Source organism: Patagioenas fasciata, chromosome 7, assembly GCF_037038585.1.
Source record: "Patagioenas fasciata isolate bPatFas1 chromosome 7, bPatFas1.hap1, whole genome shotgun sequence".
Lineage (NCBI taxonomy): Eukaryota > Metazoa > Chordata > Aves > Columbiformes > Columbidae > Patagioenas > Patagioenas fasciata.
In genome coordinates this window covers 26014002-26142116 of record NC_092526.1, presented here as the reverse complement: position 1 = coordinate 26142116, position 128115 = coordinate 26014002, and the positions used below count along the sequence as shown (strand labels likewise).

The 128115-nt window shown below is 37.3% G+C and overlaps 2 protein-coding genes across 3 annotated transcripts; one reads left to right on the top strand and one right to left on the bottom strand.

The window, feature by feature from the left end:
* Positions 1-6518: 6518 nt before the first annotated feature.
* On the top strand, positions 6519-59948 carry CERKL (CERK like autophagy regulator). Of its 2 annotated transcripts, none has more exons than XM_065841261.2 (13): positions 6519-6828; positions 29343-29585; positions 36378-36509; positions 43330-43393; positions 45656-45798; positions 51530-51604; positions 53002-53179; positions 53457-53525; positions 53879-53907; positions 53992-54100; positions 57008-57104; positions 58359-58534; positions 59273-59948. In XM_065841261.2, exons 1-13 carry the CDS (start codon positions 6519-6521, stop codon positions 59352-59354), a joined length of 1707 nt encoding a protein of 568 aa, XP_065697333.1. In that variant the 3' UTR covers positions 59355-59948. The 2 variants fall into 2 exon arrangements, with proteins under 2 accessions (XP_065697333.1, XP_071667267.1); XM_071811166.1 differs by lacking the exon at positions 6519-6828 and adding an exon at positions 7007-7209.
* Positions 59949-61526: 1578 nt separating this feature from the next.
* Positions 61527-99483, bottom strand: ITGA4 (integrin subunit alpha 4). The gene is made up of 28 exons (XM_065840661.2): positions 98954-99483; positions 98737-98858; positions 91750-91856; positions 91522-91651; positions 90020-90087; positions 89242-89371; positions 85661-85746; positions 85273-85332; positions 85043-85180; positions 83898-84009; positions 80807-80901; positions 80346-80436; positions 79051-79096; positions 78521-78675; positions 77214-77368; positions 74750-74899; positions 73073-73149; positions 70450-70600; positions 69618-69716; positions 69126-69205; positions 68812-68898; positions 68177-68267; positions 67359-67466; positions 66967-67086; positions 65127-65246; positions 64518-64616; positions 64196-64315; positions 61527-63345 (listed from the first exon to the last, which is right to left on the bottom strand). Exons 1-28 carry the CDS (start codon positions 99136-99138, stop codon positions 63253-63255), a joined length of 3075 nt encoding a protein of 1024 aa, XP_065696733.1. The 5' UTR covers positions 99139-99483; the 3' UTR covers positions 61527-63252.
* Positions 99484-128115: the final 28632 nt, after the last annotated feature.

Below are 128115 nucleotides of genomic sequence, written 5' to 3'. Positions count from 1 at the left end.
CTCTACTAAGAACCATCTTGTGACATAGTTTTAGAAATTACAGAGTTAAATTCCTGTTCTCTTATATATATATATGTATATATATTTATATACATGTAGTATCTAAAGAGAGAAATAAAGAAAAAAAAACCAAAAACAACAAAACCCACCCAGTTCTCGCTCATTCCTGTTGAGGAAGAACTCACAGAAATGAAAACCTGGAGTTCTGCCTGGTGCCATATCAAGGAAAATATGCCAAAATTGGTCTTTGTTTTTATTGACCAAGATGGCTTGTATAGTAATTATTTCAGAAATTATAAATGGTCTAAACTATTTTCTTAGCTGAAAATCCCATATTACAAAAAGCCTTAAAGAACATAGTACAGGAATGTGTTGAAACAGTGAGCTGAAGATCTACAAACAGACTGTTCTTTAAATATGTACATATGTGTTTTTTAAATAATTCATATATGTATTTAACAAACTGTCAGAAGCTATGCAATACAAAATTAAAACTGACAATTCTCTCAAAGCATTCTCTTAAGTATTTAGGTTGCCTACAGGATATGTAAAACATAGAATATCAGCCCTGGCTTTCACTTTCCTAGCTTGTAGTGGTCTGCAGCATAGAGTTAAAAGCATTTTGCTGAAATAAAATAGAAGCAACTAAGATTTACACTATTTGACAACATTTTGGTGAAAGAAGAGTAAAAAATAAATTCAGAGTAAAACTTTATTATCTTAAAAAGACAGCATATCAACCTTAATGCAAATAAAAAATAAAATCTCTTTTGGTCAACATATTCTCATTGCATATTCCTTCCCATTATCACATTTTCCTTGATTTTGAATAAGATCATTTTCAGCTCCTGGTGCTCATAGGAATGACTTCTGCTTGAAACTGTTTTTGCTGCTTTTTATTCCTGCATAATAATCTCACTCATTCTTGTTTTCTTCTTAGCAGAATTTATCCATCTCCACGAGTTCAAACTTTCTTTTCCTTAACTGCTCTTCTTTCTTTCTTTCTCTCTCTCTCTTTTTTTTTTTTTAATGGTTTCCTTCTTTTCAGATGTATAGAAAGATGTACTGTAATAACAATGCTCATTTTTATAGACTATTGGTGCCATTTTTCTTCAAAATAATTTATTACTTCACTTATGGTGTAAAAAGTTTGGTGTTCTGCTTGGTGTCTCTTCTTTGAAGTCAAGGAAAAAACAGCACAACAGAGATGAATTAATATTGAGGACTATAAAATATTCTTTTCCAGAGTAGCAAGGTAAGAAGGGAACATGCTTAGGAGAGCTAATATTTGGGAATGAACAGCTGAAGTAAAATTGACTACACACTAAACCTTCACTGTATAAACAGACATTGTAGCCAGAAAAATATACAAGCCAAGGATACGCTGCCAATTTCAAAATTCAGATTTCTGCAGAAGCAAATCTCTATTAGCCACTGAAGCAAGCCAGCTAGAAGAAATGGCCTGTTGAATCCTCCAGATTGGACATCAGGCATTTCCCCCACAGCATCCCGTTATCTCTTCTCTTCTTAATTCCCATTCCTTAACTTCAGCATCAGATTATCCATGAATCTCAATCTGGACTTCCCATTTCTTGCCTATTCACCCCATTGCAATTTTTCTTGAGGAGAGAGGATTCATTTTTCAATAGCATGTTTTACCTGCTTGCTTTCCTTCACTAAACACTAGCTATACTTCCCTCACTTGCTATTTCTGCTAGAGGTTGTCATCTCTCTTCCCTTTCTTGCCTTCACAGAATTCTTTGGGAAAAGATTTCTGAGACTTCCACTACTTTTTAACATGTAGACAACAATAGATTATTTCCTTCATCCAGAGAGAAACACTGATAGTTAAGGAAAGGCTAGCACATCTCCTAATTTCCCACTACCTCTTATCCAGGCTCATAGAATGCTCCCCTCTCCTAGCTCAGTTCTCTGTGGTCAGGGGCAGTGCCTTGGCATGGTGCAACTTCTTCTCCAGGTCCAGACTAGCAAGAACAAGCTCTAAAAAAAAACCAAACAAAAAACAAAAAACAAACAAACAAAAAACCAAACAAACAAAAAAAACCAACCCAAACCCAAAAAACACACAAGAGGGGAATCTCCCCTCCTTCACTCAAGAGCTGTGGTTAACAAGAGATTCTCACCCTAGTATCTGCTTTCATGATACTGCAGTTATGCATGTACCCAGCCATATCATGACCCTCATCACAGACTTGATATCCTTGTTTGGCCTTACACCTGCCTTGATAGTATAGACTTTTCTAGTGGCTGCTGGACTGGCACTGATACTGGTTCCTGTCACCAAGCCTAACCTACTGACTCTGCTTTTCAGCTGGATGTTTGATCTACTTCATTGCAATAGGTTTGTCTAGCTAGGCGGATTCTTAGCTGCACACAGGTGTGCTTGCCTTGGGCAGGTACATAGTGATCTGCCTAACTTGTGGTCACTCTCTGCTCTAGTCCTGTTATAGAACATCCTGCACTTACTGCTCCTTGACAATTCTTTTGTGCTTCTGGCTGCTTAGGCCCTGAGGCCACTACCAAGCCTTAAAAAACCTGACCAGCTCCACCTGCAGCCCCCCTGCACCTGTCCCACCCAAGGGCCTGGAGCTCTATTTAAGCTTAGCCAGGGCCATCACTTCTTCTTTTAGAGATGCTATGGGATACTGGTTTCCAGTTTGGCTGCAGCTATGATCTGGCTATGAGTGTTGATAATCTAGGTCTGCAAACTGGTGTTCTGTTCTGGCTTAAGCCCTGCTCATCACTGTGAGTTTACCTGATGACCTGGATTCTTGGGGGATCCTAGTGCTCTCCCCTGGACTACTGTGCTCAGGTACCACCAGGTGAATCCTGGCAAGAAAGGTCCCTGCTTTGCTAGCCCTGGGGTTTCCCTTTGCTCCCTGGCCCTTTAGGGAGTAGCTGGCCCTTGTTGTGCCAATGGCTTTGCTTCCCTTTCTGGTGTGCCCCTCACTCCCTCTTTGCCCCTTCTGCTTTTGCTGATCTATTTGTGTAAAACAAACAGAAGATGTCAAGATAATTCCTAGGGCAGCTCCACTGGCTTTTTAAGTAAGAAAGATAGAGTAATATGGGATTAAGACTATAAAACAGTGCTGAATTGTTTTGTGAACTCAGTTCTATGACTTCTTTTTTATTCCTGGTACACTGTAAGAATGCACACTTTCCACACTTCTCACTAGAAAAAGAGAGTAACTATGTCTTGTAGAAAACTACTAATGAACTAAATGTCCCTGTGCACTGCATTTTTAGTCACTCTTAAATTGAAGGAGGTATGTTAAATTCAGAGAGTTACTTTATGCGTTAAAAAAACCCTATAAATATCTGCAGAATACTTCTAGAGGTTATCTAAACAGTTGCAAAATCTAATGTGAAGTATTTTTATAAAATATGTTCTTCAATTTAGTCTGTATGAAGAGGTGGATAGGGCTTCTCTATGTTCATGTATCTATTGCCATTGAATCAATATACATGACAGAATGGGAAAGAAAAACACATTTTTAGGTGCTTTGGGTGACTTGCAGTGCCCTCTACATCATCCCTATTCCTGTGCAGTTTACTGTATTTCTAGATGTCCATTGATCATTCTGGAATCACAAGTACCTATATACTCCACTTTGAAATTCTAGCTATGATCAAAGATGTAGAAGAAAGCGAGGCCATTATAGGTAGGTTTGGTGATCTGTACTGTTTGCCTACTATACAGTTCCTGCTACACATTTGCTCATTGTCTTGTGTCTCTCTTTTTCTTTCTCTAGTATGGGAACATCACACCATATGCTCCATGGGATGATCAATACACACAATCCTTCCTACAAGAAAGGGCCAGGAAGTTCTACGTGTGAGTCTTCCAGAAATAGTCTGGAAGATGGATAACATTATATTGCTAGACTATTCATTTTTTTTTTTTCTGAACTTCATGTACAAATCTGAAAGTTGTGATTTTTAAAAAAATCTGTTAAAGTAGACCTGCTTAGATTTTTCTTTTCCCCACTGCCCCCAGGAAAAACTGTCTAGCTTAGACTTTCAAAGGATTGTGGGGACTGAGGATTTGTGAACAGACTCGTATGTTTGTTCCTCCTGTGGTTTTTGTTACTATACATAGTTCTCTTACTATTTTCATCTACTACATTTTAGTATCTTAACAGTCATTGATTTAATACACCTTTCAAGTAACATCAATAAAAGGGTCTTAAAAGTTTTAATGACATCAGCTGAAAGGTATTACAAGTCTCTTAGGAACTGTAATAGTCTTCCACTCATGGTACTGAATTATTTTATGGTCCTAAGACAGTTCTCAGCTTGTCGTTTCCTGTACCTTATGAGAAACTATCCGGTGACAATATATAATATACATACATAGGTTAGGCTAATAAATGGTCTCAAAAACAAACAGAAATGACTCTAGGGGATTAGAAAGGGCATACTGCCTCAAAATTGATTCAACTCTATCCAGTTTCTTGTTGTGCTTTATCTTTTAGTTAATGATTTAGCTTGCCTTTTGAATGACGTCAGTGCAAACACATTAAAGATCACTGATGCCAAATAACAGACACAAGTTTAATTGGTTCATCTAGTGTTGTACCAGAATGATAAATTGGTATGGCAAGTTTGTTTGGCTTGCAGTTATTCCTGCCTTGTCACTCAGTTATCTTTAGGCAAAAAATGTATTTTGTATCAAACTTTCACATTTTGTACAATTTCAATTATATACACTTTTTTTTTTTTAAATCTGATTATTCTGTAGTCAAGACATTTATATGACAATAAAGAAGATCTAAGGGCCAAAAAATATTGACACAACTCAAGTCAGAACAAACCTATTGACACTAAGCAAGTGAAAATGTTATGTGGTAATGTTAGGTTTCAGAAAGGCAAATTGGTGAGGGCTGCATTTCAGTGAAAGCTGTATCAGTGGCTTGATGCAAATTGAAAAGCACTTACTAGGTTGTGTATTCAACAAATATTCAGAGCATACTTTAAATGTGACAAAGAAATAAATGGAAATAAGTATCAAAAAGCTGTACCCTAGTTGCTTTAAGAATGTGTGTTAAACCTGTCTCCTCAGCTACACAACTAGGAGCTTGGTACAGGTTCTTATGCAACTATTAGTATTACAGAAGGCAGCTTAATAGTTGTGAAATCATATCTCATCTCATGGACTCTTGGCTGGTTTAATTGCTGACAATCAGATTTCCTTACCTGTAAAGGCATTTCTCTTCTAAATAGACAAACATCACAATAAGAGCTGTGGATATTTTGACATGCACTCTGAAATGTAGTTTGTATCAGTCTGCAAAAGGCAGTTTTTATAATTTATTGTTTTATCTCTCAGAGAGATACTGGATATTTGTCTTAGTACAAATTATAAAGATAAAATTACTAAACTGCTCATTTACAAATTTCCTTTTCATGCACTAATAAGCCATCAGGACATTATGCAACTCAACTGAAAAAACTCTTCCTGTGTTCTTTCAAGTGAAGCCCTAACAGGCTCAGGAACACCTTATAACTTGGAGCTGATGCTGTAGCTCTAATGTGATTGTCATCAGTGAATCTTACAGCACATGTGAGTACAGCTGTCATGCCTCCAAACAGTTTACAGACTGGGAGCAAAGAAGTGTCTCCCTGCTCTGCATTCAAGCTTTGAGGGTGAGGGATGATTATGCCATGTCCTGGGTAAACTGGCTGCATCGGCCCACTTGACACAGAATCGGTTGTTGTATGAGTTTGTATCAGATTCTGAGTTCCTGTGTTCCTCAGCTGTTATGAAGGATATGTATAATTGTGATACCTCCACCTAGGTTTATGATAATACTGTTCTGCAGGATGAATGTCAACATGCGATTTATCTTAAGGCTAAGCCACGGACACAACCTGCAAAAGACTTGACCTTTTTAGTGTGAAAGGGCTATTGTAACTTCATGTCATACTTTTCCAAAGCAACATAATTGTAATATTTTAGTGACAACAGGAAAATGGAAGACATATGGGAGTCTGACAAAGAAAATTAACTTCTGTAGCTAGAGAATTCCTTTATTGCACTCCTCGGGGAAGTACTCAGAATAACTCCGGAGAACAAACCCTTCTCACGCCAGACAGCCTTTTGGCTATTGTCACCGCACTCCGGTCACCCCAGAGCTCGGTCCCTCGAGCAGCGGTGCCGGGCTGGCGCCGGTACCCGCGGCAGGCTGGGCGGCACCCGGCGGAGCCCTGCCGCGCCGATGGCAGCGAAGGGCTCGCCCGCAGCGGCACAAGGAGAGCTTTCCCCCAGGCGAGGCTCAGCGCGGCCCGGACGGGCTGACCCGCTCCTCTCCCTCCGCTCCCGCGAGGGAACGCGCGGTCCAGCGGACGGTGCCGGCCGCAGCTGCGGGCCCGGGACGGCCTCCGTCCCGCCTGCCCCTGGGCGGCCGCAGCTCCGCCCGCGGGGCGGGGCGGGCGCTGCCTTGGCAGCAGCCGGGACGCCGCCAGCGGCCGGTGCGCGGGGCGGCGGTGCTGCCGCCATGCTGGGCGCCGCGGGCTCCGCTGTCCGCCCGCAGCGACGGGCCCGGCCCGAGTGCGCGGCCGGCGGCCCGGCCCCGCGGGAGCAGCGCGCATCGGCGGCGGCCGTTGGCGCCGCTCGCGCTCGCTCCTCAGCGGCGGCAGCGGAGGAGCGGCGGCGGAGGGTGGCCCCGCTGTCGGCGGCCCCGCCAGCCGAGGCGGGGGAGGAGCCGCTCCTCAGGGGCATCTTCGAGATCAGCAAGAGGAGCTGCGACGTGGTGCTGAGCGCCCGGCGGCTCCGCTGGAGCCCCATCCTGCCCGAGAGCCCCGCAGGTGGGACGGGCCGGGCCGGGGCGGGGCGGGGCGGGGCGGGGCGGGGGGTGTCCGGCACGGGGACCGGGACCGGGGCCGGGCCGCCTCCGGCAGCGGTCGGCGGGGCTGCCCGCGGCGAGTCGTTTTGCCTGCTGCGCTGCGGGGGAACGGCGAGCTGCGGCCGGGGCCTCTTGGGGTGGGGCCATGGCGAGTCGCCTTTAAACGGGATTATAGTGAAGTAGTTCAAGTCAGTGGTGTCAGACATGTCTCTTCCCTTCAAGGTTACGCTGGACATTAAAAAAAAAAAAAAAATTCATAACGCAATAAGCGTCTTCTATTTGAACCAACTCTTCCGGGCAAGAGCCCTTAACTTCTTGGCGGGTGATACGAAAAGGACAAAATGTAAGAGATGGTATTTTATGGCTTCTTAGTGCCGGGTCGAACAGTAAGAGGATTTGATTTTGTTTCTGCTGCATCAGCTTTTCTCTGTTTATTCTCTTTGATAGGTACATAAACTAGAGTGCATATAGGTGGGTATGATTTTGTGAGACATGCCAGAGTTTTGTGATGAGGCTTCTGTAACAGGTTGTCATTACTCTATGTTTTCCAAAGAAGCAACAGATTATGAGAAAGTGTTGTTGCAAAGGATTTGATCATGATAAACAAATTATGCACAAAAGTTTTAGAAGAATAGGGATGCTCCTTAAACTTATCCAAAGATTTTTTTCCCTCTCTCTTTTTTTTTTTTCCCTAGAAACTGTGAAAACATAAACTTGCAAAACTGCTTAGAAACTCTTATAAGTGCATGTTTACTGCCTTGACCTCTCAGTGCTTATGTAAAGGAGAAATCAAAGTTGTGTTCAGGAATGCAGAATTTCCAGACAGCACAGTTGCCTTCTGGTATGGTGCAGTTTACTTGTTCAGGTCTAAAATGCCAGGTTAATTTTAGTATTATTTTGGACAGAACTTAGTACTTCATGTAGCTGACATCCAACAGCCATAAACTTGGTGTACAGAGAAACAAGTTTTCATCCGTAGACCAGTTTTTCTATGTTATAATAATCTGTTCCTCTTCAAGGAGCCTGTATGCTGCAGAGGCTTGAGAATGGTGGAGATGCCTGGGACTCCAGTGCTGCTGCTGCAGAGAAATAATCAGATGGTTACAGCTGAAGTCGTTATGCTTCATTTCATGAAACCATGTTGACATATCAGAGCTACTGAAATCAAATTGATATGGTGCCATGCACAGCTATTGACTCTTCTCTTCCAAATAGTCTAACAGTGTTAGTGCAGTGTTGTGCTCAAACGTAGCTACTGGCTTTTCAGCAGGACCATTGAGTTCTGATGATAGCCACACTGATGTGCATATGATAATTCCTCTTGTGGAGCCAGTCTGGGTGCCTTAGTAATGCTGTTACACAACACTGTAGCCTCTCTTCCTTCCCTTTTGGGATGAACTACAGGTCTCTCTGTATGTGATCTGAAGTGAGATTTATTAGTTATTAAGTTCTGTGTGCAGCGCTCTTATTTGATTACTGCTTTATCTTCTAGTTACTTTAATGTAGCTTGAATTGTCATATATCAGGAAGTAAGGCCCATGAATGCCTTTTGTTACCAGAGAAAGCTTTTTAAGGTACAGAGGGGAAGAATGAATTTCTATATATATATATTGCTTCATGCTTCCAGGGATGGGAATACATTCTGTGGGGTTTTTTGTTTGTTTTCCTAGGAAAAAATTCACCCTCTAAAATGCTACTTTGTGTAAGATCTTTTTATACTGAATTTACTCATGAAGACATTGTGAGCTTTTCTGTCTTAGTTCTTGGAAGGTAATAAAGTATGCAGAGCTTAAAGTCAGGCATATTACAGATTGCAAAATTTCACAGATCTTATGAAAAGCAACACTGACAATTTGGTGTCAATTATATCAGGATTTTGGCTTTTACTGCACATGTGTTAAATATATGCTAATACTTCATTGTCTCTGGCAATTCAGTTTTGTACTATGGTGTATTGAGCTGCTGAATATTTTGGTTTCTGAGAAGTTCTTTATGTCCTACTTCTTTATTAGCTTCAGTGCAAAAGGCAGTAGTGTATTCCAAATGCTAGGTTTTTCCTGAGGGCTGTGGTAGGCTATGAGCTTTTACCATAGGGTTTCCAAATTCTTTAATGTAAAGTACTTACATTGAAGATAAAAGGATTTTCAGTTCGTCAGTGGTACAGATGCCACCACTATGTCATCTGTGGCCGTTCCTGCTGATGTAGTTGCAGATGCCAAATGTGGGGCTTGGAACCTGATTTCCCACGCCCTGCTATTTTGTATCTCAGCAGTAATTACCCTGGGGTGCTGCAAGGGTGGGACCTGTACTGGTGCTGGGTGCTGCAAGGGGCCATCTGCTACTGTCTTATTTCATGTAACAGAAGTACAGCAGTGCAGAGCTTGAGCCGAGCTGTCAGTAGATACAGGCAATGGTTGGTGGCAGTCTGAATAGGTCTGTTCCACTGGGATTTAGCTTAAGCATACTTTCTCCAGAACAAAAGATTCATAATGTAGTTTACTTTAGGCTCTAAAAGGTCAAGTCTTCAGACTTTGCCAGTGATGCTAAATGAAATGCCTCTTGCTTGGACTTGCATGTAGTAATTTTTCATATTTTCAGAAAAGACCTTTCTTCTATGGCAATCACTCTAATCAGTCAAGTGCAGGGACTGCTAGGTAGTTGCTTTCTCCCCTTTTCTCTAACCTCCCACCCCGTCCCAAATAATTCATTAAAAATACTCCTGTCTTGCTGAAACTTTCATTTGTTGTCCACAGTTCTGTCATTCCCATCATATATTCTTGTGTGTGGTAGCTCATGCAGCCTTGACTCCTTCAGCTTCTCCTAAATAGCACTCAAAGCTCCAGTTTAAATTTCCCAAGCAGGTGATGTCTGCTCTGCCTGGGCTTCATGTGTGTGTAGTTGTGCTCCGTTGCACTGTTTCTGTGGAGCTTTTGGTGGTGTGATTATAAGGCAGACATCCTTCTTTGCTCTCCCTTTGATTTCTGTAGCTTCTGTTTCCTAGAAGTTTTTGGCTGCTAGTGCTCGCTGAGGATTTTTGATGGCATGCTTTGTTGTTCACTCTCCGCTCCTCATAGTAAGCTCCTCAGCAGCCTCTTCTCCCCTCCCAAATAAGCATGACCCATTATGATTTTTGTGTGTTCTGTATTGTAACACAGCTTTGGGCATAAGTAAGGCCTGGGCAGGCAACTAGATGTGGAGCCTGAGGGAGCAAATGAGTCAAGTGGGAACATGGGCTGTGTGAGGCAGGGCTCGGCTGCCCCCCTCCCAGGCTAAAATTACTGTTTGGCTGTACAGCTCAGCTGAGCCTTTTCTTCTCACTGGAGCCGGATACCCTCTGAGCTGCTTTCTTGCTTCTAACAATGCACTGGGTAGTGCAATGAGAAGAGAGCTCACAGTCAGTAGTTATTAGTTTTTTCTTCAGCTTCTTTCCTAAGCTATAAATATAATCACTGAAATTAAGAAAAAACAAGACTTCTCTTTCTGTATTAATAATCCAGCCCCAAACTGTAGAGCTTCTCATTTTGGATGCTGCTTCAAAACCATAGCAGAGAAAACTCTCTTAAGTACATATTTGAGTATTATATGTGATTTTTAGATATCTTCAGAAGATAGTAAGAATGACTGAATGATGGAAAACAATTATTTACATTTAAGAACAGATGCTCAGAGTGGAAGTTTTTTTTGGTGTGACTAACGTTTGCAAACTAATGAAATGTAGGGTATTAGTAGCAGTGGATGTGGGAATTGTTTTTTAGGACAGTTTCAGTACAGATTCAGTCTTCTTTATGCTATTCTTCCAATATGGTTTGTTTTTTGCTGTTGAATGAGAACTCTCATCCTGATATTTCTTTAAAGTCTTTAGCCTATTTTTAAAGATTGCTGCAGAACTTCCCAATTTACAATAACTGCAGTTTTTCAGCAGATTTCTGTCAGACAGAAATGGAACAAAACTGGCACTCACTCAGTGTTTTACTGGTGTGTGAAGTCCAGAGGCTTTTGATCATTCTGAAAAACTTCGTAAGTGCAGTTTCTTGTGTGTGTAGTATACTTGACTGAGGGGTATATGAAGTTGTTCTCTTAGACTGACAGCATGTAAACTGGACTAAGTATTTGCATAATAAAAATAATTCAGATAAAACTTGCTTTTTTAACATAAGTAATTTAGCATAATATTATAAATTAATTGACCAATAAGAAAGGAAAATCTCTGGAACAATCCAGAGGTTCATGTATTATTGACTATATATTTCCATAATGAAGTAAAAACCCCAATGTGTTATAGTATACTATTCTTACATATAGCATACTATAGTTCTTGCTGATATTCTTCTAAAATCTAGATTTATAAATATTCTATATAAGTGCAGCAATAAGGAAAAAAATCACTGATGTATTGCAACAGTGAAAGAGTTAGCAATGAAGGCTCTAATATTAATTCTGAGTGCATAGTGGCCTGCTGCCAAGGCTATTTAGGAACAGATGTGGCTGAAATAGATACCAATAGTCTGTTTGGGATCTCTGAAGTAAGACATCTGTCAGTCTATCGGTCAGTCAGGAATAATGGAAATGGGAACTGGCTGTTACAAAATGTGAAGTTCCACTTTGGTGAAATTCAAAGCTTTTGATTGCACTTCTGACCTGTAGAGAGCATATTTTTTTTTTAAAGTGTCTTACCTATTGTCCAAATAGGAAACTATTTTTAAGGAAGAGACATAAAAATAAGTAATATGAAGCATATCTGACAGTGAGATGTACATGTATCACATTAATATAAGGCTTTAAAATGTAAATTGGAGGAAGAAGGCATGCTGTTTTAAGCAATCCCCTGGTGTCTGAACTTGTAAGACACTCAAATATTTTTCAAGGAAGTCCATAAAATTAAGGTCTTTAATACTGCATGAAACTGCAAAAGAATTTATTAATTTATAACTTTTTGTGAAAAATTAAAAATAATAAGGAAATTTGGTATACCAATTAGAGGTCTCTTAAAATAAGTTCTTAATTCAGGCAATTTTGAAACATAATGTCTTGATTTTCTGTGTGTCTTTTATCCTTTATAAGCACATCAGTTCATGACTATGTGCTTTTGGAACAATTTACGCTGTTTCATGGTTTCTGGTATTTTTCTTGTATTTCACATGTTTATGTACCTCTCTGCTTGTGTTGAAAGGGATTAACGCACTCTGGGCATCTAATAGTGGCTTTTGTATGTACTTTAATTCTCTACCTTCAAAGAGAGAGATCAGATATTTAAATTTTCGCTCTAGAAAATAAGTTTCTATGCTAGGTCTTGCAAATTGTATTTGTGTGTGTTGGAGTTCACCTACATGTTAAGTTGCACTTGTGTTAGTGAGTTGGATTCTGGTACTCTATAAGTTTGAAATAAAATTATTTATTTACCTTCCTCACAAAGTAATAACTCTTTTTCATGAGCTTTTCTTTTTTAATGCAAAGTCTGAGACTGCTGCCTGCTTTCTTTGTCGACGGCTGTTTCTCTCGTTGAACTGTGTGTAGGATGTGGTTCTGTAGCACCTTCTCCGGGATAGTTGTGGGGATCATGGTTCATAATGGATTCTTCTCCTATGGTAAAGCCATACAAGCATGCTTCCATAGTTGTAACTGTCCATGGTAATAAATGGGTTAGAATTCAGACAATTATGTTCTTTTGCATTTTCTTATTTTGTATCTTGACAAAAGATGTGCTCAGATTGAGACATTTCTATCTTTGTTTAACAGTTACAAAATAGAAATACAAATAAAGCAGGATAGTCTGTCATCTGGTCTTGTCGGAGTCAAAATAAACAAAACTCAGAAAAATAATTTTCCTTTCATTGCAAATATCTTATTTGTGAACTAGGTATATTCCAAGAGCAGCAGGTAAATAATACATGTTGCTGCAATTATGCAAAAAGCCAAACAAATAGGTACTGGATAGAAGGAATCACTTTCTGTTTGCTGTTTCTTTTAGGTATATCTAACTATATTATGCACTGCTTTTAGAATAAATTTTTTACTTAAATACCCATAGTATTCTAAAAAGATGTTTATCCTTCTTACACAATTTATAAAAAAGCCTAAATGGCTGAAAATCTGAGAACATAAACCCGAATAACTGAATAGTCTTTGTGTACATTAACATTAGTGGGTTGTGGAACTACTGTTTTCCATTCAAGGAAATCAGTGGTCCTGGTTTTTATGACTTACAACAGTATGTGCGGACAAAAACCCCATAATGTGTTGAGTATCTGATACATGTATTACCATATTGCCATAAGGAACTGCTATTATGTTAGACACCAACTGATTTTGTGATAGTGTTGGATTTCTCTCACATATGCTTATGTTTTTGTACAGATGATCCTTTAGGAACATCTGCTAGCTTTGTGGTGGTATCTGCTGTTTCCTCTCAAAATGTGACCTTTTTGTCATTTACTGCTGGGACTGCTATAGAATTGCATTATACTAATATCTTTTTCTAAATTGATTCCCCTCTCATAGACACTAACTGTCAATTTTTTGAGTTAATTTGGTTTCACCATTTTCTGACATACTACAGATTTGAGTGCAACTGTATAGTTGATAAATTAACCTCTTAAAATACCACTTAATTATATATATATATAAACAACAACAACAAAAACCAACCCAAAAGCAACAACAAAAACCAAACCAAAATAAAAAAACCTACAAACCACACCTGCGAACTTGAAATAAGTGGCTAGAATGCCTTCCTTCCTGCTGTTTAGGTGGTCTCAAAAATACTTGCATCTGCAGACTATAAGGATGGTATTTCTCAAACTATTTCATTAGGGAAGAAGTTTTGGAACTCTACTCTTGCAGCTTAGGAACCCTTCACCCTTTAGGTGTAGTGCAGATAATATCCTTTGGACAGCAATACCAGTTTAGGATCACATCTTCAAGTGTAGCTGAATAAGCAAAATTGCAAGCACAGCTAAACTTCAGCTGTGCACGTGGCACTGCAATTGGCAGGGAAATAATGACCCTGTAAATGCAACCAAAAATGGATTCGTAGTGTGCTGAAAACTCCTCCTCTTGGATGAATCACCCAAATGTATGATAATGTCTCTTCCACATATGAATGTTACCTGGGTAACTGGATTTTATGTAGTTACAATTAAGAGTCGAAGACATTGTTATTTCTTATTTCTGCACTCCGGCTGAGCATAGAAATCCTTTTTGTAGGACTTCAGACTTACTATCAAACTGATTGGCTGTGGCCTTTTGCAGGAAAAAAAATTGTGTTAATTTTTTGTAATTTGGAAAAGCGGCTAATTATTTTGTTTCCAACATAGGATGTATGCTTGTATAGAGATAGTACTTTCACATATTATTCCTGGCGTTAAAAGTTAAATGGTATTTAAGTGTGCATGAGACTTAATAGAGTTTAAAAAATAATTAGGCTTCTGGTACTTCTTTAGCTTCATTCATTGATATGCCTTAACATCTATTACTAGTTGTACTTTTTACTTCAAACTGGATTAATTTCAAAAGTGATTTTGAAGTTAAAGTAATTAACTTTTTACTTTTCAGTGACAATGCTGCTAAAAGCAAAAAATAGTTAACTCATTTAAAATGAATTTGTGTCTTTCTTGATTGAACCTAAATTTCCTTATGAACATGGATTTTGTTATTATCAAAGTACTCAGGTTAAAAATGCTTTATTGAATGAGAACATTTTGCTTCATGTAAGGTCTCATGGTAGCTGTTTTTCTGTTGTGTTTCCTCCTGGAAAAAAATCCCACCCTCCCCCATGACTTAAGTCGAGCAAAGCAACAGGAATTGTCACACAAACCTAGACGTTTTGTGATACTAGAATTACCAATATCACCAGCTCTCCTTTGGAGAAGAATCAATAAGCTGTGTTTCACACAACATCCCAGTCCCCATTACTTAGGTACAGTTATCGGGAGTGGCTTGTTCATGGTGTAGGACAGTATTAGTTGAGTTCATCTTTTGGTAATGAGTTTGGTGTTCCGAGATGAGTGCATTTGTTTGAAACCTCGAGCTGTATTGTATCTTTATCCTACTTGTAAGTGGGTGGGCTTAAAAATGCCTATGTAAAGACTGAGAGGATGCTTCTGATTTTATTCCTTCCCCGAATTTTCCTATTTTTTGTTCTGTTTAATCTTAAACAATGTCCTCACTTTATTCTTTGGATGGGTTTTTGATTAAAATATTTTTTTGTGTGTGTGACCTACATTTGTCATCCTAGCTGCATACTGTGAAATATTTCAAGTGTCTACTGTAAATGCCAAATATTGAGTGTTATTTTATGAATGTTAGAGATTAAAGAAAACAAAAACAAAACACAGAACTCATGTTGAGCTCTTTATGTATATCTATCAATGACAACATAGCTCTTAGCAACTTCGACGCAATAAATATGTAAGGTCTTAAGTTGCAAAACCAAGAAAATGTTTCAAGCCACACTTAATTTGAAGATTTTGTAATATGATTGTAAGCCAAAGCATGTAGAATGATTGTAAGCCACAATGCTTAATTTTTGTAAAATTAGAGCTCAGAAACCAGAGTGGATCCCAAGTTATTCACATGGTCCCAGGATAACTTGTATAATAATTAAAAATTATTTTCCAGGCCCACCATGGACTTTATGTTACAAGCAAAAATTAGTTTTCCTTACTAGTAGTATGAAGGCTGCACTTTTCTCTCATGGTTTTTTAGTGGTAACAGACACAGAAAAAATGTTTGATTTTTTTTTTTAATTTATTTTTTTAAAGGATGATAAAAAGTGTTTTAAAAAAATCTAGGTCTGAATTTTCATGTGAGCATTGATGTATGGTACCCTTTCTGTAAGGCATTTGAATAAAGAAAATTCTACTACTTCTGTTTAAGATCTGGTGCAGCTTCCTCCTTCCCCTGTCTTCTTGTTTGGTTGTAGATGTAGGAATATATTAAATCTCTGACAAAAAAACCCCCAAACCTGTAACTTGGTTTACCTCACAATTCTTTAATCTAGCATGTGGCTGTTTCTTCCCTGTGTTGCGATTTTAAACAAATGGTCAGTTCATGAGCAGAATTCGATGCCTAACTCTGAATTGCCCAGCTTTTGTCTATTTGGGTTATGTAAGATGATAGTTACATGGTTTTAAGTATGGAGTAGTTGCCATAGTTGTCAGTTTATTTGAACTGTGACAATATATCTCTTCTGTGAGTCCATACACTAAAGTGAATATTGGAAAGTATGCTTTGTGAAGCTCAGAAAATGCAAAGCAACAGATGTTATGTACTGCCCAATTATGTGTATCCTGGAAACAGATCTTTGCACAGTGCAGACAGTCTTGAAAAAACAAAATTTGACATACAAATGGTCAAGTTAAGGGTCACAGCAGTAGATACTTATGACTAAATGTAATGCTGTTCTGCAGATACTGTTCTGAGTTTGACTAATTAAGTGCTCATCATTCTATTAAAACCCCATCTGACAGATGTTTAAAAATCATCTTTAGATTTATATTTTGCTGTGTTGTTTTAGTACAGTAAAGTAGAAATAGAATAACTATTATCACTTAATGTTGTAGGAAAATGGCTTTTTAAAAAGAGCCTATGTTATTTTAACTTAAGTGAAAATTCTTGTGAATAAATTGTTAAAAGTAAGTAGAAAAAAGTTCAAGATAACTGGCTTTCTGGGTGAGAACAGCACATCTTTGCCTGGCTGATCTGTTGACTGTTCAAGATGGTTCAAAATGAGATGGCTCCTGTCTAAGTCCTCTCCCTGGTATGGTGTTTGTCACAGAGCCTATTGGTGACTTGTCAAATAGCTCTGTCAAGAAAGGTACTGAAAAACTTCATACTTGGATGGTTTTGGACTTCCCAAAGGCCTGTTCTGTCACATCTACATATAGTAACTGGGGGTGAGGTAATTAGCTAGGGATCAAAATAATCATAGCACCACTGAATAATACACTAACAGTTAGATGGCTATAGATGGCGTAACTCGTGTCAACATCAAACTTTGAACAGATTTATGGCTTCATTTAGTAAATTCTGCCGTTGACACATTCCAGGGTAAACCTAAATATATTGATATGTTACAATAATTGGGAAAAGGCTGTATATAGATGACTATTTTTAATTTGGTATTATTTTAATTAAAGGAAAAAGAATGCTTCTGCATATTTAATGTGAAAGATACTGATTCTTCATCACTTAACTGCAACACACTCATTAAACAAGGCTGTGATTAAACTAAGCATATCCTCCAGATCCTTTTCTGTTCCATAGATCTTCTGTGATGAAAGAACAGTAATAAATAACGTTGCTTTAAAAAACAGTGAAAAGAGTACCTGATAAATATTTGTAGGGTGTTGGTTTTTTGTTTGTTTGTTTACTGTAGTACAAATATAAGTGAAATGAAAAGGTGTTACTAAAGGTGTTGTGGTTTGGTGGTTTGTGGGTTTTTTGGTGGTGTTTCTGTGTGTGTGTTTTTTTGGTGTGTGTTTTTTTTTTTTCCTTGTTCCCCCCCCCCCCCTCCCCCACTTACATTTGTTGGGGAGTAAATTATTTAAAATATGATGGAAACAAGCAGGTGGTGTTTTTGAAATTTTGTCCCTAGGTCTCACTTGTTTTGTGGAAATTATTTGTGGAATGTATACACAGCAATTCAGTACTGAACTTAACAACATAATTAATACACATTTGTTTGTTTTTCTTGCTTAAAGCAGTTATTACTTTTTTGCCTCTGCAGGTTTAGCAGTTTAGCAGTCTTAGTTTGTATGCAGGAGCAGACTAGTAAAATGAACTTACAGTAGAAAGAAAGCTGTTCTTAAATTTGTTTCTCTTTGTTTTATGTTTCTAATATTTGCTTTCTTTGTCTGATTCATAGAGTGACGCCTGCCAGAAAATGTCCTAGTGCCTTTAGTATGTTAACAGTGTGGTCTGCAAGGAGTGTGGATGAGAAAAAATGATGTGGGATAAACATGGAAAAGCAAAAATGCTATATTTGGGGTTTGTGTGACTGTTAAAATCAAAGTGGAAAAGCATTTAGAGGTTGTCAGTTATGTCCTACAGCACAGCTTCAGACCCACGTCCTTTCTACAGATTTGACTAGACAATGCGACAGTGAGTCCAGGAGTTGATATAATTAAGCATAGTGTAATATACTGATCTCTTATTTGAATGCCATCAGCTTGGGATCAAGATCAGGAGCTGTGGCTACATGGTTCCACGTTAGGAATGGGTTTATTATGTGGAAAATGTCATCTGTCACTTAAACAGTTGTTAGGTTTATTATATTAAGGATCGTTAGGACATAAATAGAGACTAAACTAGGTGTTTGTATGCTCTATAAGTGAACATTTATTTCACCATGTCTTGAATATTGTGTGCAGTTCTGGTGTTCTCAACAAGGATGATGTGGGACTGGAGAAGGTTCAGGGTGTGACAGTAAGTAACGGTAGGGAATAGCTCCTTGATGAGGGTGACGTGACAGACTAGGCCAGCACTTTTTGGTCTGAAAGGGAGTCTGTTGAGATGAGGCTCGGAGAAAGTAGATGGCAAGGGCTTTCTATCTTCCAACATAAGACATACTGTGCATTTAATAGGCTAAGAAGAACCAGACTCAAAATAATCATGCAGCAAGGGAACTGCAAAAGTAACTGCCGAAGGATATTGTAAATAATAAAAGATTTTGTGGATTCGACTGGAGATGGAAGGCCTAATTTAAATGCTGTTCAATGTGAAGAAATGGCAGTCAGTTCAGAGTGTACCAAATGAAAACAGGTGAGGAGTGGAAAAGTATTGGTGAAAATCAGAGTAAATGCTTGCTTTATTCCTTCTCTTCTCTTAGCATCTGCTTATGGCTGTGGTTTGACACAGGATACTGGGACAGATGGACTTTCACTCTGACCTGGTATTCCTGGTCTTAGGTACCAGAAACCAGTTAAATTGTATTTAAATGATACTTTATGTAAAAGTGCATTCTCAACTAGTCTGTAGCTCCATCTCTATTTGCACTACTGAATTAGCTTTCCTGATGGAATCTGAACTTCAGTTTTGCAAAGTACTTGTTTTTATCAGTGGATCAATTAGCTTAAAGAATATGTGTTCTTTGACAAAATATCAAGAAGTTATTTTTATTAAATATTGTTGAGAATTACAATGCAGTAGCAGACTGTATAGGAAATCCATATTTCTTAGCTATAAGTGCCTTGAAAATACTGCTGGTGTGTACATTCATAATTACTATAGTCTTGTGTGTGGGGTGTTTGTTTTGTTTGTTTGGTTTTTGTGGAGAAGGGAAGCGAAATTCCAAATACAGTAGCTACACTTGTACAGGATATGAGTCTGAAACCATTGCAAACCATTTCAGAGGAGTAATTAGTTTCATCAACCTTAAGATTAGGAAAAGGTGCAATTTTAATATGCTTTAGATCGTGTTTTTCCATACATCTCTTTCAGAAGACTTCAGATGTTTACAGGGTGAAAGATGACCCTCAAGGTAAAACATTCCATTCATTATGTCAACAGTTTGAAGATGTGTGCCAGGGTATCTATAGTAATTAATTATTGAACACAGGTGGTGATAATTTTCTTGCACTGGTTCATGTTAAGACTAAGTCAAAGGTTATTGTCTGATTTGTAATGTGTGGCTGGATATGTGTGGAAACTCAGATTTGTTCAATTTACTTTTAAATGAGAAAGGTAAGTTTAATATTGAGATAGAGGAAAATTTAGATAGAATAGTAACAATAAGGTACATACTGTGCAAGTGCCTGTTGGAGACAGTCTGAAGATGCATCTCTTAGTTGCTGTATGGGTGCTTTAAATATGAATCTCTGATCCTGTGACCATATGCAGGATCTTTGTGCTATGAGTAAAATTCTTAGCATCTGCGAGTAAGATATTTACTTCAACCTCATAGCGCTAATCCTAGTACATGTGTGTCTGTGTGGTGTAATTCTAGCATTTATAAGTTTGGAGGAACAAAAATTCATGTGTATTATGAGAGGTTTGAATTGTATCTTTGTCATCTGACGTGTGTTTCACCAACAGTGAAAACTCATCTGAATTACTAGGATTACTAGGATTAGGAATAGGCTGCAATTAGGAGTAGTTATGTAAATGTGGTATGTAGCTACAGTTGCCACACTGAAGTTAAGAGGAGTAGACAGGGTATGACAAGAAATTGGCTTAAAATGGATAGGAGACTGCTTGTTTGAGACTGTTAATGCACACAGGGAAGCAAAACATACATCATGGACAATTTTGGGACGTTGTTTTGACTAGTGGGTCTGTTTTGAAGAATTTGGTATGCCTGTCAGAAAATAAGTAGGTTTCTATATGTAACATAGTATAATACAGGGCGTTTCAAAAAGATGGACCTAATTTCAAATCACTACATGTCTGTTTGGGACAAATTCAGCTACCATCTCGAAGTTGTCCATACAGCAGGTGGAGGGAACACAGAGCATTTATAAAAAGGTTACTTGATAACTCTGTTAAACCATTTGTAAATTTTTGTGGTGTTGTAACATGTTGCCATTGTGAAATACACTGCTTTGAAATTGGGTCCGTCTTTTTGAAACACCCTATAATGTATAATGCTTGATGTAAAAGTGGAAGTTATTTCTATGCTGATAGTTAATTTTGAATTTAATGATACTTAATGCTAAAATTTTATGCACGAAATACTTCATGGATTCTGCATGTTCCGTATAAAATACTTTAGCTTATTCTACTTTATGCACTTGTTATTACACAAATAAAAAACAAGATAGAGATCTTTTGATTTTTGAGAATCTCATGAAAATTTTGAATAATGTATTTCAAATGACTCATTATCATTTGTTCTTATAATTCCTGAACTGTATAACAATATAAAATATCAAAACAACTCATAGCACTGGCTTTACCTGATAATTTCTGAGTGTATTTTGATTTCCAAAATAGCATTATATATAATTTTATTAAAGTCTAATCAGGTACTCCACAGAATTATTTTTTCTGGAAAATATTTTGTAGAGCTGATGATACACTTTGTCAGTGCCTTATGTACATGGTTCAAAATTTAAATTAACTTAAAGAGATTAATTTTTTACAATTTGGGTTTTATTTCAACATAAGTTTATTGCAGTGTGTATTCAACAGTTTTGCTGCTAGATGAAGTAAGCATATATTTAGCTTGCTGTGCAGATACATGGGCACAGGTGGACATCTTGGTAGTGTGCACCATGCAGTGAAACACATGGCGCTACACAACATGGGGCAAAGAGCACACAGTTTGAATTAGAAGTCATTTTATGGATACCATATAAATTTGTACTTGCTCATGTATGGACTGTAATTTCTAAAAAGGGTGTTTATGTTTTTATGTTGAACATTTGTGATACATCACTCTAATGTAGTTGTCCTTTGTGGAGCGAGGCAGTATTGTTTGAGCCTTTTTATGTCAATATTTTAATAATTTATCTTTATAACTGCTTTTGTCTATATTTATAGTAACATTGGCACCCTGTGTACAGAAGATACGATCAATGCTGAAAGGAAACTTGCATCCATCTGGAAGCAATAAACTTTTCTAAAAGACTGCACAGTGTTACTTAATCCTGTGATTTCTTACTGTGAGTGAAATTAGGGTTTGGTTCAGTTGTGTCACATCATATTGGTATCAAATTTTTTTTGTGAAAGCTTTGTCATAGTATTAAGCTACAAACAAAATTTTAAAATTTATGAAAGCCTGAAAATGTAATTTCCTCAGTCACAGGATTATGCATCGCTGCAAATGTAGTCAATTCCGTATAATAACAATCTTTGTAATACCAGAAAGCCGCTGGAGTGTTGCATTTTGTAAGCATTCTCTTTAGATAAAGGGCTAATTTGTGTATTGCACAACTGCCTAAGTATACCTTAAATTTTGTGTTGTGTTCAAAGTAATTTTTGTTCTATACCTATGTGTTGAAATATTTTACAAAGTCAGAGAAATATGAACAGTTCCTCTACGAGGAACAAGAACACAGGAACATGTATGTTATGAAGATCATGTAAGAATTTTTTTTTTCCTTTCTTTCAAGTCTGTTACAAGTGTGTTGTATATGAACAAAACCGGATTCATTCACCCCTGCAGGCAAAGCAGTGTAGTTTACATTCTTCCTATTCCTATATGGCAACTGAACTGAAGAGCGCTGGAGTGAGGGAAAGGTTTTATGCTTGTCAGAGGATTCTGGTGGGTCTGCTCCCATCTCTTACCCTTGGGCTAGTGCAAAAGGTCCCAATAGGATGATACAAAGGATGACTGAGTATATGAAGAAAGCTCCTAGAAAAATAGACCAAAGATCAGTGAGGATCAAGCCAAACATGTAGCTGTTAATCAGTGAGAAGCTCATGGATGAGTTTATGTAGCAGCTAATAGCTGTGCTTTAATAGCTAAAAACTAATATACATGAATTGCTGACAGTTTATAGAAGGAAATTGTCCTGTGTTTAGAATTGTATGTGTCCGTTCTTTTTTCCTGAAGGAAATGTTGGATTGAAAATAGTTTCCAGAAAAGATCAGAATTCAGGTATTGGAGGCATGTGGAGTTCCCTGAAAGTGGGACACTAATATTAAGCTTTATGGATGGTTTGTAAGTCTGTATTTGAGGCTAAAGCAAATCTCATGCCAGTAAGAATCCAAGTAGAACCAATCATTAACTTGTTGTTGATAAAACTCAGTGACATCATGTGGCCATAAAAGGCTGTTTTGATTCCCCATGTCCCCCTTATTTTCTGAAATGACAGAGGTAATTGCTGTGATTATGACATAAATTAGTAGGTACAAAACTGTGTATGTGTGAAGTTTTTTTTAAGGAATATGAAATTGAGCTCATGTTTCCTCTTTGGGATTTTTTAGTACCTTTCAGTTCTGCTACCCCATTGCATTAAAACATGTAAGCCATTAGATCCCAGTCTTAGGTTTTATGTCAGAAATCTCTCTCTTTTAATGAATTCAATTATATGATGGTTGTACTGTTGGACTAATCATTTAATCTGGTGCTTGTGTTTGCAGAGGTTTTACAAAATGATGTAAATCGTTGATGTTTGTTACCCTGTTATTCTGAACTTTGTTACGTCGCTCCTTTCACTTATTACATGAAAAGCCTCAATGTTTCAGGTGCTTAATAAAAGGTTTGCTGCTACTTTTCCAATCATATTATGAAATTAGGCACTAGGTAGGCCAGAATCTTAATGTTAGTTGTAGAGCTTTCTATAGTAAATTTATTTTCAGTAACCTCTTTCTTGGTGTGGTATTAATGAGAAAATGTTAACTATAATATTAAAATCAAAGTCTCTGCTGCATGCATCCTCTCAAATGCTTCAGGTTCAGAATCACTCACTGTCTCCCTTGCTTCTTTTCAGCTAGGATTGTTGTTCTGCACAGCTTTATTCCCAGTTAAACCTCTTATTTGGAGGGTTATCTTTCATTTTGTCATTTTTTGTTGGAGAATAAGGGGAAAAACTCTTCCTTAAGGTGAAGCTTCTCATCTGGGACAGCATTAGGCCTTGTGCTAAGCTTTAATCACACTTTTCCGTGGAGGTATTTATTCAAGAAGCTATTTGGTTTCTTTTCAAACTACCAGTTTTGTTAAGTTTTTATGAAGTTCTGCCATTAGCCTGTAATTAATAAGCGAGGTACTTCACTGCTGTAAAACAGACATGGAACAAGATGTTAATGAAAACTTGATGGATAGATGTCTAATGAGCCTTATTACAAGAAGCCTTGTCCATGGCCTGCTGGACATCATAGAGACTGCTGTGCATTTTCTTATCACTTTGAAGCATCTCTAGTTTCGCACAACTTGTGTTGAACTGATTATATTAAACAACTTGTCAGAAGACTAAGCCAGCAAAAAACAAAAGGAAAATGAACTGGACAATCTGTGTTGCTTTAGGGAGCTGAACTGACTCAACCTGGTTTTGCCAGGTGCCAGACGTAAGGAGAAGGGCTGGACTACATAGTCGTGGCAGGTGAGTGAAGGGTAGGTGCTGGTATTGGAAGAAGCATTAGCAGCAAGGTATTGCATTGGCTTGGCAAAATACATCACTTCACCCTCACATTCTCTGGAGGAGGAGAATGAAAGTTGGTTGTATTCCTGTCAGATGTTTTTAAGCTCAATTTTCTGCCCTGAAGGAATGCAGCTGTTGCTGCAAGTGAATAGCTGCCATTAAAAGATTAAGTTAGTAGCTATACACCGCTTTTAATCTCCAGCTCTGGAGGAACTGAGGTGCATCTCTTTAATACTTTGTAGTACTTTATGAACTCCTTGCTGTTTCCAAAGAGGTCATTACACACAGTTTGAGAAATGTTTTTCTATACTAGGGCCTCAGTTGAGTTGTGCTTCTCTAGGAGGACTGGAGTAGTGTAAATGTAATCTTTGAAGGAAAACCAGCCGCTCCCCAGTCTGGCACTTGGCTGTACCTTGTTCTCCTCAGTTTACTCTTTTAAACTCTTGGCAAGCAGAAAGTGCAATTTTGCTTTCTCTCCTTGCAGAAGAGAGTAAGAGGCATAACATCAAATTTTGCCAAAGGTGTTGCATGACCTGTCTTTTTGAAATATAAAACCCTTAAAAATTCAGAAGTTCTGAGAATAGCTTTTATGTCTCATGTTTATGGTCTTTAAATTAATGTTAAATAGCCTGAAAAGCTATATAGTGATTCTCAGCTCTTCTGGCAAGGATGATCATACGTGCTCCTTTATATTTCTCATTGCCAGTTCTTCTTAATCAAAGTTGTAGCTGAAAACTCTGTAGAGCTTTTATGAACAAGTTGTATGCTACATATTGTGCTCTGCAGGCTACAATAGGGGGAAAAAGGGCTTAATAGTTAATAATTACTCGTTTACATGCATTAGCTAGACATTATCATGTTAATTTTAAATATTACTAAGCCTAAATTTGTAGTCATATTGTCAAAACCAAATTAATTTTTATTCTGTTTATTTCCTTTTTGGTATTATTTTAATGCAGTTATATTTTATTGCATATCCTGAATGGTTATTTTGAAAATAGCATTCATACAGTGCAAGATGATCTGTAATGAGTTCTACAATAGCTACTGTTGACTGCTGTATTTTCTTTGGTATAGTCTTGATGATTTTTCTTCTAATTATTTCTGTAATGTTACACTGCACTCAGCTAAAGCAATCAACTATTAATGAAGTAAACTTTGAGAGCATAATGGGATAGAGAACCTTAAATGTGTAAGAGATTTATCTATTAAATGTAGTTAAGTGGGACTAGGTGTCTTGCCAAAGGTCATAGGAAGAATTTATGGCCAAGGGAGTATAATAGGTTTTCCTTAATGTCCAGTTCTTGTACTTGAATTATACAGCCATGTTTCATGTACATTTTCTACTGTATCCCATGTGCTCCAGAACTTTGCAGTAGAAATTGATTCTTCAAATACCACTTCTAGATGTTGGGCCTCTATTGAAGGAAAACAGTCCCAATAAATGTTTTGTTGTTGAAGTGTCTGAGTCAATATTTTAATGCTATATTTCTCTTTACAAACTTCTATTTTTCAGTAGTACTACCTTTTGTGTACGTTTTCATCAATTTTGATTTAAAATTGAGATGATCTATTTGTTTAAAACGTAGTTTAACACTCTTAACTAATTAAAATTTGGTTTGGTATTTACAATTAAACTGTATTTGAGTGAATTAGCCCCTTACCCTTTGATTTAGCTCAGTGTGGTGTACTTAGACATAATTTTTCATTAAATAGATTAGACGAGCATAAATAGGAAAAATGTAGGATAGTCCCATTACTTGAAATCAGTGAGGAGATAAATAGGGGCATAAAACTTCCTAGAAATTCACATATCTGGGCAGGCTTTTTTTCATGCTGTATTTGGAAAAAAAAAAAGTGGACATGTGCAGAAACTGTGACTACAATTAGCGTCAAGCAGATAAATCCAACTCTAATCCTGTTTACGCTCTACATCAGACAGATGTGCTGAGATTGATTTAGACAAGCCCTTGGCTTATAGTAATTTTTTTTAAGTGCCGTATATTCTGTTTTTGTTAGATCATTGTTAAATGTTAAGTGCTGTTAGTTTTATTCTTCCTAATGCCTGTAACCTACTTTATACAGGTTCCCTCTCTGCTCTCATGATGACATGTCAGCCTGGCAGAAGAGATTATCTTTATTCCTTGTAATTAAGTTTACTTTTTTTTCAGACGATACAACAATGGGAAGTGGGTACTGAATTAAATAAATAGCATGATATCTAATAGATGTATGCTTAAATCTCTTGTAAGAACAGATGGTACCCAATATCTTTCCAAGTAATGTGAGAGGACAGTTAATGTCCTGAAACAGCTAGCAATAACCAATATGATACTAATGAACCAATAGGTGTTTTTAAGTTTAAAAAAGTATCTAATCCAATATACACTTTATTTTTAGAGTAAACTTAAGTTGTTATCACATACTATAAATATTTTATAAATGTAGCTCATGACTTTTTTTTTTTTTAATCTGAATTGTTTTATAACATTTTACTGCATTTGTGATGATCTTATTTTCAGTAAAAACCAGATGATGAAAATTATAGAATATGCCTAGGGACTTTTATTCAGATTTCTTTTCAACATTAGTAAAAATTGGCTGTCCTAATCCTACTAGCTAGTTCAATAATTCCTCTACAGTTTAAAACTTGAAGATAATGCTTTTGTATGATTCAGTATTCCTACAGTTTATATGGTTCTCCAAGCTGTATCTGAAAATATATTCCAGTAAAACAACTAGAGTCAAATACTGGTTTTGAAAGTGTAGTACAGCCTAGTAAGAATATATTATTTTAATTCTCAAAAGTTTTGATGTGCATCTGAACAACACAAGAGTTTGACAGGTACAGAATAAGAGGAAGATGTAAGGGAAATAAATGTCAGGCTGAAAAAGCAGTATGAAAACAAGACTAGAAAAGCCTTACCTGCTTCACAACTAAATGTCATTTTATGAAAGCTAGCAGGGGGAATAAAAAGTATTTTAACAGGCTGATATTTGACCTGATTTGTGCAGGACAAATAGGCTAATGTTTGTAATTTCTTTGTGATGTATACACATAACCTTAGCATAACAGAATTTGTGATATTCTCAGCAAAACTAACAGTTTAATCAAAATGTTATTTGTTTAAAAATATTTTAAAAGCAAACTCATTTAACATACTTGTATTGGTCTGGGGGAATAAATGCTGCAGCTCTCTGCTGCAGAACAGCTCTTATACAGGGTGTTTCAAAAAGACATACCCAATGTGAAATTACTATGCTTTGAAATTGGGTCCGTCTTTTTGAAACACCCTGTATTTCATGTCTTTGTTGTCCCAAAACTTTGAGTTTGTGTGCTGGAATTTCCAGTGTTTCATATGTCTGACAGTGAGACTTTCCAGAAAAAGCTAACCAGACCTTTTTGGAAACGCTGTTTTTAAAATTAAAACGAGTCTTAAATAAAGGTACTAAACTATGTAAGTCTAGGTAGGTGATTAAGGACATCACAAATACATGTTTCATTTAAGGCCTACAAAGACTATTTACACCCAAATGTTTTAGAAGAGCAATACAAATTTTGAAAAAAAAAAAAAAATCAAGTTCCCAGATTTGGTAATGTTGGTCTTAAGGTTGCTTGTACAATGTCCACTCACCCTTTGAGTGTATGTAAAATCAGAGTTCAAATGGAATCATACAATCTTTTTTTTTTTTTTCCCTCAGTCCCCTGGTTTCATTCAATGTATCTTATAGAAAGCACTTTTACAGTAGTTACTATAGTGTTTTAAGCTTTGTTTTGTTTCATATTTTGTTGAGTTACCTTCTGTTTATTTGCTGCGCACTTCTGAAACTCTGCACTACAGACAATTTGCCATATACTATCTCAGTGCACACAAACATTTACTTGTCACAGTATTCTGGCTAAGTACGGAGTGGTTTTAGTCCAATTTTACACCCTAGTAGCTGACACATGCAGAAATTAAGGTGGTAAAATGTATGTGAACTACTATAAGGTCATGCTTCTCTCTGCAGTAGGTTATGGGTATGGAACAGGAACAATACTAAAATGGGTTGGTTGATAATTGTTGAGAGCGGCAATACTGACCTGAGCTTCAAGCCGTGTTAGCATTGCTGAGGTACAGTCCTTCAGGATTTCTGGATAGAAAGATGGTCACTGCATAGTTTGATTCAAAAAATGATGTTGAGAAACCCCAGTTTCAAACTGTTACAAGAATTCCCACAGGCTTTATTTTCCTGCTCAGAAAATGTATGACTTTCTGAAGCCCTCAGCTTCATGTGATATAATGAAATAGGTGATACCTGATTTTGCAGTCTCACACCTGCAGGGCTGTCTATGTTCTCCAGGAAGACAGTCAAAATACTCTTTTGGAGCTTCTCCCCGGCTCTTCAGTACAACACGGGGCAAATATTCATCAAACAGAATCTGTTATGGCTTTTCCTATTGAGAAACCACTTGGCTGAGCTGTTGCTAGATTTGAAAAAGCTTTCTGGTTTCTGGTTTTTCTTGCCTTGGACTGCAAAGGGATCTTTATTTGTCTAGCATATCAGATCTGCTGTAATTACAAAGAAAGCAGGGAAACCTTTTGTGTCCAGAGTATCAGGTGCTTACAGGAACAGCAACTATTTTCCTGCACTCTGTGTATTTGAATTTATTTTTGAGGAATCAGGTATTTTACAGGTCAAGAGAACAGAAAAAGGAGAAGCCTGTAGCACAGTAGTTTGGTTGCTACATCTCCAATAGGCATTTGGAACCACTGTCACTGAAGCGATAGTGTCTGCAGCCACAGGGGCCGTGTGTAAAACAACCCTGAGATAAGAAAACCTTCACCCAGTGTTCCAGCCTCCCACAAACCGCCCCTGGGGTGAGGGTTTTGAACTGTCATAAGAATTTTTGAAACAATTTTTCTTTTACTTGTCTTCTAAAGTAAGTTCATAACTCAAAAATGAAAGGTAAGATTGGTGACATACTTTTGGTTTATTTTTCTATTTTTGCTTAACTATTTTCTGATATGTGTTTAGTGTAAACCCAAAAGGCAGCAATTGTATCACATGAAAAAATACATTGAGCACTGAGTCAGCTTGGGCCACAGCACACTTTCTGATCTATGATTGAGGAGAATTCAATCAAGAATTTGCTTTTTGAATGCAAATACATAAAAGTGGTCCACTGTTCTTAAAGTATGCAATTTTATTCATTTTTTTAATATCAGAAAAAGGATTAAATAACCTCTTTGAAATAATGTTATTTGTATAGCTGGACACCTAACCAAAATAAAAGAAAGTTCGTAAAAGTATAAGACCAGTGATTGAGGCAAATGATATGCAGTAAGTTTCAATATAGGCATGAGCAGATGGAATAATTTAAGCTAGATATGAAGCCATAATTGTATGGGTTTTTTTAGACCTTACTCCTAATAATATTGGTAACACTTTTTTTTTTTTCCCCCTCATATAGGTGATTCCAGTATGGTTTTACAAGCTCAAGAGGATATTATTGAAATGAAAGATGTATTTTCAGTAAAACTGAAACGTCGTCGATTTGTAGGGCAGAAAAAAGGTGGTACTGTGTTGGGCATCACAATTTTTAAATGCTTGAATAAAGAAGAGAATAAACTAACGGACTGCGCTATCCATTTAAATAACCTAAGTGAAGACCATTGTCATACATGGTTTAGACACCTAAAGGAAATTTTGAATGGTAAGCACTTAATTGGGGTTGATGTTGTTATTATTTCAGACTCGTTTCTGTTGACTGTACAAAAGGTTGAGTGAAGCCTAGAAAAATATTTTGCCTGTGGAAGAAACTCAGATATGAATGTTATTGCTGGAAAATGTTTACTACTGAAGGTTTACATGGTGAAGTGTAAAATTTACGAAAGTGACAATAATTAATAATTAAACAAATTGGTGCTATGTTTTGGAATTGTTTTGGAAACTACTGAAAGTAAGTAGCTTTTACTGTATTCTACTGAAGAGTCTTCTTGGAAATCTACTTCTTGAAGAAATAAATATATGTTGTTGATGTTGCCACTTGGAATTGCAGCACATCTGATGGTACTACAGTTGCTGCAGTCCTGGGAACCCTTCAGGGACTTCCTAGTGACGGTTTAGGAGCTCCCACATGAGACCTACAAATTCTTTAAGAGGCTAATGGGAGAGGCTTTCCTCTTCATAAATTCACAGGACTCTTATTGTATAATCTGATACAAAATGTATTGATGTTAGCTGGTGATGAGAGACAATTCTTTATTTTAAAAAGCTCTTTCTGTGTTTGCCTGGCCTAATGCCAGTTTCAGGCTGCTTTGTTTAACCCTTGATAGTTGCATTTATGTCATGGAAGCTGTATCAAATTCAAGAAAAAAATATTCACCATTTAGGGAAAACAAACAAACAAACAACAACAACAAACCAAAGCTTTTCACTGTAATTTAATACAGTGAATGCTGGAAAGACATAGAATATAGCACACTTGTGATTTTAAAAAACAAACAAACAAAACCAAGACACAAAACAAAAACTCACAAACCAAACTCTGATTTAGCTCCAAAATATGTCTCTGTTTACAGACTATAGCAAATGAGTTTGTATATTACAGAAGAAAAGCAATCCATTTTGTAATAAACAATTCAGTGTGAGTTTTAATAGTCTATACTGAGCCAGATTACAGAATTCAAATCTTGTGCATTTCTAGTGTAACAACACTTCCAATAGTGGTTTATAGTGTACTTTTAGTAAAGTGACTTTGTGAAAAACAGAAAGTAGAATAACATGAGTTGTTAACAACGCATTCTTACATAGTTTGCTTACAATACGCTTTAGATCTTCCAAATAAAATGTGTATTAAAAAGTGCCCTCCCTTGCCCCTTTTTGAAAGACTTTGTCATGAAATACCTCAATCTGTGGAAGTGCCAAGATTCTTACAGATCTCCAGCTACCCATAAAGGCAAGGACATTTGCATAAGGAGCAAATGTCTGTTTTGTTCCCAGATTACCCTCCATCCATCAGGAGCAGTGATACCATATGTTCACAGAAAAAAAGCTGCAGTATCTCTTGCTCAGGTTGCTTTGACTTCGAGGTGCAGTCTCTCTTTTATAGCTTTGTAATTGGAAACCACCTGAACCTGAAAAAAAACATTCTGTGCAGTGTTGCTGTTTCTGGTTCTTCTTTCAGCTTCGGTCTTTCTCCAGAAGCTCAAACCTTGTGCAGATTTTTCTTGATCTCTAATCAGTACATTTTTCTCCTTTCCTTATACTTCAGGAAAAATCAGGAAAAATAACCAATCACAACCCCCCAAAAAAGATTTACTAATGTGTATATTAAGTTCTGTAATTACAATAAAAGTAGTTTTCATACTGTTACATTTTGAAGTCTGACGTAGATATTCAAACTGCCTTTCTATCTAGAAAATCAGCAAAAAAGCAGCATCGCAGCATCATTTTTGCATACACTGTGGCAGAGGCACCTTACCAGTAGTTCAAACAGTGATGATATAGTAATGGTATAATTCAGAAAAAAGTCTTCTCATTTAAAATGTACCAAACATTGTTGCCAGTGGGATTCAAGTCTGAACTAAAAGTATAAAATGCAGATAACTTCTGTTGATTCCTCAGTAACTGAAATCTCAAAAGGCACATTGATATAGCTCTGCTTGAAACAGTGATGAACTTTCATAGTTTTTGCAACAGATTACTTTCATAATAGTGCTGATGACATCTTTGTTAATGAGCTCAAATTGGCTCCTTTTTGGTTTCCTTCTGAACTGCAGGATAAAATTAAAATTTCATTATTCTAAAATGATCAAAATTAAGTGTACAGGTCTCTTTTCTAATCTATGTGATCACAAAATAAATTTTCATTTACTTCTGCATTATTTCTTTGAAGGTTTTTTTATTGCTTCTAGGCTGGGACAAATGAAAAGCAGGTGATTTATTAATACCAAAGTGGAATGTATATATGTTTGGGTATGGCTGTCAGTAAACATGCAATTTCATTTGTCGGAATGGCTAAATATTATGAAAAGGTGTGTCTCCTTTGAAAATAAATGCAATTTCTATTTATTTACCTTGCTCTTTGACAAGTTTTAGATTTTTACGCATATACATTCATAAAGGAACAACAACAGCAAGTTTATCAGAGATGATACAAGCTAGAGATTTATTTGGAGATTGTTCTAGTCAAGATTTCATTTTTTTTTTTTTTTCTTTTTTCTGAAATACCATGTATACAGTTTTACTGTGCATTTTGTGTCTGACATGAATGTTTCTTGCATGGTTTTTCCTGCTCATATTTATTCTCTTCACAGTGGGTATCCTCTGTTGCTTTGAACTTGATTTCAGAGTACTTCAATTCAAAGCCTAACTAGGCTATAATTTTTTATGATGCCTATCATAATAGAAGTGACACACAGTTGTAGGATTTACAGTGGCTGCTATTATGGCTTTTTGTGCATTTGTGGCAGAGTAACAAACACCTGAACTACCATCTTCCTGCTTTTAAATAAGTTCTTTTTTATTTGCGTAACATTGCTGCTGTTCAGATGTATGCCAGCTAGATATGACGAGCTTGTTCAATGACATGGTGTTCAGGAAAACTGATCTTCTGTATATGGCTTATTTGTTAAACTGACATAAAATTACCACTGCCATTTTAAGGCGTGCACCTATGGAGCCTTGGTTCTGGACTGGCTCCTGGAAAGCCCCAGATGGCAGCTTTGACAGATTCTAATATGTTGCTTTCTTGTGTCAGACCTGTTGTACACCTGACTCTCAGTGATTTCCATTTGTCCTTTGCATCTTCTGGTACCTGGACTTACGGCCATATATAGTGCACATACTCTGTCTCTGGAATTCACTGTTTAATGTAATATCCTCTATGCACACAAATGCCCAGTGTTACTTAAAGGGTTAAGATAGCCCCAGAAATGGAAATGCATAATTATCAAAGCTTTTTTTTTTTTTTTTTTTTGGCAAGATAAGTCTTATTTTTATTAACAGGTGATTTGAAAAGGTTTTGCTTAAAAACTCTGTAAACTATCAGAAGACAGTAAATGACAATAAATGGCAAAGTAGCAAAAAAATGCCTGAAATACATTTTATTTTTATCTACCATTCTGTAGTATCGCTCACAGTGGGATTTGATATGAGTGTCTGAAACTTCATGCATGAAGTTTTAATTAAACCATTAATGTTAAACATTAACTTTGGTTAGTTAATATTAACAGTGGTGTCTCCATAGTTACATTAACAAATCTGTCTCATATTATTTATTTTCCTCGTGTCTAATATTCTTACTGTTGTATAAAGTATTTATAAGCGTGTGCGGTAATGACATGATTCCAAGCTCTTAACTTTTGTAACATAAACCCATTTTCATAAAGCGAAGAACTGAAAGCAGCACAGATGTATGTCTGAGCATAGCGTCTCTGCTGCCCTATGAGCCTTTGTTTTCAGAACACCCTGATTGACCCACCACCCTTCATGGTTCACTGATTCACTTGATAGATCAAGTTTAAACTAGTGCATATTAGCACATTTGTTAGTACTAGAGGAACAGTTGGCCTTCCTGCTTTAGGCTGCTGGTTCGTTTCGAATGGAGCAGCCACAGAAAACAATAACCGAACACCAGTTAGGAGAACACCAAAAGGCTGACAGACTGAAATCAGTTGCAGACTGCAGCAAATGAGATTTGATTCATTCATATAGATATTGTTTAAAGAAAATTAAAAGGCTATTACTATTCTAAAATACTTTTAAAGAAGTTTTGCCATATAGTTGCATCAAAGTTTTGGTGTTCTTTTTTTTTTTTTTACTATTATTGGATGTTTTCTCATTAAACACTGTTTTCTGGTGTGTTATAAGATATCCAGAGCATGGTGGGAATGATAAATAATAATTTTTGGCGTGATCATCCTTTCATGTCAGTTGGCAAACATTTGGCACAAAAAACCCCAAATCACTAGGGCACCATATCTCTGCTCAAATGTTTTATTTTGGTACCTATTTCTATAAATAAAATAGCTTACCTCTCTGAAAATGTAAGTTGATATTCAAGTAGGCATAAAGAGAATATACTAACACTTTTATCCTGTGAATTTATTTGGTTTTTGAGAATCTCACTAGAATTTATGTATTAACTCTGATCTACTTTTCATAATCATAAATTCAGTTCCTGGTTTACAATAATTTCAGGAATGAATTTTTGGTTAAAAAACAAACCAAATTCAACTGTCTCCTTTAAAATCTAACATTTTTTCCCTGCCAATTGAAAAGTCTTTATTCTTTTGACTGCTTATACTTTCTTTTAAAACTTTATGTTGCTGCCTGGGACATAAATTTTTACACCCAAAACTCAGAAACAGTTAAGTGAGATAGTGATGTTTGGGTTTTTTTTTTCCTTCAGTTTTCTCCTAATGGTGCTTTAGCAATATCATAGCTTGCACTCTCCGAGTAACAGCATTTATGACACTTCATCGCCTTTCTTTACTCCTACAAACTCTATGCTTCACTATTCTTTCCCTCTACTTTGTGTATTATATTTTGTGTGTATATATATGTGTGTGTATATATATATTTAAGTTTAAAGGTATGTTTTACTTAGAAATCAAAGATTCAAGTCAATTTTTACAGTTTTGTGTCTCTGGGTCTTGAGCATTTAGGAACAGCTGATCACAGGTAACAGTTCCCATAGAGAAGATAAGAAATGTGACAGCACATTTATGAATGTGGGTAAATATTGTATCTTTTAAATAAGGAGTCTTAAATCTTGTAGTTTTCAGTTTAATTTCTATTGACATTTTAGGCAAAATATCAAGTTACTAAAATTTTTTTTGTCTTAATATTTTTATGACTTCTGAAAGACTGCAACAAGACCAGATTTCTGTTAAATGTCTTGAATAAAGGTTATTATAATGCCTGTATGATGATGATTTATGTGTTTTAATAGTCTTTGGGAACTTTCGTGTAGTATTCCTTACTAGTGTTGTAATTTCTGTTATTAGAAATTATACTACAGTACACACCTGCAGGGTTTGTTTCTGGAGAATCAAGAATAATTTAGGTTGGAATGGACCGCTGGACATTATCTGTTCCAGCTTCCTGCTCAAAGCAGGTGAACTTCTAAACAAGAACAAGTTGCTAAGAGCCACGTCCAGATAAGTTTTGAAAGTCTGTAAGGATGGACATTCCACAGCCATTCCATGGTTTAACTGCCCTCATTGTAGAGTTTGGTTTTATTTCTTTATTTCAGATTGAAAGGTTCCTTGCTGTAACTTGTGTCAGTTCCATTTTTGTTCTTGCACCTGCAAGAAGTCTGGCTTGGTGGTCTTTGTTGCTCCCACATAGATAGTTAAGGACAACATTAGGTAGATTCTCTTCCGAAGGCCATACAAAGCCAGCAACCTCTGCCTCTCGCATGTGACCTCTTCAGCCTCTTCTTGTAGTCACAGTTCTCTGTTGGACTCACTCCACCTTACCAGTCTTGTTCTGGGGGACCCAAAAACGGATGCAGTTTTTGAGATTCAGGCTCAAAAGATGTTGATTCAAGGGCATAGTGTTATCTTTTGAATTGCTGGTTGTCCTCTTTTTACTACAACCCAGTAAGCGCTCAGCCTTCATGGCATCAATGGCAAACTGTTGCCTCATTTTCAAGTCCTTGTCCATCAGGAACTCCAGATACTGTCTACAGAGGTCAGTCCCCAGCCTCCACTGTGAGGGTTTTGCTGGGCCAGGTGCTGGACTTCATGTTTGTCTGAATTGAACATCTTGAGGCTTTTGTAAAATCTTTCTTGTAGCTAATTGAGGTCCTTGTGAGTGACAGCCCTGCCCTCCAGCACATCCGCTGTCCTCACCAAGTTCCTTATTTTCTTTTTATCTCCTTTATAAATGAGATAGTTTTAAATATAAGTACTAAGGCATGCTACCTAAGACATTTAAGATTCATCAGGCATCAAGGATATATCAGGATTAATTTGCTGTGCGATGACATGGCACTGTGTGTAACATTTTGCCATAAATAGAATTTGAAATCCCATTTTTTATGTATGCTTTCAGGTTATAGCAGCAAACTGATACAGTATTTTCCTTCAGGATCTTTAAGAAATCTTGTAAGATTTACTAACACTAACTGAATAAAGTGCTACCTTGTGTTTAAATAAGTGAAAAAATAGTCTATAGGACTTGTATATTGTTATTCGATATTTTGATCTTAAGGAATACTTTCCCATTTGCTGCTGAAATAGTACTTAGCTATAATTCCTCTAAGGAATTTTTCCTGGTCAGTCATTGAGGTAGAGTGAGGAGGAAGAGCTTCAGGAAGTACCAGCTGACACTCTGAAGGTACCTGTGGCTGTAAAAATTGAATAATTGACAGAGGACAGGAAAACATGCTTTCATTCTTGGTTTTTTCTGGGGTTGTGGCCTACTACTAATTTTGTTCCTGAATATTGAAAGCTGAGCTGTGTGTAGTTTTACATACTTTGTGTTTTCTTTCTAGGCTTTCAAAATAGACCCAAATCCTTAAAAGTGTTTGTCAATCCAAGCAGCCACAAAAGAGAAGCCACTCATGTTTATTATGAACAAGTTGCACCTCTTTTTAAGCTTGCTGACATCAAAACTGATGTCACAGGTAAGTTGCTTCAAGAGTATAGTTTAATCCTTTGTGAAACTAGTACTTAAGTGTACAAGACAATTTGAATTTACTGCTAATCCTTATTGGCTTTGCCTGCAAGTAGTGCATTTGGAACTGCAGATATATACAATAGATAGATATATACAATATAATGGTATTTCTGTTGTATCAAAAATGGTTTAGTAATTCTGTTATTCATTGATTATTTTTCTCCTATGGTTATCAATACTGGTAATATATTTTTTGTATTTTTTAAAGCAAGCATTCTATAAAAAGAAAGAAGCATAATGTCTGAGAGTTGTACATACTTGCTAAGAGTTGTTCTGCATTCTGACAAACACATGTCCTAAAGTATTACTTCTCTTCTGAGAACATCTATTGGCCTGACATCATAAGAGGGGCTTAGCCAAAGGAGACATTATTTCTGGGTTCTGACTCAGTTTCAGGGATGATATGGAGCCTGAGTGATTAAGTTCTGTGATGACAAGGGCAGTTCTCATGAGGCACATGGGCATGACTTGCAAACTGGAGAATGAAAGGTAGAACTTTCATGTTGTAGCGATGCTGCCTTCTGCTCAGCAATGGGCTCCTGATAGCAGGGTTGGATTTAAGGTCTCAGTTTCTGCCAGAGTTCCCTTTGGCTGTTTCCCTTGATTGACATTTTATAAGAAATTGAACAGGGAAACAATTAATTTTTTTTAAAGCAGTAACACCTTAATGATCTGATCATTACTTTTGCCTCCTTCTGTGAAGAGAATGAAACTTAAGCTGCATCAGATTTGGTCCCTGAAAACACCCAGGTTTACAGAGAAATGATGTTAGTATTTCCCATTCCATATAAATTTTTATCCATAGTATTACAATTCCCTTTAATACACTGCTAATTTTAGATTGTGCATTTCAAATTCATGTGACATGTAAACTCTGATGCAAGACATTTAACACCAAAAAGTATTTTTCCTATGTCTGTTGTAGTTGGTTTGCAAAATAATCAGTTCCATCTTAAACAAATGATAAGACAGAGGGCTCATCCTACAGTTGTCCATTAAACTTCTGTGAAATCATGACTACTTCAGGTTGCAGGGCAAGAATAATTCTGAGCAAATTTGATATAGGCATGAGGATATAATAATGCAATAAATGTTTGTACATGAAATTTATTTTACTAATTTTGTTACCTGTATCTATGTATTTTTAAATTACTTAGCCCACAATTTAAAGTAAAATCAACTGACAATTAAAGACACATGAAAAACATTGTTTGTGTTAGAATTCTGTAATGATAATTTCTTGATTTCCCTTACTTGACAATGGAATGCCAGTAGCTTTATATCAGTTTTGATTCTCAGAGATGTGTTTTTCATCTGCAAGGCACAGATGATAGTGTGAAGAGATTAATAATAATCTTGTTTTCTTAGAAATTGAACTTAGCCTTGTTTGGTCACGGTTTTTTGAAATTTTTTTTTTTTGGTCAGGCAAAACTTATTTAGAGATGAATGTCATATTGTTAAAGTATTTATTGCTTTACTTTAAACAACTGTGTAAAGCAAATTGCCTTTTTAAAATTGTTTGCCTTACTACTGGTCAGTGTTTCTTTGCTGTGAACATAACCTTGTTTGTTGGACCCTCTTAAAGGCAGCATTATCATTAACCTGTGTAAGATTAGATTTTTAGCTGTGTAATGTCACCTGGAATCCTAAGCTGAAATAATAAACCAAATCTGTATCAATAATTTTTTAGATTAATTCATACAATGTCATATGAGCTCTCGATATAATTTGTAGGGGTTTTAAAAACGTTTTTCCTAATTGAATAAAAACAGTTAGGTTTTTTAAAATTATTATTATTATTGTTTTAAATTTTGAAAATAATCTTCTGTTTTTAGCCAGATATATGTTTAATGGCTTATCCTTAAAATAAGGTTATTGTGGCAATGTCCAAATCCTGTTGTGCTTATTAGCTGACTAACACTCCTCCTACAGGCAAAATGAGAAAACTACAGTTTTAAATGTTGGTAGAGAACTAAATAATTAAGAATTATGCATTAAAATAAAATTTTTAAAAAAGGAAGTGTGGTGGTGGGTGCCGAGTGAAAGTCCTCTCTACTGATACGATCTTCCAATAAGACAAGTACCTCATTTCAAGTAAATTGAACATTTTTTTCCCTCCCATAATTGCTTCAGATTTTGTGGAGTTTGCATCTCCTTGTTACTGCTTTCTTGAAACATGGCCAGTATTTATATACGTAGTGGTGTACCAACGTGTATTAGGAAGTAAAAGTTGAAGGCTTTTGTACAATTTTTACACTGAAGGTGATTTACTTTTAGTCTTTTCACATGCACGTATTTAAAGCTTGAAACTCATTGTACACAAAAATCTTAAAGCAAATTTGAACCTCTGAAGTGACTTCCAGCAAACACACAGCACAAGACTTGCAGGTTGCTGAAACAAAAACAAAAACCAAACCAAAACAGCTCTCCCCCAAAACAAACACCTGCCCCTAAAACCAAACAAAAAAACAACCAACCAACATCCCCCCACAACTCAGCCCCTCAAAAAAAAAAAAACAACCAAAAAACACACACAAAAAAACCAAAAAACCCCCAAACAAACAAACAACGGCACCGAAACACAAAACAAAACCAGCAAAACAAACCAAAACCCAACCAACTTTGATAGTCGAGTGCTGAAAGAGAGATGTCCTCATCCAATCTTGTATTTTGGTAACTGGCTGTTGTTTCCTGTGTGATCAAACTTGCCAGATCTTACCCTTCATTGTAACTTCTCACTAAACAAAAAAGTTTGTTCCAACAGAAGTTTGGAGTGGAGGCATTATCTCCTACTCAAGAATATACAGCAGTCAAAAGGAATGTATGTAAATAAGTGAATTCTGAAATGACCTTTACTTTCTCCAGTTATCACAGAATCACAGAATGTTAGGGATTGGAAGGGACCTCAAAAGATCATCTAGTCCGATCCCCCTGATGGAGCAGGAACACCCAGATGAGGTTACACAGGAAGGTGTCCAGGTGGGTTTTGAATGTCTCCAGAGTAAGAGACTCCACAACCTCCCTGGGCAGCCTGTTCCAGTGCTCTGTTACCCTTACTGAAAAGAAGTTCCTTCTCAAATTTAAGTGGAACCCCCTGTGTTCCAGTTTGGACCCATTACCCCTTGTCCTATCATTAGTTGCCACCGAGAAGAGCCTGGCTCCATCCTCGTGACACTTACCCTTTATATATCTGTAAACATTAATAAGGTCACCCCTCAGTCTCCCTCAGCCTTTCCTTATAAGGGAGATGCTACACTCCCTTAATCATCTTTGGTGCCCTATGCTGGACTCTCTCCAGCAGTTCTCTGTCCTTTTGGAACTGAGGGGCCCAGAACTGGACACAATATTCCAGATGTTGTCTCACCAGGGCAGAGTAGAGGGGCAGGAGAACCTCTCTTGACCTACTAACCACCTCCCTTCTAATACACCCCAGGATGCCATTGGCCTTCCTGGCCACAAGGGCACAGCCCTGGCTCATGGTCATCCTGCTGTCCACCAGGACCCCCAGGTCCCTTTCCCCTACACTGCTCTCCCACAAGTCATTCCCCAACTTATACTGGAACCTGGGGTTGTTCCTTATCTTTAATTTTGGTAGGTCATTTTTTTCTTTTATGCCAGATGAGATGTATTAATTTTAGTGAAAAAAAGGTCTTAAAAAGCGCTTTTTTGTTGTTATTTTTGTTACATGGAATAAGCAAATCTCTGAAGTGCTCAGTGCAGTAGAAAGTGTGAATTAACAAATTTAAACTGAAGAAGTACTTTGACTCTAGGTAAGGCTAAGGAATACTTAAAAACTGGTCTTTATAAAGTCTTTTAAAAGTTTGGCAATCTTGAGTGCAGCAGGTGGGATATGGCTGTTAGGAGAAGACTGCTGACTCTTCTAAAAAATCCTGTTCAACAAAAGCTCGATCTGCATTTGGAATACCTACAATTATGGGCAAACAGTGAAAATCTGTGGTAGTATCTTAGAAATATATTAGTATCTTGCAAAATCTTACACATACTAAAGAAATAGAAATGAAGCTAACCCCTACAGACCCCCCTTTTGTCTCACTTCTAGTCCTAGATTTAACTCTTCTGCTTTCATTGATGCACAGTTACAAGTCGGATGTTTAGGAAAAAAAAATTAGCCTTCTCCACACCCTCATTTTTAGGGCAGAATCACGAAGGAGAAAAGGGTAATTGACAAGTGGACAAATAACATTGGTTTAAACTTTGTATACAGTAAATAATGTTACTTTTTTTTTTCCAACCAATGTCAACACCAGTTAACCTGTTATCATTAGCAGTTTTAATCCTATTGGCGTTAGTCTGTGACATGAGTGCCAGTATTCATGTGTCATATGGCAGCATCCCACATTTTGAAGTGTTGAACCAATTATATGTTGCTTTTTCTATATGTAGGGGATGAACCCCAGTTTTCTTGTTGGATACATGAGATGGGGTGTTACAATGTTGTGGAGTATGTGACTGTTCCAATGAGGTACACTGTCAGTGCCCCTCTTTCAGAATGCTGTTACTTGAAACTTAATTTGTACTGGAATTTACATGTTGTGAACAAAATGTCCTAGAAAAAGGAAAACTTTTTCAGTTATGTATTAGAAATCATTGAAAAAAGCATTAAATAATATTTTCGTGAATTTTCCCAAACACCCCCATTATGTAATCTGAATCTTTCTTAAAAGGTTAAAGAAGCTCTTTCTTCTACTTACCTTCTTTTTTTTTCTCTCCCCTGAATTAGAACGGGACCATGTATCCATGTATTCAGACATCTAGCTTTTTCACGCTATCAGAATTACATTGATGTGTCTCTCTGGAGGTTGTCAACCCTGCAGAAAACTTTTTAGACATGTTTTTTTGTGTTGGTGTTGGATTTCTTAATTTTTTTTTCTACTTGGTTGCTCTTCTATGTGTTCTCATGAATCTTTTTCCTGGAAACTTATTTTTTTCATTAACTCTTTGTCACAATGTTTCAAAATAGATGCCTCTGTCATTCTCTCATCAAATTTTAAATTTCTTGGGATTATCCCCAGTGTTAAGCATTGCAGCAGTTCTTCTGTATAATTCCAAATTTAAAACCTTAGATGCAAAGAGGATGGAGTCCCCATCAATCTGGCTAACACTAGTAATTTTTACTGCCTTTATTGGTTTCTCTGTACACATGAGTTCTCTTTGTTTTCCTGTTCTTGTTCTTTGAGTGAATTAATTTTGTAACAGCATTAGGAAACCACTGAGCATGTTTTCTTTTACAAAATAAAATCTTATTTATGGTACCATTTTAATTATGTGTTCATAACTTTAGAAATCTCATCGTGTTCCTTTAAAAAGCATGTAGCCTGGTAACCAACTCTGTTTTCATGGGAACAATTTCTTTCATAGCGTTTTTGCATGAGGCACAGTTTTATTGGTCACTTTTTTTTCCCGGTCTACAGGTAATGACAAAAGGATAGTTCCCGTCAGTAAATGCAAAACTGAGTATGATATCTTAAATATTGTGTTTTGAGCTTCCAGAAGAGGTCCTGCATGAAAGTAAATTCTGTAAATAATTCCTGAAAGGTACTATAGTGATAGGTATTTCTGTAGCAAAATGTTAAATTTTCTGCCTTTGGTATAATAAAAATCTAGTTCTTAATTAAGAATTTCAAAACACCAAGCACTGGAACTTTACTGATACTGTTGGAAGATGTTGAAGTTATATGGTGATACACAATTGTTCAGTGTGAATTGTAAAAATGTTATCACTTTTTTTTTTTAATTTATATATACACTCACTATGTATACTTGCATTCTTGTGTGTGCATATATTTAGGGAGAGAGGTGTTTTCACTTATTGTAAGCAGCATTTGAATAGTCTGTAGAAACACTGTTATAACAAGTATAGATATGGAATGATTGTTTTAGACACCAAGACTAATAATTTTAAGTGTTTAGAAACACTGGAGAAAAGCCTTGAACTATGCTAGCACCAGGGACAGACAAGCATGAAAGATTAATGTGATTTTGCATATAATGATGCACATTCTTACACAAAAAATCCATCTGCAAGTGTCATGTCAGTCAGCAAAAATCTTTGATGGGTGGCTGCAGCTGGGCTGCCTCTTCTGGCAAAGCTGGCCTGGAAAATGCTAAATGTAGTTATGATGCTTTGTGCCATCTGTAGTATGCCAGTTTATCCTGTCTTCACTGGCATTTACAGTGCTATGTAGGGTATCAGCAAACACAGAGACATCAATGTAGAGTGACAGATTCATTTCCTCCAGAGGCTATGAACTCTGGTGTATACTTGTGCCACCTTCCTCTGTGTGTTATATTCTGTTGTCACTGGTATTTGGCTTGATTTCCTACTTCCCTGTTTAATTCCTCATATTTTTGATTTAGCAATTTGCATATCCTAGCACAAAGGCAATTAAACTTGATTGATACTGAAATAATTTAGTCTTAACTGAGGATATGCTTACATTTTTCTGAAGTTTACCAACTGTGTCAATGCTAAAACTTGCACTGTGATGCAAAAACATATCTGATTCTCTGAATTTAAATACACTAAATACTCATGTGTCTGATGGCAGCTGAGTGTTAATGTCTGACTCACTTTTTAGTGAGTGTAACTGTAAAACGTAAGTTCTCATACTGCTAAGGCATTCAATTATTTTAAAAAATATCTAAGTGAATTGCTGTATGTTCCTTAGGTTAGAAGGTAAAAAAAAATTTAAAAACCTCTTAAATTATCTGATCTTCTGATGATTAAATAATGTTGTTTTCCACAGTAACTGAATATGAAGGTCATGCGCTCTCAGTACTTAAAGAATGTGAACTACAGGCCTTTGATGGGTAAGTTGATTAGTGGCAATGGATGTTAGTAAACCTCATCACATCACTTTCTGTTTGTGTTCCATCCAAAATTATGCTCGTAGGTATTTAATGAGTTACTCTGTTTCACAAACGTGTTAAGACTGAGAAAATCAGTTCTTATTCAATGCTTTGGTTTTTTATTACTTACTGACAATAGATATGTATTTTCATTTCATACATAGTGGTAAATAAACATAAAACTTTCTTAAATATGCTTCATGGAAGCTTCAATCTCTGTATTTGCAAGAATTTCACAAGTGCCTTGTATATTGCTCTGTCCGTTCAAATAGTACTTAACGAGAACACTTTATCTAAAAGTAATTGGAATTTTTTTCCATTAAAAAAGAAGAAATCTTTGACACTTGAAGTCGAGAGTGAAAATGCTTGTTCAAGCATTTCTAAAGACCTGGCTATGTAGATTAGTAGTGCAATCTTTGGCTTTTTTACATTAATCATATAATAAGATTCAATAATATATCTATATATATAAGAAGAGTTTTGCATATTGAGAAAATCTTACAGCATTTCTTAAAGCTCTTTTGGGGATATGTAGTGAGCCATACAAAAAGGCTGAAATAGTGGTTTCTAGTATAATAAATCTCTATTAGTTCTAGAATCTCATGGAGTTAGGTGAGAAAAGGTATTGTGGATATTGTTTAGAGTAGCACAGTTTAATCAGACCTTAGTCTTGTGTCTGTTTAAACTGATAGACAGAAGTGTCTTTATCTAAGGAGCCTTCTTCAAGGTCTTAGTCAAAGTCTTGAGCCAACAGATTTCTACTCTTTTATGTGTAGCAGGTTCTCACCCATCAGCTTTGGAATCTCTAGTCCCTGATGATATCTCTATGTCCATCAAAAAAGGCAACTCTTGATGATTAATGCTAAATTAATAAAAACTAAAGTTGGCGGTATTTTTATGTTATTCCTTGGATTCTTCACCTATTTCCAATAACAAACACAGCTCCCCCCCAATCAGAAGAAAATATGTCTGTTTTCAAAAGTGTTAATAGCTAGAAGACAGGACACGTAAGTCCTGCCAGGTGTACAATTTATTGTACCACAAAGATTAACTGGTTTTGCTGCTGTGGCAGAAACTTCTAAGCCTAGGAATAAACCAGACTAAACTCAAAGTGAGGCAAAAGACAGGAGATGACTCCGAATTACAAGCAGGAATAAAATGTGCTCCAAGTGTTTGCTATGTACTTTTCTTTTTAAAATGTGGACAGTGAGTTTAGCTAGATAGAGGAAACATTCCTAAAAATTTAGGAATTAAAAAAAATACCTAGGAAATGATAGGAACTGAAGAAAAATATTAAAGGACCTGAGATAATTTAATTTAAACATTTAATAACGTAGTGAGTATTTTCTTATAAAGAGCTTACCAGTTTTATCTGCTTGAATTATTGGACATAGTTTCATAACTGCATTCATATAGAAATATGAAAGAAGATGTTTTAAGTAAGTGCCTCCTAAAGTAAATCCAACATTTATATTGTAAATACTTGGATTGTACTGTTATTATTTTTATCATTTAAATGTATTTACTTTAAAAATTAACTTTCAAACATTACTGATTTGGAAATCACTTTAATAGTTACTTAAATAAACAAAAACAGGAAAAAAAGTTGTTTGCTGTAACAGAGCTTTTACAGGCAAATGCAGTTGTCTCTGTAGCCACAGCAGGTGGGAGTTTAATTACATTCTCCAGAAGGAGTGATTAAGTACCTTCATGCAAAGGATTGCTGGCATGAGGGTTTTATACCTTGCTAAGTTCCCTCAACTGCCTGCATACTGTGTGGAATTAGCTATTTTCAAGTATTTTAATTTTATTGTAATATTTGGTGAGTTGTTATTATAAGGGCAATTAAAAAGCATTGGCATGCTTCTGTGGGTCAGGATTGAAAGATTTAAGGAACTTTTATACCAAGGCACTTGAGCATGTGCTTAACTCTTCCATTTCATTGGTTCACATGCACGACATGTGATTAGGTAAGAAATACTTTGTTGTTAAATATATTTACTTCCACTCAGATAGAATAAAGCAGAAACAAGGATGCTTGTATCTCGTTGGTTAGCATTCACTGATCTAACAGCAAAGCCCTAGCCTGTTCTTAAAGAAAGAATGGTTTTTATCTTTTTGAAGTATCATTGTGTAGATGATGCATGATATCTGTCTTCCACTTGTTTGGTCACCTGGGAAAGAGTTTATTTTGAGCTATTTATCATTTTTGCTTTGTAATAGGGTAGTTTGTGTTGGTGGAGACGGATCTGTCAGTGAAGTTGCTCATGGTCTACTACTGAAAGCCCAGATAGATGCTGGAAAAGACACAGACTATATACCAACACCTGTCAGAGCACCAGTTCCTCTTGGAGTAATACCAGCAGGTGAGACTAAAATGTACTGTTACATTTTTTAAGTAATCTGTTTTAAGTCCCTCTGGCATGTTTTACAGTTTTGGCTACTCAAGGCAGTTCTTGGTGCCTTGAGTTACTTAAGGGAGCTATTGAATAAATGCCCTAAATTAGTGATTTAGATTGATTACAAATGACTAGATTTTAAATCATTATGATAATTTATAGTAATGCACAGATGAGGTCTTTGCCTAGAGGAAGAAAAATGAATAATTTTCAACTGATCCGTGCAAAGATCAAGTTTTGCCCTTATTTGCTGCCAGAAATTATACCAAATGAAAACTTTGTTTTCTAGAATTTCCTTAATATAAGCCACACTGTTTCACTTCTCTCTTCAGATTTCTTGGCAAGGTTCTCTGTTGGATTCATGCTTAGGGTCTATTTTTAAATGATGTCCGAGGAATACATTTTGTGAGTTATGTTGAAGAAAAGTTACACTGTGCACACAAACGTGCTTTCTCTCTCCTTTGCTTCTACAGACCTGAAAAAGTTTGCATCTCTCTGGAAAAATCCTCTTGCTCCTTTATTAACTTGTGCTTGCACCTTGTGGTATGGGGGGTATTTTGTTTGTTTTGGGGAGTCCATGTGTCCTTTCTCCTTCCAATTTCTGCATTTGCCCTTCTTGGAGTGTAACTTGGGCCAGGCAGGGAGGCTTCATTAGAATTAGTGCAGGCAGATTCTGGACTTCTTTTTAAAAGAGAAACAGTATTTTTGCACAGACACGACCTTCTGGTGTGGATGTTGATGTGACTTTCAAGTTAAAAAACATTTCAAAATGCGTTGGTAAAAGATATAGTGATCTCCAAGACATGAAGCAAATGAATTTTAGTACAGGAATTGGACCATCTCCTCGCCGTTCAGTTATTGAGAATATCTTGCTGGTGTTGAGTTGGAATCTCTCCAGCACTTGACTCTGTGCTCTCTGGGTGTGCTTAGGTCACTGTGTCTCATCATTAGTGCTTTCTCTCCTCTGTTTAAGACAAATGCATCATGACGAAAGAGGATTTGTAAACCCAGAAGAATGCTGTAAGGCTTGTTACACATAATGCCATAGACTTTGTTAAAAGAGGTTGAGAACAATTTATAGAATGATAGTCTGAGAAAATCCTTAATAGGTTATTAAAAATTATCTATAGCTTATTTTATTTCCGTGTTATTGATATTCCAAAAAGTAGTCAGTTAGGAAACAGATATATATGATATTTGTGTACCTGAAGAAGATGGAATTCAATGGTAGATTAATTTTTTTTTTCTCAGAAATGCATTGTACCAAATTATTAGATTCTCCAGCTGAGTAAGAATAGAAACAATATTATAGGAGACCATTATTTAAGTGGTTTAAAATCTGATTTTAGCCTTGACAGCATTTAGAAGTTTCAACCAACTTGATGGGAAGGAGCTGCTTTTGAAACCATTTACTTCCTGAAGAGGAAGGTCCAAAGTGGAGTGTGTTTTTACTAAAACATTTCATTGAGCTGCCTTATTCTGGTCCAAATGCAATGGGTGAGATGTGGGGAAGCTATGGTTATACTGCTGGCCCTGAGCAAGAGCGTGTGTTGCTATGGGAACTACTGCTAAGAAACTACACAGAGGGGGAATGGGAGGAAGGGGAGGGAGAACTGGAAGGACATTAAAAAAGCTATCCAGTTGTTACAGAACATGAGACAATCTGTATCTGATGGCTGTGAACCTTTTGGTCCTAAATGGTTCATTTAAATAATTTCATGATTTCCAATTAATTCAGAAAATAAAATATTACTGAGGGGCTGTTAATTTCTGTGATATTTCAGGCAAAGAACCAAAATGTTGGTGCAGTTTTCATCAGAATTTTAGCTATGCTTGACTAGGAAGTCATTACATCACATTTATCTGTTTGGATGGGGGAGACATTAACAGCCTTATGAATATTCATGTTGTCTGGTTAATTAAGTTAATTGTACTGCAGAAGTGCTTGCACTTCCAAGGACAATTTTTTTCTCTACAATTTCTGTTTGGTACCTTCATCAGTCATGTTTTACATGACCTGCAGATACTTTGTCCTTTCTGTGATGCTTTTGCACATTTCATAGGAAGGAGGTTGTAGGAAGTTGTTTGTAATGTCAAGAAAATTGGTTAATATTTTGAACAGAGTTATATTTTTATTAATAGTAGAATCTTCTTTGTTTCTGTTTAAAAAAAATGCTGGAGTTGTATGAATTAAACCTTTTAAAGCAAATTGAGTAGTTGGAGTGAGATCTAAAAATGTGACTTGGTAATCTGTGAGGGGTGCAGGCCCATACACAAGCATCAAAGAAGGTTATTAGTCTCTGAAGTAATACAGCAGCATTCAGGGAACCATCTTGTTATTGGTAAATAATATATCAAGCTTACACAAGAGAGATAGAGGTTTAGATGACTTGGGAAGATTAATAATGACATTAAAACCACTATTACTGAATCACCACTTAAATCAGCAAAGCTTATGTTCTAATATTTTTTGTATGATAGCTTTCTTTGTTTTGGTTCTGGTTATAAGCTTTTTTTTGTGTGTGTGGCATCCTGCTTGTATAGGACCTAGGTAATAAGATACATTATTCAGTCATTACTGGGCTCAAAATGCTGTTAGGCATGTATTAAAAGTTTTTTTAGAGAAGGTGATTGTACTTGCTACTGAAAAACTGCACTTGTTCTGGATCTTCACCTTGTGAAAGGGTGGATAGTTATTTATGTTTTTAAACACAGGCAGAACTTGTTTTATTTTCCCAGGAGTCGTGAAAGGGTGGGGTTTTGCCTTGTTTACTTCTGCAGATATTAATGATCTCCACAGATTTAAAAGCAGGATGCAATTACTTGTGCCCATCCTGTTTAGTAAGAATGAGATTTAATTCTCATTAAAGTCAGTAGGAAGACTGCTATTGACTTCAGCTGTGATCATCTGTTATGTTGCTGCCATCTGCATTGATAAATTACTCTTACTTAAATGAGGAATCCCAGTCTTAAGACTTACTGAGTTTGATCTTAGAAGTGTATTCTGCCTTGTGCTCTTTTATTAGCTTGATGCTTAGTGACAAAGAAAAACTTTTTTTTCAGAATAACAACTTCCCTGTTACCAGTTCACAGGAAATAAACACGATTTTCATGACTTAGGATGATCTGCTCTTTGTGTGTGTTATTTCCTTTGTTTTGGAGAGGTTCCCGTAAAAGTTGATAAGAGTTGGAAAAATTTCATTGAAGGAAATAACTTAGTATTTTTGAGTTACTTCTTTAGGTAACTTCACTAGGTAAAAAAAATCAGTTGAATCTAGAGTTTAAATGTTGTAAATCATTCAAACATGAGGTAGTGTTGGACATATGCTTGTATTATTCTGTGTTTTTGTCACTGAAATTTCCTTTAAGAACTGTTTTTCAAGTTCACTGAATTGAAAATCTCACTGTTTTGCATAGTAAATGGTATCTAGAGCTACATTTTTTTGCCTTTTTATGTGTATTGTACAGAAAGGAAAGTTCAAATTACTTTTAGTTGGATGTAAGTTACTGGATTGACATGACTGAAATTGTACTATTGTTAATAAACTGGACTTCTTGTTAGTGTATCTAGAGAGACTTTCTTTTGGGAGAAAAAAGTGAAGACTTGCATTTAGCTTTTGAAGTTATCAGTTTATTCTTCTTTCCAAGTACTTCATAATCCCAATTTTCTGAGTTTCTTTAAACATTACTTTTTTTTTTTTTCTTTTATAATTGTTCAAAGAATAAAAATTCTACATAACCTGACTTCTTCTATGTACCACTGGAAATGTAAACTTCAAAGAATGTGTTACATTGGTTATCTTCATAGAGGTTCCTCACTTATCTCCTTTACGTAGTAGGAACCCTGAGAGCCTTACTCAGAGCTCCTCTCTCTGATGTTACAAAGGCTTTCCTTGAGGTTCTGAGTATTCTGAATCACTTTCAGAGACTAAGGTGTTCTAAGGATGTAACAGGTGCTCTACTAGACACTGAGATAAAATTCCCAGTTATTTTACAAATCTATATTCAGAGAAATTGTTGAAAAAATTAGAAGCATATTCTCCTGAATAAGAATGACAAGTTGCCTTTAAAACTTTGTAGTTACGTACATCAGTCTTTCCAATTTTTTTTTTCCTACTGCCAACATGACATCAAACATTGCAGAGTTTTGGAATGAACATATTTTTTCAGTCTGGTGCATGATGCTTTTAAAGTGCTTATTTAAATATTGAGTACTTCTTGTTTGAAATGTAATAGTTTTTCCCTTTCCTCTTGTGTCTCCCTTTTAAAAGACAAATTTAAATGCTTCAATAAAACTTAAGACAAATGTAGCATCCAGAATTGTCTGTTGCTGCTGTAACACATTAAATAATTCAAGCAACAAGAAAATGATTTGAAAATCTAACTGAATTAATTCCTTTATGGCATGCTAGGCTCTAAATTGTTCTTTTGTAATTTTTGTTATTTTAATGAATCTGTTATTGAATTATTCAGCCCTTAATCAGTGATGTGAAGAAGCTCAATACTCTGCCTGCTTGACGGCAGGCCCTGGTTCTTTATTTTTGCAGAAGTGAATCCCATGGTCCTGCTGCTGGGCTAAGGAATGCCAGAGTCGTGATCAATGAGAAAAAGCAACTTGAAATTCTGTTAAACCTGTACCCAATTTGGAAAGACACAAGTATTCCCTGTTCAAGATTTTAAAAATAAGTTGCTGTTTAAAAGTTATCTGATACACAGTGTCCTATACATTAAAGCAGAAGGGCAAAATTTACATGTATGTTGCTGTTTCTCACACAGTTAAAGTGACTTAACATATGAATCACCACCAAACATGAGTCTTGAGAATGATGCTTCTTTTTCTTACAACTGAGAGCTAGTTTTCCACTCTCTCTTCTAACTCCCTGCTGACATTGGTAGTTCTTGACTTTTGTCTATTTACTGGCTGATTGACTACTTTTCCCCTTGTTTCAAAAGAAATTAATCTCTTCTGTCCAGTGGCTGATAGTACAACTGCTCTGCCAGTGTCCAGGTGATGGCAAAGACAAGTTAGGTCAATTTTAATGCACCGAATACAAGTCAACAATTTGTCAGACACATCTAATTCTACATTCTCTCTGTTTTTCAGTCATCAGGGTGTTCTCATGTAAAGCTGATGAGCAACAATTAGTTTTATTCACTTCTAAGAATCTAAAATGTAGCCTGCAAGAGGCACAGCAGCTGTCTTAGACTAGATCTTGTAGAATTTTGTCTGGGAAACATACAGTTTTACACTGACTGGGTGTTGTATAATTTTTCTAACTGGAAAATATTCCCCAAATATCTCATATGATGGGGATTCTAGTACAGCTCCTCAGTACAGCCCTTCAGGTACAGAAGAGATGATTTTTAGGGAGATGTTTGTTGTTGTGTTGTGTTTTGTTTTGTTATGTTTTTTTAAAAAAGGAAGTAAGCTTTTCTCCTTTCTCCTCTTGGTTTTTATGACACTTATGAATGAATTTGCAGGGATGATTTTATAGAATGTCTAGAAGCTTTAATGGTTTTTAGTTTGTATTATTCAGCATTTCTGTTACCAAGATTAACTAATTGGGCAGAAGGACTTTTTTTTTTTTTTTTAATGCAGTAAATGTCCTAGTTTCTTCATTTAAAAATGTTGTGTATAAATTTCCTTTTTATTCTGTGTTTGTCTTATCTTTACAATAGTTTGTGTTCACTTTTACAGGTACTACTAATATTTTGGCCCACACTCTCTATGGTACTAAGCACGCAGTGACTGCAGCACTGCACATTATCATGGGTAAATGTTTTTAAAGACATTTTCAGATTTTAAATAATGAAGCAACGTTTAGAAGTTTGCCATAACAAGTTTGATAAACACATACCATTATGCTATATCACTGTAAACTATATTGTAAAACTTTAAAACCTAAATGATTCTTTTGTGATTCTTAGTGTACTAAAAAGGTTATGATTCTTTGAGCATAGTTTAGTAGCAAAGGTTGTGGATCTCATCTGGTAACTGAAATCTGCCATGGAATAATGTCTGATTTTGCCATCCATGCCCTATTACTGATATTCTCATAATTCAAAAAGTAACCTTTTCCAGACTTGATTTTGTAAACGATGTTACTGTGTGTGTTACTATGCAGTGGTTGGTTACATTAATCACCTGGTTATTTTAACTTAATGTACCTGCTGAAGACAATAGGAAAATATACAATACTACCAGCTTGAGAAATTAGTTAGAATTAGACTTTTAGAGAAGTATTTTCCTATTTCTGGGAAAGTATCATTCATTTCTTTAGCTCTGCATATCTTTCTTTCAAATACTAGCAGTTTTCTTAAGAAAACTGTATTAGTAGAAAAAACATCATCACTTGCCATTCAGTCTGCACAATATAAATAGGTTATTGAATGTGAAAATGTAATTATGCTAAAGAAAAGAAAACTAAGTTGCCAGTGCAAACCTTATTATCACCTCTTAGGCACTGTTAATATTTCTGTCAAAGTAATTTTTCTTTAGGTCCTTTTTTTTTTTTAATAAAAAAGAGAATAATGGGGAAGATAGTTCCATCTTAAGTATCTGTCTTCTAGACTGTACACTCAGCAGTGGAAGAGCCTTTTTTTCTGCTTCTTAGCATGAGCCTTTACATGCAAAATCTAAAACTGTATCAGAGGTACTGAATCTATTGGAAACCACCCAGGTTCTATTACAGAAAAAATGTACACACCCCATCTTGAACAGATTTAGATGTACAAATTCCATAACTATAAACATAAATATGTTTGAAACCTATATTTAGGAGTTCTTGTAACTCCTCCAGTACAATGTTCAATTATCACAAATATTTTTGTAGCAATATTGCATTTTATTTGATGCTGAGTTTTAAAAATCGGAACAGAATTAGAAGTCACACCCTGTGCAGCCTGATGGAATGGCTGAATTTTTTGCTGTAATGTTTTTAATATTTTTGAAGCATCTGAATGTTTTTCCCTGAAATTACTGCTTTCACAGAATCTTATTTGTATCTAGATTGATTTCAGTTTCAGTCAATAAAACTTGACTTCCTAAAGAGAGTTTGGAGCTTTTTTATTTCTCTCAGCTGAATTAGGTGGGAAGAAAATGCTAAGTTGCATTCGGTTTAAAATACAGATGTTATTTGCAATTTCTGATCTTTATCTTTGAAATTTTAGGACATACTCAAGCAGTAGATGTCTGTACTTTCAGTACTCCAAGCAAGCTTTTGCGGTTTGGGTTCTCAGCTATGTTTGGTTTTGGTGCAAGGACTCTGGCTTTGGCTGAAAAACACCGTTGGATGCCCTCCAGTCAGCGGAAGGATTTTGCTTTTATCAAAACACTGGCAGATCTCAAGTATGCTATAAGCTGTTTTATTTTTGTAGTATTTCTCATTTTCTTGAGGAAAACACAGTAGCTAATGTGATAAAAATACAGACAACAGTAGTTCAACTATCTTGACTTCTCAATTGCAGACGTTCAACTCAGATGTAATCTATATCCCCCTTACAAGTTAAAGAGTAGATAAATTCTGTATATTCAGCACCTCCTTAAAGTGATCTTGACTTGGATAAAATCTGCCTCACAGTTAGAATGTTGGTTTACATTATAGTAAATATCAATACTTTTCTAGGCCAGAGGAATGTGAATTATTATTTCTACCTCTACAATTTCCACAGGAGGACTCTCCTGAGAGTGACAGGTAAGTAAAACTGAGTCAAACATTTCCAAAGTTACAAAAATGTGTGTGTTTGAAGATAGAATTGTACAAATTATTAATTTTGTTCCAAGTTTATCATCAGGAAAAACAAAGTTAAAAAAAAATTAATATATATATATATTTTGACAACTGCAAACTTGTACACTTTGTCAAGTGTCCCCTATAGACTGTAGAGGATTTGTTACAAAGCAGTCTTCCACTCAGTATTACTGATTTATTCAGTTACATTAATAATTTCTTCCATTGAGATCTTACATTTTTCCCTAAAGTAGATGTTGTTTAAATGTGCTAAAATGACTTTGAGTTATTTTACCTACATGTTTCCACCCTTTTAGAAAGAAGAAAGAGAAAACTAAAAATAAGGGTGAGTTTTTGCTTTTATAATTATTTAAAAGCAAACTGTGGCTGGTTAAACTGGAGTAATATAAAATTACTGTGTTATATTTAGGTAGCAAGGATCAATGGCAAAAAATTCAGGGTCACTTCCTGAATGTGAGCATTATGGCAATCCCTTGTCTGTGTTCAACAGCACCAAGAGGCTTGGCACCTAATACGAGGTCAGTAGGGGTTTAGAGAATTAGTCATGTCTATAAATTCTGACATCTTACCTTAAGACCTTGGCTTTTCCAAGAATACAAGCCTTTGTTTAGGTAGTCTAGACCCTCTGGAATGGGGGAGGGAGCATGGACTGCAGCAGACTCGATAATCCCAGAAATTGTAATCAGTTTTTGGATCAGGCAAATAAGGTCAAGCAGTCTAACTAGAATAATGAGTAGATAATTGCTGTGATTAAATTAGTTGGCAAGTCTGACTTAAGTAGTAGTCATCAAGCAATCATCTGTCATAGGATTTGGCTATATATAAAAACTGTTTTTTTCCTGAACTTGGGAAATATTGTTTCTGCAAGTAGAGTTTTGGAAAACAAATGAGTATGTGATCTGGTTGTTGACATTGAATCATTTTGCCTTTAGCTCATTATGGAGAGCGTGCTTTGAGGTGATCAAAATAGTTACTAGGTTATAAGTATTTGTACTTGATGTATCCAGTTCATGATTAAGCAGAATAGCAATTACAAACTTCGTAGTTGTATGCAAAATACAACACACTCCCTCAAAAAAGAATGCAGGAACTCGTATATGTGTGTGTATCTATTAAAAAAACCCAACCAAACAAAAAAACCGAACACTCATAGAAGTTTATGGAATGAGTCTGTTATTTGTTTGTTTTTGTTATGGTTGTTTTTGGTTGGTTGATTGGTTTCTTTTTTCGTTTGATTATCATTAAGTGAAAATGGATGGGCCTTAGAATTGATCAGGTATTTTTCTTCAAAATTACGGGCTGATGTGGTAGAATTCGACTTCTAAGAAATAATGTAGAAACAAATGGTTTTAATGAAACTCTTATTGAGAAGTTTTCTTTGCTGCAGGGGTCCTCCTAAGCCTCATACACCTCAAGATACTGCCCTGATGCCATCCTCTCTTAGGAACTTCCTCTGTTCAGCATTTAGTGTTTTATATATGTGTCAGTAGAAAAGTTCTCACAAAAATTGAAGAAATTAGTATTTTTGGCTTTGCTTTCTCTTCCCATCTGTTCTGATACCTGTTTCTCAGTGACAGGGAATTTTACAACAGCTCCATGCAATTATTGCAGGTTTGAATGAGGCTGTTTCTCCCATAGTGTAGTTGCTCAGCAGATCTCCCTATCCTTTCATAAGGGACATGCTTTTTTTCCTCTTTTTTAAAAAATAGTCTTAGGCATACAGTCAGATAGTAGGGTAGGAAGAGCAGACTCTTCAGACAAGTGCTTTCTTATAGTGAATAACATCTTGACTGTAAGGCTTTTCAACACTAGAAACGTAAATGTTGCACTAATTTTTAGAGACTCAAGACCCATTCTGGAAGTGTCGACTAAACTTAGCTAGGTTTCTTCACTCTGTCCTATTTTCCCCAAGAGGTTTTTGCCTGATGAAGACATTTGAAGTGGAATGAAAGCTTTGACTGCTGCTTGTAACACTAGTTATATTCGTATAAATTTGCAGAAGCAGGTCAAGATATGTTCAACTGTCTGTGCTATGTGAGCCACATGGGACGTGTTTCTCACAGCATAGGTGGTGTGCTTTGCTGCAGATTGGACTTTCAAGAAAATTAATGAGAATTCTTAGTCAGCTCTGAAGATGAAAGGCCGTAGTGCTGAATGCATTGCCCAGTTGTCTGCTGTTCTCTTTCCTTGCAGCAAATGCGACAAGGAGGCAACTTTTTCAATTTCACCATCACCGTTTTCTAAATCAGCAGAGTAATGCTGTGCCAGGTGACTTGTTTAATGGCTTTGTAAAAATTTCTAGATTGTACTGTGTCATAGTCTGAGAACATTTCTGATGCAGTTGTTCAGTGGCCAGAGAACTAGGAGTGGGGAAAGATCTGTGGCGATAGGCTGGAGGTATTTTTTAAAATATTCTTAACGTATTTTCCAAGCATACATGCTGAATAAGTAAATAGATACATGTATCCATATATATTCAGAAGATATGAAATACATCATCTTCATATAAAATACTATCTTAGCAGCAACTGTCATGTTCATCAGATACTCCTGTTGAGCATTGATTTGTCTCTGTAACTTAGATGATTCTGAGGAATGATTGCATTGAGATGTAGGTTATTAGCTTCTGTGACAAGGCACAGTTGCATTAAGGACTCTGTGAATTGATACTAGCTCATTGTCTGACCAAATTATCAAAGATGCTAAAATATAAATACTGACTGGATACCACTGAGTATCTGCACTGTAGGGTGCCTTCTTGATTAATCTCTAGTGTATGACTCTCTTATCTTGTACAAAATTCCCTTAATTTTTTAACTTTCATGTGTTTTGTGAAATGTGTAAGTAGAAGTGTACTGAGAATTGCAACAGGAGTTTGAACAGTGACATAGTTGATACTCAGGGTCTATTTTAGGGCAGCATTAGTGTTAATGGAGGAGGTGAATAAACCCGTCTGCACTGGACTGTACGATGGGGACGTCCTTGCATGTATCACAGGAATGGCTTATTAGCAAAGCTCTGCCTCACAACAGTTAGAGTAATCACTATACCTTTCTGGAGAGAAAAGCATAAAGATAAACCTGTGATCCCTGATGTTTGAAAAATCATCTGTTAAGTAGAAAAGCAGTTTTTTTAGATTATATGTATTATGTTCAATAAATTATGAATGTTGATAAGGGAGAATGATTTTATTATTACAGTGTATATCATAAATACAAAGATGCTGAGTAACATCAGTTGCATAGTTTATATTGATCTACAGAGGGTGGTAGTGGGGTTTTGGCAGGAAGATTTGAAAAAGCATTGAGACTATTCTGTTAATTTACTCTAATAGCTTTTTTATTTTAACCTAGACTTTTGAAGGGCCTGTTTAACTACCAAGTTAACGAATTTTCTTTTGGGAACTGAATTGATCTTCTTTTCAGGTTGAATAATGGAAGCATGGCTCTTATTGTCGTAAAAAATACTTCTCGAACAGAGTTTGTGAAACACCTGAAAAGATACGCCAGTGTAAAAAATCAGGTACTATTAATCTATTTCTGGTGATTATAAAAAGAGCAGTTAATCATGAAGGTAGACATGCTGCAAGAGTTAATGTTAGCATCCTTGTAAAGAGACTTAGCTTCCTGTCAGAATACATTAGCCCCCTTTTTATCTGATTTTTTTTTTTTTTTTTTTTTTTAAATCACTAGACTAATACCGATTAGCCTATTTCAGCCCATCTGTTCTGGTTTAAATTGTATTTGTGTTGTACCATAGTTTTGTGGGTGTAAAGCTCTTTCACCACAACAAAGGAAATGCCTCCCATGTTTCAATTTTGTGTAGTGCAGACATGAAGAATGCAGACTGGGGATGCATCATCTTTATAAGAAATAGGTAAAGTCCATCATTTCAGCAGATTACTGCATGCTCTACTGGCAGCAGTGGATAATGACCATTGATTTTTAGCAGGTATGCATTCAATCTAGTTAGGAATGTTTGCAGAACTTGTGTTCATTATTGTGTCTTTGAAGACAAAACTGAAGGATCCAAACACAGTGCTTTATTGCTGTCCTAAATACCCAGTGCATAGCCAGAGTACGCTGGTACACATTCAAATGTGTCAGGCCTGTAAAATCACTTGTACAAGAAGGTTTAGGTTTGAATATGACAATGGTCAGAGAGATTTGGGAGAGAGGTGGATGAGAATTCCATGTGGCAGCACTAACAGCTGCATTTAGGAAAGTTTATGCTTTCCAGTTATGCTTTTGGAGGAAGGCTTTGCTTTTCTCTCCACCTTTGTAGTAAGAAATTAGACAAGGAGATGTAGACTCTCCTTTAAACTTAAGATGACCGTTTACTGGGATTCTAACTAGCCTCGTTTAGGAGAGGACTACTGGTTGTGATGAACAGAGCACAGGAAAATATCTGCTTGTATTTTCACATACTCTGAACACATGTGCCACTTTGGTGTGTGCAAGCTGTACCACCTCACCTGTAAACTGGGCAAGTCCAACATGGGAATACAAATGGAACACTACTATTTTTTTCTGATGTAGTATATAGGACAAAAATAGCGTGTTGATCTATAAATGCTAGCTGAAATATATAATGCCTCATGTGGTCAAAGCTAGAGTTAAGTGTTTGCATTTACTTCAGACCAAAAAAAACCCCAAAACCAAAACCCCCAAAACCCCACAAACACCCAAGCTTTTTAATTTCAAATAATCCCGTTTGTTGCTGAACTACTATATCTATCTTTTGTCTTCATTTAATATATATCTGTGTTTGGTTTAGTTCAACTTTCCCTTTGTTGAGACCTACACAGTTCAAGAAGTAAAAGTACAACCAAGGCTTAAAAGTGGGCTTGATGCCAAAGAAAATACGTATTTGAATGCTGCTTCTGCAGAAGGAAATTACCCTTGGAATATAGATGGAGACTTAATGGAAGAAGCATCAGAAGTTCATGTTCGGTAAGGCTAAGTATTATGATTATGGACTGTGTGTCTGTAACAGACTAGTACTGCAATCTTAAATGTACATTGTACAGATGACATCAAAACTGGGTGTAATAAATACTGTGAGAATGGTATTTTTGTGTGCCCTTAGGCACTGCACCCTCTGGTCCCTTTGCCATTGTTTGGGACTCTGTCCTGTTGCCTCGTGCCCATCTTTGGGAAGGTTTGTTGTCACCCACTTGGCCTTTCCTTTCTGATGCTTTGTCAGCTTCCAGCTCCACTTCTTTCTGCCTGGGATTTTACCCTTCAAATTCTTAGGGAACAGATGTATATAAAGGTCTGTGGCTTCTGGGAAGAGGAGCTCCTTTTGCGATAAGGGTTCCTGCTTGGAGCTTAGTGCTGCTCAAGAATAGTCTCCGTATCTTGGACCGAAGAGCAAGCCCAGGAAATAAGAGGAGTATCAGTGGAATTAAATGGGTAGCAGCTTATTCTTCTGCAGTGCACACAGGACTAGTTGAAGGCACAGAGCTCAGAGTAACAGTCTGGTATGCGAAGCGAAAGGCAGATCATGTTATAGGACATATAATATGTACTTCTAAAGGTGACCTTATAGGAATGATCAAAACGTAATTCACCTGATTTTATTCCATATAGCAGTTCGTACGTATTTGTTCTCCCCCTCGATCTCCAGAAGTGACAGCCTCATTGCAAGGGTTCATGAACTTGATAAAGTTTGACTTCCTCACTTCACAGGTTGCATCCTCAACTTGTTAATCTCTATGGAGTGAACACTGATGACCTGGAGAGCTCCCAAGCAACATGCAAGTGCATATAGGAGGGACACACCACAAGTTGTGTTTTACAGAGTCCCAACTCACTGAATTCAGTTGTTGTAGCAGCTTAACTGGGATATTTGTAATATTTCTGGTTTGAAATTCTAATCAAGTTATATATTTTTATCAGTTTGTACTTAACTGTATAGAAACTATAAGGCTTAGTAAGAAAAAATGAAAAATGATTTATATTGGTCTCATAAATGTGAGGTTTGAGAAGTGTCTGTCAGGATAGAAGAAAATATTTTTTTTCTTGAAAATTATTCAACTTTTGCAGAAAATACAGTATTAGATACATTGAAGTCTGCTGTTGCTCTCCATGTTGTCAGATAACTCAGCTCAATTAGAGTTGGTGAGTGGAGGTGCGATATCATCTCATGCTGAAGAATGGTGGCAAAATACAGGTTGTTTATATTTTTTTAACCAAGTACTTCCATTTTAGGTATTATTTTTAATGTTGCTTTCATGTATTAGCTTTCAAATAATTTCTCAACAAACAGTAATACAAAAGAATATGCTGATGTCTTATATAGCTTTTCTTTGTTGAAATGTATTTTAAAGACTACTCTTTACACAAAATAAATATTTTAAACTATTTTATCTATCCTAGAACTGAAATGATATTCAGCATAGTTTTTGTTGTTACTGAGAAAGAAGTTATGATAAATACCTTAAGAGGTGACTTATATTTTTATAACTGCCTTTTAGGGCATAATTTTTATGAGCGTTTGTTTGCAACTTATTAAATATTTAATACAATTACTTGAGACGACAGCAAATTAAGACTACATTCTTTCTGGAAACTGGCTTTCTTTGAGATGATGAAAAGTAGCAGCTCGACAAGTTTGTCTGCCTGCAGGACCATGGGGATAATGAATGTTTTCATGTTCACTTGTCTATGAACCATTCATAGAGCGGCTGACAATGCTATGAAAGCTGCATTATCTTCTGGCTCGAATGAGCTGCTTCAAGTTCCTTCTTCAGTAAGTAGCCAAGTATAATGGGAAATCTGCTAATTTAAAATTTCATTAAATCAAGGTCCTAGGCCTTCACATGGGATCTAGAGCCATATTTTATTTTAAATACTACTTGTGGAAAATTCTTACCTGCGATAAATAGACAAGAGAAAAAAGTACTGCACCTAAAGTACAAGAGATTATTGTCTCCTAGGAACAAGCTGTTACTTGTTGGAAATCTCACGCAGTTTCTGCGGGCAAACCTGGCCAGCAGTAAAGGCCCAGTTCCCAGACAAACAACTGTTGTAGGGCTCTTCCAGCTGGTTCTGCTCTTTGCCCTGGGGCTGGGGGCTCAGAGCAGGAGCAGTCACAGCACCCTTTGGGCTGGCCTGGCCCAACCTCCTGCTCAGAGAACAGCCATGAGACCAGGTCTGGTCACCCAGGGCTTCACCCAGTCTGGCCTTGAACCCTCCAAGGACGGAGACGACACCACCTCTCTGCAGCCCTGTTCCCATGCCTGGCTGTCTTCGTGATGTTCAGAACCTACCCCTGGTCTGAGTCACAGTGAGTAGTCTCCAGTTAAACCGCTATTAATTGATACTGTATCACATCCAATATTTTTAACATGTTAAGTCAAACTAAACTTCCTAAAGTTGTCTAAGAAGGAGATTCCAGCTACATGCAGCAGATTTAACTGTTTTTATTACATGACTGAGAATTAACAAAATGAACTTGCAGAGGAAACAGCATTCATGTGCTTAACTTTTTGGGGATATTTTTAATACAATGAAATTGAGTGATACTTGATAACCTTGCCATCATCCAGACATTGTACATATTTTTTTTTTTTGCTCAACCTGGTTTATAAAAGCTAACTGAATTTTGCTTCATATCCTAAAAACAGGTAGCCAACATTAACATGTTAATAATAAAATCTGAATAGGAAATATACAATTTCCAAGGCAACATTAACACATATACTGACTTACGTAAACTATTTCAAAGATAAATAAAATGTTTTCATTTCACTTCTTTGCATTGCTTGTACTAAAAAGAATGTTAATGCTTCTTCCAGTATTTGAGGTATATTTTTCACAATATGCTGTTATATCAAACTAATTTCTGTTCAAAGATACTTTTCTTAAAGTGCAAAAATTCACTAAAGACATTTGGAAGATAAGCATTTTGTATATATTTTCATAGACTTGCAAGAAAATATTTCATTCTTCACATACTTTATTTTGAATTTTTAAAAAATATACACACATTCATTTGTCCTTACACTGCAGAAGATTTTAGAGAAAAAATTTACTTCAGAGGGATCCACACCTTTGGCATCAAATGAAGTGAAAGGAAATTACAAAATGGTCCCCAATACCTTTAGAATCTGTGGCCAATGTGGCTTTTATGGCAGTAAACACTCTTGTTAACAAAAGTGCTTGTTGAAGGCACTTCCATATTGCTTCTGAGTCTCAGGCTAATTCCCATATGATGGTGCAGGTTCAAGGCATATGTACGTATTACATTCATCTCTCCTTGCAGCTCAGAAAGACATCGAAGCCTGACAAGAAAGGCTGTATTGCGCACTGCTGCTGCAGTAAACGCAGTTATTGAACAAGTTGTACATTCTTCAGTTGTACCAGGGAGCAAAGCAATATATTTTTTTCCCCTGGATTGTACTATTTCACCAAAGCTAGGTGGCAGTGCAAACTTATCTAGCTGAAGAAACTTCCTGTAGTAGCAGAGCAGTGGTTTGAACCATGTTTCTATTCAGTCACTTGCCTTTCTGCTAAGTGGCTTCTGAGGATACCTGTTTGGATGGTGTTTACCTGAAAACTTCACAAGAACCCAAGCTAGTTCTCCAAATGACTTCCTTACTAAGTACTTTCAGGTAAAGGGTGGCACATTGAAAGATAAAATTTGGCCCAGTAAGGCTGGCATTTGGAGACTTTTGGCTATGTGTTCCTCTGTTTTGTCATCATGTGAAGGTTTGGTTTTTTTTTCAGGTCCCAAAAGAGTGACAGTACCAAATACTATTATGCTAAGTACTATAGAAAAATCTTCAAATAAATAGAAATAAATACTTGCTGTAAAAAAACCCACATACAAATATTTCATTGGAGAAGCCCAAAATATTGTGGCACCAATGTCTGAGGAAGGGATGAAACAACTAATTCTATTATGCTTGAAAGTATCATGTTAAAGATGGCTACAAATGATCATCTCCAAATGCATTCCTCTTCCTACAGCTGAGAAAGGATTCTGTGTTTCATCTCGGGGCTATCCCACAGAATTCCCTGCTCTAAATCCACCTCCATTCCTCCTGGTTCTGGTTCGCCTGGGTGTCTCAGTCTCTGCAGTGCTGGGGCTGTGCCCGTGAAGCCAAGGCTTATAAGGTTACCTCCAGAAACTCAAGAGAGCTTCTGATAGTGGTTCTCTGCATCCGTGTGCTCCACTTATGGTTCTTCTAATGGCTTAGGCTAATTTACCCTTGTAAAACTGCCAAAGCAAGATGAGGCAGGATTTATCCTTGAATAGCTAATCAAAAGATAATTGAAACTTGAAAATGAATAGAATAACTCATGCTAATGTGTTTGAGATCTTATTTTCCAGGACTGGCCAAATGTTGTTACTTTCTAGAAATTCTTCTCTCTGGTAAGTAATTATTTTTATCTTTAGTGTTCTTCTGTCTGAAACCAGAGCTATATATATATATGACATTTCAGATAATACTGTGAGACTTCAAAACAAACTGTCTTACCATTTTCATGTTAGGAAAACAACAGTACTCTAAGGTATAGTCCTCCATACAGTTCAAGGAAATAAAGTGTATTTTGTAAGAGCAAGTGAGCTCAAGACCAGTTTTCTTGTCACTGATGTTTCTCCTGTGAATTAACCTGAATCTTAAATTCTTCATTTTAAAATCAAACATTTATTTGCCATCTTAGTCATCTTTGTTCCCACTTGTAAAACTCCAGCTGCCTCTTGTGTTGTTGTCTTGAGGGACTGGCTTGTATTGCCTCTTGAAAAAGCCAATCTGAAAAGCATAATTTTAGAATCTGTTGTCAGCAAATCTTTGTTATCAAATCTAAACCATAAAAGATGAAGTAAAATAAAATGCATATTTATGGTGTTTATGATCGATGGTATTTGCCACTGCTTTGTCATTCCAAGTAATCAAGTGTTACTCATCAATCAAAAAAAGTGCGTTTGCTTTTTCTTTGACTTATTGGGAGGCTAATATTCTCCTGCAAGGAGTAAGGACATGTGGGCTTGTGAACTATAACAGTCCACAGAATCCAGTATTTTTATTACCATTTTACATTTAAAATAATTTTCCTGTTAAATTTGTTTCATTTCTACACTTCCCTGGGAAAAACAATGGACAGAGAAAGTCTGCATTTAGGTAAAGGAGTTACCAAGCTCTTCATCGCCTGCCAGAGAAGCTGCTTCCTTCATAGTTTTCTTTTTTTACTTATGCATAGGATTTTTTTTTTTTAGCATTTATGTTGCAGTTTAAAAATCTTAAACATTTTATTCTGTCATGAAACTATGTTATAGACTATTAGTCACCCTCTGTCAAATGACATTAAATATGGAGCACTATCCCACAAAAAATGATCCATTTGATATCAGTAAGTTATATAAATCATTTGCAAGCGTGAGATGCCATATAAAACATGGGAAGGGGTTTGTGGTGTTAGATAACAGAAGATAAAATAAAGGGAAATGGAAAGATAATTTGCAAAAACACAAGCTACAGGAGGAGTTATATTTCTTTAGGAAGGACAGATTATTTAACCTTCAACCTGCACTAACCAATCTAAAGATCCACCAACAGTGTGAATTCATGACTTGAGAACAACTGAGAAATACTGAAAACCCACCTTCCATAGCAGAAGTGAAAGAAGCAAAAACAAGGTAACACCAACTATTAGGCCTAGTCCAATAATTAGCACAGTAACACGGTATTTTGGCTTTTGGTGGTGCAGTCCTTCCAAATAGACCTGGAAAGCAGAAAACAAGTTTAGTGATGATTTCCCCCCCAACCCCCCGCCCCAAAAGATACTAAATCAAACTAGGAAAAGTAATTGCATTCTTAAGTAACTATTGCCTGTGTATATATATGTATAGAATTCCACAATTTTAATTGCTGTTGTTTTTTCTACTTTAACAAGTTTAGCACAAATTCATTAAGAGAATTCTTACATATGCAACTTGCTTATCCTTGTGTAGTTCAATAACTTTTGCATTTTTTTCTGGTGAGGCTGTTGCTCTTACTTCAAACTTCAATGCTGATGCATCATCCTGATTTAAAAAAATAAATCCATCTTTTATAAAATAGCTTCAACACATTAATTCCTACCCAGTAAAAAGGGTAACACAGCTGCTCACAGAAACAGAATCTCACACAAACACACAATGGCGCCTTTTTCTGATCACAAAACAAATTAGTACCAGAAACTGGAATGAAGCCCAGTTGGATTTTGCTTAAGTCCATATCCGTGCTGCTTTTCTTAGAAAAGTACAATTATGAGTTGAAATTAAATCCAAATCCTATGTAACCCAGCCAGAACAGGCAAAGCAAAACATACTATAAAGTGATTATCTAAAATACATTTTTTTTAAGTGGTTTTCTTTTTTCATATATCACCTTAAGACTTAACATTGAAAACATAATATAGGTAACACCTGAAAGATCTGGATTTAATAATACTATTTCCAAAAATATATTAATATATCGAGAATTTATGTGCAGCGAATACAGAAAACATGCCTTGAAATATTCCCCTCAATTGTGAAAAATTCATGCTTTACCATTTCTAAAAGTGAAGGAGTAGCCTCCAGATGCAACTGAACAGTTGCTTCTTTTCCACTCTCCATGTTGCCAAGCGTGCAATATATTTGTAAGCAAAGGTTGTCATTTTTCATGCAGTACTGTAGAAGGGAGGGAAAGGTTAAAACTTAAGTTTATCAACTTTATCATCTTAGTATTAAAGACACTCAGGCACTGAGTGAAACAAAAAGATCTAGGTTCATTCTTGCAAAATCAGGATGTAATTCTAGGTTGTCATACATCACTGTCCTACATAAGTGCTAAAAGAACAGTACACAGGACCACTCTAATTGTTACAGAAAACAACAGGTTCTTTCCCTTAAAAATCCCAATTTTTTTAGATTGAAAAATAACTTGTCATAGCTTGGTTATAGATTTGTTTTACACTGTTATTTCAAATTAGCTTTTATCAAGAATGATAAATGACACTGGCTATAAGATATCCAGTATAAACACTACAATTGATAGAACCTTATACTTGTACACTGACAGCTAGCACCATTTGCCTCAGCTTTGGAGAAGACAAAAAGAGCAAGCCTGTACATGACTATGTTCTTTGTCCAAGACTGTGATGACTAAGTTCTGATTTGATATTCTAGAGCGGGCTGTCTCTCCAGCATTGGTTGATGTTCCTTGTAACATGCTTACTTAAAGTTCCAAATATTTTAAAATGTCCAGTTTCATATAACATGAAGGTATTAAATAAAATTGTACTTTAATGAAAACAAGTGGCAGGACACAGAGACTTGTATGAGAACCAACCCTCAAAAATGTAACACATTTTGTAACCAGCAATTCTGGTTTGGACTACTGGTGGTTGAGCAGTGCCCCCCTGCCAACCCTCCCCCCCTAGTTTTATTGCTGAGCACAGTGTCTTATGGTCGGGACCTTTGGTCAGTTGGGGTCAGCTGTCCCTGCTGTGTCCCCTTCCAACCTTTTGTGCACCCCCAGCCCACCCTGCTGGAGGGGTGGGAAATGGGGAAGGCTGTGATGCTGTCTAAGCATTGTTCAGCAATAAACAAAACATCCCTGTGTTATCAACACTGGTACAGTCACAAATCAAAAACACGGCCCCTTGCAAGCTACTGTGAAGAAAATTAACTCTCTCCCAGACAAAACCAGCACAACCACCCAGTCAAGCGTCTGATCTCCAGCCAGGTCCATAAGCAGTTACAGAGGGACGAACCTGAACAGGCCGGGCATGTACAATATTCTCCCAAATATTTTTAATAAGAACTTCCTGAACCAAAAATGATTTCCATATATTTTGTAGTTCTTAATGATTTTCAGTCTCATTAGCTTGTATAGTCTCCCTTGGAATTCACTTATGCTTCACATTCATAACACCCTTCAGTAAGAAGTTCCATCATTAGTACTACTCTTTTTTTTGTTTGTTTTTTTCTGACCTGGCTTCTATTAGTTACATTTGATGGCACTTTTTTGATGTGGAAAAGGCAGTGAATATTTGATCTCCATACTTCATATAGTTAAAATTAAGACTGTTTTTCCCACATGCATAATTTTCCATTTGTTACTGAATTTCATCTGCCATTCTGTTTGCCCACTCTTCCAGTTACATAACCCTTTGGCAGTTCTTTGAAGTGACTGTCATCACCACTGATATCAACAGTGACAACTTCCCCATCTCAGTTCTCACCTTGTTCACTAAAGTTACTTAGGACTATGCTGAGCTTATCACAGGTCCCACCGCCAACCCTTACAAGACTGCTCTGGTGACCTCATCATATAAGATATACCATTGTCTTAAGGCTCATTCATCCAGTCATTTATTTCCCACTGATGTCAAAAGACAGACCTTACCATTTGTCTCTTAGCAGGCTTTGAAAAGAAAGTGACAACATCCTTTAATATGTTCTCATTTTTTTCTGCTGCATTACAGTCTCTGGGATATTTATTATAGGAACACTGCCCAACTGTTGTCTGGAAATAAAAATAACATCATCACTGTTAGAATGTAAACATCAGACAATAATCAGAATACAGATTTCTGAAAGGCAAGAAGCTCGAAAGGAATATAACTTGTACTTTCAGAATTCTACACCACATGGGGCTGAAGATCATTCTGTTCTTGTTCACTCTGATTCACCATGGCTAACAAACCAAACACAGACTTAGTACCTAGTTCTGCTCTGCTTCTCTTTGCCATAGAATTCATATAGCTAATAATAGTATATTAAGTAACCTGTGCTTACCTTGATATCCAATGTGTTAAATAATTTGAAGTCATTGGGTGGAAAAGCATTAGGTATCATTATCTCTAAGTTTGTATTTGGAGCCATGCTTGGTCCTGCATTCATAACCTTGTGAGGAAAAATGTTATACATTTAAAGACTTAATTCATGGTAGCTATGCAAGCAACAAAAAATATATATGAAGTACATATACATAGAACTTCATAGAATGGAGTAGCACCTGCCTTGTTACACTGTCACAAAAGGGGATTCTGCTAGCAGTTGTAACATTTTGCTTAATTCATTCTGCAGGCTGACTGAACCCTTAACTCTCCAAACCCAATGAGTAAGTAAGTAGTGCTAATGCATGATGCCTACCCTGAGGTCATACAGCCTGCCTTCCGGGAGAACACGCAAAAGGAACTAAGAGAGATTAATGTCTAACTCCTGCTCTTAATCCATTGGAGACAAATCTGATACCTATAGATCCTCTTATAAGGAGCTCCTAGTTCCTTTTGTTTACTGGAAGATAATTCCTTTTAAAGTGTTTCTTAATGTAAGAAGTGGCAAGTCAGAACTGCTCTGCCACTTTCAATCCTGCTTGTGCTAAGTATTTTTTCTCTGACCATTAAGTGGAAGATTGCCCAGACCAAAAAAAGTGTTCAAAGAGGGATTAACAGCCACTTCCCATCACTAATGCACAAAAGTTGCTCACTATGCCCTTGTACTCTTAAAAAGCTCTTATTGACTGTGCAGACAGTCATTAGATACACTGAAAATCTTAGAAACTAACCTTCAAAACAAGGAGGATAATGGGGTTTACAAAGAAAAACTCTTACATGGAAAGTGAAGTTGATATTCTCCTTCATACATGTAACTGGTGAATCTTTCTCACTTGTTCCATAAATAAATGAAGCTGGTGATACAAATCTACAATGGTTTAGAAATTGTTAGTTAATAGAATTGCTATGTATCATTAGCATAACTTTCTGCTCCATGCTAAGAAAATACCATGGTTTGTATTTAAGTAAATAGAGGAACACTGAGTAGAAGTCCTCTACCTTTGTGCTCTTTCCTCTTAAAAAGGCAGACAAATCAGAAAAGGTCATAAATCATCACCTATGCTCCGTGAATGGCTCATGACAAACCCAGAATATGGTCCATGTTAAGCAAAGACTCTAAGGATCTGCTGTGCTCTTATTTAATACCTCTATCTACAAAAAAATATTCCAGTTCTTAAAAAATATTAGTCTGTTAAGAGACAAGTTAGAAGCAGCACTGATATCATTGCTCTCACCTCCCAGTAGTGGAAACAAAATTGTAGCAGTGTGTGGGTCAGACCCCAGGACAGCTGTGCCATCTCATTCACAAGGTTTTTCAGCTACATCAAGCTTTTCCTTAAAAGCTTTGGGAATTTAGTCTAGTAACAAGACAATAGTTCTACGGATGTGCAATAGAGCAACAGCTGACTTACCCATGAGCATTTAACTCAATCTCGTATTTTAGAGGTACAGTTAAAGTTAGCGTGTTATCCAGCAACATGTTCCCGTCTTCATTTTTACTATAAAAACATAATGAGAGAAATGAGTATGAAATGCATTATTTCTATAAACAAATATTAAACACATCTTTTGACTTATTAAAACAAAAATATTTTCTTGCTAACAACATGTCAGGCAGTTTAAAAAAAAATTATACAGGCAGGAACCTGCTCATTATTTTAATATCTATTCTCTGTTTTCCAAAGTTAGTAATATTTTTCATTGAGCAATTTTTATTAGACTTTACCAGGTAGCATTAATGATGATGTTGAGGTCATCTTCTGCTCTAGTAAATGAGCTTGCATCCAAGAGGAAACTAAAATCCAGCTGTAGAAGAAATAAAATTTTCTTTATATCACATGATAGTGTGTCTTAAACACAGTTTAAATAAAAATATTCTTCTAAGTTCATGTAGAACTTCCTGCTTTAAAAAAATTCAGAATTAAGGAAATACTTGCTTTTTTACCCAATACATTTGTTCACAGCCTTAGCTTGCTTGTCGAGGAAGCCAAGCACAATCAGTTGATGCATAATACAAACAATGTTGTCACTTAATGAATTATTCCAGAGAATTTTAACTAATTTTAAAAATAGCAGAGAGATTCAGATAGCAACATGATAGAAGATGTTAGTTGTGAATGAAGGAGAGATTCTGAAAAACAGGGTTTCCCTCCCCCCTGAAAATCCTCATAATGTGTTTTGGTTGATTTTAAAGCTAGGTAGTTCATAGATAGATTACCTTTGATTTGTGATCTACATATAAATAACCAACGCTGCACTCAAGTTTCACAGCATGAATTTCTTTATCTAATACTTCACAATGGATCTGTTTTTCTTCCTAAAAGAAAGGACAAGTTATTAATGGTTAAAATAAAACTGCTTTTTTCAGACTTTTCAAATTACATGCGCACATGGAAAATGTGTAGTTTTTATTTCTCTGAGCTAGGTGTTTGCCATTTGACTGATGCAAATACACAGAACATTCATATTATTCACAACTACTTTAACATGTCCTTGTATTGATTACTGTGTCCTGTTACTTCACCTTCTTTTTGCCAATAGTGAAGCCAAGGCAAATGCGCCAGACTCACTCAAGTTTAAAACCAACCTCTGAAAGGTGGCAGGGGGATTCTACACAGGGAGCAGTTATTTTAGAAAGCAAAAAAACCACAACAATTACATGGGTGACTTCTTCATCGGGCTGAGCATCAGAAAAAGTACAGATTCAATGAGATCTTTGTGATTACTGAAAACACGATCATTAGACAAAAAGTAACAATAACATCCTGGAATACATTTAGAAACCATTAAAAAAAAATTTTAGTTGTTACCATCAAATAATTTCACAACCAGGATGTAATTCACCTGTATTGATTAAATTGCACATGGTTTAGGAAGCTAGAAGTCTGAGAACTTAAAAACTGCAGTTTTGTCAGCTTTTTTGGAAGGGAGAGGTGTAGGTTGTCAGTATTTAAAGTAATGCAATGAACAATTAGCATAATTTGAAAAATGTCTGGCTGAAAAAGAAAAATGTCAAAGGATTACTGTTTGACAGGCTTTTTTGTTCTTACCAGTTCTAAGACTCGGATGAAATAAAGGCCTTTAGGGATCTGAATGTGGAGGACAGTTTCATATGCATCATCTCCAGCATTAAGCAGAGAAATGTTCAACAATAAAGTCTTCATGCTTCCAACAGCGAGATACATTTTCTTATCATGAGGCCTATAAAAATAATGATCATAATATAAGTGAAAAGTAATTGTAAATAGAGCTTGGATGCAAAAATTTTCCACCACTGCTCTTTTAGCTCATTTCATTTGGTTCTGTCCAAGCTCAGCTGGAGATCATTAGGAAAGTTTTCACTCTGTCCTCTAACTGAAGGTTACACCCATAATATGATGGTCAGCTCCAGTATGGTACTTTTTAAGTCCAAAGGTTATTAATGCGAGAGTAGAAACATTGTTAGCAGAGCAGTTGTGCTCCTGGCTTTTACAAGACAGGACCTTTCCTTCAAAGACAAGAATAGCAGTGTGCTACTGCTACAGTATTTTCAGGAATTATTTCAAAATTCACTCTTTGTACTCAAAGTACAGGACTGAGTTCATATGTAACAGGTCACAAAGAGGGGAGTGAACATGCCTGTCTCATGGTCTATGTAATGTTCTATAATCATGTTACAAGTACAGCCACCCTTTTGGGGGCTAAAAGTAAACTTCAGCTTGACATTAAAGTTTAATTAAGACTTGTAGAAAGGCTGCCTAGAAATAGACATTTATCAGAAATTCTGGCTTGAAACCAAAGCATTAGTCACCAAAGACCTTTGGGAATGAGGCTGGCACTTAGAAAAGCAACAGAAGGTAAAAGCACTGCATAAGCAGATAGGTTCTAAGACAAAAGCAAATTAAAGAAAACCACAACGTTAACATTTGAGTAGCTTCATTAAGTTTAGGCCACATTTTAAAGTTGTTTTACTAGTTATATGCTTACTGCTCAGTCCTCTTCCATGCCTTAAAGCCAAGCTCATTAACAAGATGCTGTCACAAAGACGCCTCCCAGCTTAACACGCAAGTACACAAAAGCACCAGGTGCATATCTGGGACTACAACAAAGCTGCGCTAGAGCTTTGCCCTGGTAATCAGATTTCATTCTTCATTAAAAAATGCATGTTGTGGACTAGAACTTACAGAGCAGGCCAAAATCTACGCAGTTTAAACAAAACATGATAGTGGATACATGAAGGCTCGTAACTCAGTAAGTAAGGCATTGCAGTGACACCCCTATTTGATTTCTTTATTTTAAGACTAAAAGCCTCTGCTTTGCTGTTCAAGGATAATGAATGCATTCTGTCTAGACAAAATAAATTAATGCTGCACAGCTAACTAGTTTTTAATCAGGATTCTAGGGGCACAACAATTTAAGGTGATACTTCACACTTTATCAAGATATTTAGCCTATTTATTTACACTGAAAAATCTACTACTTGTACCTAATGCCAAGCAGGTATGTTGTAATCTGTGCTCAGGATCACACAGGTGTGATTAATCAGAATTATGTGACTGTCATCATCTTTTGTTGTCACCTTACATTGTTCAACCTAGTATCTTGATTAAAGTAGAATCAGCTTTAAAAGTGATAAATTACACAAGAAATTCCAAGTCACACACGAAATAACCTAACTAGCTGAGATGCACAACAGGTAGAGTTTCTCTTTTTGCATGCCAACAACCAACATTTCTTGCTTTGAAGTATAATATTCAATAAAAATAAAGGTTGTGATGATAAAATATAACAAAATCAAATCATTAAAATCCATTCTGAGTAGAAACCATGGTACATGGCTTCAAACTTTTCAGAGATGCTGCTAAACAGAAGTATATCTCACAGAGTATTGCTTGGTGCAATACAGATTCTGCAAGACAAGAATAATTGTATTTAAATACTTTTAAAGTGCATTGATTATCTTTCCTAACAACAGGACTTAAACGTGATACCTAATTGGAAAAACTGAAACATACAAAGGGATATATAAAAACCAAAAATGTAAATGAAAAAAAAATCACAAAGCAAGATTAATTTTGGAAAATGCAGGCTAACTCATGTGGGGAAAAGAAGTCTAAACCTCACATAATACTGAACCATCTGGCGTCTCGATCAGCAGTAGAAAACTGAGGATGTAATATTCTCAAGTAAATAAGGAAAAAGAGCCACTTAATTATTTTATAATTGAAATAATAAGTATAACAATGTCTTAGTACAAAACTGCAGTATCTTCTTTGTACAGTGCAAGTACAGTATCTTTGTAAGAGCAGCAGAAATAATTGACAGCTTGTCAATTTAACAGTAGTTCTGATGTCTACACATTGAGTATGCATTGTGCCCTGAATCAGAGCCCAGTTATATATGAAGTGCAGAATTCAAGTTTACCTTTTCATGAAGAAGACATTTTATGAGCTGTAAAGTCTTCTAATTATGCAACATCAGTGCTCCAATTATATAACTTTTGTTACATTTCATGAAAGATTTATGATTTTAAAATATTCTTCAACTAAACACAGCTTTACTCCTCATATTTCCTCAAGAAGTCTATAGTCTACTTTTGCAAATTAATGTTCTTGACATACAAAAGATTAAAAAATAATTTAGATAAAATCTTACTGAACACTCAAAAAAAATTGAAAGTTACATTATACTTACTTTGGAAAAGCAACTTTTCCAGAAACTCTCAAGTCAGCAGAACAATTTTCTTGGGAGCAAAATCTAGCAAAAACAAACTACAAAAGACAAATTTACAAAAAGCACTTTAGTGTATTATGCATATTCTAGTGAGTAAAAGTATTTCCAAAGAAATAAACAAATCACCTTGTTACCAAGTATCTGGAATTGGCTAATAGAATCACAGAATGTTAGGAATTGAGAGGGACCTCAAAAGACCATCTAGTCCAATCCCCCTGCCGGAGCAGGAACACCCGGATGAGGTTACACAGGAAGGTGTCCAGGTGGGTTTGAATGTCTCCAGAGTAGGAGACTCCACAACCTCCCTGGGCAGCCTCTTCCAGTGCTCTGTCACCCTTACTGAGAAGTTTCTTCTCAATTTAAATAGAACCTCCTCTGTTCCAGTTTATACCCATTGTCCCTTGTCTTATCATTGCTTGTCACAGAGAAGAGCCTGGCTCCATCCTCGTGACATTCACACTCTTGCTACTGAAAACAATTCAATCCCACCATGATTTGCCATTTTCCAAACACATTCTATGCACCCAGAATGACAGCAGAGAGACTCTCCAGACTCAGTCTCACTGTTAAACCAGGGGGTGTAGGTTCAGCTGTTTTTTAAAAAGTAGTACATAAAGAGGGCCGAGTCCTTCAGAGGATCCAGACCTGGGCTCTCTGCAGTGTCTCCTGTGATACAGCACATTAACTTTTGCAAAAGCATTTCATTACATGAACTTTACTTATCATAATATACTTGGTAAAGTTTGATGAGACTAGAGACGCCATGAGTTGCATGTGTCTGTGCCTTGGTTATCAGTGTCGTATAGAGCACATTTATGTTGCTATATTCAACAACACCTTCTTTCACTCCAACTCCATGGTTTCTAAAACAAAATCGTGAATGAAGATGAAAAAGAGAAGCACGCCATTCGAAAGGAGCATTCTGATAGTCAGCGTTCTGATAGTCAATTTTATCTGAATTACATGAAGCTCACTTGCTGTGAAACGTCATTGTATGTTTATGACCATTTGGTAGTTAAAAATACAGAGCATCCTGACTTTAGGTTAAGTCAGAGTCTGTTGACTCTTAATAAGGTGGGGTTTTTTTCTGAAAAAAAAGTTAATTTGATACTAATTTAAGGATACAGAATACTTTTTTTTTTCCTACCTCACAGACTGTTTGAAAACCTGCAATACTTTTACAGAACTAATATTTCAGCAACATTGTTGAAACACTTCAGAATTACCAACATGATATTGTGTATTTAACACAGAATTAACTCTAAAGAACAGTTTTATACCGGAAAGTGGCCCATTCCGTGTAGCTGTAAAAGAACGAATACTTCAAAGAGTGAATTTCATATCTTTGCGTTCTGACATACATAATATTTTGTATTCTTGCAAGTTCTCTGCACACACCTCTTTTTTATTTTTTTTTTCTTAAATCATAATACAAATTATATACCAGTTCTGCAAATATTTTTTTAGCGAACACTTAGGCATTTCTTAGCATGCTGGTTTATTAATGAAGATCAAGGCACTAGCTGCTGGTCAGGAAAATGTATTCCTTCACATCTATGGATGTGCAAAGCTTTTTTTAACTGAAGATTAAAATGTGAATATTTACTGCATTTGAAAAAAGAGAACTTGAACACTAACCTTGCTTTTTATAACATCTTTTTCTTTCCTTTGTTGAAGAACAGGTTGAAGTGGTGAAAATTCTTGAGCATTTCTTTTCTGTATAATATGATGACCCAGATGATAACTTGCTTCAACATGTACAGGAGTCAAGATATCCCTTACATCTTTCTATGAAAATTGGAAACCTAATGAGTTAATCATATAAGACAAGACATGTGTGCTTATGTTTTAAAGATTATAAGGTTCCCTAGCACTAACTTAAACAGGAACACTTATTTTTTACATGTGAAATAATTCCATATGCCATATGGCTCATACACTTTTCCAGACATCTTTGCCACTGTAAGAGGTAGTCAGAAGTGCAGAAAGGCATCATACATCCAATGTCACCATCAGGCATTTCAGAACAGGAGATTCTTGTATGAAAAGAAGTCTTACTGAATAGTGAACCTACTTCTGTCCATAATGCTGCCTTAGACACCTATGAAATGCTGTCCCACTCAAACAGAAAAACAAGGCAAAAGTTGGCTAAAATAGAGAAAATGAACCAGTGGCATCATGCCAGCCCAAAGCCCTGGCTATTTCTGTGTGAAGTCAAAAGGAGCTCTCCTGCAGTACCACTAAATCAAATTATGACTTAATTTTATTTTTCTGCCTTTTTATGTAGAATCATATAATTGTTTCGATTGGAAGAGACCCTCAGGATCATCGAGTCCAACCATAACCTAACTCTGGCACTAAACCACGTCCCTGAGAACCTTGTCTAAACGCCTTTTAAACCCCTCCAGGGATGGTGACTTCACCACTGCCCTGGGCAGCCTGTGACAATGCCTGACAACCCTTTCTGTGAAGAATTTTTTCCTAATATCCAAATATTGCCTATTCTGTATTAAAAATTATTAAACTCCTCAATAAATGACCGTTTTGTACATGAAAGCTTGAGAGTGTAGGAATGTTGCAGATGAGAGCCCAAACTACCTGCTTGTGAAAACTGAACAGCTTGAAGCAGCAAGTGCTGACAACAGCAAACCCAACTCAGTTATTCCCCAAGTGTAGGAGCCAGGCGGACACTGACTGTCCCTCCACATGGCCACTACTTTAATTCTCATCTGCAAGCTTGCTTTGGCCAAATCACATATTATCTAATTCATAATAGTTTTCCACAAGGTCTTCTCTGCATCTGCTTTATATTACTTCCATTATACTAATTAGCTATTAATTAGTCTTTACTCAAAGTACATAAAACGTACATTGTCTCTTTGCAAAGACTGTACTTGACAGACATTCACACTTACTTAACTTTAGAAGCTTCACATAAGTACAGAAACCTCAGTGGGTGGAAGGAGATTATTATTAATTAAGAATTAGAAAGAAAACTGAATGACCCGGAGGAAAAAATACTACTGATAAACTGCAGGAAGTGATGAACCAAATCATATCCTTCCTCCTACACAAATACCTGCTGATGCTGGTACAGCAACCTGTACAAGGGTGGCTGTCAGTCAGATCTCTCTTAGCTAATCAAACTCTTATAAGTGGCAAATTGCCATTGCTCCTGTAAGTAACATCCGCGTGGGTACAACTTCCAGTTGAGGTACATCAGGGCAATTTGCCAGTCGATAACATGAGCTTTCCTGTCTATCCTGAAGCTTTATTGTGAAGATTTGGCTTGTAATGGTGTCATAAACAAAACATAAATAAAAGGAAGAATAAAAATACATGGAAGACTTTTTCCCTGCAGGTTTTTTGTTATATTTTGTTGTTGTTTGTTTTTTAGCTGTAGAAAATTAAGTCTATTTCCCAGCCTCTGTGTAGGATCAGCTGCACTGGTCATCCCGATAGGTGTTTGTTTCAAAAGGTCATAGAATTGCTACCTTCAGGATTTTAAAGAAAAGGCCAAGCAAACTTGCCCTTTATTTTACTACCCTCATTTCTCCTTACATCTAAATATTCCCTGTCTGAAGAATGCAGAATTCTTTAAAGAATTATTTTCCCTGTTAGGTAAGGTCTTACAGGAGACAAGTCCATATTTTCTGTGTTAAATAAAACAGTTCCTCTGTGTCTGCTAGTTTTTATTGTTTGCGTTTTAGGACTTTTCAGTTATTCTTCAAAAATCCTGTTGGTATAGGCAAGCTTCTAAGATGTTTGGTAGACTGAATCACTTTCATTTTTTCTTGTCCAGTGAATGGCCACAAAAATATTATATCCTCATCCTGACTGGAGTTGCTTTTACTTTCAAGACAGGCTCCTCATTCATCCTTCAGAGGGATACAAGCAGGAATTCACATTTCATTTCCTCCAGCACAACAGTGATTTTGCAGCTGCTACTGGAGTCAGGATCTTACTGACTAGATTCTTACTATTTATTGCCAAATCAGTACCATCCTTAATTCCAAAGGATCGTTGCTGTTGGATCAAACTCTGCTTCTGGAGAAGCCAACTGGGCAATTTACAGGGCAATGCATATTGAAAAGTTCATTACCCTCATAAATGCTGGATGATCTTTGCAGGCAACACTCTTGTTGTAAATCTTTACATTTCCTGAGATTGCATCAGATGTTCCATTGAAGGAAAAATAAAATCTTGCTTGTGTATCCACTTTTCTGTTCACATCAACGCTCAGATTGTAAAGCAGTACTGCAAAATAAACCCCAGGGAAAATAAAAGTTATGAAAGCTTTAAGTGTTATAATTTTCATGAAATTATGATAGAAATTGCATCTTCTGACTCACTTCCTTAAGTATATTCTGTAATATCAGTTTTGAAATGCTCTGTTTAAAAATTCTCTGACATAAATCCATACCTAACAAAAGCTTCTATCCCTCTGAAAACCGATTGCATCATGACGGATCCCTGATACATGCTCTTATATCAGGGATAATTTTGTCAAGTTATATTTATAGTTTTCTATCTGAATCTATTTAAAGAAAACCTGCTTCAGTTACTTACAGGGCTGACATTAAATTTCAACAAACAGATAAAGTCGGAAGACTGACAGTTCACAGTTTTTTCTATTTAGGTTAGCATGAATTGCTGTGATAAATTGCAAATAAGTTTCAGAGCATTACTGATCTATTACTTTTTAATCTCTGCCAAAAGTTTAGTTAGAACATCCAGAATTTCCTCTAGTCTTCTCTATTTAAGTTGAAAAGTCTTATGTCTAAATCCAGCAAGGATAATCTAGTCTGACTGCTCGTCTTTCACAACAAATATGAATTTCAAGAGATCTCAACTTGAAACTTTACAGTTCATCATTGGATGTGTTCTCTGTAATGTGTCGCTAAAGTTAATTGCATATTGTCCTACAGAAGATTTAAGCACTTTAATTTTATATACCATGTATTTGCAGGGCTGTTTGCAATTTACAAATAGCACAAGTAGGTTAAAAACACCCAGGCAATATGGTCAGATTTAGAAAGTAAATGATTTTAAATATAAGCTCACCACTAATATTCCCTCCAATAGATACTGCTTCAAGAGATATCAGTTTTTGCCAAAAGCAAACAGACAACTTGGAGCTCTACCTTCACCCCCACAGTATCTCGCCTTTTTAACGTCACTGTCTCTCCTAGGCCACGAAACCCCGGTAGTCCTAGCAGGGATGTGCTGTTATACTAAATTGAATAAAAATTTAATGGCTCAATGTTATAGGGTAATTGTGACCTAAAAAAGGTATTGTCATTTTATACTGAACTCAGATTAATGGTCCACTAAATACCAACAGCATTATTCTGTAAATAGGTGCATTTGAAATGAATACATTTACTGGAGTTTTTCCAAGTAGCTTACCAATATAACCAGGTACCTCTCGTCCTGTATAGGTAAAGCATATCTTCAAATTCATACAGACAGCAGGCTGGTCATTTTCCATGCAGTTTAAATTAGTTCGATTTATTGAATTAGGATGTTTTAAAGAAGCTTCAACAATTATCACCGGTTTTGTTCTAAGAATAGAAAAGAGAATGTTCAAAAACACTTCAGAAATAGCTCACAGAATCTGCAGAATCTAACAATCTCTGACAGAATCTAATTTTATATTTTATAATTAATTTTAAGTTATCTGCATTTTTCAGAATTCAAATAGTTGTATGCAGAACGTTTGTACCTTGAGAAGTTTCAGAATTATATTTTCATTTTCTTCAAAGCGTTTACTTAAACATTGCAGTTGTAGAGCATTCTAGAGCCTAATGACTGAAGTTCAAGACACCAAGAAAAATATCAGGAGGTTAAAATATACTACTCTGTTTTATTAAATTGCATTTTAAAAAATACTGTTAAATTGTATGGTATTTAAAAGCACTGAAATGTAGCAATCCCACCTCAGCACCACAGCAGAATCGGAGAGGAATGCACCAACTGCTACATCTGTAGTCAAAAAAATAGATCAATAAGCACAATTTTTCGACAAGAATTACTTCTCAAGTACAAGCACTTTGTAGCATATTCACCTTTTGGTCAGCATTAAAACACCATTTGCCCTTTATTTATTAGAAGGCATGTGCTAATATTCAAAGGTAGTGTTCTCCATCTAGAAGATGATTCCTCAAATACTTGCCCACTGCTGATTAACACTGCGTGCTAATTTGCTGGATTTGCAGATATGGGTAATGCCATAATATTTCTATTCCTTGTTTAAGTGGCTGATACTGAAGGACAATTCAGCTAAACAGGAGATATTTGACTTCTTTTTAATCCAAATATTCAATATCGCTACACACACATATGCATGAACAATTCAGTTATATACATATATTGCTCTATCTGTTATATGTATTAAACTGTACATAGAGATAGAAAATATATTTAATTTATTCCAAACTAACTGAAAACTACTCATGCAATAAGAAATACACATAGCACATATACCTCTCAAATGAGGTAGTAAAAGGGAATAATCACATGAATGTAAATGATACAAGGGTCTGTACAGAACCTCTGAACTCAGCATTATAAATTAACCCCGATAACTTTTCTGTTGACACAGCCAGAGCACACAACACGCAGCTCATGGTAACTTTGTGCATTTACACACATGGGGGCAGGACAGGCAATACCTGAGCTGCTGTAACAATTATCTGCAAAATGGTAAAATTTTTGACAATATGTTTTATACCAAATTAGGACTTTTGTTTTATGCCCACGAGGACTCCACAACAGTGTCGATCGAATGCCCTGAGCCCTGACTCAGGTTCAGGTATCGTTCACACAGACTGAGAGTCACGGTGTTGCGTGACTCCTGGCAGAACTCAGACTTTGTGAAGACCAGCAAGACTTTCAGGTTAGCACACTAGTCCGGACAACAAACATGCTTCCAGTGCCCAAACTAGCTCACTGACATTAGCAGATGAGATAGTTGCCATCAAAACAGAAATTGTGCACTATGAGCTTACAATTACATCATTCTCAGTCCTTCAGTAATGTCAGATGACCGTGAAAAGTGACTGCTTGGCTTCAGCTTTACCCCCTTTTTTTTTTTCCTAAAATGCAAGATGTGACATGTCATCTTAATAACGGATTCTGCGTCTGTAAAAAGTACCAAGGAGCACGATAGGGTTGTTCCCTATGACTCTCTAGTCTTTTAAAAATAAAAAATAAACAAAATCGCTTAATTCACCTTGATAACCGTTGTTATCTGCATCAACGCCACTTGCTATGGATTGTCCAAACATGCTTAGAGAATTACTGACTTCATGTCCTTGTATTCTCTGAGGAGGAAAAAAAAAAAAAAACAGAAGAGAAAATTATTCTTGGAAAGCTAATCTTTGAGTTACAATTTCCAATGAAAAATGTCATCACAACCATCCTGCAGTTACATGCTTACCTGTGAAAATACACCTCTGAAAGCAATATTCTTCAATTACTGCAAATGTTATATCCCATAAACCCTGTCTGAGGCCTCCAAATCAATTCATTTTCTGTTACAGGTTATATTGTGACTGGAAATCACAGACTGCAAAAAAAAATTCTGAAGTCTTTTAAAGTACCTCAGGTGGTCTTAATGTTAAATGAAGAGAAAACCTCAAATTTAGACTTGAGGTTTTTCTGGACTGATTATTTTTCATTGGAAAGGCATACCTGTGAAAATGATGGTGTTATTCCATTTTCCCTGCCATTGTATATGTAAATAACTCCTTTCAGATTATCTTCTTGTGGAGCCCCAATTGCTACATCTATGGAAAAACAATTTAACAATAATCACTTGACTAGGAAACATAGATAAGGAAGAGTTAAAGAAATCCAAATCAAGATGCATTCAATACCAGCCCAAATTTATTAGACTGAATTCAAAAGAAGTGCTGAAGATAGATATAAAACAAATGGAAAGAACACAGACCACCTCAGTAATCTGACTCTGTCTTAAGTACTATGTTTCTGGAAAGCAAGGGCAAATACAGCCATTTTGTTCAAGACAAAGTCTGTTTCTACCTCTACTGAATTTGACTCTTAAGAGGTTACCATGGAGAATGGCCAAAATTATCATGATCTTAAAAAAAAAAAAAAAAGAAGAAGAAAAAAAAATAAAAGCCTTGTATTCTTGGAACTATGATGATTTTCTTCCACTCTGCTATTCCCACATGGCTTAAATCACTGAAACACAAGAAGTACTCTTGTTACGCTGCCTGAAATCAATCATTTATTTTGCCATAACAAGCTTGAACAGGCATTTAACAAGGAACTGAAGGTGGCAGGTTTGTACAAAGGGATATATGTTCTTTGCCCAGATTACTTAATCCCAGAGAGGTACAGTGACACAGAAACAAACAAGCAACCCAGCCACCCTCAACAGGCCTTACCAAATACCCCCATGGTTCAAATAGCCAGAGGTTGTTCACCAGAAAGTGGAGGGTTGGGAGGGCGAGATGATGACATCATCTTTAAATTTACTAATATAAATTAATAATTGTGAACTTTCATTCACAAATAAGCAAAACTGAACTATCTGCAAATTGGAAATACTGTGTGCTGCACCAAACCAAAATCACAAGAAAAGCATAGCTCTGACGATTCGGTTTTACTGAACCGCTCTCTGATTGAATCCATATTTATTGAATCCATACTTTGGTGACTAAAGGAGACAAAATATGTCTTTCTATTTGGTGAGATGAAAACAGGACAGCCAAATTGTGCTGTTCAATTAAAACTACACATATGTTTTTGAGGAAGTCAGACTCCACACCAACATGCATGCCCTTATCTTCACGAGGCTGATACTGATGGTTTAGATCGTTGAAGAAGTTGGCTATGCTCTGCTTTTTTATTACTTACTGCAGACAAATGGTTTCTCCAACTTGTCTTTATATTTTGCTTCCAGCTCTTTTTCTTAGAAAATGTGTTTTCCTATTGCCACTCTCAATATTGCCTCCACTTTTTCTTTTCAACGTTTTTGCTCCCTTCAAAAGCTAATCCACTTGTTTGCTCTGCCTTCCCCTGCAGGTTTAGGATGCCCATTTTACATTATATCCTGTGTCATGCATCTACTTTACTATGCTGCTATTAATTTGATTTCATTTCCCTGTTCTCCAGCCCTACATTTGGATACTCTTTTCCTTTGCAGTTCGCAAATGTTTTGGGACAAAAACTAAAATTTGTGTATAAAATTGTGAAGGTAGTGTAAAGCAGGAGAGACTGAATTTATCAGGAGTTGGAGGGACAGGTAGCAAAGAAGGAAAAAAAAAAAGATGACTAAGGAAAAAGGAGACCAGATAAGAAGAGAATGACTGTTCCAAGATTTGCACGTTATGGAACAGGAGCAAAAACACAAGACAAAGGGAAGAGTTAAAGGACCCTGGATGATAAGTGCAAATAAAAAGGGTAATTCAGAAGCATGAAGACAGACATGTACTTCATAAAGATAGAGCCCAGAAAAAGCTGACATTTTTTGCACAGTGGATGTAGGCTCCCTGCCTACAGTCCAAGTTTTGATAATGGAAAAACTAAAACTGTTTATGAATTTTGAATAGTAGAAAATGCCTATCATATTTTTATCCCACCCCTACGCAGCCTACAGCGCCTGCCCCTCTGCTGGAGGGGAGCACATACTGGTTTTCCAGGCAGGAATGCCGGCCATTCCCACATGTTTGAAACCATGACAAGATGCACGGGGGTGATGGGCCAGGTGCCCTCTGCCTGTCTCCAATCCAGCCAGAGCCCTCCCAGCCAGCAGTGGGTTTGCAGGTGGCCTAACAGCCAGTGTATGGTCTGGAAGAAAAGAAATTGGGAACAGCAGACCATGGGGCTTTCTGTTATAAATACATTTTAGGCAGCCTGACTAGAAGCAGAAGGGAAGTAGAAGGCCACGAGAGTCATTCTAGATGTTGTAACACATCTTACATCCTTTCATCTGTTTCCTTTAACTAACAACCCTTTTAGCTGTAACTTTCACATGGCATTCTCTTTTCAGTGTCTATTTCTTTTACACTTATTACAGAGGTTAGACACAAATCTGGAGACTGAATCTCTCTGCCCTTTAAGCAGGTTCCACCTGAACAACATTGATGGAAATTTCAGCCCACATCTCATCATATTCAGAGAGGCTGCTTCAGCCTGGGCACTGGGAAGGAAGGGACAACAGTTTCTGTTTCTATTTAGGCATCTAATTTCATGTGCCTGAAACAGACCTTCCTGTATAGACAACAGGAAGAAAAAGGTCCCTCAGAGCTCCATTAACATTCTGAATTCACTACTGGGGCTTGGCCATCGAAGTCCTTCCCCTTGTTCTCTGTCCTTCCCACCCAGACAGCCTGTTCTAGGCAACCTCTGATTCACCCAAGGGGCGGAGTGGGAAGAATCCCACAATAGTCTCCCAACTTGCAAGTTCTTTTTTATATTCCCATGTGTTTAGTACTTCCTACTGGTGACACAGAAGCAAATCTTGACTCAATGTATAATTTTTATTTATGATGTTAAAAAATTGCCAAATTGTTCCCCAGCTGTTGTCTCAGAGTATGTTATCACCTTATGCACACTTCATTAAAGCAATAGAACCTAATCTCTTGGTATTACACATCAATGACTGTGAAATAGCTATATTTCAAATCAGTGCCCTAGAAAAGAAAGGTTGAGTCACCAACTGAAAGACTTCTCAGCTTCCATAATCCTCCTGTGTATCATGACAGTCCACTGCTCAGAGAGAACTAAATCCAAGGGGTTTTCTTTATATACTTACCTTCAAAACCATCATTATCTATGTCTCCTAGGTTGGCTATGGACTCTCCAAACCTGGCTGCATATGCGTCACTCCCGCTGAGCTCTATGTTCAGTTCTACCATCTTTGCTTCCTGAAGGAAAACAGAACGAACGGCACATTAACAGAGTGTCTTCCAGGTCACCCAGAATATTACTCAAAATGTTAAAACTTCCTTGGATGCTAATATATAATCCTACTGAGCTACTTGGTGCAGAAGCGAGCATTACCAAAGATAATTAACAGCATTTAGTATTAAGAATAATGAAGAATAAGAAAGTTGCTCTTTAAGAAAAAGAACAGCAATGTGTTCCCATAGCAAACGCCTGTAAAGAGCAGCAAGCTTCTATCAGAATACAGAGGCTTACTGCTCTGTGAAAACTGTGTTTGCTAAAAAGGTAGTAAACAGTAGCTGCTCCAGAGCTATTGTGTGTGCCTTAGGTAGCTGTAGGTATCCTGGAGTGACTCAGTTCTCTGTAAGGAAAACATATTAAGAAAATGCTAATAGCAAGCAGAAGAGAATAAATACGTATTAGCATGGAGAGGAAGGAGGGAAGGAAGGAAAATAAGACATGAAGATAAAATATACCACGCCAGCCAAATTCAAAAGCCCACAAAAAACAGTGATTATACTTCCACTTCTGATCCTTAAAAATAATTAAAGGAAGCTAATTCTAATGCAGAATCTGTCCAGCTAGTTTATTTGCCAAACTGAAGCCTACCAGTCTCTTTCTTGATTTGTACTACTAACTGCACACAAATTTTTCATTCCCTGTTTGTTTCTGAAGTGCTAAATCAGTTACTCTTCACATGGCAGCTCAGTGGGAAGCACAGCAGTAGAGGAGAGCTCGCTCAGAGGCTACAGTGGCAGGCGGCCACCACACAAAGTTACTGTGAAGGAAAACCAGCCTGTCCTCAGTTCAAACACCAGTGCAAGGAACGGTGCATTGGAGTTTACACAGCCGTTGCAGGGGTGCTACACAGTCCTGCTGGGACTGTCATCGTGGTTCTAGAGCTGGTTTCCCTACATCCTGAAATACTGTAAGATAAGAGAGGATATCTCCTTTTCTTAGCTTGTTATACTAGAATGACTGTGTTACTATACATTTTTAATAGAAAATACTTACAGAACCTGAATTGATATAGACATAAACTCTTCCTTCTTCTCTGATGGTACTCTGCATTGGAGCACCAACTAGCAAGTCTGAGAGGCCGTCTGCATTCAGGTCCACAGCACAAACTGCAGCTCCAAAGTAGGAACCAAGCTGTGTGCAAACACGAAATCACATTATCTTCAAATTTTGATCAAGACATGCATGAGGTTTCAAGGTGCAGGAAAATAGCATGAAATCTTTACCTTTTTACCCCTTAGTTCAAATAGAATATTTAGTTGCTTCTCAATGCTAAAGATGTATGCCTAAAATGAAAAGAAAATATAAGTGGTGTTCAGCAAACATAATCTGAAATACTTTCCTGTGCCTTCTCTACATCACATCCCAGAGAATCAGTAAAGCAACACACAACGTACAAGCTGTTTACTATTTCCTATCTGTACCTTTCCTTAACACCACAGTTCACAGCAATGTTACCTACACTATCTTCCCTCATTCCTTCTTACACTTTTTTCCTCGTGAGAAATCATACATCTCTGACACTTGTCTTTAATATGTTAATCTAAATTGGAAAATCACAGGTGGGTATGTGGGGGCATATTCTTCAAACCAATAGTACAGACAATCTCTTACTTTACCAGTCTGCTCCTGTTGGGGGGCCCCTCCAACTACTTCTGTACTGGTTGATGTCAGAAAATGCCCAGCTCCAACAGAGTATCCTGTAAATTAGAAATACACTATTCAATACTGTAAATGCTCTATAAATAAAAAAAAATATGGGAGCATGACGTATAAAAGCTGTCGACACCACAAATTATTGTGAGTCTGACATTCAGACTTCATGCAAGTTAGCAATGAAAACAGAAAAGAAAATTTTTGAAATATAAGCAAAAGGTCAATACAAACAGTAAGTTCCAGCAAGCAGTAACAAGTGTCAGAAACACTCGTTTCTTTCCAGGATCTAAATTATCTGCCATACTTTAAAAGACAATAAAATAAGCTGCAGATACCTTCTGTTAATACATAATCTGCAGTTGTTCTGTGAGTTGATATTGTAATACAAATAAAAATGATCAAATGTCCATATAGCCCAATGTGGAAAAGCTTGATTCAGCTGTTACTCTTTAACTTTTTTTTTACTGGACTGCGGAAAAATGAAACGTAGTGCTACTTAGAGGCATGTGTGTGTACATACACACACACAGCACTGGGGATATATACATAAGAAAATGTCAGGAACAAACTCGAGCAAAAGCTTGATTATGTAACAGGAAAACGTTGCATCAGTTTTTGTAAATGAATCTACATAACAAAGTATTTCTGTACATGGTGACAGCTCTTAAACAGGACCATATTTTGGTGCAGACATCCAGCCACAGAATTGCAAACTGGCGGCTAACGCCTTAATCTGTAGCTACACAAGTCAGCCTTACTCTTTCCAAAATACATTATGGTGAAGTTGAAACAGGGAAGACAGTTAATATATTCTGCTCTCTCACAATTACTGACTGACTGTTGATTTTCACAGCATACAGGGAAAATGAAAAAATCATCTTGGATCAGATGAGAACAAGCCTTAAACCCTTCATCTGTGAAGACAACTGTCTAGAATTCAAGTTCTCATTAACCCAGCTTTTTATTTTCATAATTTCAGTTAAAAGATGTGAACAAGACAACTTATCATTTAAAGATCAACACCTAGTTTTTAATTATTTAACAAAAAATTAAGCTGAAGTGGATGAACCTTAGTTTACCTCCTCTGACCTTTATTTTCTAGTTATTTTGGTTCTGCTGAAGTGTAAATATTGCTAATTCTGAACTTAAACAAAAACCCCAAACCAAACAACAGCAAAAGCCAAACACACACAAGAAGTACAGTAATCAGATAGTCCTCATTTTTATCATGGTATGTTGGTGGTTGTTGTTATTATTATTTTATATTTTTATTTATTATTTTTATTATTATTTTATTAACATTTAATTATGTTTGGTGGGTGAAGAATCACATAATTGACCCTTTAAATTTAAAGGTGTAGTCAAATGAAATTTTATTTCCAACCCCAGAATTCTCTCCTGTTTACCACTAGTACAGTTTTTCAGTTTTCTGAAATGTCATTTGCCACCACCTGGTTCCTCAAAGAAACTGTGTATTACTTTGTGATTTGTTTAAGGCACTATGTTAAGAGCCTAAGGTTACTCTTTCACCGGGCCCAGTTGATTCGAAACACTGACTTACATACCTAATTCTGTTTAAAGAAGTCAGTTATTAATCTCCAAGATACTCTGAAGTAGTCAAGAAAATATTACTAGAAGTTGTGTATTACCAGCTTATCTTTCTAACTTCCTTCTTTCTTTTAATTGTCTGGTACTTAAACAGTTTTGTTTCTTCCAATTTATGGAAAATGTTACGATACTTTTGCACACTCTTCCTGCAATCTCCAATTTGTTTACTATTACTCTTTGGCAGTTTAATTACAAATGTAAATAAAGCCAACTTCTTGATCCCCACCTGAAAGCATAAGTAGGTCATTATGTCTAGTGCTTGAATTACATTCTGGTCACAGTATACTTCCACCACTTCGTAAAGACATTTCTGTTCGTTATTTAAGGGAGAAGCAAACTCAGACTTAAAAAAAAAAAAAGTTTAAAAAACCAAAATTGGTAACAGAATTAACTCTCTAAATAGATTTTGGCCTTAAATAATGCCAAAGATGGGACAGAAACAAAGCTGCGGGAAGGTATCTTTGAATTTTTTCATCCACATGATGTATTATCACAAGGGAACAAAGTCGAGGTTTAGGTAGTGTGGAACAATGCAAAATTTAAGGTTGATCAGAGCTGCTACTGTAGAGACACACAGATGAGCTAATGGTCTCTTTCTCCACTTTCCTGTAGAAAGGGAGAGTTCAGAGGACACATGGCTCTGCCAAGCCAGTGTGTGGCTGCTGCACCAGCTCCCTGCACAAGGGCTGGTGCAGCAAACCCCTGGTGATCCCAGGCCCTGGATGGCCAGATGTGCAGAATGTCCTTCCCTGCACAGTGCTCACGCAGGCTTTTATCCCTTTGCCTGTGTCTGGTTTCTGGTTATCTATGACTTGACTTGTTCATTACAGAAATTCTCACTCATATACTTGTAGGAGCAGAAACCTGGAATGAGCTTTTTTTCCCCAAACAGCTGCAATATTTGGTCTGCTGATGGTTACTGGAAAGCTGAAGCAAGCACTCTCTGAAGTTTTTCTTTTGTCCTGTGGAAGCTCAAGAAATGTCACTGGTTAACCACAGTGATCTGAGCATCTGATCGCCTTTTCCCATCCAGCATCACTTTTGCACGACTTTCCTGTAGAGCCAAACTGCAGCCTTTGCAAGGCTCAGTACCAAATTCTGAAGGACTTTGTGTTTCATAACAGTTATTTCATAACGTATGTCTGCTTCCTATTATCAAAAGAGGGAAATCAGAAACAGGAAACGTTTATCTACATGAACCAGATCTATGAATGGGAAAATGCAAAAACCAGTGGTCACAGGCAAAAATATTCTTGCTCAAGAGTTTGGGAAGGACAGACAAACCCTTCTTAATGTGTAGTGAGAAAACTGAGGCTGCTGATGGCTCTTGGCGTAAACCCTTACAAATTCTAGCACTAAATTCAGTGAATTACTTGGATTTAGGTACATCAGTAGGAGCTTCATGGCTTTCTTTGCATACATTTGTAGACAAGGTTTGCCCTTACATGTATCCAGCCCAAGATATGGTTGAAAAATGAATTATGATTAGAGGCAAATCTGTCTCTTAAGATCATAGCATATTTCCCCTTATTGACAGTGCAATTAAGACTTGTTTCCTTGTAGATTTCGCTGTAACAAACTCTTCATATTTCTGTTATATGTGAAATCATTGTCTTTTGCTATGAAAGCCCTTGGCAGCATTTCAGACTTAAAAGTGAAGTGCAAACCATTGCTGATCAGAAGCATATCTACACCTTTTAAATTAAGAAATGATAAAACCAGAAATCCAGTGTTTGAGAAGCTTCCATGTAAAAAGAACAGAGAGCAACACTTATAATTAAATAATATTTGACAAAATCAGAACACATTTAGAACTGTTGCTTTTGGAGTTAATAAAGAAATCACTGATAAACACTGTGCAACTCCAAGATCAGCTATTCAGCTAATTTTTGACTTATATTTTTTTTAAAGTATTAAACATTTTTAAGTACCTAGATAACTGCCAAATTTCACTTGGTTATTTGAATCTGTATAAGCATGGATTGTATTTGCGGTTGTATTGTACACAAAAATAGAACCGGTCCAATAAAATGATCCAGGGGCTCCCATTATAATTAAGTCCTAAAACAAAAATAAAACAAAGCCTTGTTATTCATATGTAAATATTCACAAACATAAGCAAAACAAGTCAAATGCTTTTCTTTACATCTCCTGTGAACTCTACTGGAGATGCATCTAGCTGGGAGATTAGCACTAGATCAGAGACAACATTTTTCAGGCTTTCTAAAAACACAGTTATTAAAAACTTCGAGCTATGAACAACTTAAAAGACAGCAACAAACGGAATATTTTCTTCTCAAAAGAGTTTTTTAGAAGTCACAATCTTAGGGCAAAATAGAGATTGAATACAGAATGTTACTCTGTAAAGCAAGAAAGTAGGCGTTATTAGTGTTGATGTTACAACAAAGATAGAATAATAAAACTTCATAATCTGTTATAGTCATGCTCTTTTTCCAAATGAAAAGTAATTTTGGATTTTGTAAGGTGTAAAATTATTCTTGGGAATAAAATGTATAAGTATTAGTTGGAAATTATCATGCAAGTCTTATCAAGATTCAATGAAAAATAAATGAGAAAAGTCTGCTTTTTCTCTCTCACAAAAAAAGAAAGTGTTAATGTCTTCACTTACATACATACTTTTATATATATACATATATGTAAGTGTATACATATATATATAGAGAGAAGTTTGATATCTTCAATACACACCTCAATATAAAAACTAGAGATTCCAGCCTGGCATGACCCATGGTTTTCTCCAAACTTTCGTACATGATCTGGGAACAGACAAGAAATATTAAAAAGGATGAGAAGCATGTGGTCTCAGAATTTGTTACTAGGTCTTCAACAGAAGTTGAGACAAGTTAAAAACAAAACAACACAGCACTGGTTATAGGTTCTATAATAGAACCAAACTCACTGGTTTTCACTGTGTAGCCTTTGACTTGAATATACTATTGTAACAAATTCAAGGCATGGTGTTATCACTTGATCACAGCTGCCCTTGAAATCTTGTGACTTTAAAGGATGTAATTTTCTTTTTAAATTGTTCCATGAAAGTAATATGCCACATGAAATAGAATGAATAGTTTGAGCAGCACAGATAGATAAGCTTAATTTTTCCCCTCCACTCTGTGTATAATTCAGGCATAATCTGATTGACAGGCTTATGTATCTCAATAGAAGTTGCCTTGATGCTCCGCTACAGCTTTAAGGAAATGCTTATGTTATGGATATCCTAGACACATTAGTATCTATCATCCCTAGCAGCTGTCTTTACATCCAGCTCTCCCAGATCTGTTTTCCTGCTTTTCTTTGCTAACTGTGTCCTGCCAGGGTTCCCCCTTCATTTCTTCCACAGATTTGTTCACTTCAAAGTCACCTAAGACAGAAGCACAATTTCATCCATGCTCATAACAGTCTCCAAAGCCAATGGCAGGACAGCATTTGATGGCATCACTTCATCAGTCTGCATGGAAAGGCCAGACTGTCAGCTCCTCCTTGCGCTGGGAAAGAGGCAGGGTCACAAGATCCTTCTCCTGGCTGGGAGGGGGGTATGAAAGGGAAGGTAGGGATGGACTCATTCGACGATAGCTTCAGGTCTTGACTTATTCTGCTCCTGTGGTCCTCTGGGGAAGGTCTCATACCACAGCAGCAGCCTTGGCAGGAGGCAAGTAAGGTTCCTACTCCAGCAGGGCAATGATGATGATCTTTCGAGGTCCCTTCCAATCCCTAACATTCTGTGATTCTGTAACAGGGACATGTGCTGCGTCGAGGAACCACAACAGCTTTGTACCAAGCTAAGGAGCGGATGGCAACAACCACCTGTGGGTATTACTGCTGCTCTGCTGTGAGGCACACTGCTGAGCAGAGCGAGCAAATGACACAGGAAAGAAAGGAAGGAGGGATGTCCTCTGCTGGCCTGGTTTTGGGAAACACACATCCTTCAGTGATCCAGTCCAAGAAGCAAGTATTCTGATGCCCTCTTTAAGCCATTTTTTTTTTCGCATGCTGAAAGCAGCTTTTCTTTGAAGGGATAAACCTCTTGCTAACAAATTGCATCGTAAGTTGAGCTTGTATAATCAGTCCTCAATCTTCACATCTTTGGCTGCAGAAAGCCTGCTCAGAGCAACAGAGGCTCTTCACAAACTCCTCACCACACAATTATGTATCTTACCCTTCCCTACAAAGGACTCAAGGAGTCCACTTACCTATATAGCATGGGCATATTCTTCTGCTCAGTTCAGTCCGAAAATCAGAAGAGATGGCATAACAAATACCATGTGGGAGTTTGTGTTCATTTCTTATGTAAAAGATATTTTTCCATCTATGCCCACAAGCCTACAGATAAAAAACAAACACAACGTTTGACACAGAAGCATAAGAAAGGTGAACGCAGTCTGACAAACAGACACGCAGCTCCAGCAGTCGGTACGTACAACAACAGATCCGTTTTCTTTTGGCTGCCTCGATAAGCTGACACCCAGCCACTGGTTATCACGCTCTTCCAAACATGTCTTCCCACAGCGCTCTCCCCTGGGGTCACCTAGGACACAAAGACCAATGCTCTGAACAGGGAGACAAGCTGAAGGGCCTCGTGGTGAGGAACGGGAGCACCCAAGGACCCTATGGGGAGACTGCAGTAACTCAGGTTTGGTGGACCTGTCCCCTGTGTCTTATACAGGCCATGTAGAATTTTCACCTTCTTGACCAAAGGTACGATGGCATGCAGCCAAAGGGAACATGCTGGTTCTGAATGTGAGAGGTTGGCAGTGGGGGTTGGCTTCTCCATCGTTATTGAAATTAAGATAGAAAGTGACATTACACTGAGTCTGATGAAGGGCTGGCTTTGCAAGTGTTCTCAGTCTAAAAGTTCATAGGAAACACAAACAATATCCCTGAGTACTACCTAAACTCTAGCCTAAAGCAAGCATCTCCAACCACAGATCTATTGGTAGAGGACCTTAAATTGATCTATGCTGCAAATGGCTATCAAATAAAGGGCATATAACTGCAGTCTCTACTGGGGATGTCAGATCATTATGTATGCATGTCCAGTGTACACCTTGCGCTGTTGCAATTATTTAGCAGTAGCTCTTTCTATTTAAGACCTTGAAGAACATAGTGAAATTTCTTCTAACTCCCCCAAAAGGCTACAGTATTGCCAAGGCAGCAAATATTTGCTTCCTTCTACAAAGCAGTAGTGGTACCCATGGTAAGGAGAAGCTACACATTTTAAAGTAGTCTAAGTCATATAAAGCAAGCTTTTAATTTGTAGGATGCTCATATTAATAAGCATTAACCAAACTATTGAACCATTATTTTCTATGCATCAGCATTACACAGTTTATGAAAAAACTGATTACAGAATAAGGAAACACATCATGTCATTTGAACAATCTCTTGCATAATTTTAAGGCTTTCCCAGATTCAATGCAGTTACTGGTGAATCTGAAACTTTTGAGGTTTGAGGGGTTTAGTTACCCAGAAGAGGGCACCAGTGCAGATGACAGAGCACCAATACTGACAGGGACATGGTTTGACAGTACAAAAAAAAAAAAAAAGTCCAATGCATTAAAGAGATAAGTGGACTTGCTGAATTCCTTTCACAGGACATGCAACTGTACAATATTAAATATGGAAACCGAACAAAGGAATATACCTCGTCTATTCAGTAGCCAGGAGAAAGATGAATGACTATGGATTTTGCTACAAACACTCTCATAACCAACACTGACTTAAATGATTTTATACCTAGGATGTCATGGACTGGAAGATACCAGATTATTGGAATCAAGATAATTCTGTATCAGATGGTAAGAAAACATCAGGAGAAACATTTGCAGGAATAAAACCCAACAACCATCCTTATTTCAGAGCTTGTTCCTTACTGTTTTCTGATAGGCCTAGCAATTGACATTTGTCTGAAGAAACTGCTGGAGCCTTGATTTCTTCTATTTCCGTACTATCCCTCCACTTCTTTTTCCAAACATCCTGCTCTATCCCCGCCCCAGTGAAGAGACACAAGTAGTGCGGTCCAGAACCCCTCACCACACTGCAGGGAGGGCAATGTACCCTGTGCACTGCAACTGTACTCTGTCTTCTTCCAAAAATAACAGCCTTGAGAGGGTCAAGAGGATCTGATCCTTCTTCATCTCTTCTTTACCACTTCCTCCCCCATGTGCCCTTCCCCGAGACATCAAAGAAATAGTATGCAGAATCCAAGTAAACAGGAACCGACCTTAGCACTCACAATATCATCACATTCAATTGTCTTTGGGCCAAGAGATTTTATGTTATTGTAATTTAATAACTCCTGTAGGTCACCTGATGAATAGTAATTAACATGTGGGCGCTTATTCCAAGGCAAGCACAAAGTAAAATGCCTTAAAAATCTACTAAAAAGTTGATTTTTCTGCAGGTTAATTATTGAGGTTTCAGAGATAAGTTTCTGAATTCTCCTACTGGGCTAATGTCAGCAACATGAACTTTCACATACTTAATATACACCATTTTCAGACACAGGGTTGGAATTTAATTTCGGAGTTACATCACATAAAACTCCTCACTTCCTAAGGGAGACATTTCCATGGTTTGCATGAATTACAGGGCACGTTAATCCGATTGAAATCTCCACAGAAAATAAAATTCCATTGCACTTCCACATGTAAGAATTAATCCTCCTTTAAATCACAAAAGGCACTTCTGGTAACTCCCTTCTAGCAATGCTTTCTGTCCTCTTATGACAAGGACTTACCTGGGACTTACTGTATAGAGTGTATGTGAATTTGCAGGAAATGCAAGAAGTTCTCCATTTTGCGACCAGTGTCATAAATTTAGATCTCAGGAGGCTTTCTGAGACTTTCTGTCAGTAAGTCAGACAAGACCAGGTAATGAGGACGTGAGAGATATGAGGAAGTTTTGTTTGTCTCAGCACTTCATTCCTGTGCCTATTTCAGAGGTCCATAACAAGAAATAGCACAACCATTCCTTCACACTCGTTGGACTGTACTCCTCTTTTCCTTGGCTCCAGCACATGTTCTTGATTCAGGTTCACTTTGGCCCTTTGCTAATCCGCTGTCTTATCTCTCCTCTCTTTCTCTGACTGGCAAGTATTCAACCACCTTGGAAATTACAAGCCTTTGTAGACAAGAGAAGCATGAGCTTGACATCCCAGACACTATGATGAGCCCCTGCTCAGGGTATGACATTATGAAAGCTTTACCGAATGAGAAGAGAAAATACTATATTCTGCACAAGCAGCACTGCACAAGCTCAAGAGGACATGACAGCTTGGCTGCCTCAGGGAAAAGGAGCACGAGCTGTCATAAAGTCACCGAGAGATAAGTAATTGCCCAGCCTGTGTACATTGCACAGCTGGAAGATACACTGTGGCTATCGCTGCACCAATCCACAGAAACAGCACCATCACATATAAATGAGGACACAACTTACAAAGCCCCTTCTAGCTTTGGGCTCAAGAGCTGTAATACATATGTCTGCAATGTCATCTGAGAAACCAGTTTTATATAACTTGCTCCAGTGCTTTCCATGCCCAACATCCTCCCACAATCCTTTTTATCCTCCTAGACCTCCTCTTGTCCTATTACTAATTGATTAAAACTAGGCAGTGTACTGCAAAGACAAACCTTCTGATATCCTGTGCCCAGGTGTCAGGGTCTCATCAGACTCTGTTTTCATTCACCCAGCATCATCTTTTCTCTTTTCACAGATTTGATGGGTCTTATCCCTCTTATGTCCCTCCAACCACTTCTACCCAAAACACTGTAATAAAGCACAAGATTTTTCCAGAACTCTCAACAGACTGAGGCCCAGAAGGTCCTGTCTTCCTCAGAATAGTGCGGCTCTTTCAGATTAGATCACTGGCAGGGTACAAGCAAGGCTAGTGAGATCAAAAAGCCAAACAACCAAAGGCAAAGCTTACTGAAATCAAAGTCACAGGTCAGCCTTTTGGGGAAAGTAATTAATTGTTCATTTTTCCATTGTAACGATTCAGCTGGGGGAGCCAGAGGGCAATTTGTTCATAGGTTAATTGTAGCAGGGTCTCAAAGGAATGGCCAGAAGGCTGAAGCTCGGGGCAGAGCTTTCTGGCCTTAGGTTAAACAACATGCCCTGCACATTTGTAGATAAAACCTTTTTTTTTTTCTTTAACTGGATGAAAAATTTTATCAATTGTTTCCTGTATTTTTAGCCAATGAATCACTCTGTTTCAAATCTGTAAGCAACTTTGTTAAAGAATTTATATAATGTTTTCCAAGTCCAAAACATAACCAGTCAAAACATTTAAAGGACTTGGTCCAAGTTCCTCTGCAATAGCTTACGACTACTCCAAACTGACATGGGCAAGGTCCTGGAGTTCAAAAGCCTAGAAGACCGGTAGAAGACTGACAGTGCCCAAAATAATAAAACCTGAAACATAATACCTTATGTTTGTACCTAGAGCTTGATTACAAACCTCTGCATGTAAAGTAATTTACCGTTTAGAAATACTTCAAATACAAATAAATCGGCAGTCCAGAATACTTGACACCATTAACAGAAGTGCTAGAACAGAAACTCACAAAATGTTACCCCTCTATTCAGCAATCAGAGAAAGATTAAACAATGCCAGTAAGGGGATAGGAAGACAAAGATTTGCTAGTATATCTCATGGCTCCTCTCGGCTCTTAAAACAGCTCGGGTCCCTGCAACACCTTGAACAACATTAAAATTCTCCAAAGTGTGCCTGGATGAGTCATTTCCAGATCCTGCAGTGACTACAGCATAGGATTGTTCCCAGCAACTCTATCGAGGAAGCACACAAGAACGTGTGACATAAGAAAATACAACAGCAGTTTTATGTGACTACAGGCTTCCTAATTGTGCATGAATCCTTCATTAATTAGTTATGTCAGTTTCAAGGCTACTTCAGTGAAAAATAGCAACAGTGTTTTAACATATTTATGCCTCCAAGTAATTCGGGTCCATTTATTACAGAGACCAAACATTTGGAAAAAAAACCCACTTCTATTGCCTGTTGTCACCTCTACATTTCCATGACTCATAATTAGAAACTTATTATCTCAAAGATTCTTTTACTGAAAGGAATGTGAATTCAAGTATTCAAGAGAAAGACAGAAATAGCTATTCCACAATTTGCCTGTCCCAACAATATAATAAATATATCCCTACACATTTTTCAAAGGAAATTACCCATTCTACAAGATCAGAACCCATACTTGTCGCTGGCAAAAATCCAAGCAGAAAAATGAGGAGATCAGGGACTGAAAGACAGTGTCAATAAAACCATTGCATCCAAAAGTTGCTGACAGCCTGAATGAGTTAGACAAGAGATAATTAAGTTCAGCTTTGCAATTGCAAGTTCCCTTGTGTATTTCTGTGACCGCTCAGCAGGATGGCAGAAGCTTAACAAACCTCAGATACTATCCCACTTCATTTACATCCCATTCACCACAGCTGCCTTTGGCTTCTTCATTGACCTCATTCCCCTGTTTTACAATAGAGCACTTATTTTCAGTATCTATTTAACTTCAGAAATACTGTAAACGTACCTTGGTGATGTAAAGGTGTCACTAAGAGAAACAAACATTCTGTAAAAAACTCTTGTAGTATCAGTGTTTTTAAAAGTGCAGGACAAGACACCATTGTGTAACCTACAGCCTCCGAACCCAGGAACAGAAGCTGTGTTAAATTACGCCTTTGGAATCACATAAACATTTTCATTTACCTGTTGCATCATTTTGTTTAGGATCCCCATAACTGCTGAGGAAAAGCCCATTATCATGTTGTTTGAGATTTTGTTTATCCACTAGCTAAATGAGTAAGTTGAGAAGTACTGCAGATGTATGTAGTTTTGAAAGAACATGAAACTTTCTACCCTTCTCCTTTCCTTCCCCCACGTAGTGGAGGGCTATTTTTACCTCCAACCCAGGAGTAGGGGTTCGTTGCCTCTTAGCATATGCTATTTCACCACTTTAGTTGACTTCTTCGGCTTTTGCAAACTTCATCTTACAAACAAGCAGTTGGAGAAAAAAAAAAAATCTCTTTGTTATGTATCATTTTTCAATAGATCTAACGTTGGAATGAAATTACTCAAAAAAAACCCCAAACAAACCAAAAACCCCATCCCAAAACCAAACAACTAACCCAAACAAACCAAACTATTTGGCCTGGAATAAGTTTAATTGCAGTTCTTTCTCTGGGCAACTGGTTGTCTTTTCCTTATGTGGTTACCATTAATGCACCAGTGAAGTATCTTAGGTTTTGTAGCTTAGTTACAAAAATAACTCTTATTTCTGCATGTAGGAAAAAAAAAAAAAACAACAAACGATAGAACCTGTCAGTTCTGTTATGCATAGATGTGTAAACAAATAATTGTTTTAACATTTTTGCCACCAAATGCTGCGTTCTGCCCTGAAAGCCCATCAGGTCATGGCGCGCTATCACGTTCACTGGTTTCAAATATTTTTGAAACTCTTTCCCGCGCGTCTTATCCTTACTGGGCGGCAAGCTCATAGTTGTAACGGATCGGATGGTCTCGGTCACTGCAGGGCAGAAAGTTCAGCAAGTTTTCTATGCATAGCATAGGGATAAAGTGAACCGCACTGTATGCAAGGCGTGGGGGTGGGGGGAAATTCACACATATTCATGGTAACCCAGTGCAAAATGTTTTCCTTTTTAAACACATATCAAACTCTTGGAAGTTGGAAAAGTATATCCAGTTACATCTCCCAAGCATGGGGATTGGGCAGCTAAAGAGAAGTTAGGTTAAATGCATGAGCTGGAAATACTGATTCAATCAAAAATAGCTCTGTTCCCCTGACACTCAATTTTTCAACAAATCTGCAAGCAGGGAAAACCCATCTGCAAGGCGATTGTGGTTCAGAGTTACTTCAGGGTGCTTCCCTGAAAGGAAGACATTGCAGAAGAAAAGGCGATTTAGGCACACACTTCCACCCCCTCATCTCTGAGCTAATTGCATTCGCTCTCTGCTCCGAGAGTTGAACTAGCTTTCTGCTGAGAAGGACGAGAGACAGACCGAAACTGTTGAAATCGGTGCTGAAAGGCGCGAAAGAAAACTCTGGGAACGGGAGCTGTCACATGCGACTTCACTAAACCAAGTTTCGGTGCATTTCTTTCTGTCTACGGTAAAAAGGTGCCATCGTTGCTGCTCTTCAGCAATAGCGTTGATCTTTCCCTTTAGCGAGGGGAAAACGCCAGTTTTATGTGAAAAGGACCCAGGGGAAACCGCCCGTTGCCCTGGAGGCAGCGGAGCCGCGGTGCGCGCAGGGCGGGTGGGCACGGACCGTCCCGTCCCGCTGCCGCCCGGGCCCCGCTGCCGCCCTCCCTGCCCCAACACGGCCCAGCGCCGGGGTCTCCCCGCCCGCGCCCAGTCGCCGACTCACCCAGCTGGAGCTGCTCACACCGCCCGCGGGGGTTCCTCTCGATCCGGCACCGGAAGATGGCCCCGGGGTTGGTCACCGAGTTGTTGGCGGGCCAGCTGGCCCGGGGGGCGCCCGCAATAAGCCTGCGGGGCAGAGAGGGCGGCGTGATGGGCCACGGCCGGCGGAGCCGGGAGAAGGCGCGACGGTACTCGCGGGGACGGCCCGGCCGGGAACTCACCATCTCTCCTCGCCGTGGCTGTGCAGGAGAACCGAGTACCCGAAGAGAGTCCCGTTGTCTCCCTGGAAGAGCAGCGGGTGTTGGGTGTCCAGGTTGTAGGAACGTGCCGTCGGCAGGCACTGCCACAGCAGGAGCAGCGGGGCGGCCCACCCCGCAGTCCCCGTCGTCCTCCCGCAGCTCCACATGGCTCCGGCTGGTCGGAGGCAGACGGGCGCCCGGCCCCGGCTTCCCGCCTCGCTCCGCTCTCCCGCTCGGCGAGAGGGCAGCGCCGCACCCCCGCCCCTGCCCTGCCCCGGGACGGCGACAGCCCGCGCCCTTCGCCGCCTCTGCTACGGGCGGGCCAAGCCGGGCCAGGCGGGCTCCCCGCAGCCCGGGGTTGGGGGTGTCCCCTCCGGATGGGGGAGTCGCTCGGCCGCACCGCCTCCTCCCGCGCAGCGGCAGCCCCTCTCCCTTCTCAGGCAGCGGGGGTCGGGTTTCTCCCCGCCCCGTCCGCGCCCACGGGGGTGCTGCGGAAAGAGCACGACCCGCAGGCACTGGAGGGTACGGCCCCGGGACCCCGCAGTACTGGGTAGGGCACGGACCGATGGAACGCGGCCGACTCGACCTCCGCCCCGGCAAGACAGCGAGGCCCCCCTCACCTCCGCCCCGGCACACCTGCCGGGAGGGCGGCGCGGGACAACCGCCTGCCAGGCCGGTGGGCGTTTTGGCAGCAGGGGCAGGAGAGCCGGCAGCTTCTCCTGAAGTCTGCCCGCGGACCTTTCCGCCCCTGCTGCCCTTGAGACGCCTGGGCCCAGATAGTTCAGTTTCCTGCTCTCGGAGCCCATCTCCCCTGAGCACCAGCTGGGGAGCGCCAGCCACTCGCAAACTCGTCTTCTGGAAGGAGAAGTGTGTGGCAAAGCTTGCCGTTTTCCTTTCAGATTTAGGAAAAATCCCAGTACCCCTGTGTTGTAAGGCTTGCCACGTTGCACCCTAACAGCAGCAGACAGTTTTGAGCCCAGCCTGCCCATACTGTGCAAGACTGCTCGCTGCTGATGACTTCTTCCTTCTGTATGGAATGAAATCAAAACAACCCCCCTGTCACCTTTTTTACATTTTAGAGTAGCTTTTCTGCATTGCTGTTTGGTTCTTCTGTTGCTGACAAAGTTACCAGACATTCCTCCAGACAACATGGGAACAAAGGAAAACCTGAGCATCACGCAAGAGATCTGGTATTTAGCAAGCCTTGAAAAGGCTCCCTTGATCTTAGTTCTTGTCTCTAGTACCATCAGAAGGCTTCCCTGGACCACCTTGATGTGGACCAGGGACCGTTCCGTGCAAAGGAGTTAAACAGCTCCTCAGCTGCTATTCATCTCCCAACTGCTGACATCAAAGGAGTTACAACAATCAACAGCAGCTGGGAATCTGCATTTCTACCAGTCAAGAAATTTTCACCATCATTCTGAAAGCAGCAAAACAAGCATGATTCAAAACTGAAATGCTAAGTTGTGGTTTAGTTGGTGGGAAAGCGTAACATTGTTTCACCACCATCCGAACCACTTAGCCAGTACTGAGGGGCTTCCAGGTTTTTCTCCAAGATATCACTACAATTCCTGGGTTCATTTCTGATTCACGAAAAATGCACACAAAGCTCTATCCCTTGAATGACAGAGAAAGGAACAGTTTCCCAGACTCCTTTTCCCTTGCAAGTTTATGTCCTGAACATCTCTGTTCTTTCTGCTCTCTCACAAGACCAATCTTAAGTCTACCATTTTGCAAAGAGCTGCTGCAGGAAGCATGTGACTACCTCTGGGCAATCTCTCTGCAGCTGTATTTCTAACCCTTGATTAGATGACTTGTTCTTCACACTTGATGCTGTAGCTTATCAATGGCTATCATATAGGCACAGGGTAAATGTGTGCAAGCTGGTTATAATGCTCAGAGACAAACTCTAGTCTCTTGAGACCAGCTTTGCTTGGGAGAGTTTGAGGAAAGAGAGACATTGCTGAAAGTTAGAGGAGCTTTGTAGAACCTCCAGTCTAGTGGCCCCTGGACTGCTCAGAGGGCATTGGGCTGGTGGCAGGGATCCTAGCTGATGGGAAAAGGTAGATGGTAAAGCTGTGGGATTCAGCTATCAGCACAAAAATACCTGCTTATGGGATGCAGATATGAACTGTATTGTAGCTCACCTATCAGGAGGAAATATGTCTATTGTCACCTAGACTGTGCTAGAGTAGATGTGATCATGATCCAACATACATCAATGAAATCAGCTGAACATGAATCTACTGGAGTGTGAGAAATCCATATTTTGAGAAATATCAAGTGCAGCACCAGACAGAGAGCAAAAGCAATGCAAAACTGACAAAATGGTGTAGTAGAGACAGAACTTGAGTTTTATTAAGGATTAGAACTTACAGAAAAGGTGGAACCAAACCAACACTGCAAGCCAAGTACCTGTATTTACAAAGAAAAAAAAATTATATATGTTAAGTTATCCTGAAATAGTAAAAAGTTACCCTGAAATAATAAAAATAAATTCTTCCAAAACATCTTGCCACTATGCAATCTTGACAGCATATCTCCCATAGTCCTTTGTGGGTTAATAGCACTACGAGCAAAATATCACAGTGACTTGCTCTTCTGCTTGACTTCGATTGACCATCTAAGGCAATTTCAGAGAAGCTATTGGGATGGTTTGTTAAGTGAGAAAGTGTATTAGTCCACAGTTTGGCAAGCATTTTTCATAGCAGATGCGTACACTTCATCTGTCCTCATCTCTTGCTGCTCATTCTTGAATCATCCTGCTGCCTCTGTTACACTGATACTCTTCTGTGTCCAAGCAGTGAAACAGATCAGAGGAGCGATCTGGGTTAAAAATAACCCAGGAAAACCCCCAAAGCTAGATCAGATCAGCAATGCATATGTTGTGTGGCTGGCCAGTTCTACTGGTTGGTGTACTAGGGTGTTTTAAGCCAGTGCTGCGGCTTTAGGAACTTTCTCAGGCAACAGCCTGAACTTTCCAGAAGTGGCAAGAGTCTGCAAAGTTAAAGCCTGCACATCTACCTTAAAATGGAAGTAGAAATCCATTTCCCCAGCATTATTTTCCTGCTGGAGTTAGGGATCTTGGTCCAAATACTATTTTGCCTATGTCCTGAGGAGTCCAGCTTAAAAAGAGCTCTGTTAGAGTAAACCCGGTTTACTGGTGTCATAAATGTCAACATAGAACATCATGGCAACAAGATGACCATATGGATCTATATAGGATCATATATGGTCCTTCAAGATTTAATATTTCAAATGCAGTTATGAGGTAGTAACTACTGCTCAGATTTTCATGTGGGAGCGTGAAAGGAAGTCACTCGGGGAAAACAAACAAACAAACAACCACAAACAAAACCCCCCAAACAAACAAACAAACAGACCAACCAAAACCAACAAAACGCTTGCCTTACCCATCGCTATTCAATTTGGGAAAATGAATGATTTGGATCTTTAATCACTCTGTGAACATTGCTAACCTGTAATACATCCCACTGCTGGTGAGGTGCAAGGGAAGAAAATCACTGTAGGAAGAACATATTAAATTCTGAATGTCTGTCATTAGCTTTCTTCTGTGTAACCTGTACTACTCCCTTTTTCATTCCCTAACTTGGAAGGCATTTGTATTAGATTAAGCCCTGTGTATGGGCTGACAGTGGGTAACTGATCACAGGAGCGCCTCCTCTGTCTTGCAAATGCAAGGGAAAGCACACATTCCTAAAAATCTTCACGCATATGCATGCTTCCAGCTGTGTCTGTCCTTGTTCTCCTCTGTGTCATGTAAGCCTACCACTGCTTATGGAAGAGTGTCTCTAAATCCACTCTCACTTAGAAATAAAAATGATCAGTAGTTGATTTCCTGTTCCTAATAAGAAAGAGTTGAAAGTTTCATTTTGAAATTGACTAAGTACTTAAGTATAGGTATTTCAATCAATTTCAGTCAATTTTTCTAAACCTTTGTAATTCACTGAAACATGGAAAATCTAGGATTTTGGTCAGACCAGAACTATGTCTTGTTTTTCTGTAAGCGTTCCTTTCACTCCCACTCCCTTCAATGTCAGTGGGCCAAAAAGTCTATTATTAATACACTGTCATCTGTGAAATTATAGAAGGCAAATATATTGTTTCACTTACCCCTAAGATTCTCCTCCAGAAACCTCACCTTCCCTCTGCTGTAAGATATATGTGAGCTTGCATGAATAAGACATATTGTCCACTGACAAGTATAATTAAGCCCAGATGTCTGAGGTACCAAAAAGCAGCTAATATTAACAAGGGTTTCAATTTTTGTCATTTTACTTATGTTCTCTTTAGAGCTCTGAATTTTGTGTAGAATCATTTAATGAGCAAGAAGCTTTTCATTTAATCACAGTATCTTCATTCTCATGTAATGTCGTTTTAGGAAATACTTTAAAGGAGTTTTTCTTCCCTTGAACACTTGTGTTGGTGAAGTAAAGACAGGCTTTCAAAAAGATCCTTTCCAATATTCAGGCTTATAATGTTATCACACAGATAATGACTATGGCATCCTGACCGTGAGAAGCAAACAATAGATCATTATATTTAACAACAGCTTAATTAATGACTGCATTCTGATTTATAGATAAGTAAGACTGGAAATTAATCATTACATGTGTATGTGTGAAAAATGCATTCCATATCCTTTTTCTTCCTCAGAATTTTGTCTAAGAATTTTGAGTTTCAAGATCAAATCCAGCAATAAATAATTAGATTTGAGTAGAGCTGGGCAGTAACCTCTTTTCTGATGCCAAAGGAATTGCCGAGCTTTTGAAACTTTCCCATCTCAAATTCAAACAAAGAGCATTTTCATGCGGCATCTCCGTGTCTTCCATTACAAAAATCTGGATCAGCACAGTTGCAGCATTTTTCATTATTTTCACCTTTAAAAACAAATATTTTAGGCTTGATACTGTTATTTTGACATGGAAAACAAATATGCATGTTCAGAGAATTTCAGCATAAAATATTATTTAGTTTTCATATTTTTCAAAATGAATTTCTTTAAATTGACAATTTCTTGCAATTACATTTCAACATATCAGTATCTCCACATAAAAAAAAAAAATCCTGACCATGTCTTCATACTGTGAGTCTCTATTTTTTTCATATTTCTATTCTTCCATAGCCAACAAGAGTGCAATGGAAATGGAACAGAATCCATGAGAACTTTGCCTAGATTTATTTCTTAGCTGCAAAGCAACTTTAACATTGATCTGTTGTTTCCGCTGGGCAAGATAAACCAGAGGACATGGTAAAAGCACAGGCTTTGGTTATTTGACCAAAGTGGACCAAAGTAGACATTAGTTTTGCTGACAAGAAGCATCAGTTCTGTACTCAGGTATGAATTTATATAGCACTTATCATCACTAGACCAAAATCTTCTGGAGATATGATAGTTTCAATTTGTATCAACCTATCAACCTTTGAGTATGTGCATATGTCAATACTATGAGATCGTTATGTTACACAGGACTGCCTTAGGGACTGCCTTAATAGTTGTTATTTTCCAAAACTGTCCATTTAAGAATACTTAAATGACTAAAAATTTTGAGAGGAATGGCGGTGCTCTTTGCTCTGTCTCCTTTTTTTTTTTTTTTATTTTTTTTAATAATTTGTAACAAAATTAGGCATGGTAAATGATTGGTGAAAGTTGGATAACTAATAGTTTAGAATCTGTAAGTCAAATGATGCTGAGGCTGAAAGCCTTTAACTCCACATGAAAAGTGAGCACTATGAAAACAGCTCCCAAATTATGAAGGTTTTGGTTGTGTGCAGAACATGTTTTTTCAGCAGTGACAGCAGCTAGGTTTCAGATGGGAAACAAACTCGTAAGACCCTCTTATTTCTTGGAAAAGAAAAAAATCAAAACCCAAACTAAAACAGTCGTTCGAAGAGAACTGTTGAAAGGAAACATCTGGAGGAAATGCCAGTCCAATTTCAATCTTGTCTTCAGGATACCATAACTTACATTTTCCAGGATGTGATACTGTGCTTCATCACAATGAGATCATACCTCTGAATATGGACTCCAGGCCACCTTTATGAAGCATGGTAATCATTATGTCTGATTCTGCTTCCTGAGAGAGTATATTAGAAATATTTCTCATCCATTGGTTCTTTCTTTCATGCTAACATGGAATCCTAGATATGCATAAAAAAGATTGCTTCACAAATTCCAAATCTATGTGAGGATGGAAGGAGGCATCTCTAACCAGGAGCCAGCCCTGAGATGTCAACAGTATTGCAGAGAAAAGCCTAAGACAAGCCACAGCTAAATCCAGGACAAAATTATGATAAAAAGGAATTATGGTAGAAGACAGTGAAAAATCAGTGATCTTATGCAGCCAAATGCAGTGTGAGATTTTTGGAATTTTCAGAGGAGAGGAGAAAAGAAAGATTGTTCCAGCTTTTTACGTATGTGTTAATTTTGTTCTAGCACTCCTTCCATGGATGCTCTTAGTATGAGCACAAAACGCATACATTCCCCATAATACATCTTCGTGGATTTATTAACCTCTTTAAAAATTTGGGAAAACAAAACTTTTTGGCAAGCTCTCAGAGTTCTAGTTGTTAAAATGTTGACTTAAAATGCCCTTAGTACTGGCATAAACTTCGTAAGTATTTATTTGCTAGCTGTGATTACTATGATTTCATAGTAATCAGGTCCAAGACAAGTTTAGACCCTCACATTTTAAATGTAAAGAAATTTTGTTGGCTTCCAGGAGCGAGACCAATCTGAGTATCATTGTTGTTTAGTCTGAAAGAGAGCTTTTTTTTAAGTTACAGCCTCATAGTCAAGAAAAATGTAAGAATATTGAGACTAGGCAGAAAACCAAGTGTGCAGAGAATATACTATTAGGAGTTCATCTGCTTACAGATAAACAGTTGTCCTTGTTCCTGTTTTTTGTTGAAGTAGGTTCTGTCTATTTCCCTGTGTGTTTGTGTTTGTTTTTGTTTGTGTTTGTTTTGGTTTGGGCTTTTTGTTTGTTTGTTTGTTTTTTCCTGTGTTTTTTTCCCTGTGTAGTGATCAACATAATAGGCACCATAAACAATTACTTAAAAGTTGTTGCTATAAAACCTGTCATGAAATGAAATGGTCAGCTTCTGTCCTACTTAGTGGAAATTCTCTGAGTTGCCTTGGCTCTGTTTTAGAATAGTACATGTAGTAACTTTAATATTTTCTTTTTTTTCAGGCTTTGACTTTGAAATGTCCTAATTCTCTATTTTTTCTGAAATGTTGTAATTATAGCTGGATGTATTTGAAAAGCATGTAGCCTTTTGAACACTCTACAGACTCAACACCTGAAATGCATGTATGAACTATGTACATATGTATTTTAATCTCATATTCCCATGGTAAGTCTTCTGTTGCAAAATAGACCTGGAGCATTTGTAGCATACTCTTAAATTCTTTCATTAACTCATATTAAAAATTTACACACCCTATATACGTAGGGGTCAGGTCTGAAAAATGTTGTTCTTCTTTTTCAGTGAACGCTTGTCATACCTGAGCAGGTGCCGCACAGTATAGCCTGTACTGAGAAGAGAATACTCTGGCTGCATTGCTCCTCCTGTTATCAAAGAATATTGATATTCAGCTCTTTATTGCTAAAATACACGACTCCAAGACAATAGTGTGTTACAGGAACACAATAAGCAAGACGCTTTAACGAAGAAAAGCTTTGGCAGAAGAGCCTTCTTATAAAACCAATATTATAATTCTAGGACATCAGTGATTTCCTAAGGAAGGAGTAAGATCTACCATGTCTTTTCCTTTTAATGAGACAGTACTTCCAAAAGTCAAGAGAAGGCCATATGTCTGTCTTCCACATAGTTGTGGTCTGCCTGCAACTAACCGTTGTTTCTTTGTGGAAGGAAACCATAAAGACCCGGGTATCAGTTATTTTGTGACAAATGCATAAATGTTTTAATAGGAGCAGAATGAACAGTGAAACTGATTATTTAATAACTCAAATAACACAAATGATTAAAAAAATCCCTCACGTCCTGGAAGATCATGAAAGCATGTGTTCAGCTGTGTCACAGCCCTGAATTTTAGTGAACTTAAATTTCAACTCATACATGAATATCCTAATTAGAGAATCATTGACTGAATTTGTATAGTTTAGTGCACTTCACAGGAAATACTGAGAATATTGCCTGATCTATGAACTGAAATGTATTCCTTTTAAATTTCTAAAATTACTACAGAGATTTTTCTGTTCGAGAGGGTTGCAATAAAATGTGTAACCCAATTCTTTCAAATCAGCTTTGCATACATGGAAACTAGATGACTGATTTCTATAGTTTTCCTGCCTTCTATTAAATGGAGAAAAACAGTGGGAATAATACATGATTGAAATGTGAACTGAATCTTGTAAATTTTGGGATAATCCTGTCTTCACTGGCTCTTGGTACACCTGGGAGCACCATTATGTTGATCAGATGGTGATATCTACTAGTCATTTAAGTGCTTATGAATGCTTGTTCTGGTTCAGAGCAAGGGCCTGGCCAAGTCAGCACTCCTGTCTGCAGGAGCTGCTGGGCCAGACCACAGCAAAGACAGGAAAATCTGGTATGATACTCCCCCATGGATGTTCTCCTGATCCCAGTACCCAAACCAGTTTTGCCCTTTGGGTTTCCCTGATTATGCATGAAGAACGAGCTCCTACTGTTTGTTTTGAAGCTGGCTCACCCAGCTGTATTTGTTGTCCCTGAGCTATTGTACCAGAAAATGTGGGGAGAACCCACATGGTATAAGTGGTCCTAGCAGGAGTTGCACTCATAGCACATTCTCCTGACAGGAATTGTAGCCCTAGAGAGCACATGCTGGAGCAGGTTCCCCTGTCAAGAACAGGAGCCCATGGAGAGGAATTGCAATCCATGGAGAGAACCCACACTGGAGCTGGGAAAAATGTAAGAAGGAAGGAGAGGCAGAGAGGGACTGTTATGTACTCACAGTAACCCCACATTCCCCATCTCCCATGCACCTCTTGGGCATGGGTGTGGGACCCAGAGGACCTGGGAATTATGGAGGGAAGTTGAGCCAGGGAAAAAAGTTGTGGTGGTGGGGAAGGTGGTGGTTTAGTTTGTTTCTCACTGTCCAACTCTTTTTTAACTAGCATTAAATTATTTTTCCCAAGTCAATTCTTCTTTTCCTGATGACAGTAATTCATAAGTCATCTGTCTTTATCTTGGCCCACAAGATTTTTCATCATACTTTGTCCCCTTGTCCTCTTTGACGAGGCAGAGTGAGAGAGTGGCTGGGTGGGTGCCTGGCAGCCTGACAAAGTCAGCCCACCAAAGTTCCAGACCTTTTCCGATTCCACAATACTTATTTCAGTGTAAAGGGGACTAGGACCGTAAAAATTGAGATATAATCAATATTCAGGGAAATATTCAAGGTATAAGTGAGTGGGTTTATATAATATCATGTGAATGTTCTCTATTTTCCTAAAGCTTGCTTTGGACTTTTTATTTTTTTTTTTAATTATTTTCTTTTTACTTTTTTGATGCAGCTTACCATGAGACTCATGGTGAAAACAGGCTTAATCAGGGTCTAGTACCTGCAGAAGAGTTGAGCTAGTTCGTCACAACTAAGCGATAAGAAACCACACAATATTTGATTTTTCCAGACTTTAAAGTGATATGTAATTTCTCATATGAAATAGAAGCAAAATATCCAGCACTTGTTTACACAAACATGTTCTTGGGGTTTACAGCTATTACAAGCTTAATATTACACCTTGTGATCTCGCCTCTGGTAACCCTTCCCTACTGTGCCTTACTCCCCATGAGAATCCTGCCTGGGCTGTACAGAGGGTAGAAGAGTTCAAAAAGCACTGAGGATCTTATCCTGAATGTGTGAATTTGTGTCAGTTTTAGATAAGGTGAGTGAAGAATCTAAAGCATAGTGTTTATTACATAATGATTATGAAAACACATCATAATTTTAAGAACAAAGGCTTTTCTTACTTTAGGCAGAGTACACTTATCTTTTTATGGCATGTCATAATTTTAAAGCAAGTGAAAAGATGTACTAATTAAAAAAACCTGCACCTATATTTAAGCATCCTTATAAGCCATATGTGGTAGCACTCAAAATTTTGTAGAAAAAGTGCTATGGGTATTAATCTAGCACATAAGAAGAGAACAAAAATAACTGAACCATCTTCTTTCTTGTGACACATCTGAACCACACTTTTCTCTTTATTCTCACTTTTCTCTTTATTCTCGCAGTCAAGATTATTTCACGTATACAAACTGACCATAAATGAGCATGCAGTTTGCATCATAGACATGTCTGTGGGATAACAAGACATAATATCTGTTTTGACAAATGAGTGTTGCTTATCTATTTTTTTTTCTGCTTACTGAGATCACAGAAGGCAGCTCAGAGAAAAGTAAAACAGAATTTAAGTGTCATCACAGATGGGTAAAAATAAGATGTCGAATATGTATTTTATGTAACTAAGACAAAATTCTATGTTTCTCAGGAAAACAAAATCATATCTAGATCCAACAAATGCTGAATATCTTCAGCAATGGGCCATGTCTCTGTAACCTTCAGTAGTCATAAAAGCCATTTGGCAATTCCTTTAATAAAGCAGAGAGAGTTGCCCATACTATTAATTATTTAAGGTTAGACTCAGTTTGAAATTCTAGCTCTTTTAAAAGCTAATGGAGTTTTTCCATTGTTTTAAACTAGGACACAAATTTGCCCATCTGTGTATTTGTCTGGGACTGCGCAAAGACCAAAACACAATCATTAGATAGAATCAGATTAATGTGCTTTGCAGCATGATTTTTGTTTAGGTTTTCTATCTAATAAAAATTGATCTTCTAATTAAAAATCTCACAAAAATTCTGGAATATTTACTTAAAATATGATTACATAAATCCTTGGCACAATGTATGAAAAACAGATTATCTATTTAAATGAGTTTTCCCAAGATGTTTCTATTTAGTATGTTATGTCTTTACTATATCATATCACTATCATCAAACTTCTGTTTTGTAAGAAGAAGTTACATTTTTTCTTCTTGTTAAGTACAATGAAGTGTAACATTGTACGTCTCTTTCTGAACAAACTTTGTTTCTGCTATAAATGTATAGCAATTACTACGAGGAACAAATCACTAAACATTCCCCTCATGTCTCAGCGACTCATGTATTGACAGCAGAACTTTCAGAGTCAGGAGTAAAGGCCTTTATGAACATAAAATGTATGAAAATATAGAGTTTAAAAGGCAGTCATCAGTTTTAAAAAATAAGTTAAAGGATGAATTTGCTTGTGGTAATTTTATCTGTTCCCGATAATTTTGAACATTTTGCCGCTTGGTCATTTTCAGTTATAACTTATCTGAAACAGTAAGTAAGGCTTACATAAGCAAACCTGACGATGAAATTTTCATATTTTGGAAAACTTATGAGTTGAGCATATCTCTGCATGAACACAGTTATAGCTTGAACCCAACTGGATCATGTAACCTCATCTAAGTGTTCCTGTTCTGGCAAGGGGATTGGACTAGATGATCTTTTGAGGTCCCTTCCAATCCCTAACATTCTCTGATTCTGTGATTCTGTGATGTGCAGAGATGTCTGCATTGCTTTTCCATCTTTCTTCTCTAGATCCAGTCTTTTATTTACTTCTAGTTTTCAAAACCAGTAGTGTCCACTTTTTTTTGAATTAAAAAATCCAAAACTTTCAGTTGTGTCATCTCCTTTTTGAGAAGGTTTTTGAATTTTCACCTTGTATTGGCTGCTTGTTCATCTTTCATGGTTTAGATCTTGAAAATGCAGTTTATGAAGACTGTGAAGTCAAATAGCTCTAGTTTTATGTATTTCCAAGGGGACTGGTGTTTTGAAATTAAGGAAGCCACGTGTGTCAGTCCATTGGTAGAGTTCTGCTCCAAAAAATATAACTGGGCCCAATGTTCATGTTTGATATACCCATAAAATGCTAAATATTTTTAAAGAAATCTTTGTGATACTTTTCCATAGAAAGGGTGAACCAGTGCTTCTGAAATCACTGGGAGACTGCAATGACTGTTGGACTTCAGGCTTATGGTAGATGAATAGAGAAGAACAGAACAATCCTGGAAGTTAATGGTAGTAGAAGGCTGCTTTCCACAAGGGAAAAGTATTACAATTTTTCAAATGTCATGGTGTTTAAAAGAACAAGCTGACTGATGGAAATATTATCCTTTAAAAGGGTTCAAACTAGTGCCAATGCATCTTTTAAAATCTACAACATGGCAAACTGTATTTCAACAAGAGCTATAGTCACTGAAAAGAGAGAATGCAGCAAGCACCGTGCTACTTCCGAGTGGAGAAGGCCTGTTCAAGTCTGGGGTGATATCTGAAGGACAGATTCATTAGCACAAAGGAAGTGTCATGTGTAGTTTTGGTATTTGGATCAAAATTGCAGCTCTGGATCTAATCTGTTGAGCACAGGGTCTGACTTCAATAGATGCACGTGTAGGACTAAGTGTTTGCCATCTTAGGCTGTAACAGCCAGCAGGGCTTATAATGAGCTGTGACTTGTAGAGAAATACACCATAGTAAATAATGCAGATCATGTATTAAAAACTTTAAGATGCAGCAGTTCAGGTAGTTAGGCATACTGCAGGCTTTTGTTCCATGTCTGAAAGCTAAATAGTATATGCTGGTGGGGGATGAGAATTCAGTGGAGTTAGACTAGCTGAGAAACTGGTGTGGCTAAGTATTTCCAACCACTCCTTGAGCAGTAGATATATATTTTTATATTCCTAAAATAGTTTCCTCTCCACTTGCCTCTGTTCAGCAGTGATTGCTGATACTAAACATTTGAGAGCAATTTTGCCATGACTAGGACCAGTTTCAGTAACAGCTGAAGTTTTCCCATAAACTTGTGTGGATTATGCAATTTAAATGGACAGAATTCAATTTTAGCTGCCTGTCATGTTGTTCATAATCACAGTTACTTTTCAGAGAGTATTTTTGTAGTCTTAGCACATATGATCTCTCCAACTCACAGTGTTTGCATACCACGCAGCATCTGGCTCAGTTTTTACAGGATCTTAACAGATGCAGTCAGGAACAATGTACAACTCCCCGAAGTCTAAAAAAATGGTGTTTCAGTAATCTCTTATGCTATAATCACTATGCCATACAAATATCATAATCATATAGCATTGGAAATTACTCTGAAAAACCAGAGGAAATGTCCACAGCATGTAGTCACTGAATCTTTTATTTAACAAAGAAGGCATGTTAGAGATAGAGAATACTTAAAGAAACATATTGACATTTTTATGCAAGAACAGTTTTAACTTAAATCATGTTGGAAATATTTTTAGCATCAAAACAACCCTCCACAGATGTAAATGACATATTCACTTAAACAAGTACTAGGATTCAGCCTGCATTATTTTATATTAAGGAACTTACAAAGTTGTTTCTATTTTCTTCACATCAAGAAGAAAGAAAACTGTGTTTCTTTTACATCTGCAGTATAGGCACACCATTGTAACATACTGGAAGGAAGTGTAACTTCATCAAGCCACGTGTTGGGCTCATACTTTTAGTTCTTCCACAAAAGTATCATTGACTGAAGTGAATGTTTTGCCTGAATAGATGAAAGTCAGAGAGAACAGGACAAAGTGCCTGATGAAAGAACCTTCTTACAGTAACTTTAAAATAAATATAATGTCCCACAACTGTGAGCAGCTCCAAGTACAAATTGTGTGTAACCCTTTCAGATCCATGCAGCAGATCCAAAGTTAAATCCTATCCTCAAGGTGAGTGCTGAAAAGAGACAATAACCAGGCATTGAAAAGCCATTCCTCAGTGGTCATTCATCATTCATCGTGTTTTGGGGTACTATTTTGTTGTAGAGATATTCTTAAAGCTAACATTTGTCTAGGTTTTCCCTTTCTTTTGTCCTGAAGATTTATCTGGAAGGAAGAGAGGAGTATGGCTGCTATGTGGGATTCCCACAGCTCCAGCAGGACTCTGGCCTACAGCTGTTGGAACTAGTAACCGCTAGTATAGTGACCACTGCTGGGCTACACACACTGGACTGGTAACCACAACATATAGATGTTGTTTTCTTTTTGTGCAGGGCATGTGTAGTGAGATGGAAAACGAGCAAAAGTAAGAATGCCATTAGGTATGACTCTTAAAGTTAATACAAAGGCTGATGGCTTCAGACCACACATGAAACAGGTGTCTGAAATCACATGCTGTTGTGGAAGGATATAGTAATTCCTGCATATACATATAAGCAACTGAAGTGAGACCAGGCTCTGTGGAGAGTGTGTATGAACAACATCAAGCACATTTCCCCTATTACTTGAGACTTGTCTGTAAAGGAAAAAGCAAACAAATATTTTGTTAGGAAGCTCATTCAAACCAGAATGAGCTTTGAAATCTGAGGTCTCCATATATTACCAACAAAGATACCACTAGTTATATTTCTCCTGCAACACACACACACAAAATAATTCATGGAATTAGATCTGTCTTATCACAGAGAGATTATAAAGGTAAATGATTTTCAGGTATGCTCAATTTTATGAAACAGAAATAGTCTAATTAACATCTAAATAACTTGTGACTTGTGTGATCTATCACATATAATTTTGTGCAAATAATAGCCTTACATTTCAGACAATCCATAGGCAGTAATTTGTTTGGACAAGTGTCAGTGAACAGTAATGAATAACAAGCAAATTCTACAAGATCATTATTGGTTTGTGGTTCAGTCCTAACAGGGAAAATGACATGTAGTAAACAGAATGTTGATTTTGAACGGTTCATCCAATTCTACTAAAAAGCTTCTTGGGGAAAAGATGTCAAGGTTTCAGTTCTCATTTTCAGCAATTCATTTACATATTGCAAATAACTCATAGATAGCCAGTCAGGAATGTGCTCTCTTAAAACATGAGCAACTCTAGTTGTGTGTATAAGAAAACATTCTTTGGTGACAGCATTAATCCAAAAAAAGCCAGATGTGTAATGTTTTCATGTTTGCTTTCCTAGTCACTTTCAAATGGTTCCAGTTTTCATCTCCTAAAGGTTTTTGCAAGACATTCTAAATCTGACATCCTTTAAGCAGTGTCTTTCTGAGATTCAGAAATTCAGAAAGAAAGTCCTAGAATCTGAGAGGTGTGCAACCGCATAAATTATTCGTTAACAGTTTTTGATTACTGTGGTACTGAATACAACATTCAGAAGAACATTTCTCCTTTGTTCTGTATTACACAAGTCTGTCCTTTAATCTTTTGAATAGCACAGCTCTTCGTCAGCCGTTCTTGACTTGAAGGCTTGTTGCCTGACAAACTTTTACCTAATCCTTTTTATCACCTTGCGTTAGAGAAGTAGCAGACGATGGGGATATTTATCTGCTCTGTTTGTGGACCCTGTTCCTGGATGACCTGTCAAGGTTAAGTGTGCTCTGATATCTATACAGAGCTTTCAGCTCTAGAAGTATCAGCTGCAATCCTATAGAAATGGGATTTCTCCAATTGTCCAGTGAAGGGGGAGTATTGCATGCTGTTGTATCTCTGTCATTGGGATAGAATATGGTGACGTTTTTACTGATGTTTATACCCTAGTGCAAATTTTATGCAGATACAAATTTTAAGCCAAATGAATTTTGGAAAATTACTCTGAAAGAAAAAGCACTTCTCCTGCTAGTAAGTGTTTTTTGTCAAGTCATTAATCTATACTAAAACAGTTCTCAGTTTTGTGATCATCTTTCAAGGAAGTTCTTGAACTGAAACTACAGCATAAATAGAAAATAAAGCAGGTTTCCTCCTTATTATATTCTGTCATGCATATTTTTCACTTCACTGCAAATTTATGTTTCTCTTTAACTGAAGTATATTATAACTATACTCATGCTCATACCATTTAGCATGAGACTGCAACACCAGGAAGGTAAGGCATTTTGGATTTTTTTCATCAACTACAACAATAAATAACTCTTGTGCATATGGAAAATATGAAAGGACTTTGTATCTTGGCTCTATCTTAGGTCTGCATCTAAGCTTAGTATCTTAGTTCCTGAGCTATCATGCTGCTTCTGCAGTGTGATGGCTCTGAAGAAGCAAAGATGAACTTGTATCTTCTGTTTGGTACGTTACAATACTTTTCTCACCTATTATTATGCAGAGCATATTTAAAACAACAGAATCAAAGCTAGGCACTTACTGAATTAAGTTTGTAAACTTCAACAAAACCAGATCTGTCTGAATGACATAATGCCCAAATATTCTTTTGGTCTTCCTGAAAATGTTTAAAGCAAGAATAGTTTTTTCCGTGGGGCTTGTGGAAAAATAAATCTTGCTTACTGTTATGATTTTAGATTCTGGGGGTAATTTCTTCTTCACTAGACTTTTCGTGAAATGAATTTACCAATACTTACACCATCTCTGAGGAGAATTAGAGGAAAAATACATTCTCAGCACCTCAGTTTGTATTTGGATAGATCTTTCTGGCCTCCCCAAAAGCTGTGGCTTGACTTCATCAAGCTCTTCATGCTCAAATAAGCACAAATACGAGCTAGCTTAGATTTCCAGTGATGTGCTAGAACAAAAGCTCCTGTCTTGCAAACAGCTTCTTTCAAAGTGAGAAGACACCAAACATCACAAAAGGCACTAAGGAAGGTGCAGGCAAATCATCAGGTCAGCCTGTACAAAGCAGAGGAAATTGTAAAGCACCCAGACTTAAAAGTCACATTTGAGTATAGCAATATTTATGCAACATTTATGTCTGTCTTGTTTAGAAAGTTTTAAACTAAAAAAAAAAAAAAAATATATATATATATAGTTTGGTGATGTTTTCTGAGGTAAAGGAGTAGAAGAGATGGGATGTCCTCTTTCAGATTAGTTTTACCTCTGATTCTTCTTTCTTATTAGCAATTCTTTGTTCCTACTGTCTTCTGACTTACCTTAAACTATGCCCTGAGAGAATCTAAATGGTGCTGCCCTATAGTACGCATAACTGAGTACTTCTTGAGAAGATCTACTTTTCCACAAGGCCTGGGGTATGTGGAGGACTGAAATTGCCAGTGTTTTCATTCATATCTCACCTTGGGAGCAGTATAAAATTTCCTGAAGGAGCCTGGATGTAACTGAGAGACTTTAGGCATATGAAACAACAATAAATCCGGAGTTTTTGTCAGAGTATCAATAGTTTCACTAGGTTTTTGTTTTCATTTGATACTCTCGGGAACACAGACTCAAATGAGCCTACAAAATCTAGTTGCATATCTTATTTTAGTTGACTTACTTTATTGAAATCACAAGAACATTTTCCATATAAAATCTAGTTCATGTAAGTAGATAAATACAAGATATACTTCTTTCCTCTTTATTTGTTTCCCTTTATGCTTATTTTCAGTATGAGTTTCATGCCGCTGCAGAACTCTCTTTCACAATCCAACAGCAATGCTTTGCACAAGACCTTTCCATAGAAATTCTGGTAACCAGAAGCCTGAGGTAAACAAAGCCAAAAAGAGAAAGACCTTTGCGAGGTTCTCCATTTACATGCATGGTTGGATCCTGGCAGACAAAGGAAGGCTTTTGGAAAGGGTTAGGGCATTTCAGAAAAACAGTTATGGTTTATTACTAATTTTTATTTTATTTTGTATGACTGGAAAAATTCTGCTATGTTATATTCCACCTCATAAGAACAATTCCTCTCTGGTTGAATATTTAAAGTGTAATTTTCTAACTTGTTTTTGACCACATCTTTAGCTCCTGTGAGGTTTTTAGAGATACAGTCTAGTATCCCTCGAGAGCTCTTGACTCTCTTGTGCTTAATATACTCTTTTCTATGTCTCAGTGTAAGGCACTTACTAGCAAAACTCTTTTAGAGCATGCAAATATATGATATTTGAAAGTTTTACTAAGCACATCTGAAGGATTATTCTCTTATCATAGAGAAAGAAAAGAAAATGTAACCAATACTCTGTACTGGTCTTGCATGAGAACATAAATATACGTAGGATGCATCTTAATCAGTACCAAATTTATTTCCTGCTGACTACAGGGTAAAGAAGTTTTAAAATCCTTTAGATAGGATTGAGCAGACAAAGTGCTTATAAATGAAAGTTATATATTAAGTCAATGAAGAACAGAGAGACTATTGCACATAAATGGTTAACTGGGCTGGTTTGTGAAGGACACAGTAAAAAATGGGTGGGAGAAAAGGCTAGAGGAAGAAGTTCAGGATCTCTGGTATATAATATTTTTTCTGTTGTGTTCAGCAGTTATGTCAGAGATGTTGTTAGATATGATTATGGTTGCTATGAACAGAAATTAGGATGAAGCTCCATGGTCTGAAAAAACAGGAACGGTTTTCTAACACAACGGTCAGGGCACGTCATGCACCCCTGAGTTAGAAAGGGAACTAGGTGGAAGCAGTCTGTGGTAAAGGCTTTAGTACCAGCAGCCCCCCTAAAATGTATGGAGATATCAGCTTGCAAAAGTATATGGAATAAACCTAAAACTATGCAAGTCATTTTGGTTTCGAACTAGAATAAAAGAATGCATCTTTTTTAGCCAAGGGATGTTCCCAGTTACCTCAACTGGTCCATTTCCTTTCTGAAGACAAGACATCATATAGGCAATAATTTGAGGTATGTGCATTATTACATCTAGTTGGGGTTATCTGCATGATAACCTTCTAACCTACATGAAAAATGTCCAGATAACATCTGCTGTAAATATGAGTCTAGTACTGAATAGGAATCAGATACAGAAAAAAAAGGAGAGAAATATTGAGGCTGATCCAGTATTTCCTCAGTTATCTGTAGCAATTTTTCCTTCCCATAAGTACAATATAGTAGAATTACGTGGAAACAGGAATGAAGGACACACAGGAAGGTATTTCATCTGCATATAAATTATTATCTAGGAGGTTATGCCTGGCTTACAGAAGATACTTCTAATAAAATGTTTACTTTCTTGCTTGCTATCACAGTTGTTTTATTATGTTAATTAACAGTTTTGTAACAATGAAACATTAATGAGAACAAACAGCATGAACATTTTTTGTAAAGTTCCTTTCTTAAATATTTATAAAAATATACAAACTGGATAGCTACTGTATTAAATTAAATTACCATCATTCATGATAAACAAAACACATATTATGTGATAATGTGATTTTAAATTGTTTAAGCAATCGAGATAAATGGTGGAGACAAGACCCTGGAGTTTTCCCACTGAATTCAAAAGAGACTAGGCTACTGCTGAAAAACCTTAATTTAGTAAATCGGTATCCATGACATACACGTGGAAGAGAATGTAATCTGAAACTACCACTGTTGTGAGAGCAATTTTACTGTGATATGAGGGAGAACTTAATAAAAACATGAATTCAGAAGTCACATGAAAAGCTAGAAAGAAAAACTGTCTCAGTCATGAGCAGAAGTTCTGGCCAGATAAATTAGAGATTTTGTGCCACTGGGTGATGTGGTTTGTTTCCTGCTGCTGCTGCTCTCTTAATGCCCCATGACACTGAAATTAACTGATATTTCTAAATTGGACTGAATGGACCTTCAAATATCTTATTTTCCTATTCAAAGTTTCAAACAATTCAACTACAAAATGTATTTAGTCAGTATTAGCAAGAATATTTATTCCTGCTTAATTTAAAAAGAGAATTAAACAATAGATCAGTATTAGAATATTTAAAAAATAAAAAGCCCAGGCAACCCAGGAAAGAAGAAACTCCTAACATTATGATTGCTTAAGTTCTGAGCCAGAATTTTTCAACTCTGCTACCAATTTCTAATCTTTGGGGTTTTTTCTATAATATATAAGCAGGAACAGATGTTTTCCACTACCAACATCTGATCTGTGTGTGAGGAATTAAGGGCATTACATACTGTCAAAGCAATGAGTGATATTTAACCATGCAGACTCCTGTTAACCCCATACAGAACTACATTGGTAAGCATCTGCATATTGTCCTCAAATCTTAGAGTAATCTAATGTGACAGTCAAGTCTCTATAAACCATATATATGTATTTAAATAAACAACTCGGTTAATTTAAATAATTCCAAACAAGGGCAAGGTTTGGTTTCCAGCAGTGTTGGAATAGTTTTTTTTCCAGCAGTCATGGAATAGTATTTGTCTGCATGATTCAACAATTTCACGTATCAGTCAGACATCTTAAAGATAAGATTGAATCTTCTTCCTAAATATTCCAGCACATTCAGCTTCTTTTGGTTCCACAGGCCAGCCCCTGGATGGGCTTAAATGGCTGCTTCTGCTTCAGAGGATCACTGTCTGATATGCTATTTTTGTTATTCCTGCTCTGTTTCCCTTCTCAACCTGGATTCAAGAAACTGGGAAGTCAATAAGTCAGCATCTCTCTTCAAGTTTCCTCAACCACCCAGGCTAGAATGCCCAAGGAAAAAAGGCATTTAGCAAGGATAGCTATGTTATTGCTGTCTCAATGCTGATCTCCTTGGCCATCAATTTAGAATAAATTATGGCATGGACAGAGCCTGTGGAAATCAGCCACATATGGAAATCAGTCATGACAGAGCAGAGCCATTCTACAGACCTTATCGCTCCATGAGGATGTTTTATGTAAAATTCACTTGGATCTAGCAGATTTAATAAATATCAAATCTGATGCTCTTACTTACAATCATAAAGTCACAATGACTTGTTTTATATGGCCTTTGTGAAAGCTCATTTTTGCACATTGGAGTTCCTTGTAGTCAAGATCAGTACTAGCAAGAGGAAATTCCCAAGAGCAGTCAAGTTGCTTGAACTAAAGAGAATGCTGGAAATTACTTTTCTAAACCAACATTTTCCAAAGTTTTTGCCATAAACCTGCCAAATAGATTCCAGATTGGTATTTTATGATGAAGTATTCCCCTTGTTATACCCAAAGGGAAAGACTGTAATCTGTGCCCTCGTTGCATCAACCAAAGAGGCATACTGAAGGGTGTTAATTTAGAAAAGATGAACATGATGTAACATTCCATAGTAATTTGCAGTTTGAATAGTACTTGTGTCACAAAAAAATAATAAAAGGGCCAGATGCATCAATGAGGCCACTCTTGTTAGCAGATGCAACACTGTAAATAAGGGATTTGTTATCAAAACATGCATGTCAGTCAATGGGCTATGTGAATTTGCAGTATGTATTAATTAAAAAAAAAAAAAAGTTCTGCAAATGCAATACCCTGCTGTTTTAGGAGAAACTTCACTATTTTACTTGTTGAAAGAACAGAAGTCACAAACGCTGAAACCCTTTTAACTTTCAGGAAAATATGTGGCTGGGAAAGAAGAGAGATTCTGTGAAAGTCTCTCTGAAGTTGCCTGGAGTAGTCGTGCTCCTAGCTCCAGCCATGTAAATCTGAGGTGTGCCTAAGCTGGGTATGTTGGATCCATGTTTGCCAAGTTCGATGGGTTTTGTTCGTGTCTTCAGTAATCTTGCGGTTTACTGAAACCCTTTTAACTTAGAAAAACAGGGTGCATTCTGCTTTTTGGAGTAATAGGAGAAGAGGAGTGAGAAGAGTAGAACAATTATACATTAAAATAGACAACAATTAGGAAATATATTATTATGTCCCTTGCTTTTCCTAAAGTGAATTTAAACAATCCAGAGATACTGAAAACTGAAGTGGGACTTCGTTGTGTGCCCTATGATGAAGTTCAGAAGCAGTGATGTTAGACTCTGGTGTCTAAGGGTGATCCTGTACTCCCTGCCTACCCTTACCACTCACCAGGTGCAAACTGGGCCAGGTACTCATCTCCGAACAAGATAAGCTATGGGCCAGATCATGTACATTTATTTGATCCTTGGTTTGCTGTAAACAAAATACTACTACTTGCTTTGTCAGCACTGATGGTCAAGCCACCAGCTAGGCAGCATTCTGCAAATAAATTTGGACAAATTCCTGCCACTGAAGCATATTATTTCAGAAAAGCAATATGGAGTTCAGCAATAGAGAGAAGAAGGAGTGATTTTATTTCATGAAGCTGTTGCTTGTTATTGCCTAGGTGATGCTACTGGTCACAAGAGGCAGATTTAACCACTATTAGCTGATCATAAGGGCACGCGGCTGCCTCTTCTTCTTGTCTCCCTAGGGCTGGCCCCCCATGTCCTCTGAGGACAGTTCCCTGCTTCTTCAATATGTCACAGAAGGGACATGTGGCTGTTGGCTTCCATTGTTTTTACTGGAAAAGAAGCAAACTACATGATGAGGTTAAGCTTTCTCTCATAGAGGGAAAATGGTGTGAAATCTCCTTCAGGGTAAAGCATTGATCATTATTCTTCCTCTTTTAGAGTTATTTTGGTGGGTTTTGTGCAGCAGAGGACAGGCAAGGCTCTAACAGTCAGTCAGTTATAAATTCCTTTGCTTTGAGTAAATGTGTTGTTTCCTATATGCTAAAAGAATTAATGACATCACCTCTTAATCATAGTTAATCACTCACTCTATTATAGTTCAGCTGTGCTGGGATATTAAAGAAAAATCTGTCAAACATATTTTACCATTTTTTGTGTGCCAAAATTCTTTTCCACAGTTCATTTCCCTGTGATGTTAACTTCAGTCATTTTTAATTAATTTAGAAGGAATGGCTTCTCAGTCATCTACCCACCCACAGATGCATGCAAAAGCTAGGAAAGCTTAGTATATGGTGTACTAGGAGATTGTGAACAGCAGGCTACATCCCTTCTTGTGATGCAAGGGAACAATAATTGGGGATCTGTGCTAAATGGGTTAAATACCTTCCCAAGATCTAAATTTGTGTGTGTGAATCTGATTTACAGACTATCAGCAACTCTTTTGCGTTCTTTCCTGAGTTAGTTTTAGTGATAACCCAACTTATGATTATTAATCATCCATATCACAAATTTGTATAAGTGAGCTTGGCATAGTCAGCTCTGTTTCCATAAGACAGTTTCAAATACAGTCTAATATCATAGTGATAGTTATCACTATGCCATCACTATTCCCAACTCCACATTTCTTAAATACACTGTTTTAGCCAGCTCTCCGGCACTTCACTTGTGCTGTAACCCTAGTATGGGTTCTTAAATGTACTGTAAGATTAACTCTAAACTCAAGAGAAACTGAGCCGAAACTCACGGATTGGCCCCTGTAGTTAATCAGAGCCACACATAAATCGCTATTCAACGTGATTAAATTAGAGATCTCTCTTGTTTATTAATTTCATGCTTTCTTTAACATTTAATGCTCCAATTAATTTTTCTCCACATTCATCCACATGTCCTTTTTGATTTCCTTGGATTATGTTTTCTGGATTTATCCTTTCTTGAATGTTTGGTTGTTGGTTTTTTGTTTGTTTGTAATTCCCGAAGAATAAGTTTCTCCTTAGTTCCACAAAATTATAACTGTTATACTAATTTCATTCCCATAAAGCTAGAGAAAAAAAAAAAAATTTTGACATTAGACACCTGGAATGCTTGGGGCATTATTTTTCTACCATATATTTCTTCATTTGCTATATAGGATATTACAAAACCAAATTTCAGTTTGCATTAAAATTTGTCAAACACCTCTAGCAGTGCACAGAACATTACAATTAACATATGTCATCCCATAATATTTCTTTTTGTACTTTGCTCATGGAAAAAATTGCATACTGTAAACATTCATCTATTAAATGTTAGTGAATGTTAGATGTGAAATGACACATTTCATGCTACCTCAGGGCCAAAGGCTAGTGTCCTATTTGCAAGATGCTATTAGCTTACAGAGTCCTAAACCATGATCCGTTTAAGGCAAATTGATATAATTTTAAACCAGTTTTCTACGTTTATGAAATTTTGTTTTAAAATAAAGGACACCAAGAAAACTTTTTTGAAGCCTGCAAGTGTTGATACAACACAATCCATGGTCTTTGAACAATTTTTCTGTAGTTCATAGTGTAAATTTCAAGCAAGTAGAGGAACAATGCTTATGAATTCAAAAGTCCTCAACTTTTTCATTCTTTATTAGTGATTCAAGGATCTGTCATAAGTTTTGCATTGAGTATACAATGCACAGCAAAGGCTTAAAGATGTAAGAATAGTATGCAAGAGTTTACTTCTTGAATGTGGTAGTGACTTCTATAGCTTCATGTCCTTTTTTTGATATTTTTGTATTACTAGGAGTAACTTGGGCAAATTCTAGAGCAAATATTATACAATCGGTCTTGCTTGATTATGCCTCTAAGGTGTACAAAAATATAAGTGTAATCTAAAGACACTAATGTCCCTGGTATTTTTCAGCTTTAGCAAACTGATTTTAAAAAACCACTTTTTTTCTTTTTAAATGAGATGATAAATTCATGTCACAAGTTTCCAGCCAACAATTGGATTATACAAAGTGCATCATGATAAAATGAAAGAGGCAAAAATCAAGTGGCGCAAACTTGTACAAGCTGCTGTTATTGAGATGAAGATTTGCAGGAGAATAAAAAGTACTGTATAGGAAACATCCCTGCTGACCAGATATAAAGCCTTTCCATATATAGTCTAATGTGTAATAAACGGAAACCCCACAAGTTTGACAAAACAAAGGTGAGCAGAAGGAAAATGTGTTCTAGGAGATCTCGAGTGAAGCCCAGACCTGGAGGCTATTCCTTTAGACCTCACTGCACAGCCAGATGTTGCTGCAAGAGCCTTCCCAAGCTTGGCATCTGGGTCCTGGCATGCCCTGGGCACAGCCCGAGGTGCCCCCCCCCACCTTGGGGTAGGTGCACAAACAGCAAGGATGGGTGAATTGCTTCTGGTCTCAGCTGAAAGATCTAATTTGCTCCAGACTGCAGATCCTGCAGACTGTAAATGTGAAATGTTTGAGTAAAAGCACCACAGTGTAAATATTTCTCACTAAATATAAAATTGTATACTTTCATTAAGTATGTTTTCCTCTTCTTCTATTGATAGAAGCTTTTCAGGATCTGTGTAGTAGTAATTCAGGATCAGGATTTCAGTATCTGTGTAGTAGTAATTTTCCTCAATTTCTAGTAACTTGTAGTGGCATTTATGAGGTTTAACACTTGTGCAAGTTTTCAGGCTGAATTGTTTGAGGTTCTTGTAGCCTTTACACTTGAGATATCCATCCCGGGATGCTGTATTCTGTCCTAGACAGATAGGATTTCACCCACACAATAGGGATACTGAGCAGTAACTGTAAGCCAGATCTTCAGCTGGCACAAACTGCACTGTGCTTAATCAACTTCAGTGTGAAGCTATGCCAGTTTTTACCAGCTGGGCACCCAGCCCTTTGTCTGCCCCCACATGAAAACTGTGTTTATTCGCTTTTATTGAAGCTTTACATTTTCCATGCGGGCATAAGTAACATTTTCTTTTTAGAGCCAAAACTGACTTTTAATTTCGTTTTCAATTTCTGCTCGATCTCCATCCATCTTGAGGATTAAATGCACACAGGGGAGGGTAAGTAAACTGCTTAGGAACATCTGGGATGCATAGAGTCTCTGTTTCAGTCTCCAGAGAGAGCAACCCATTTGCACGGTACCTCTGATGAACATACAGCTATTACTGGAAGCAGTGGCTATTTCACGGGCTTAATGGGATGTCTGAATCTTGCTGTGCACCCTTCCCTGTAGCTCCAGTCCACCTTCAGTAGCTGCTACCTGAGCCTAAATAGGTTCACTGATGGACAGATACTATATAAGGGACAAAGGGCTTGATCTCTTTGACAAAATCCTGAAACCACTGTGTGTCTACAAGTTTCTGTGTCTCCCTACTTCAGTGTGGATGAGATTGCCACAAATTCAAGTCTGCTTGTGCAAACCTGAATACATGAGCAATCATGTATCCACCAGCGCTATTGATTTCAACTTCAATGTCTAAGTGCTCACCACATGAGTAAGGCTTGAACATAATAGCCTTCTGATAGCGTTCCAAGTTTGGAGGGATATATGAAGGTTAATTGGAGCTACAGACTTGGCAACTTGCCTCAAATGGCTGTGTGCCATGGTGTTTGGGGATTTTAGCTGTTATATGTGTAAGTAATTGCTCTTTACCAAGTGCTTTAGGGTGAAAAAAAGTCACCAAATCTAACAATTTAACATACAAAATCCCCCCATGCAAAAAGCTAAAGCACAACCAAACCTTCATTATATGTAAGGTATGCCTTGGCCCTGGTACTGTTATCTAGCACCAAATATCATGTTCCTGCTTCTGAAAGCAATTATCAGCAAGTCATTGACTTAGTAGATTTAATCTTGCTGTACAACAACAGTGCTTTTGAGAAGAGTCAGGCCCATTTTGTGTACCTCGTGACCTGGCATACAAAAGGCAGCAGGCAAGCTGAGCCCTTCTAAGACAATACTTCTCCCACCCGTCTGTCCTTCCCTGGTGCTGGGGGTGACCAGCCCCACACCCCACCAGCTGAACAAAATGTGAGCCCATGCACCACCCATTCTAGGAGGGAGTTTCATATTCTAAGATTCAGCAGATCAGATATGCTGAGTTAAGCAGCAGTGAGTCAAGCTAATAGCGTGAATTGTGAGCTGAAGGAGCTGAGAAACGTTCGCTTCTCCCACCCCTGCTATGCAGGCCATAACCTCGGGCAAAGTGGTGAAGTAGACAGCTAGAGCAATAGTGTTTAAGTGACTGATACTAAATCCAACAGAGTACATCTGTCAGGACCCTTAACAAATACTGACAAAGAGGATAAGTGTGTATTCATATGATAGGCTTTACATCAAAGTAGCTAAGGCAGTAGGTCTTTTCTGCTGTCTGGTACCAGGCAATGTCTTGGAGCAGAGGGGCAAAATGGATTTCTTGGCTAGGTTATTAATGCTCACATTGTAACAGCTGAAAAACATTCAGTCAAAATCTGATCATCTGATAATGTATAGCAAAAATATATTGAATAAAAATATTCATGTTACTGTTGCTGGAGACAGAAACAGGAGTTCTTTGAGTCGAGACTTCAGGCTAGACACCAATTCAACATATTCCCAGGATCTGGGAATATCCTCTGGACTCTGGCATCAGGAGAATGCTATAAAATCCACTTCTGTCTCTTTCTGAGGATGGCAGCATTAGCTCAGCTGTGCCAGTCTGACTGCAGCAGTCAGCAGAAGCTGTGTATACAGCCATATAGCTACAAGAGAGTCTGATCATCATCCTGATGAAATTACACTGATCTAATTTGCACGCTGTGAAGACATTTGGCACTGGCTGGATCTGCGCCGTGACATCTTCATTGGAACTAAAAGAACACTAAGAAGTGACATTACAATTCATACCCTTTGTGCCAGACTGTGGCATTTCTTCCTCTTTAAAGGCATTATTTCAAGAACATTTAATTTGGCTTTGATATGTCTGCCATTTTTCTATGCAGGAATGTACTGAGCCAGAAAACCTCAGCTGTAATAAAGTTTGGCACCATCAGCCCACCATATACCTGCACCATCCTGTGCAATTTAATTGGCATTCAGTGGGTTGATAAATGGATTGGCTTAATGAGACAATATACTTGACATATGCAGGACTCTCCTGAGGAATAAGATTCATTTTTGCACTTCACACATCAACATGCTACAGATACCAACACAGTCACCTCCAGCAGCTGTGCTATAACCAGTGACATGCCTTCCACTGTGTTGACCAATAACTTCGCTATCTCTCAAACTAGCTCATCATTTTCAATATGAGCATTTTCCTTTCTTCATTTTCCCATTATGTTTCTGATTGCAAAAATAAAGCAAGATACCGTAACTGCCTTTGAAAGTTTCTGTGAAGTATTACATCCATACTTTTTGCTGGTATAAATCATCAGCCTATCTTCATAGCTCCCTGAGGTTTTGCCTCCATGTTTAGAAAGAAGTTCTGGTTTGAATATAGCATAAATAACAACTAAAAATATTCAGTAAAATACACATAAAATCAAAGATCTATGTTATGTAGTTTTAAGTGACTGAGAGTAAGCACAACCTATTCTCCTCAAAGGTTCATTTGCATTGATGAAATAGCTTTATGTTAGAGATATCTCTGGATCGAGTGTGAAGATGAGGGTCTCTGGGAAGTACAGTAGCTGGCAGAGGGGAGCATTTTAGTGTTATTGCAGTACAAAAAATTACTGATTACAGTAAAAAATTTATTCAGTCCTTCTTTGAACAAACACAATTTTGTCTTTTAAATGAACAAAAGAGGATTAGTAACATCAAGGATCTGGTCCAGTGTCTAAAAAGTAGTAGTTTAATGGTAGACCTTTGAATTCTGCCTCTCAGATGTAACTGTGAATGTAATCAATGGCCTTTGATGTTTTTCAGAGGCCTGCTTGTTCAGGTTATAGATCATTTAAGAGTTGGGATTTAACAGCAATCCAGAGAGCTAATTATCTTGCATGGACAAAAGAGATATGCATCCAGCTTTCTGTTATTTTACAAAGGCTTATAAAACAGTTCAGAGACAGAAAACATCAATCCACTTAAAGAACACACACACTGATTTAGTTTCTTAGCTGACATTAAAAGTGTACATGTATATGTATCTCATTATTTTAGAAGAAAAAAAGGTCAATATAACCAAGTCCTCAGTCATTGTTACCATCAGAATAATGAAGATTAAAGACAAATAGTTTTATTGGTCATTCTTCTGTGGTGCAATTCTGAAGGCCGGATTCGGGTGTTTGAAGTGAACCAGCTGTTTGTCAGGATGTAGAAAGGAATCACTACTAGAGAGCTGGAAAAATTTGTCAAAATCAGGTGGGCAGTCTTCTGTATCCATGAAGGAAAACTGAGAACCAGAGCACCATTTGCCTTTCTTGCCCCTGAGAAACAGTGTAAGGATTTTCAAAGGAACCTAAGGGAGTGAGGAGCCAAACTCCCACCGAACGTACATGGAGGTTATTATGTTAAATTCCTTATATCTGTTGGAAACAAAAACTAGTCCGCATAACCAAGAATGTACAGTCACACCAGGAAAATGGCCTCTGCTTCAACCTGGGAAAGAAAATTGGGCAGAGGCAGAGAGGCGAGTGAGGTTGCAGCTGGCCGCTGCTGCGCTCTGCTCTGGGCTGTCACAGTACCTGCCGCTGGCTTCCTGACCATGAGATGGAAGAAGCCCACGTGTCACTGCCTCAGATTTCAACTGGGTGCCAGTTTGATGCTTGCAATTCTG

Excerpts from the sequence above, each read along its gene's own strand:
- CERKL (XM_065841261.2), top strand. The coding sequence starts at position 6,519 with ATGCTGGGCGCCGCGGGCTCCGCTGTCCGCCCGCAGCGACGGGCCCGG. Across the intron at positions 36,510-43,329 it reads CATCAAAACTGATGTCACAG|TAACTGAATATGAAGGTCAT; the intron begins GTAAGTTGCTTC and ends TGTTTTCCACAG. Across the intron at positions 53,526-53,878 it reads GACTCTCCTGAGAGTGACAG|AAAGAAGAAAGAGAAAACTA; the intron begins GTAAGTAAAACT and ends CCACCCTTTTAG.
- ITGA4 (XM_065840661.2), bottom strand. The coding sequence starts at position 99,138 with ATGTGGAGCTGCGGGAGGACGACGGGGACTGCGGGGTGGGCCGCCCCG. Across the intron at positions 90,088-91,521 it reads AATATGCCCATGCTATATAG|ATCATGTACGAAAGTTTGGA; the intron begins GTAAGTGGACTC and ends GTCTGTTCCCAG. Across the intron at positions 80,902-83,897 it reads AGATAATGATGGTTTTGAAG|ATGTAGCAATTGGGGCTCCA; the intron begins GTAAGTATATAA and ends GTTTTTCCATAG.